This window comes from Ranitomeya imitator, chromosome 5, assembly GCF_032444005.1.
Source record: "Ranitomeya imitator isolate aRanImi1 chromosome 5, aRanImi1.pri, whole genome shotgun sequence".
NCBI lineage: Eukaryota > Metazoa > Chordata > Amphibia > Anura > Dendrobatidae > Ranitomeya > Ranitomeya imitator.
Window position 1 is genome coordinate 23,632,506 of NC_091286.1, and position 144,179 is coordinate 23,776,684.

The 144,179-nt window shown below is 46.3% G+C and overlaps 2 protein-coding genes across 2 annotated transcripts; one reads left to right on the forward strand and one right to left on the reverse strand.

The window, feature by feature from the left end:
* Positions 1 to 9,320: 9,320 nt before the first annotated feature.
* On the forward strand, positions 9,321 to 37,001 carry CNIH4 (cornichon family member 4). The gene is made up of 5 exons (XM_069768423.1): positions 9,321 to 9,480; positions 18,675 to 18,743; positions 20,120 to 20,232; positions 21,496 to 21,636; positions 36,269 to 37,001. The coding sequence occupies exons 1-5, from the start codon at positions 9,412 to 9,414 to the stop codon at positions 36,294 to 36,296; spliced, it is 420 nt and encodes a 139-aa protein (XP_069624524.1). The 5' UTR covers positions 9,321 to 9,411; the 3' UTR covers positions 36,297 to 37,001.
* Positions 37,002 to 41,446: 4,445 nt separating this feature from the next.
* WDR26 (WD repeat domain 26) lies at positions 41,447 to 87,916 on the reverse strand. The gene is made up of 15 exons (XM_069768421.1): positions 87,298 to 87,916; positions 79,838 to 79,937; positions 79,603 to 79,659; positions 61,090 to 61,164; positions 59,721 to 59,857; positions 59,140 to 59,237; positions 58,516 to 58,672; positions 57,165 to 57,303; positions 55,301 to 55,441; positions 54,541 to 54,660; positions 54,016 to 54,161; positions 53,803 to 53,881; positions 52,859 to 52,988; positions 52,397 to 52,582; positions 41,447 to 42,305 (listed from the first exon to the last, which is right to left on the reverse strand). Exons 1-15 carry the CDS (start codon positions 87,576 to 87,578, stop codon positions 42,280 to 42,282), a joined length of 1,872 nt encoding a protein of 623 aa, XP_069624522.1. The 5' UTR covers positions 87,579 to 87,916; the 3' UTR covers positions 41,447 to 42,279.
* Positions 87,917 to 144,179: the final 56,263 nt, after the last annotated feature.

Here is a 144,179-nt window from a genome sequence, read left to right on the forward strand (position 1 = left end):
CTGGCCCAAATGGGTTCTGGGCACCAGAACTGGCATTAAAGTGGGCAAACAGCCCATTTTCTTAGATTTGAATAAGTAACTGATGTTTTTAAGGGGTTAAATGCCTTTGGTCCACTGATCTGACACTTAAAATATACAGATAGTGATGCCCTGCATCAAATCCACGTCCCTCCAGCCTGGCTCAAATGGGTTCTGGGCACCAGAACTGGCGTAAAAGTGGGCAAACAGCCCATTTTCACAGATTTGAATAAGTAACTGATGTTTTTAAGGGCTAAATGCCTTTGGGCCACTGATACAACACTTAAAATTCACAGACAGTGATGCCCTGCATCAAACCCAGGTCCCTTCAGCCTGGCCCAAATGGGTTCTGGGCACCAGAACTGGCATCAAAGTGGGCAAACAGCCCATTTTCACAGATTTGAATAAGTAACTGATGTTTTAAGGGGTTAAATGCCTTTGGGCCACTGATACGACACTTAAAATTCACAGACAGTGATGCCCTGCATCAAACCCATGTCCCTTCAGCCTGGCCCAAATGGGTTCTGGGCACCAGAACTGGCATTAAAGTGGGCAAACAGCCCATTTTCTTAGATTTGAATAAGTAACTGATGTTTTTAAGGGGTTAAATGCCTTTGGGCCACTGATACGACACTTAAAATTCACAGACAGTGATGCCCTGCATCAAACCCAGGTCCCTTTAGCCTGGCCCAAATGGGTTCTGGGCACCAGAACTGGCATTAAAGTGGGCAAACAGCCCATTTTCTTAGATTTGAATAAGTAACTGATGTTTTTAAGGGGTTAAATGCCTTTGGGCCACTGATCTGACACTTAAAATATACAGATAGTGATGCCCTGCATCAAATCCACATCCCTCCAGCCTGGCCCAAATGGGTTCTGGGCACCAGAACTGGCATCAAAGTGGGCAAACAGCCCATTTTCACAGATTTGAATAAGTAACTGATGTTTTTAAGGGGTTAAATGCCTTTGGGCCACTGATACGACACTTAAAATTCACAGACAGTGATGCCCTGCATCAAATCCATGTTCCTCCAGCCTGGCCCAAATGGGTTCTGGGCACCAGAACTGGCATTAAAGTGGGCAAACAGCCCATTTTCTCAGATTTGAATAAGTAACTGATGTTTTTAAGAGGTTAAATGCCTTTGGGCCACTGATCTGACACTTAAAATATACAGACAGTGATGCCCTGCATCAAATCCACATCCCTCCAGCCTGGCCCAAATGGGTTCTGGGCACCAGAACTGGCATCAAAGTGGGCAAACATCCCATTTTCTTAGATTTGAATGAGTAACTGATGTTTTTAAGGGGTTAAATGCATTTGGGCCCCTAATGTAGTACTGAAATTTTTTTTTACTCTGTTTTTACAAAATTTTTACAGCATGCTTTTTATTATTTTTTAAAGTGTGGAAAAAAGGACCCATGCTAGGCAAATGCAAAACCGCGAAAAATGCTGTCCACTGCAAGAGTTGGGCCTCAGGATGCATTGGTTGTCGTGATTGCATAACTCTGTGTACGCAACCTCATCTTCATCCTCCTCCTCTGCTGAGCTAGTTAGCTGCATGCCTCGGGGTTTACGACATGTGTGAGCTACTACCTCATCGTCATCCTCTCTGTTCTCCCATTCCTCACCCTGAGAGGCACCCTCCTCCTCTTACTGCCTTGACAGCACAGTACAGTCTGTGGACGCCTCAAATATCTGAGTCTTGTCACAAATGGATCACCTTCACCCAATGGATTTAACGTCTGTTCAAGAGGGTTTGGTTTATGCTCTGAATAAAATTTGTCAGGCCATAGATCTAAGTGTGAAAATATGTGCCCATTGGTTCAGATTATTTAATAAACTTGACTCTGTGAATGTTTAGAGCAGCCATATGATACCTATGGAATATAGTGTGTGAACAGCTCTGCAGAATCGTCCATCTGTGGTTCCCCACAGTCAGTTGGGAGCTTGGAGAGTTGTGATGTTGGGGAAAAAAAGTTTAGTTGGAGTGTCACCACTGAGGACTATACTGTGTGTGATGTAAAAGTGGAGGAAGAAGAGCAGAGGCCACTTGATGCAGCGGTTGCCATATACTGGAGCACATGTTGTTTCTGGCCCTCATCTACAAAGCGTACCATTGTACGGCTGGCAAAGAAGGTGAGAGGAGTTACCCATCCAGTAACAGAAGTAGTAAAAATTCTGTTGAAATTATGAATGAAGCAAAACCAACCGCCTTCTCAGCCCTCATATCATACCTGTCTCACAACCCTAAACAGCTATTCAGTCATTTCAATTCTTTTCTGCATTCACCAGTTCCCCCACACTTTCCTCTCATCTGAATACTTTGCCTCACCACCTGTGAACGTGACACAATAACATCCCACCTCATTCCAAACTTTACCACAGTCTTCATCACAAGCCTAACCCACCTCTTCAACCTGTCACTAATAACTTGTGTCTTCTCTCCTGATTGACACATATCTCAATCACACCCATCCTCAAAAAGCACGCCCTTGACCCATCCTCTGTGATCACCTATTGCCCCATATTTCTCCCCTAGGCCACGAAACTACTGGAGCATGTTCATTTTAAACTAATCCCACCTCTCCACTTCCTCCCTCTTTGACCAAGTACAATCTGGCTTCAGACCGCACCATTCCACTGCAACTGCCCTGACTAAAGTCATCAACAACCCACTAAGGCTACGTTCACATTTGCGTTGTTGTGTGCTGCGTCGGCGACGCAACACACAACGCACGCAAAAACCCATGCAAAACGCAGCAAAACGCTGCGTTTTGTGACGCATGCGTTCATTTTTATAGCGCAAAAAAAATACAACAAGCTGCGTCCTCTGCGCCCTGATGCTTGCGCCCAAAAAACGCATGTGTCACAAAACGCAACAAAACGCATGTCCATGCGCCCCCCCATGTTAAATATAGGGGCGCATGGCGCATGCGTCGCCGCGGCTGCGCCAGACGCACCGCAAATGTGAATGTAGCCTTACTGCCAAATAGAAGCAACACGAGTTTGTCCTCCTCCTGTATCTGCCATCTGTCTTTGATACAGTGGACCATTCCCTCTTACTACAGACGTTCTGATCTGTTGACATTACAGATTTGGCCTTTAGTTGGATCTCCTCATACCTAACAGACATGACATTCAGTAACTCCCACTCACACACCACCTCCTCATCTCGCCCCCTATGTGTCAGTTTCCACCAAGGTTTAGTTGTTTGACTGTGAACTTTGCTTAGAGGTCACCATCTCCTTATTAATGTGATCACACACCTCAACCTAAGGTATTCCCTACCTACAGCTGGGTGACACCTTCTATTTAAAGGGCTTCTCCTTGAATATGGAGGTGCCAGAGCTACAGTGTTAGTTTTCCTTGCATGCTTGCTAGTTGTCAGGTTCCCCAGGTCAGTCTGTCTGCTTGTCTACCCTGTACCCATCTGCTATTACCTGCCTGTGCCCATCTGCTCATACCTGTCTGCGTTCTTCTGTCCATCAGCCGGGCCAGATCGCACCTGCCAGCACCCATCTGTCCTAACTCCCGGTCCAGAGCGCACCTGCCAGTACTTTTCTGTTCCTCAGCCAGTCACATCTGCACCCGTGGTTCCAGAGTCCCTACAGTGCCTGACTGCATTTTTCATCAATTCATTGGGCCTTATCAACTTAACCGCTCTAGGGGGTCAGCTGCCACATTCTGTAGGTCAGCTATGGAGTAGCACCTGGTGCCACCTCTTTGTACCTCCTTGGGTCACAGTTTTCCCCTGCTGCCACTTGTCCGAGTAGGGATTTGGTAGGCCACCTAGTTACACCCCTTCCATGCTTTCAGAGGGATACGGAACAGTGATTCCACCACCTTGCCCATTACAGTCTCAATCTGCTGTGTTGGCTGTAGTGTAAGAGGTGTCGGTCCCCGCTATACTAATTATACTTTACTGCAATTGATGCCACTTTATTGGTGTCTGCCACTAATTGTTGTAAATGTGTATGTTCCTGGTTGGGTCTACTTTCAAAAGAATATAGAAGAGACATGTCATAAAGTAGGGACCAACAAATCTATAGATAATATCTTAAAAAGTCAATTTTATTTGGGTGTACAAGAACAAACAAAAAAACAAAAGCAAATTAAAAACATCTAAAAACAATGTTTGCAGTATAAGAAACAGAAATCATGTTGGCTGGGTCTCCTTCTAAGGGTACCGTCTCACAGTGACACTTTTGTCGCTACGACGGTACGATCCGTGACGTTCCAGCGATATCCATACGATATCGCTGTGTCTGACATGCAGCAGCGATCAGGGACCCTGCTGAGAATCGTACGTCGTAGCAGATCGTTTGGAACTTTCTTTCGTCGCTGGATCTCCCGCTGACATCGCTGGATCGGTGTGTGTGACACCGATCCAGCGATGCGTTCGCTTGTAACCAGGGTAAACATCGGGTTACTAAGCGCAGGGCCGCGCTTAGTAACCCGATGTTTACCCTGGTTACCATCGTAAATGTAAAAAAAACCAAACACTACATACTTACATTCCGGTGTCCGTCAGGTCCCTTGCCGTCTGCTTCCCGCACTGACTGACTGCCGGCCGTAAAGTGAAAGCAGAGACCCAGCCAACATGATTTCTGTTTCTTATACTGCAAACATTGTTTTTAGATGTTTTTAATTTGTTTTTTTGTTTGTTCTTGTACACCCAAATAAAATTGACTTTTTAAGATATTATCTATAGATTTGTTGGTCCCTACTTTATGACATGTCTCTTCTATATTCTTTTGAAAGTAGACCCAACCAGGAACATACACATTTACAACAATTAGTGGCAGACACCAATAAAGTGGCATCAATTGCAGTAAAGTATAATTAGTATAGCGGGGACCGACACCTCTTACACTACAGCCAACACAGCAGATTGAGACTGTAATGGGCAAGGTGGTGGAATCACTGTTCCGTATCCCTCTGAAAGCATGGAAGGGGTGTAACTAGGTGGCCTACCAAATCCCTACTCGGACAAGTGGCAGCAGGGGAAAACTGTGACCCAAGGAGGTACAAAGAGGTGGCACCAGGTGCTACTCCATAGCTGACCTACAGAATGTGGCAGCTGACCCCCTAGAGCGGTTAAATTGATAAGGCCCAATGAGTTTGCATCACGGCTTTGGGAAAATGGCCGCCGCGATCTCTTCTGCGCACGCCCCCACCGATGACAGGGGGTAATAGTGCAGATCGCGCGCTGCTTCTTCACGTGCGCGCAGTGGATTCGTCACTGCGACATGCGCACACCACTACGCCACCAACGTAAAGCTGAGGAAGAAACAGCGCTGTGACCACGCCCTCCCGACCTGACCAGCCTGATTGACAGGCGAAAACGGCGACTTTGGTAAGTTATTTCGCAGCATAGGTGGGGAATCAGGGTACACTACATACACTATTGTAACGCACAGCCCAGGCCCTATTTAACAGTATTTATATCTCAATCTGAAAAACCGGGGTGACAGGTTCCCTTTAAAATACATCAGAAAGTCATGTATATGCCAAAATCTACCAACCAGAAAGTCTAAAAGTTATTGTGCCTGGAAGGTGAGAAGGAAAACTATAAAGAGGAGAGGGGGCTTCATCAGGGACTGTCTGTTACTAGGGGCCATCACCAGGCGCTATCACTAGGGGCCGTCACCAGGCGCTATCACTAGGGGCCGTCACCAGGCGCTATCACTAGGGGCCGTCACCAGGCGCTATCACTAGGGGCCGTCACCAGGCGCTATCACTAGGGGCCGTCACCAGGCGCTATCACTAGGGGCCGTCACCAGGCGCTATCACTAGGGGCCGTCACCAGGAGCTATCACTAGGGGCCGTCACCAGGCGCTATCACTAGGGGCCGTCACCAGGCGCTATCACTAGGGGCCGTCACCAGGCGCTATCACTAGGGGCCGTCACCAGGCGCTATCACTAGGGGACGTCACCAGGCGCTATCACTAGGGGCCGTCACCAGGAGCTATCACTAGGGGCCGTCACCAGGCGCTATCACTAGGGGCCGTCACCAGGCGCTATCACTAGGGGCCGTCACCAGGCGCTATCACTAGGGGTCGTCACCAGGCGCTATCACTAGGGGCCGTCACCAGGAGCTATCACTAGGGGCCGTCACCAGGAGCTATCACTAGGGGACGTCACCAGGCGCTATCACTAGGGGCCGTCACCAGGCGCTATCACTAGGGGCCGTCACCAGGCGCTATCACTAGGGGCCGTCACCAGGAGCTATCACTAGGGGCCGTCACCAGGCGCTATCACTAGGGGCCGTCACCAGGCGCTATCACTAGGGGCCGTCACCAGGCGCTATCACTAGGGGCCGTCACCAGGCGCTATCACTAGGGGACGTCACCAGGCGCTATCACTAGGGGCCGTCACCAGGAGCTATCACTAGGGGCCGTCACCAGGCGCTATCACTAGGGGCCGTCACCAGGCGCTATCACTAGGGGTCGTCACCAGGCGCTATCACTAGGGGCCGTCACCAGGAGCTATCACTAGGGGCCGTCACCAGGAGCTATCACTAGGGGACGTCACCAGGCGCTATCACTAGGGGTCGTCACCAGGCGCTATCACTAGGGGCCGTCACCAGGAGCTATCACTAGGGGACGTCACCAGGCGCTATCACTAGGGGCCGTCACCAGGCGCTATCACTAGGGGACGTCACCAGGCGCTATCACTAGGGGACGTCACCAGGCGCTATCACTAGGGGACGTCACCAGGCGCTATCACTAGGGGACGTCACCAGGCGCTATCACTAGGGGCCGTCACCAGGCGCTATCACTAGGGGCCGTCACCAGGCGCTATCACTAGGGGACGTCACCAGGCGCTATCACTAGGGGACGTCACCAGGAGCTATCACTAGGGGACGTCACCAGGCGCTATCACTAGGGGCCGTCACCAGGCGCTATCACTAGGGGACGTCACCAGGCGCTATCACTAGGGGCCGTCACTAGGCGCTATCACTAGGGGACGTCACCAGGCGCTATCACTAGGGGACGTCACCAGGCGCTATCACTAGGGGACGTCACCAGGCGCTATCACTAGGGGCCGTCACCAGGAGCTATCACTAGGGGACGTCACCAGGCGCTATCACTAGGGGCCGTCACCAGGTGCTATCACTAGGGGCCGTCACCAGGCGCTATCACTAGGGGACGTCACCAGGCGCTATCACTAGGGGACGTCACCAGGCGCTATCACTAGGGGCCGTCACCAGGCGCTATCACTAGGGGACGTCACCAGGCGCTATCACTAGGGGACGTCACCAGGCGCTATCACTAGGGGCCGTCACCAGGCGCTATCACTAGGGGATGTCACCAGGCGCTATCACTAGGGGCCGTCACCAGGCGCTATCACTAGGGGACGTCACCAGGCGCTATCACTAGGGGACGTCACCAGGCGCTATCACTAGGGGACGTCACCAGGCGCTATCACTAGGGGACGTCACCAGGCGCTATCACTAGGGGATGTCACCAGGCGCTATCACTAGGGGACGTCACCAGGCGCTATCACTAGGGGATGTCACCAGGCGCTATCACTAGGGGCCATCACTAAGCGCTATCACTAGAGGCCGTCACCAGGCGCTATCACTAGGGGCCGTCACCAGGTGCTATCACCACAGGCCATCACTACGGGCCATCACTAGGGGCCGTCACCAGGCGCTATCACTAGGGGACGTCACCAGGTGCTATCACTAGGGGCCGTCACCAGGCGCTATCACTAGGGGACGTCACCAGGCGCTATCACTAGGGGACGTCACCAGGCGCTATCACTAGGGGCCGTCACCAGGCGCTATCACTAGAGGCCGTCACCAGGCGCTATCACTAGAGGCCGTCACCAGGCGCTATCACTAGAGGCCGTCACCAGGCGCTATCACTAAGGGATGTCACCAGGCGCTATCACTAGGGGCCGTCACCAGGCGCTATCACTAGGGGCCATCACTAAGCGCTATCACTAGAGGCCGTCACCAGGCGCTATCACTAGGGGACGTCACCAGGCGCTATCACTAGGGGCCGTCACCAGGCGCTATCACTAGGGGACGTCACCAGGCGCTATCACTAGGGGCCGTCACCAGGCGCTATCACTAGGGGCCATCACTAAGCGCTATCACTAGAGGACGTCACCAGGAGCTATCACTAGGGGCCGTCACCAGGCGCTATCACTAGGGGACGTCACCAGGCGCTATCACTAGGGGCCGTCACCAGGCGCTATCACTAGGGGCCATCACTAAGCGCTATCACTAGAGGCCGTCACCAGGCGCTATCACTAGGGGACGTCACCAGGCGCTATCACTAGGGGCCGTCACCAGGCGCTATCACTAGGGGACGTCACCAGGCGCTATCACTAGGGGTCATCACCAGGCGCCATCACTAGGGGCCGTCACCAGGCGCTATCACTAGAGGCCGTCACCAGGCGCTATCACTAGAGGCCGTCACCAGGTGCTATCACCACAGGCCATCACTACGGGCCATCACTAGGGGACGTCACCAGGCGCTATCACTAGGGGCTGTCACCAGGCGCTATCACTAGGGGACGTCACCAGGCGCTATCACTAGGGGCCGTCACCAGGTGCTATCACTAGGGGCCATCACTAAGCGCTATCACTAGAGGCCGTCACCAGGCGCTATCACTAGGGGACGTCACCAGGCGCTATCACTAGGGGACGTCACCAGGCGCTATCACTAGGGGACGTCACCAGGCGCTATCACTAGGGGACGTCACCAGGCGCTATCACTAGGGGACGTCACCAGGCGCTATCACTAGGGGTCATCACCAGGCGCCATCACTAGGGGCCGTCACCAGGCGCTATCACTAGAGGCCGTCACCAGGCGCTATCACTAGGGGCCGTCACCAGGTGCTATCACCACAGGCCATCACTACGGGCCATCACTAGGTGCCATAACAAGGTGCCACAGCCACCACCAGGAGCCGTACACACCTGAAAATAATTCTAGACTAATGAGGAGACGTACTCACACAACACACAGAAACTTGTTTCTTATAGCAACCAATCAAAACCTTCCTTTCATGGTCAGAAGCCTTTTGAAAAAATGTAAGCAGCCACCTAATTGGACAATTCTTGTAATCTCTCTATACTCTTCCATCACAAACCCGTCAGCCCATAGCTCAGTGTCTTCCTCATCCATATAATCTTCTTCCCCTCCCTACATTTTTAGTTTTTTAATCTCATTCAGGAACCATAACATCGAAGTCACATGATCGTGACGGCTTCAAACGCCTTCGAAAAATTGTCCCCAGTCGGCTTCCGTAATGTCCCGTGTCATGTGAAAGATCTCCGTGTCCCAGGATGCCCCGCGGCTCCCTGGGTCACGTGCACACATGAGGGCGCGGCGGATTGGTGGTTTGTGCGGACGGAGAGTGTTGGCGGCGGCAGGATGGAGGCCGCGCTCTTCATCTTCTCCCTCATTGATTGCTGCGCCCTCATCTTCCTGGCCGTCTACTTTGTATCCTTTGTCCGTGTCTTCCCCTCAGGACTCCGGGGGCGCCGCCATGTTATTCTAAGAGGTGGGCATGGGGACTGCTGGCAGTGCGGGGGTTACACGCAGGGAGGCGATGATGGGGGTCGTCATTCTTCACTTTATGGTTTGTATCATGTGTCTGACGGCCTTTAAGGGGTTGTCCAGATCCATTTGACTGCAGGTTAAAGGGGTTTTCTTGGCTAATGGGACACACTGGAACTGTCTGATACATTGTACCGAACCCTCAGTGCAGGAGATCTCTGCAGACATGTACTCTGTGCTGGGGCCGCCTGACAGTCCCAGAGGCGCTGATCTCCTGGGGGAACGACGTGCAGCGACCCCCCCGTCCTCGTCTCCTGGGCACAGTCAGGGGAACAGAGAAGGGCGAACCCCAAACTGTTCCCACAAAGCTGCAGATACAATTGTCCTCAATGTCTTGTGCTGAAGATTAATATTTCCCATCAGTGGAGCTGAGGGTCCGAGGCCTCCCCCTGATACGATCCTCCTCCACCATCTGTACAGGGGGCACAATGCAGTCAGGGGGTAACGTCCTCCTGGAATCACCAAACCCAGACTCCTCCATCAGAGAAGTGCGATCCGTCACTGCACAGATCACGTCTCCTCCAGAGTCCAGTGGTGGCGGCTTTACACCGCTCCATCCGACGCTCGGCATTGTGCTTGGTGATGTACGGCTGCATGCAGCTGCTCGGCCATGAAGCTCCCGGCGAGGGCGCAGTGTTTGTGCTGATGTTACACCAGAGGAGGTCTGGACTCGGCAGTTATGGGGTCAGCAGAGCGGTGGTGACTTTTCTGCCCTCTGCTCCTCAGCACTCGGCCCCCCGCTCTGTAACATTACGAGGTCTCCACTTTCTGGTTGAGCTGCTGCGCTTCCTTCCACTAATAATGTCACTCACCAGTGATTGGGGAAGAAATGTCATGGACGGACTTGTTACCTCAGTGGCTCCTATTACAGGACCGTGCTGGTATCAGGAGCTCCGGCCTCTCTGTCACATGGGCGTATAGGCAGACGACATGGCGGGGGGCCGGAGGTTATATACTGCACGGTGAGGGGGGCCGGAGGTTATATACTGCACGGTGAGGGGGCCGGAGGTTATATACTGCACGGTGAGGAGGGCCGGAGGTTATATACTGCACGGTGAGGAGGGCCGGAGGTTATATACTGCACGGTGAGGGGGGCCGGAGGTTATATACTGCACGGTGAGGGGGGCCGGAGGTTATATACTGCACGGTGAGGGGGGCCGGAGGTTATATACTGCACGGTGAGGGGGGCCGGAGGTTATATACTGCACGGTGAGGGGGGCCGGAGGTTATATACTGCACGGGGAGGGGGGCCGGAAGTTATATACTGCACGAGGAGGGGGGGCCGGAGGTTATATACTGCACGGTGAGGAGGGCCGGAGGTTATATACTGCACGGTGAGGAGGGCCGGAGGTTATATACTGCACGGTGAGGAGGGCCGGAGGTTATATACTGCACGGTGAGGAGGGCCGGAGGTTATATACTGCACGGTGAGGAGGGCCGGAGGTTATATACTGCACGGTGAGGAGGGCCGGAGGTTATATACTGCACGGTGAGGAGGGCCGGAGGTTATATACTGCACGGTGAGGAGGGCCGGAGGTTATATACTGCACGGTGAGGAGGGCCGGAGGTTATATACTGCACGGTGAGGAGGGCCGGAGGTTATATACTGCACGGTGAGGGGGGCCGGAGGTTATATACTGCATGGTGAGGGCTGAAGGTAAAATGGAATTCAATAATTGTTACCCAATACATTGTATGTATTAAACTCTAAACTGCATGCTCGCAAACGCCAGAAGCCTGACAAACAAGATGGAAGAACTAGAAGCAGAAATATCTACAGGTAACTTTGACATAGTGGGAATAACCGAGACATGGTTAGATGAAAGCTATGACTGGGCAGTTAACTTACAGGGTTACAGTCTGTTTAGAAAGGATCGTAAAAATCGGAGAGGAGGAGGGGTTTGTCTCTATGTAAAGTCTTGTCTAAAGTCCACTTTAAGGGAGGATATTAGCGAAGGAAATGAGGATGTCGAGTCCATATGGGTCGAAATTCATGGAGGGAAAAATGGTAACAAAATTCTCATTGGGGTCTGTTACAAACCCCCAAATATAACAGAAACCATGGAAAGTCTACTTCTAAAGCAGATAGATGAAGCTGCAACCCATAATGAGGTCCTGGTTATGGGGGACTTTAACTACCCGGATATTAACTGGGAAACAGAAACCTGTGAAACCCATAAAGGCAACAGGTTTCTGCTAATAACCAAGAAAAATTATCTTTCACAATTGGTGCAGAATCCAACCAGAGGAGCAGCACTTTTAGACCTAATACTATCTAATAGACCTGACAGAATAACAAATCTGCAGGTGGTTGGGCATCTAGGAAATAGCGACCACAATATTGTGCAGTTTCACCTGTCTTTCACTAGGGGGACTTGTCAGGGAGTCACAAAAACACTGAACTTTAGGAAGGCAAAGTTTGACCAGCTTAGAGATGCCCTTAATCTGGTAGACTGGGACAATATCCTCAGAAATAAGAATACAGATAATAAATGGGAAATGTTTAAGAACATCCTAAATAGGCAGTGTAAGCGGTTTATACCTTGTGGGAATAAAAGGACTAGAAATAGGAAAAACCCAATGTGGCTAAACAAAGAAGTAAGACAGGCAATTAACAGTAAAAAGAAAGCATTTGCACTACTAAAGCAGGATGGCACCATTGAAGCTCTAAAAAACTATAGGGAGAAAAATACTTTATCTAAAAAACTAATTAAAGCTGCCAAAAAGGAAACAGAGAAGCACATTGCTAAGGAGAGTAAAACTAATCCCAAACTGTTCTTCAACTATATCAATAGTAAAAGAATAAAAACTGAAAATGTAGGCCCCTTAAAAAATAGTGAGGAAAGAATGGTTGTAAATGACGAGGAAAAAGCTAACATATTAAACACCTTCTTCTCCACGGTATTCACGGTGGAAAATGAAATGCTAGGTGAAATCCCAAGAAACAATGAAAACCCTATATTAAGGGTCACCAATCTAACCCAAGAAGAGGTGCGAAACCGGCTAAATAAGATTAAAATAGATAAATCTCCGGGTCCGGATGGCATACACCCACGAGTACTAAGAGAACTAAGTAATGTAATAGATAAACCATTATTTCTTATTTTTAGGGACTCTATAGCGACAGGGTCTGTTCCGCAGGACTGGCGCATAGCAAATGTGGTGCCAATATTCAAAAAGGGCTCTAAAAGTGAACCTGGAAATTATAGGCCAGTAAGTCTAACCTCTATTGTTGGTAAAATATTTGAAGGGTTTCTGAGGGATGTTATTCTGGATTATCTCAATGAGAATAACTCTTTAACTCCATATCAGCATGGGTTTATGAGAAATCGCTCCTGTCAAACCAATCTAATCAGTTTTTATGAAGAGGTAAGCTATAGGCTGGACCACGGTGAGTCATTGGACGTGGTATATCTCGATTTTTCCAAAGCGTTTGATACCGTGCCGCACAAGAGGTTGGTACACAAAATGAGAATGCTTGGTCTGGGGGAAAATGTGTGTAAATGGGTTAGTAACTGGCTAAGTGATAGAAAGCAGAGGGTGGTTATAAATGGTATAGTCTCTAACTGGGTCGCTGTGACCAGTGGGGTACCGCAGGGGTCAGTATTGGGACCTGTTCTCTTCAACATATTCATTAATGATCTGGTAGAAGGTTTACACAGTAAAATATCGATATTTGCAGATGATACAAAACTATGTAAAGCAGTTAATACAAGAGAAGATAGTATTCTGCTACAGATGGATCTGGATAAGTTGGAAACTTGGGCTGAAAGGTGGCAGATGAGGTTTAACAATGATAAATGTAAGGTTATACACATGGGAAGAAGGAATCAATATCACCATTACACACTGAATGGGAAACCACTGGGTAAATCTGACAGGGAGAAGGACTTGGGGATCCTAGTTAATGATAAACTTACCTGGAGCAGCCAGTGCCAGGCAGCAGCTGCCAAGGCAAACAGGATCATGGGGTGCATTAAAAGAGGTCTGGATACACATGATGAGAGCATTATACTGCCTCTGTACAAATCCCTAGTTAGACCGCACATGGAGTACTGTGTCCAGTTTTGGTCACCGGTGCTCAGGAAGGATATAATGGAACTAGAGAGAGTACAAAGGAGGGCAACACAATTAATAAAGGGGATGGGAGAACTACAATACCCAGATAGATTAGCGAAATTAGGATTATTTAGTCTAGAAAAAAGACGACTGAGGGGCGATCTAATAACCATGTATAAGTATATAAGGGGACAATACAAATATCTCGCTGAGGATCTGTTTATACCAAGGAAGGTGACGGGCACAAGGGGGCATTCTTTGCGTCTGGAGGAGAGAAGGTTTTTCCACCAACATAGAAGAGGATTCTTTACTGTTAGGGCAGTGAGAATCTGGAATTGCTCGCCTGAGGCGGTGGTGATGGCGAACTCAGTCGAGGGGTTCAAGAGAGGCCTGGATGTCTTCCTGGAGCAGAACAATATTGTATCATACAATTAGGTTCTGTAGAAGGACGTAGATCTGGGGATTTATTATGATGGAATATAGGCTGAACTGGATGGACAAATGTCTTTTTTCGGCCTTACTAACTATGTTACTATGTTACATATATAACCAGCTTTACATATATCATAACGGGACACATCCTCTATATACTGCACCACACGGGACACATCCTCTATATACTGCACCACACGGGACACATCCTCTATATACTACACCACACGGGACACATCCTCTATATACTACACCACACTGGACACATCCTCTATATACTGCACCACACTGGACACATCCTCTATATACTACACCACACGGGACACGTCCTCTATATACTACACCACACGGGACACATCCTCTATATACTACACCACACTGGACACATCCTCTATATACTGCACCACACTGGACACATCCTCTATATACTACACCACACGGGACACATCCTCTATATACTACACCACACGGGACACATCCTCTATATACTACACCACACTGGACACGTCCTCTATATACTACACCACACTGGACACATCCTCTATATACTACACCACACGGGACACATCCTCTATATACTACACCACACTGGACACATCCTCTATATACTACACCACACGGGACACATCCTCTATATACTGCACCACACGGGACACATCCTCTATATACTACACCACAAGGGACACATCCTCTATATACTACACCACACGGGACACATCCTCTATATACTACACCACACGGGACACATCCTCTATATACTACACCACACGGGACACATCCTCTATATACTGCACCACACGGGACACATCCTCTATATACTGCACCACACGGGACACATCCTCTATATACTGCACCACACGGGACACATCCTCTATATACTACACCACACGGGACACGTCCTCTATATACTGTGACTTTTCTGCCCTCTGCTCCTCAGCACTCGGCCCCCCGCTCTGTAACATTACGAGGTCTCCACTTTCTGGTTGAGCTGCTGCGCTTCCTTCCACTAATAATGTCACTCACCAGTGATTGGGGAAGAAATGTCATGGACGGACTTGTTACCTCAGTGGCTCCTATTACAGGACCGTGCTGGTATCAGGAGCTCCGGCCTCTGTCACATGGGCGTATAGGCAGACGACATGGCGGGGGGCCGGAGGATATACACTGCACGGTGAGGGGGGCCGGAGGTTATATACTGCACGGTGAGGAGGGCCGGAGGTTATATACTGCACGGTGAGGAGGGCCGGAGGTTATATACTGCACGGTGAGGAGGGCCGGAGGTTATATACTGCACGGTGAGGAGGGCCGGAGGTTATATACTGCACGGTGAGGAGGGCCGGAGGTTATATACTGCACGGTGAGGAGGGCCGGAGGTTATATACTGCACGGTGAGGAGGGCCGGAGGTTATATACTGCACGGTGAGGAGGGCCGGAGGTTATATACTGCACGGTGAGGAGGGCCGGAGGTTATATACTGCACGGTGAGGAGGGCCGGAGGTTATATACTGCACGGTGAGGAGGGCCGGAGGTTATATACTGCACGGTGAGGAGGGCCGGAGGTTATATACTGCACGGTGAGGAGGGCCGGAGGTTATATACTGCACGGTGAGGAGGGCCGGAGGTTATATACTGCACGGTGAGGAGGGCCGGAGGTTATATACTGCACGGTGAGCGGGGCCGGAGGTTATATACTGCACGGGGAGGGGGGCCGGAGGTTATATACTGCACGGTGAGGGCTGAAGGTAAAATGGAATTCAATAATTGTTACCCAATACATTGTATGTATTACATATATAACCAGCTTTACATATATCATAACGGGACACATCCTCTATATACTGCACCACACGGGACACATCCTCTATATACTACACCACACGGGACACATCCTCTATATACTACACCACACAGGACACATCCTCTATATACTACACCACACTGGACACATCCTCTATATACTACACCACACTGGACACATCCTCTATATACTGCACCACACGGGACACGTCCTCTATATACTGCACCACACTGGACACGTCCTCTATATACTGCACCACACTGGACACGTCCTCTATATACTGCACCACACTGGACACGTCCTCTATATACTGCACCACACTGGACACGTCCTCTATATACTGCACCACACTGGACACGTCCTCTATATACTGCACCACACGGGACACGTCCTCTATATACTGCACCACACGGGACACGTCCTCTATATACTGCACCACACGGGACACGTCCTCTATATACTGCACCACACTGGACACGTCCTCTATATACTGCACCACACTGGACACGTCCTCTATATACTGCACCACACTGGACACGTCCTCTATATACTGCACCACACGGGACACGTCCTCTATATACTGCACCACACGGGACACGTCCTCTATATACTGCACCACACTGGACACGTCCTCTATATACTGCACCACACTGGACACGTCCTCTATATACTGCACCACACTGGACACGTCCTCTATATACTGCACCACATGGGACACATCCTGTATATAGTACCGCAGACATATAAGTCATTACACTGCTCAAAAAAATAAAGGGAACACTAAAATCCCACATCCTAGATATCATTGAATGAAATATTCCAGTTGTAAATCTTTATTCATTGCATAGTGGAATGTGTTCAGAACAATAAAACATAACAATTATCAATGTAAATCACAACTAATATCCCACCGAGGTCTGGAGTTGGAATGATGCTCAATATCAAAGTGGAAAATCAAATTACAGGCTTATCCAACTTCAGTGGAAATGCCTCATGAGAAGGAAATGATGCTCAGTAGTGTGTGTGGCCTCCATGTGCCTGTATGACCTCCCTACAACACCTGGGCATGCTCCTGATGAGGCGGTGGATGGTCTCCTGAGGGATCTCCTCCCAGACCTGGACTAAAGCATCTGACAACTCCTGGACAGTCTGTGGTGCAATGTGACGTTGGTGGATGGAGCGAGACATGATGTCCCAGATGTGTTCAATCGGATTCAGGTCTGTGGAACGGGCGGGCAAGTCCATAGCTTCAATGCCTTCATCTTGCAGGAACTGCTGACATACTCCAGCCACATGAGGTCTGGCATTGTCCTGGATTAGGAGAAACCCAGGGCCAACGGCACCAGCATATGGTCTCACAAGGGGTCTGAGGATCTCGTCTCGGTACCTAATGGCAGTCAGGCTACCTCTGGTGAGCACATAGAGGGCTGTGCGGCCCTCCAAAGAAATGCCACCCCACACCATTACTGACCCAATACCAAACCGGCCATGCTGAAGGATGTTGCAGGCAGCAGATCGCTCTCCACGGCGTCTCCAGACTCTGTCACGTATGTCACATGTGCTCAGTGTGAACCTGCTTTCATCTGTGAAGAGCACAGGGCGCCAGTGGCGAATTTGCCAATCCTGGTGTTCTGTGGCAAATGCCAATCGCCCTGCACGGTGTTGGGCTGTGAGTACAACCCCCATCTGTGGACGTCGGGCCCTCAGCCCATGTTCATGGAGTCGGTTTCTAACCATTTGTGCAGACATGCACATTTGTGGCCTGCTGGAGGTCCTTTTGCAAGGCTTTGGCAGTGTTCCTCCTTGCGCAAAGGCTGAGGTAGCGGTCCTGCTGCTGGGTTGTTGCCCTCCTACGGCCCCCTCCATGTCTCCTAGTGTACTGGCCTGTCTCCTGGTAGCGCCTCCAACCTCTGGACACTATGCTGTCACACAGCAAACCTTCTTGCCACAGCTCGCATTGATGTGCCATCCTGGATGAGCTGCACTACCTGAGCCACTTGTGTGGGTTGTAGAGTCCGTCTCATGCTACCACGAGTGTGAAAGCACAACCAACATTCAAAAGTGAGCAAAACATCAGCCAGAAAGCATTGGTACTGAGATGTGGTCTGCGGTCCCCACTCCTTTATTGAGGGTGTCTTGATAATTGCCAATAATTTCCATCTGTTGTCTATTCCATTTGCACAACAGCATGAGAAATTGATTGTCAATCAGTGTTGCTTCCTAAGTGGACAGTTTGATTTCACAGAAGTTTGGTTTACTTGGAGTTATATATATTCTGTTGTTTGTGTTCCCTTTATTTTTTTGAGCAGTGTATATATCCCATACACTATGACACTTGGGGGGGAGCAGCTTTCTACATTAGTGATGTGGCCGTGGTTCCAGTTCCTAGAGATGATGTACAATAACAAATTGTATTGTGGTACCGCGTTAGCCAGAAAAATCGATGTGAATATTTTTCTGCCCAATGATGACATCACTCCTAGAATACTTCTGTCATCATTGGGCAGAAAAATATTCACATCGAGTTCCTAGAGATGAATGTTGTGACTTGTTAGGCTTCTTTCACATTTCCGTCTTGTGACGGCCGTCATGCTGCAGTGCACGACGGACGAAACGTGAGGTCATCCGTCGCGATATGTCACTTACAAATTGCTGATGGTTTCCTTTATCCGCTAGTGCACATGTTGGTGCAGCATCGCCGTCCTGTCACCGCTGCATCTTGCACAATCCTCTGTCTGTACTTTGCACATATCGGCCACATAATATTTTCCTTATCGCTGGATCCCAGATAATTACCCTCTCAGACTTAGAATGTGACTACATCAATGCCCGCTCCTGCTGCTCCAAGCTGAATAAGGTGGGTGGTTATTTATTACTACTTCATTGTCTGATTGCCATGTGTGTCCCATGTTTATTATCAGGGTGAGATCTGGTACGTGACTCTCACCGCTGAGCCCCAGGTTATAGACAGTTTACAGAAACTAGTTTGCTTTCTACATACATTTACCCTGTGTTATTGTTCAGAGCTGCACTTACTATTAACACAGGATCAGTAATGTATGCACACAGTGACTGCACCAGCAGAATAGTGAGTGCAGCTCTGCAGTATAATACAGGATGTAACTCAGGATCAGTAATGTATGTACACAGTGACTGCACCAGCAGAATAGTGAGTGCAGCTCTGGGGTATAATACAGGATGTAACTCAGGATCAGTAATGTATGTACACAGTGACTGCACCAGCAGAATAGTGAGTGCAGCTCTGGAGTATAATACAGGAGGTAACTCAGGATCAGTAATGTAATGTATGTACACAGTGACTGCACCAGCAGAATAGTGAGTGCAGCTCTGGGGTATAATACAGGGGGTAACTCAGGATCAGTAATGTGATGTATGTACACAGTGACTGCACCAGCAGAATAGTGAGTGCAGCTCTGGAGTATAATACAGGATGTAACTCAGGATCAGTAATGTATGTACACAGTGACTGCACCAGCAGAATAGTGAGTGCAGCTCTGGGGTATAATACAGGATGTAACTCAGGATCAGTAATGTAATGTATGTACACAGTGATTGCACCAGCAGAATAGTGAGCGCAGCTCTGGAGTATAATACAAGACGTAACTCAGGATCACTCGTATGTACACAGTGAAGTTTACATATGAATGACAGCAAGCAGATATCTTTTAAAATGATGTTAAATTAATCTATATTCTAGTGGAAAATGTTATGACTTCAAATTGTTCAAGAAGAAAATGTCTTTGTCAGTGTAATTAATACTTGGAGAAGCAGCGGGTCGGTTGTTGCATATGACATTGGTCGCAATCTGTGGCTGTTGTACTACAGCTCTGAATAAGCTCCTTCAAAAAGAACCTGAAGACCCACCTCTTCCGACAAGCCTACAACCTGCAGTAACCACCGATCGACCAAACCGCTGCACGACCAGCTCTATCCTCACCTACTGTATCCTCACCCATCCCTTGTAGATTGTGAGCCCTTCGCGGGCAGGGTCCTCTCTCCTCCTGTACCAGTTATGACTTGTATTGTTTAAGATTATTGTACTTGTTTTTATGTATACCCCTCCTCACATGTAAAGCGCCATGGAATAAATGGCGCTATAACAATAAATAATAATAATAATATGCAGCAGCTGGAGGGAGAGGAGAGTCTGGAGAATAATGTCTTATTGCTGTGTATTGTCCATATTGACCCCAAGCACTTGTCTCCCGGCAGTGGGTGGTCCCGGAGCTCGTCGGTCATACCCTGGTGTCTGTATTAATGCTCGTGTCCTTGCACTGGTTCATCTTCCTCTTAAATTTACCTGTGGCAGTGTGGAACATCTACCGGTGAGTACGCCCCGCTCTGGGTAGACTGGTGATAGAGGGATATGTTCTATTGACTGGAGTATAAACCCCATTTTATTAGGAGCCGCATTTAAAGCATACTGGTATTACAGGTAACCTTTCAGAACAAGCTGGCCTCTGTTCACCAGTTTTCCCCCTTGCAGACTCCATCTCGACTATTCAGTTGTCTCTGAGATGGTGGGTGGTGACTACCTGCTATAATGTCTCCCATACACTGCATACACAGACATGATGGATTCCTGCTCTTCTTTCTCTATGTACCACATGTTCAAAAGATGCAGCAGGGAGGACAGTATTCAGGGGTACTGTCCTGTGTAGCTGTGAATCCGCACAGGATGAAATAAAACTATGACAAGGTATCAACAGCAGTGCAGCTGTGAATCCAGCAATGTGATGAGATAAAAACATACTAGAAAGTAGCAGCATGGATGGCATTACATAGCAGTACTGAGCAGTGCAGCTGTGAATCCAGCAATGTGATGAGATAAAAAAACGTACTAGCAAGTAGCAGCATGGATGGCATTATATAGCAGTACTGAGCAGTTTAGCTGTGAATCCTGTATTGTTGTGATATAAAGTGCTGACTACAATGCAGAATCAGTCTATTCTACCTCGCTCTCTCGTCTCCTCACCCCCTTGCTCTTTCCATAGATTTCAGTAGGCAGCTGTAATCTGATCCCTCAGAAGTGCAGAAAAAGGCAGATTTCTCTGATAAGTTGTATTGCAAAGTTTACTGTTTTATGCATTGTTTACTGGACGATGCAGCCATTTCAGGAACTTTCCTCTTGCTATAGTTAAAAAAACAAAACCGAGTAACGGATACCTGTCTGCACGTCCTCGTCCATCCTTACTGGCCGGCCCCTTTAATTTTTGCATATGGGACGTGCATGAGACCAGCAGAATATAGCGAGTCGTGTGAATACCTTTTACTATTCTCATTATTTATCCTTTTACATTTTAGTTTTTCAGACACAAAGCTCCAAATCGTCTGCGAGCACAAGGTTGACATTGCTGATAATATTCTAGGAGGAGCTCGGGGCATTGGGTGATCAGTCATCAGTGAGCTCCCCCTAGTGGTGGCAGCAGGCATTTATAATGTCACTCCGTCCGAGCAGGATATTTGGAGCTGTGTGTCCGAATTGTTGATACAAAATTGTATTAATATATTTTCAATACATTGTTTCTTTTAAAAATAATACTTGTAACACCATCTTTTTTTTTTTTTTCCGTTTTTTTTTCATGCAGGTTCATCATGGTGCCAAGTGGAAATTTGGGAGTCTTTGATCCAACAGAAATTCACAACCGAGGACAACTAAAGTCTCACATGAAAGAGGCCATGATCAAACTAGGATTCCATCTACTGTGCTTCTTCATTTACCTGTACAGGTCAGTGGTCTGAGCTCCTGTATCCAGATTTTACAGGGTAAAGTAGATGTAGGCCCACACCTCTTCACGACGTATATTTGCGTCATGTCATGTCCCTGAATTTGATGCGGGCTGCGAAGCTGACCCACAAATTTCCCCGCACATGACTGGTTTAGTTATCCATCATGTGCCTTTAACAGCTGCAGGTGGATCGGAAGATCCACCCGCAAGCTGTTGACCAGTTAAATCCCGCTGTCAACACGCGCTGGCCATTAGCGCGTCACTCCGGCCGACCATTAGTGTCCCTGTTATGTGATCATAGGGCGCCGATAGGTTATCATTTACAGCTGGGGGTCTCAGAAGACCTCCGTGCCTGTCATTATGACGCTCCTGTGGACGCCAGCCCGCGGCCGGTGTTCATAGCAGGTCATGATTTTCGCTATACATAGCAGAGCTGAAGCCCTGCCATGTATAGCGCAGGCAATTGGACAAATCACAGCTTCAAGTCCCCTAAGGGGACTATTACATGCAGTAAAAAGTGAGGAAAAAAAGCTTTAAAAAAATGTGAATAAATAAAACCAGTTCAAATCACTTCCCTTTTGCCCCATTGAAAATAAAATCCCCAAAAAAACTCATATTTGGTATCGCTGTGTTCAGAAACTTCCGATCTATCAAAATATAAAGTAAATTAATCCAGCCAGTAAATGGCGTAACGAGAAAGAAAAAAAAAATCAAACCGCCAGAATTACGTTATTTTGGCTTCTGCAACATTGCAATAAAACACAATAAGGTGGTCAAGACATTGTATCTACCCCAAAATGGGATCATTAAAAACATCGAATCAAGGTGCAAAAAATAAACCCTCACCGATCCCCAGACCCCAAAAAATGGAGACGACGCAGGTCCCTGAAAATGGCAACGCAAGCAAAAATGTTGTGATTTTGTTTCACCACTTAAATAAAAAAAAGAATCTATATATGATTGGTATCTCCATACTTGTACTGACCTGGGGAATCGTACTGCCTGGTCGCGTTTACCATATAGTGAACCTGGTGAATAAAAAAAAATAATAAAAAACCTCAAAAAAACAATTGTGGAATTGCACTTTTTTTGGGGGAAAAAATGGTCCTATTTTTCAGTACCCTTCATGGTAAAATCAATAACGTTGTTCAAAAGTACAACTCATTTCGCAATAAACAATTTTTTTAGCGCAATAAAATTTGGGAGCAATCTGTACGATTTTTACAAAAGATTGCCAAACCGTGCAAGATGAGAAGTCTATTTTTGACTTGGCACCAAATTCATGAATCGCATGGCCCATTTTGATGAATTTGAAGACGGCAAGTAATGCCACAAGACAAAAAGGAAAGTGACTTAAAAAAAAATTGGAATCTCGAAACCCCCAGCCCCACGCGCCCAATTCATAAATCTGGGCTAAAATGTCTAAAAATGAATGGCGTGCAGCCTCCCTCCACCGTCAGGGACTATGAAGTTACATGGGCGCAGCATACACTTATACAGTGGAGAAAATAAGTATTTGATACACTGCTGACTTTGCAAGTTTTCCCACCTACAAAAAATGGAGAGGTCTGTAATTTTTATCGTAGGTACATTTCACCAGTGCAGACAATCACATTGTATGATTTTTACCTAATTAATTTGCAATTTATTGCATGAAATAAGTATTTTATACAATAGAAAAACTGTTTTAATATTTGGCACAGAAACCTTTGTTTGCAATTATAGAGGTCAGATGTTTTTCCTGTAGTTTTTGACCAGGTTTGCACACACTGCAGCGGGGATTTTGGCCCACTCCTCCATACAGATCTTCTCCAGATCTTTCAGGTTTTAGGGCTGTCGCTTAACATTGAGTTTCAGCTCCCTCCAAAGATTTTCTACTGGATTTGGGTCTGAACACTGGCTAGGTCACTCCAGAACCTTGAAATGCTTCTTACGGAGCCACTGCTTAGTTGCCCTAGCTGTAGTTTCGGGTCATTGTCATGCTGGAAGACCCAGCCATGACCCATCTTTCAATGCTCTTACTGAGGGAAGGAGGTTGTTGGCCCAAATCTCGCGATACATGACTCCATCCATCTTGCCTTCAATAGGGTGCAGTCATTCTCTCCCCTTTACATAAAAACCACCCCCAAAGTATGATGTTTCCCCCACCATGCTTTACGGTTGGGATGGTGTTTTCTCTATCGCCTTTCATTGGGGGACACAGGAACCATGGGGTGTATGCTGCTGCCACTAGGAGGCTGACACTATGCAAATAAAAAAGTTAGCTCCTCCTCTGCAGTGTACACCCTACCGACAGGAAGTAGGATATTCAGTTTAGCTTAGTGTCAGTAGGAGGTGGACACGGGTCTTTCATTAGACCCTTATCTACCTCAATGTGCGTCGTTTCTTTTCAGGTTTTTCCGGAGGGATACAGGGTGAACAGTCACACCTGTAGTCCCACAGTGCGGACTATGAGTACGGCGTGTACTGCCACCCCGTATCCTCATAGATCCCTCACCAGGACCAAGATCCTAGCACACAAGCGTGCTTAGAAGTCCGGTCCTGGCTCCGTCCCCCACCCACTCGCCCACCAGAGCCTGTTGGATGCGGAGACGAGGACGTCCATCAGCTCCCTGGACGTCTCATTCCTCTTCAGGTTAGTAACGACGTGGGATATTTAAGGTATTTTCCCCATTCCATCTCACCCCATACAGATCTTCTAAGGGGGGGATCCCACTGGTCGTCGCCTGTTGCACGGGCAGCTGCACGCAGTTGCAGGGGCCTTTTTATCCGCGCGCACGGGCCGAGATCCCTTTACCGCGCGGCGGCCGTGCTTTTCTGTCTGCCGCGCCGCTTCCATAGCTGCGGCCGTTCTGCCTCCTGATCTGGCCCCTGCGACCATACGATTCCGGCCGCCCTTAGCGCCATCTGTGCCAGCGCGGTGGCTCCCCTGCCATCTGTGCCAGCGCGGCAGCTTTTGCAGGCCGCCGCGCCGCTTCGGGCCCCAGCAGCCGCGCTTCTCTGGCCGCTCTCTGCGGCCGCGATGCCTTTGTCCCAGGCTGCCCCGCCGCTTCCTACCCGCGGCGCACAGCTCTGGCGCCGCGGTCTTGCACCGGTGGACGCCGACCTCTAATTTAGGCCCCGGCTTCTCCCGGGGCCTACTTCCGGCCGCGACTCCGCCACTTCCTCCTTACATCATGCGGGCTTTTCTCCCGCCCGACTGGTTCAAGTCGGTGAGCTCCGCCCACCAGCGCCATCCTGGCGGTTAGCCCCGCCCACTTTCTCCTGCACCCCTGAAGTGGTTTTTCGGCACCAGGACCGCTTTGCGCTGGCTCCTCAAAGCGCATAGCCTGGCGTCCTCATCCCTTGCGGCTCAGCATTGCAGCCGGCCCTGGACAGAAGAGTGTCCCAGAAGTCTGCTCTGTCTGCCTGCACCCCTGCGTTAAGGACCACCCACATCATGAGGTGCAGCTTTCCATCCATCACCTGTCGTGAGTACTAACCTTCTGGCTTCTTCATCGCCATGTCTAATCTTAAAGGAAGTCGCTTTTGTCCTCCCTCTTCTGCCTTAGTCTAACACCTTGCGTGTTCGCCTTATGCCCACCGCAGCGTCTGCCGTGAGTAGCTCTGCACCGCAGACTGATACTCTTCCCTTCTGAATTTTTCCTCGGACCCGTTCGGTCTATTTTTACGGGAGTTCGCTTCCGGCCTCCTACCTTTTCTCAGGCAGGCCTGCAGCAACCCACATTATGCTCACCGCCCAGGACCAACCCCCCCGCCCCCCCTGCCACTCCGCCTCAGAGCAAAGTCCCCTTCCTCTCTGTCTCTATCAGTAGCGGATCTCACATGGGTGTCCCAGACCCTTGTGTCCGTGCTAGATCGGTTGCCCCTGCAGACTTCCGTAGTAGCCAACGGGTCGCAAGAAGCTCCGTCCGAGACTTCTAATACAGGCCGCGAAAGATCCAGACAGGAACGCTGGTCTGAGTTCTCTTCTCGGTCCACTTCGCCCCACGGTCCTTCTCTGTGGTTGACTTCCCCCTGGCCTTTCCCCCCGGAGTCAGGCGAGGTTTTCTCTGATGCGCCTTCGGAGGATAATTTGGGGCCGGATTCGAACCAAATCGCTAACATGAGGGATATGGTTCAAAGCCTCATTGGAGCGACCAATCAGACCTGTGGCATCAAAGATTCCTCTACGAAACCCGCAGATCAGGCTGTTTCGTTTAGACGGTCTAAACTACCTCCCAAGGTATTGGCTCCTCATCCTGAATTCGAGGAGCTTCTGGCCAGAGAAAGAGCGAATTCGACCAGACGTTCTCAAAGAGACAAGCGTCTTGGAGTCTCATAATCTCTTTCCTCCGGATCTCATTGCCAACCGGATTGAGAGGCGTTAGAGAACGACCTCTCCCCCTGTGGATCCGTCGGCTGCTAGACTTGCCACCAACACAGTCCTTATGCTGTCCGGTGGGGCGGCTCTGAAAGATTCCATCGATTGGATCATGGAATCCTTCGTGAAGTCGGCTTTCGAAACTGCCGCATCATCCCAATGCCCGACTTTGGCTTCCACTTGGGTTTCAAAGTCTGTATCTGAGGGGCTAAACAACTCCGTTGGGGCATTCAAGCTGGAGCTCCATCAGGCCGGCTGGCGGAACTTGCCACCCAGATTACTCACGCAGGGGAATAATTTGTTCCCTGGACGTCGCGTCTTCTGCCGCACAGGCGCCCAGTGATGTTGTTGCCAGCCGTCGCACTGTTTGGCTCAAGAGTCATCAAAAAAGTCCCTTACGAGCCTGTCTTTTCAAGGTTCACGTCCTTTCGGTTCCAAGCTGGACCAAATTATTAAGGATGCCACTGGCGGCACCAGTCCCCTTCTCCAGACCTCGCCCACTTCCCCTTAGGCGGCTACTTAGGTCTTTTCGACCTTTTTCGTAGTTTCGCGGCATCAGATTCCTCTTCGCAACAGCAGAGGCCACAGGCACGTTAAGAGAAGAAGGTATTCTTCGTCTCACTCTGTCCTGGCGTGCCCGCTACTCCTAAGGCGGATTATCCAGGTCCAGGACTGGAAGTTCCACCTAGGCATGACTCACGACTAGACCCCAGCCCGTTTCTCAGGCTGGGCAACCATCTCCTGTTCCTCAGGGACGTCTGGGTCTCCTCAGTAGAGGACGCATGGGCCAGGGCACTTGTTCCCTCTAGATACAAAATCTTCATTTCACGGTCCTGGGATCGTTTTCTTCAAATCCCAACCTCCAAGAGACCCCGCTCTAGTCCCGGGTTTCTTTACTGCCATTGTTTCCCTCCTTAAATCCGGGGTAATCGTTCCCGTCCCAGAACTGGAACGGTTCAACGGTTCACAGGCTTCTCTTTGAATCTTTTTGTACTGACAGAGGACGACAAGGATCGTCCCAGTCCGGATCTCAATCTGCTGATCAGGAAGTTTCGTCGGAGACACTTCAGGATGATATTCCCTCATTCAGTAATCGCTTCCATGGAGGCTCAGGAATTTCGGTTTCAGGCTCCCGAAAGTCTATCCATCTTTCCCGACATTCTAGCCGTTGCGGGTGGCTCGTCAACAGGAAGTTCCATCTTGTTCAGCACCTCGTATCTCCGGGCATGTTCTTCGATACTTGTCGTACCAGAGTCTTCCTTCCCGAAGACAGGATATCCCTCCTTTGTCAGGAAGTTCGCTTGCTCCAGGGTTTTTGGCTCCCCTCCTTTCCGATGGGCCTTGAAGGCCCTAAGGAGGTTGGTTGCAACATCGGAAGCAATTTTCCCTTCGCCCGTTTCATTCAAGATTTCTTCGGCAGGCTATTCTATAACAGGGGACAGGTCTGTCTTTTCCCTGCATCGTCCGATCCGGCTTTCTCCCGGGTCAAACGGTTCCTCGACTGGTGGCCGAGGTCACTTCTCTTATCCCAGAGTAGATCCTTCACAGCCTTCCTTCCAGTTCCCTGGCAGGTGGTGACGACGGACGCCAGCCCGCTCGGCGGAGGCGCGGGGCTTTGTTTCCTGTTCTTTCAGGGTTGTTGGTCGGCGCAGGAGTCCTCTTGGCCGATCAATGTCCTCGAGTTCCGGATCATCTTTCTGTCTTTCCTTCACTGGGTAAGGATTCTCAGCAGCCTGCCAATTTGAATCCAGACAGACAATGACACAGCAGTGGCATATGTCTACCACCAGGGGTGGACTCGGCGTTCCCTGGCCTCGGCCGAGATTCCAGGATCCTCCTTTGGACAGAGGCAACGGTCCTGGTGAGCTCCGCAGTGCATGTCCCCGGCATGGACTTTTAGGCCGCCGACTTCCTCGGCCGCGAGGGCCTCGCGGCAGGGGAAGGGTACTTCAGGAGGTTTCCTATCGGATTGCCCTTCGATGGGGGACTCCAGAGGTGGACCTCATGGCGTCCCGATTGAACAGGAAGGTCCCTCGGGTCGGCCCAGGGTCCCGTGATCCTCCCACAGTGGTGTTGTCACTCTGGCCATTCCTTGGTCGCAGTTCGTGCTCCCCTATCGGTTCCCACGCCTTCCCTTGCTTTCCAAGCTGTCGAAAAAGTTAGTTCAAGGCGGGATGGGTGCCGGTCATTCTGATCGTCCTGGATTGGCCCAGGAGGTCTTGGTCTGCAGACATCGTCAATCTTCTCGCGGACACCCCTGGTGCCTTCCAGACGGACCCGATATGCTGTCTCAGGGTCCGATCTGCCACCCGAATTATCGGTCGCTCAGTTTAACGGTGTGGCTGTGGACTCCACAGTTCTAAGGCTACGTTCAGACTAGCGTTGTGCGCCGCTGCGTCGGCGACGCAACGCACGCAAAAACGCTGCGTTTTGCGACGCGTGCGTCGTTTTTTGCCGAAAATCGGACGCAAGAAAAATGCAACTTGTTGCGTTTTCTTGGTCCGACGCTTGCGGCAAAAAAGACGCACGCATCGCAAAACGCAACAAGCAAAAACGCATCCGTCCCCCATGTTAAACATAGGGGCGCATGACGCGTGCGTCGCCGCAGCGTCGCCCGACGCACACTAGCACAACGCTAGTGTGAACGTTGCCTAAGAGCGTCCGGCCTTTCGGCCCAGATGAGCCACTCTATAATCCAGGCTGGGAAGCCTTCGTCTTCTTGCAGGATTTACTATCCTACCTGGAGGGCATACTTTCGTTGATGCGAGTCCAACCGCTTTTCTCCTATGTCCTTTTTCCCTGCCTTCCATTTGGTTTTCCTTCAGGCAGGACTGGATTCGGGCTTCGCTCTCAGTTCCCTATAGGGCCAGGTTCCTGCGCTCTTCTTCCCTTTTAAGAAGGCGTTATCTTCTCAGCCACAGGTTACGACCTTCCTTCAAGGAGTAGCCCACACTGTCCCTCCGTACAGGGCCTCTGTGGATTCATGGGATTCAAAGGTTGTGCTGGTTGTTCTTAGGGGTTCCCCCTTTGAGCCTCTCAGGGAGTTTTCCCTGTCAGTTCTATCTCGGAAGGCGGCCTTTCTAAGGTGCATCTCTTCGATCCGCCGTGTTTTCGAGTTGGCGGCCATTTCTTGCCGACCTCCTTTCTTGATTTTCCACCAGGACAAGGTGGTCCCAGGCCTCCGCCTTCCTTCCTTTCTTGAGGTGGTTTTCATCTTTCCACCTCAACCAGGACATCGTTCTGCCTTTCCTTTGTCCAGCTCCGACTCATCCTCTGGAGTGATCGTTGAACAGGCTGGGCCTCGTCAGGGCAGTGAGGATCTCCCTGGCTAGCACAGCCGCTTTCCGAAAGATGGATTCTCTTTTCGCCATCCCTGATGGCGTGCGTAGAGGCCTGCCGGTTTCCAAGGCGACTATTGCTCGCTCTATCAAAATGGCAACTTTGGAAGCTTACCGGGTCAAGAACAAGAGTGCGGGGCTTTTGCCGACGGCTTTGCAAAGCGGCAACCTGGTCTTCCATCCACACGTTTCGCCGAACTACGGCGGACGCCAGCCTGGCAGAAGATCCTGCAGGCAGCAGTGGTGAGTCCTCGGACCTGATGGAAGTCTGTTTTTCCCACCCCAGGGACTGCTTTGGGACGTCCCATGGTTCCTGTGTCCCCCAATGAAAGGCGATAGAGAAAACAGGATTTTTGGTTGCTTACCGTAAAATCTGTTTCTCGGAGCCTCCATTGGGGGACACAGCTCCCTCCCAAGTTGAACAGCTCTGTTTACTGTATACGTTTGAGTTCTTTGAACACTGAGTGTTTGACACTGTTAATCTATGGAGCGCCGTGGAATTTGTTGGCGCTATATAAAGTTTATTATTATTATATTATTCTTTCTCTTTTACATGTTGCTTCTCCTACTGCTTTCTCACTAACTGAATATCCTACTTCCTGTCGGTGGGGTGTACACTGCAGAGGAGGCGCTAACTTTTTTATTTGCATAGTGTCAGCCTCCTAGTGGCAGCAGCATACACCCATGGTTCCTGTGTCCCCCAATGAAGGCTCTGAGAAACAGATTTTACGGTAAGCAACCAAAAATCCTGTTTTTGCGGTTGTACTCATCCTTCTTCCTCCAAAAATGGTGAGTGGGGTCGATACCAAAAAGTTTTATTTCCAGGAGGTCCATCACGACCGCACACAAGGAGGTAGTCCTTCTCACCCTCTAGGGACACGAAACACACTGAAGGTTAAAAGCCCCCACCCTCAGTGTTTTTCCGATCACTAGCAGGACAGACGCAGGAGAGAAAGAGCATCAGCCTGAAGGATTTACCTGGGGAGCTCAGGAAATTCGAGGGGATCCATCTCTTCCCTTCTGTCTGTGAAGAGGCTCCAGGCTGATACCTCACTGGGTAGGGGGCCCTCAGCCAGGGCAGTAGAGCGTGAAGTGGCTTCTGGCTTTCACCGCTTCCCTCTGTAGATGGCTCTTGGCATAACGCTGCAAATTTTCCCCTGGACGCACATCCGGTGGGATGCACAGCATGCGTTTCAGGGTGGACTGTATATCCGGTTTAGAGGCACCCAGGGCCCTCTGCTAAAGCACTTCCTGTTTGAAGGGAAAACATTGAAGAAAAGCCAGAAGATGTGCGACTTGTAATACTAAACTACCAGAGGCACAAACAGCTATGTGCGGAGTCCATCATGTAAATCCAAAAAGAGGAACAAACCTCATTTATGGCCAACATAAGATCCATGATCTGGGAGGAAGTACAAAGAACGGTCTCCAGTCTTGTTCCCCCTCAAACGTTCAGGGCTTATCCCATCATAAGCGAGCTAGATGGGGAAATGGAGGAATCATCAGAAGAGGAAGAGGGTTCTTCCTATTCTGACCTGGTTCTGGAAGGTGAAGAGGTTATGCCTAATAGGAGCTAAAAAAGTATTTCTCATTTGAGAACACTGATGATTTATTACTTGCAGTACAGAATGCCATGAAAGTTTTGGAGACTCTGGTGGCTCACTCAATACAGGACGAGATGTTTGGTGGGCTGAGAACTCAGAGGAACAGTGTTCCCAGTCAACAAACAGATCAGGGCCATGATCATGGAGGTATGAGAAGATGCAGAAAATATTTGTCATTCCCAGAGACTTCAGATCCTGTCTCTCCTTTGATCCAGAGGAAATCAAGGTTTGGGAAGAGAACCCATAAATTGACATTACTATTGCTAGAGTGGCAAGGAAGACCTCAATCCCCTTTGAAGGCTCTTCATGTCCCCGGGATACCATGGATAGAAAAGCAAAGGGGTTGCTAAGAAGAGCCTGGGAGGCCTCATCCGCCACCATCAAAACCAACATAGCCTTCACCTCCGTAACCAGGTCCATGTGCTTATGGATTGGCTAATTAAAGTCTCCATTAAAATCCAATGCTCCCAGAGAGGTTGTACTTGAGTCCCTTCCCATGTCAAAAAAGGCAACAGAGTTCAAGGTTTGCAGCCAGAAGAAACATACTTTCTAACTTAGCTTGGAGGGCCATCGGGTTAAAAATCTGGTCGGGGGATAGTCATTGTGTTAGATGAGATGCTTGATAGGGCTTCTGACAATAAAAAAGGTTTTCCAGAGGAAGAGGCTGAAGAGATATCATTCTTTTCGAATGACCCGTCTGTCCGAAAGACAAGAATTCAAAGGGAAAGGTAAAACGAGAAAGTGGAGCTACCTCAAGGGAGGTAAGGGTAGAGGCACCCAGTTTAGTTCAGGCCCACCAGGAAGGCCCTGAGGCCAGGATTGTAGGGGGGCAGTCTTCGATTCTTTCTCAGATGGCCTGCCAACCCCCCTCTATTGGTGGACTCTACATACTGTAGGGGAAGGCTACAGGATAGAATTTATTCAGCCCACTCCAGAAAAGTTTTTGTCTAACCATCCCCCCCAATCTCCAACCTCCCTAAAAAGACTCTTAGGGGGACATATATCGACTGGAGCAGTCATTTCAGTACCCTATTCGGAAATCGTTCAGTACCCTATTCGGAAATCGTCCAGGTACACTATTCCAGTCTCTTCTCCATAAAAAAAAAAAAAAAAAATCCGCAGGAAAGTATTGTACCATTATAAATCTAAAGCCCCTAAAACAGTGGGTCAGGTACAGAAAGTTAAAAATGGAGAGTGTGCACCTTAGATCTAAAGGATGCATATTCTTATGTGGCCATCCATCACGCCTGTTAACGATTTCTGCGATCTGCTTTAGAGCATTGTGAGTTAATCCGCCACTTTCAGTTCTGTTGCCTTCTGTTCAGTCTATCCTCGGCCCCTCGGATATTTACAAAACTAATGACTGAGGTGGTTGCTTTTTTGAGGAAGAATGGGATAATTATCGTCCCATACTTGGACGATCTTCTCTTGGTGGCAAACTCTTGTGCATCATCTTAATTATCAACTCTAACCAGTCTAGATTTATTAGAGCGAGGATAATCAATTTTGGAGAAATCCAGTTTAAACCCAGACAAGCTAAAGGTTTTCCTGGTAGTTCTCCTAGACGCCCATCTCAGAACATCCTTTCTGCCCGCGATTAAAAATAGAAGAGGAAGTCAAAAACAAGAGTTCGATCCTTCCAAGGAGTAGAGCAAGTATCCATAAGATGCGCAGTGAGGATTTTGGGATTGATTACATCCTGCATCCCAAGTGTGCAATGGTGCCAAGCCCACCCGAGAGGTTTGCAGGAAGCAATTCTAACGGCATGGAACAGACAAGCATCTGGACTAGACAGGAAGATTATTAGAGACTTCACTACCAAAACTCCAGAAAAGGATTCTTTCCCCTTGCGTCCCGAAATGCTACCGATGCAAGTCAGCTAGGTTGGGGAGCTGAAATAGAAGATCAATACCGTCAAATGGACATGGTCTTCAGAAATTTGCTTAAGATTATCCAACTACGAAGAGCTAAGAGCGGTATGAGAGACGTATCAGAAGCGCCAGGACCATGTTGAAGGTCAACATGTAAAAATCCTATCGGACAATGTTGCAGTTGTCTCCTTTGTCCGTCCTCAGGGAGGTCAGCTTCTGCGGGATCTAGCCTTGCAGATCTTTCAGTGGGCGGAAAATACTGTGCTTTCTATTTCAGCAGTCCAGCCGAAAGGCTCTCAGAACAAGATTGTAGAATTCCTCGGCAAGAAAAGACTATATGGTCCTCCGAATGTTGAATTTTTTTTATTTTTATTTTTTTTTAAATACAAGTGTTCTAACAACTGGCCAAGCGTTTTGGTGTCCCTTGGGAAGACCTGTTTGCAACCCGGAAAAATCCAAACGTGGAAAATTTCTTCTCACTGAATACAGAGGACAATGCGGAAGTCTCAGAAATGGGACCAAGATCTACGATTTGCATTCTTTTCCATTAATTCCAATAGCCCTGAGGAAAATCCAGGAAGATTGGGCTCCAGTAATACTGGTCGACCCTTTCTGCAGTTGGTTTTCACGGTTACATGGCTCTAGAGGATCCCCACTTCCCCTTTCAGAGAGAAACAACCTTCTGTCTCCGGGTCCCCTTCTACGTCAGGATATACATCTACTGCACCTAACAGCCTGGATCTTGAGAGACAAGTCTTAATGTCACAGGGTCTGTCTGATCGGATGGTCACATTGATGCAGGCAAGTAGAAAACCGGTAACTTATGCTACTTATTCTAAAATTTGGAACAAGTTTTGCTCTTATGTTGGAGAATCCATTTTGGACTCCTCCCACCCAGACATTCCCAAGATCCTAGCATTTCTTCAGCTGGGATTTGGAAAGTGGTTAAGACCTAGTACGCCAAGAGTCCAGATCTCAGCTCTGTGCCCCTTCTTGGACTACCTGCTGGCAAACCATCCCTGGGTTGCTAGGTTCTCTAAAGTGACCAGCAGACTAAGGCCCACAGTTAGAAAGTCAGTACACCCGTGGGATCTAAACTTGATGCTAAATTCTCTATGTAGATCTACCGTACCTTAAAACCCAGGAAGATGTCAACTTCAAATTGCTTTCCATGAAGACCACTTTCCGGATAGTAGTCACTTCAGAAAAGAAAGTTGGAGAGATCCAGGCCCTGTCAGTGAGGGATCCCTATCTTCATATTCTAGAGGATTGCACAGTGCTTAATCTTGACCCAACTATTTTTCCGAAAGTGATATCCAGTATAAACCCAAATCAGGAGATCATTCTACCTTCCTTTTGCCAGAACCCAAGGAGCGAAAGAGAGAAATTGTCTCACATCCAGTGAATGAAGCAATCGGTTATACGTTACGTGAAAGCCATGGAAGCTTGGAGACAAGACTCCCACCTCTTCGTTCAGTTCTCACGCAAGAACGAAGGCAAGAAGACCTCAAAAGCAACTTTAGCTAGATGGATCACATTCACCATTTCCATGGCATATGAATCAGAAGGGAGCACTCCATCAGAGGGCATTAAAGCACATCCAACGCGAGCAATCTCGCTGAAAGGGCAGGAGTCGCAGTGGACCAGATCTGTAAGGCCGCAGCCTGGTCTAGCATAAACACCTGCTGTAAACACTACAAGCTGGACATATCAGGCCAGTACTTGGCCTATGGAAGCAAAGTCCTTCAGGCAGTGGTCCCACCCTAGAGTCCATGTATTTGGTGTTTCTCCTGGTGTGCTGTCATGAGGGACTACCTGGAAAAGTAGTAATTAGTCCTACCGGTAATTGTATTTCCAGGAATCCACCATGACGGCACCCTTACCTGAATTCCTTGTACTTGTGTGCAGTTAAATTTATTGAAGTCTCACACAAATATTAAGTAGCATCCATCCGGGTGGTAATTGGTAAAACACTGAGCGTGAGGTGGACCTTCTGGTGTGCTGTCACGATGGACTCTTGGAAATACAATTACTGGTAGGACTAATTCCTACTTGGTCTCATCTGACCACATGACCGTCTCCCATGTCGCCTCTGGATCATCCAGATGGTCATTGGCGAACTTCAAACCGGCCTGGACATGTGCTGGTGTGTGCAGGGGGACATTGTGTGCCCTGCAGGATTTTAATCCATGACGGCGTAGTGTTACTAACAGTCATGTTTGAGACAGTGGTCTCGGCTCTATTCAGGTCATTGACCAGGTAGGGTCTAACGTGTAGTTCTAGGCTGATTCCGAAACTTTTTAAGAATCCTCTTTACTCCCATGAGGTGAGATCTTGAATGAAGCGCCAGACCAAGAAAGATTGACAGCCATCTTGTGTTTCTTCCATTTTCTAATAATTGTGCCAACAGTTTTTGTCTGCTCACCAAGCTGCCTGCCTATTGTCCTGTAGCCCATCCCAGCCTTGTGCAGGTCTACAATTTTGTCACTGGTGTCGTTGTTAGACAGCTCTTTGGTTTTGGCCATGGTGGAGAGGTTGGAGTGTGATTGTGTGTGGACAGGTGTCTTTTATACGGGTAATGAGTCCAAACAGGTGCACTTAATACAGGTAATGAGTGCAGAGTAGGAGGCTTCTTAAAGAAACACTACAGGTCTGTGAGAGACAAAATTCTTGCTGGTTGGTAGGTGATCAAATACTTTAATTGCATTTTATTGCATAAAATATTTGTACAATTTCTAATGTGACTTTCTGTTTTTTATTTTTAGATTCTCTCACAATTGAAGTGTACCTAAAATAAAATTTGCAGATGGGAAAACTTGCAAAATCGGCTGTGAATCAAATACTTATTTTCCCAACTGTATGTGTGTATTCTTAGGCTATGTTCACACGTTGCGGTTTTTGCTGCGGATCCGCAGCAGTTTTCCCAAAGTTTACAGTACCATGTAAACCTATGGGAAACAAAAACCGCTGTGCCCACGATGCGGAAAAATCCGCGCGGATTCGCTGCGGAAAAAAAGGAGCATGTCACTTCTTTGTGCGGATTCCGCAGCAGTTTTCAACATGCACCAATAGGAAAGTGCAGTTGAAAACCTGCAGAGGAATCCGCACAAGAAACCGCATGAAAATCCGCAGTGAAAACCGCAGTGGTTTTGCACTGCGGATTTTCCAAATCCGCTGTGGAAAAATCCGCAGCAGAATCCGCAACGTGTGCACATAGCCTTATGCTGCCTCATTTAGGCCTCAATCAGTACAATGGAGCAATCACCTGTCAGTAAAGCCTTTCTAATGATGACTCTGTCACAGGCTATATGGCGAAACGTGCGTGTGCTTATATACCCTTACCCTGTACATACACATATACTGACCTCAGGACTACAGCTCATTTGTAGGCTTTGCCGTATAGCCTGGGACTGAAATCTTCACTTACATCTTTTTTTTTTGTTGTTGTCTTTTCAGCATGATTTTGGCCCTAATAAACAACTGAAATCCATCGACACAAAAATCAGCCGCCGACCTTCAAACGTGTGGGGAGCCAGAAAGAACAAGAAGGGTTAACGAGAGTTGGCACTCGGTGAAGTGTGCAGTATTTTTTCTTATTTGAACTTTTTTTTTTTTGCTGTATTTTTTACAATTTTTTTTTCCCCCCAAAGTAGAAAACTCTTGTGTTTTTTTGGGGGGGAAATCTGTGACGAGTCCATTGGCCTCATGTATAAAAGTTAATTAAAAAAAAAATGTTTCCTGAAGTAGCCAATCACAGTGCAGCTTTCCTTGGTCTAGGACAGATGAAAGACGTGACCATATAAATCGTGATGGCTTCTTGTACTTTCCCTTCTTTCTCGCCATTTTTATTTGGAGCACTGAATTCATGGCGCACCAGCATTCGAGGGGTTGAGGTTGCACTGGACAATGACCCTCTGGTCCTGGAGATGTTTACAGGACTTTAGACCAAACTTCTGACTCTCCAGTTATTGCAGAAAATTACAAGACGTGGCATGATGGGAGTTGTAGTTTTGCAAGAGCCGTAGGTGGACGATGGAGTTGGTAAAGCAATAGGACAATGCTGCACTTTGTAAACTCTATTATTTCTTTGGAGAGAATAATTTTGGAAGATTTCGGGGTTCTTAAGGTGATTTTGTACTGTTATGATTGGGGTCGTATTTGCTTTCCATTAAAGTTGACCTGTCCGTGGGATCTGCCTCTCGGTGTGTCGCGTCATCACTGTCTTATGAAGCAACCACTATATTCACATGAAGCAGAAAGCTCTGTCTGAATGAGGTTGTATCTGCAGCAAGTGGATGGTAGTCGTAGAAATCGCTGCAAGAAATGTGCCGAGTATATATTATCTGTGGAGCACGAGAAGAATACGTCTGCTCCTCCTGTAATGTCAAATACACTACATATATAGAAAAGTATTGGACTCCATTTTACTCACTAAATTCCAGCCCCCCACTATATCATCCTGCCTTTACAACCATGTGACAGCGGCCGGTGGTGCAGAGCCCACCGATACCAGCGCAGTCCTGTACTGGGAGCCAAGTCCGTCCATAACATTTCTTCCCCCTATCACCTGTGAGCGGTATTATTGAGAAGTGGAAGGAACCGCAACAACTCGGCCATGAAGTGGAGACCCCGTAATGTTACAGAATGGAGAGCAGAAAAGTCATCACCCCTCTGCCAACTCCATAACTAGAGTCCAGACACAAACACTGCGCCCCCACCGGGATCTTCATAGCTGAGCAAATGCATGCAGCCGTATATCACCAAGCACAAGGCCGAGCGTCTGATGGAGTGGTGTAAAGCCGCCACCTCTGGAGGAGACGTGATCTGTGCAGTGATGGATCACACTTCTCTATCTGCCTCTGATGGAGGATGTCACCCCCTGACTGCATTGTGCCACTTGTACAGATGGAGGATAATGCTATGGGCTGTTATCAGGGGGGCGGCCTCTTAGTTCCCGTGAAATCTTCAACTCAAGACATTGTGGATAATTGTAGCTCCAGCTTTGTGGGAACAGTTTGGGGTTTACCCTTATCTGCCCCCCATGACTGCGCCCAATGGAGAGAACATGAGCGGCCGCACAGCCCGGACCCCAGAACAGAGACTGTGAGCCCACCAACATCAGTGTATGACTCCACAAACGTTCCTCTAGATGAAGGGCAAAGTTTGCCACAGATGCCTCCCAAATCTCATAGAAATCCTTCCCAGAAGAGCGAGAGCTGTTATATCTGCAGAGGGTCCGACTCCGTATTATATCTAAAGATGAAGACGGGGAGGTCAGAAAAGCCCCTCGGAGGTGAATGTTGAGGGGGGCACATACTATGGACCACATAGTGTATGTACACAGTGAGGGTAACTCCGGATCAGTAAAAGATAACTGGATTTATTACTTATCAACTTGAAAGAAAGCAAAAATAATTATGTTGTGTATTAAAAAAAAAAAAAAAGTATAAAAAATGGTGTTCCCTAACTTCGTAAAACAGTGAAAATAAATATTGGAGACTTTAGTTTTATACTTTAATGTGGTAAATAATACAAAGTAACAAACGGCGTAATATAGATCAAAAGAAAAAAAATAAAATAGTAAGAGCATTCTTTTGAAACATTTAATATCAGTCCATAGCAAATAGTCATTACATACCAAAAAGCTCTAAGTGTTAACTAGATCCACCACAACTCCATACAAATCTCCACAACTTTAAAATCTTGAGATCAATTTAAAAGTTTTTATTCTTCTTGATCCCTGCAGCTTGGTTCGTAATGCTTTATGGTCTTTTTATTTCTAACTTTTTTCCCACTAAAACCTTGTCTTTTTTTTATTTTATTTTCTTTATTTTATTTTTTTTTTTTTTACATTTTTAAACTTTTTTTCAAGATGCCATTGTTTTTTGTTGTTTTTTTTGCATCTGACCTTAATACTAAACATATGAAATTGTTAGAATATCTATCCTGACCCAAAGGGTGGAAAACATAAAATAAAACCAATGAAAAAAAAAAAAGAAAAATGGTGTCGTATGTAAATTCTAGGCTTATAAAAATATAGTTGGAGCCACTGTGGAGACGTGAAACGCAGCACGTACAATGCCGGAAGCAGTCGGTTCCTTGATTTTTTTATTTTTTTTCTTTATTGCACAGAAATATATTACTGACGGTCGGGTCAGTCCATCCACATTACTTGGGATATTAAGGAAAGAGCAGGACTTGTATTTGGCAAGTTACAATGGCAGCTTTGTGCCCAACGAGGGACAAAAATTAAAGGAGATTCGTTGCATCTGGGGATTAAAAAAAAAAAAAAAAAGTCCTAAAAGTCTTCATTTTGCAAAATGAATGCTTACCTTCCGCTTCTACAGCCCGGAGCTGGGGGATCTGCCTTATACAGGGTGCACGACTCGACCTCGCTCTAAGTGCTCATGATCGCTTTGTGCCCACACGCGAGCGAAATTATGCTGCGTACAGCAATTACAAGGAAAAAAAAACTTAAAGCAGCCATGTTTTTCAAACTCTGGACAACCCCTTTAAGAAACGGCATCACCCCTGACCATGAAATGAATGAGCTAAGATGTAATACCATGAATAACCCACGGTCAGGGGGGTGGCACTGTTGCTGAAAGGTTTTTCTAAGCTTGTAAAAACCTCCAGATTTTTCTACAGATCTCAGTCGTTTTCATCACCGGCAATGTCAGCGGATGTATGAATTGTGGACATGGGACATTCTCCTAATGTTATGTAATATACACAGGGCGAGTACTACGGCTTCTAATACATTGGCCGACTCTGAAATTGGGATGGTAGAGAAAAAGCGGCAGCATGAGGTTAGGAACAGCGCCTCTCTTGTCCAGAGGCTGGGTCTGGTATTGCAGTTACTTGTGTGGCATCTGGTTCTAGTGGTCGTCTGTAACGTAAATGATGGCAATACATGAGATAATCAAACGTAAAAATGAGGCTTTGTGACCGATGGTCGCTTGTGCTCTAAAGCAACGATATGATGCCGTGCAAAGCCCCGGGGTCTGGTCTGCAGCAGTCACCGGGCGACGCTGCATAAATCAGACGTGTGTAACGTAAGTGCACCGTCCGTACCCTCATCCCCAGCAGGAGTCCGGAGGGGCCGTTATAACGACCTGTACATACTTCCTTGTGCAAAGTAACATTTACATAAAATCTGCACCTGTTTATGGTGGTCCTATAGGATCCAGCTGCAGGTTAGATCCTAGCATTGCCCCCACACATACCAGCGCCCAAACTTCAGCCATGTCTGATGGCCGTTCTTCCTTCTCAGCTGAAAATGGTGCATGTGGTTGGGCCGGACAGCCGAGTCGCAGTCACCATTACTACATTAAGAACTTCCCTTATTCCATGATATCGTCCATTAGCGTCGTAGGACATTAGTATTGGGGGGATGGGGCAGGAGAGGGCATAGCCCACCGTTTCCTGGACCACTCCAACCCATGCAAACAGCATATGTGGAAGACTCGGTCCCATCGTTCTTGCACGGAGCACATGCAAACCCGTGACTATCCTAATCTGCCAAGATCGACAGATCAAAAAAAATATATATTAAAATTAAGAAGCGTCTGCCTGTAGAATGGAGCTTCAAATGTAAACCTCAGCGGGATTGTTTATGGCACGCCACTTCCCCCATTAGTCATGGCAGACTGTATGGATACTGTACGGTACGAGGTGCACAGGGGAAAAAATAAAAACAAAACTGAATCTGCAATGAGCAAAAGACTAATCTGGCAAAGAAAGGAGGGATCCGTCCATGTTTCCCAGTCTCCGGCACCACATATGGTGACAGGATCTATGGCCACTCCTTGTCCTATGGATCAGGTGCAATGCAAGATCTACAAACGGGCCAACCCTCCACCTCTGGCTCCATACAACCTACTAGGACATGCGGAGCAATATGGCGTCCCCCCTCCCCATAAAACCACATGACTGTCATAGTACGGAGACCACAGCTTTGCCCGAGGTGAGCCCTAGTTTGAACAGGACCCCATAGCAGTCATGAAGCGACAACTCCCACTGTGCAGTAACAGACACTGGCTATCGGGTGGATGATGGGAGCTGCAGTCTCACAACCAGTGAGACACCCATGCGTTATATTAGACCAACCTTAATCTAGGAGGACGAAGGCGGCCGCCGTTTCGCCTTCAGATCTTAGAAAGCACAAAATAAAACCGCCGTCGGCCTCGTCTGATCGAGTGACCGCCAAAAAAATGAGGCCTGTGCCTCGGACCTCACCTAAAACTCCGCATCAGCAGCCAAATAAATGGACGTCTATTACAGCATTGCAATCAAACATCGGGGGGGGATGCAAAGAACATACCAACATTCCTCTCCCCTAAACTAGCGCCCCCTGTCTTGTAATTGTGCATTAAAAAAGGGCAAGGAGGGACGGTTATAAAGCAATGATCACCCCTCCTACCATCATCTCCACTGTGGAGAGTCTCAAAGCTGGTTGAAATTTGTTTATTTTAATTTTTTTTTTTTTTTAATTTTACACAAAATGAACTCACTACAGTCCTATAAATAATTTATTTAAAAAAAAAAATTGTGCCGTGAACCCCTGACAGGGTGGGGAGAGGGGTAACACACGCTCTGCTGCAAAGTACAAAAACTAGGATTTTTTTTTTTGTTATATATATGTTGGGTTAAATTGTTATTTATTGTTAATATCATAGATACTGGGTTTGTGTAATTTTTTTTTTTTTGGACAGGGTTCAGCAAACTTCTGATATCTGGATACATTAAAAAAAAAAAAACTTGATAAAATAAAAATATAATATAGAAGTAAGGCTACTATCCATGAACCAAGCTGGAAAGATCTCAAGCTAAATAAGGCGGAAAGAATCCATGAAACGAGAGGAGAAAATACTTTCCTATTAAATGGATACTCAGACTAGAGCGATCTATCAAGCCTTCTAAACTGTTAAATAAGTTTGTTTTTTTTCAATTTTTCTTTTTTTCCCCCCCCCAAACAAGCAAACTGCATTACACAGAAGAGCAATGAGGATGGTAGGCTGCCGGACACAAAAAAAAAAAGAAAAAAAAAAAAAAGAGGGCAGAAATGGGAATAAAATGTAAAAAAAATAAAATAAAAATACCGAGTTCAATGGACAGCTTGAATATAGCACAGTTCTTCACAACCGATGGGGGGGAGGGTAACAAGGTGTCCAATAACAATCTAACGACGTGCTTCATCATCGGAGCCGGGTACTATGAAGCAGGGTGGTATATGATCTGCCCCCAAGAGGGCACCAGACTTGTAGGTTGTTGTTTTTTTTGTGTATTTTATTTTTTTTATTTATTTTTTTCACTTCTCTTGAAAAGCGTCTGTCCCGCTTTCAATCCTGTTTTGTTTGCACCAATCCCAAGCCATTTAAAAATACGACTAAGTTTTAAGTTAGAGAAGTCGTCTTCAGCGAAAAAGAAAAAAAAAAAGAAACAAAAAAAAAAACAGAAATTTGCCATCAACTGTCCATGCTACTGCATTCCTCTAGAGCGGAAGTGTGGGGGGCATTTTGGAGGGAGAGAAGGAGGAAAGGAGAAGAAAAAAAGAAAAAAACAGTTAAAATTCAACAATTCTTACTAATTAATGAACATAAAAAAAAAAACAGGATTTTTGGTTGCTTACCGTAAAATCTGTTTTTCGGAGCCTTCATTGGGGGACACAGGAACCATGGGGTGTATGCTGCTGCCACTAAGAGGCTGACACTACGCAAATAAAAAAGTTCTCTCCTCCTCTGCAGTGTACACCCCACCGACTGGAAGTAGGATCTTCAGTTAGTGAGAAAGCAGTAGGAGAAGCAACGTGTAAACGAGAAAGAGTAATAATATAATAACAATATTAATCTTTATTTATATAGCGCCAACAAATTTAAGCAGCGCTTTACAGTTTAACAGTTTCGAACACTCAAAGAACGCAAAACGTTAACAGTATAACACAATAAACAGAGCTGTTCAACTTGGGAGGGAGCTGTGTCCCCCAATGAAGGCTCCGAGAAACAGATTTTACGGTAAGCAACCAAAAATCCTGTTTTCTCTATCGCCTCTCGTTGGGGGACACAGGAACCATGGGACGTCCCAAAGCAGTCCCTGGGGTGGGAACAGCAGAAAAACTCCAATCAGGTCAGAGGACTCACCGCTGCCGCCTGCAAGATCCTTCCGCCTAGGCTGGCAACTGCCGAAGCGCACGTATGGAGCTTATAACCTTTGGCAACAGAGTGAACGCAACACCAGGTTGCCACCTAGCAAAGTTGTAGGGCGTATGCCCCATGGTGTACCGCCCAGGAGGCGCCCACTGCCCGGAGCAGAGTGAGTCTTAATACCAGGAGGAGTCACTCTGTTCTTGACCCGGTGAGCCTCCAGAATGGCAGGTCTGATCCAGAGAACAATTGTAACCTTGGAGGCCGGCAGGCCTCTTGGCGTACCGTCTGGAATGACGAAAAGACAGTCGGTCCTAGACAAATAGATCCTCACCGCCCTGACCAGGTCTATCCTGTTCAGCGAACGCCCCAGAGAATCGATCGGAGCAGGACAAAGGTGGAAAGGACGATCTTATCCAAGTAAAAGGAGGACACCACCCTAAGAAGAAAAGGCGACGAAGGCCGTAAAACTACCCTGTCCTGGTGAAGAACCAAGAAATGGGGCGACAGGAGAGAGCCACCAACTCCGAGATGCGTGGAGATGGCCACCAGAAACGCCACCTTGCAGGACAGAACAGACAGACTCATGGGGAGGCTCAAGGGGGGGGGGGGGGGGGGCGTTAGGAACTCCACTGAGCCTCCAGAACAAAATTAAAGGTCCCAAGGATCCACGGGAGTGTGGTACGGGAGAGCCGCATGCGCCCTTGAAGAAAAGTTCTGATCTGAGAACTGGACTGATATAGATCTTCGTACCGTGATGGCCAGTAGCTAGTGACGTCTGAAAAGGGACTTCAGAAAAAGGATGGAAAAGATTGCTATCTGACCCTTCAGAGAACTAAGGGCGAGGCCAGCATCAAGTCCCGCCGAGAGAAAACAGCCAAAATGGAAGGTTTCAACAGCAAAGCTGTTACTTGAGCCACCAAGAACTCTGCGGCAGATGAATGATCTCAGCGAACCAGAACCTTCTGGGCCAATCTGGTGCGGTCAGAATGACCGGCACACCCTCCAAATTGACCTTCAACAGCCTGGGAAGAAAGGGAAGGGATGAACAGAAAGGGAAGTACAAATTGCGACCCAGGAATGTTCAAAGTATCAGTATCCACAACAAGAGGATCGCAGACTTGGAAACAAACGGTGGAACCTTCTTAAGTAGTCGGGCTGCCAGGAGATCCATGTCCGGAGTTCCTCATCAAAGGCAAATTTGAAGGACGACCTCCTGAATCAGGGACCGTTGTCCTGCTGCACGGCCCTCGTGGCGGAGAAAACACTGCGGCCTAGTTGTCCACGCCGGGGATATGCACTGCGGATAGTGCCGAAAACTGTCGCCTCTGCCCAGAGGAGGATCTTGGATACCTCCGCTATTGCCAAGAGAGTGATTCCCTCCCTGGCGATTGACATACGTCACAGCCGAGGCATTGGACGTCTGAATTCTGACTAGCAGACCTCTGAGAAGCCTTTCCCAGTGGCTCAGGGACAAAAGAAAGGCCCTTATCTCAAGGGTGTCGATCGGCGGAGAGGACTCTTGCTCCGACCAACGCCCCCTTCAATGACGGATGGTGAGAAAACGCACCCCAGCCGGAAAGGCTGGTGACCGTCGTCACCACCTGCCTTGGGAGGACTGGACCTGGGGAATGAGAGGGGAAGACAGCCACCAGTTGAGAGGCTATTAGAATCGGACGGAAAGTCGGATCCAGAGACAGCACAGATGTGTCCCACTGAGGAAGGATGGTCTGCTGAAGTGGTCTCTAGTGGAACAGCGCAATAGAGAACGCTTACGGAGCTGTCACCATGCATCACAGGACCGTTAAGCTGAACGGAAGGAAGGCAGCCGAGGGCCCTGCAGAGAGCGAACTCTATATGGAGAATTGCCCGCTTATCGAGAAGAAAAACCCCCGGCGCTGTCGAACAACATGCCTAAGAGGACGAGACGCTGACTCGGAACAAGACAAGCATTGTTCTGTTGGCCAGCTACCAGAAACGGGACAGGGAGTCGAGGACGATGGTCAGACTCTCCTGGACCTGAGAGAGGGGCAGAGGCTTGATGAGGATGACTAAGGTATGATATGAGAACTAGGCCCCTGATCCTCAGGGAAAATCAGGACATGGAGCAAGGCATCTTGGATATCCATGGAGCCCAGGAATTCCTGTGGATCCATGGAAGCTACGACTGAACAGAGGAACTTCATCCTGAAATGCCGCAGGCCTCTGTTCACTAACTTCAGAGACAGAATGGGTCGAACTGCGCCGCTCTACTTCGGCACTACAAGCAGGTTTGAATAGAAACCTGTGAAGCGTACCTGCTGAGGGACGGAAACAATAACCTCCGAACAAAGAAGAAAGGTAATGGACGCAAAGAAATCTGGGATCAGAGGAGGATTTTTAGAGGGCGGGATTCGAAGAAGCGATTCCGAGCCGCGAAGTGAACCCTATCTTGTATCCAGAGGGTACCACCTCCTTGATCTAAGCGTCCTCCACCGAAGCCAGCCAAACATCCCTGAAAAAGGCAGGAGATGCCCGCCCAAACTGGAAGAAACGTTGGGCCGTTAGTACGAGTTATGCCGAGGAAAATCTGCCAGGTCTAGGCCTGGTGGACCAACCATGGGAGTTGTGGGAACGCCGGGAAGGGGTAGGCTTAAAAGGAAGCCTTTTCTCTAGCCAGACGAAATCGCAGTCTGTGTTAGCTAGAGGAATCTTCCGACGCCGCAAAACAGCGAAAGGACAAAAGGGAACTCGTGCCTCCCGTGGCATCATTAATAATTTGTTTCAGCATGTAGCCAAAGAGACAGGCCCCCTGGAAGGGTAGGCCGGTAAGGGACTTCTTGAAGACAAGTCCGCCTGCTGTGTGTAGAGCCGAATATTCCGTCGGATGGCCACCATATTGCTGGACGCGTGAAATGCACGAGCCGCGCATCTAGGGAGGCAGATACCAAATATTTCCCTGCATAGGAAATCTGGTCCATCAGGTCAGCTAGCTCCCCCGGAGGAGCTCCAGCCGGGGTGCTGTTACAGGGCTGTTTGGTCCATCTATCTATGGTTCTTGAGACCCAGGTAGAGGCAATGGCCGGGCGCAAAATAGAAGCAGCCGTTTCAAAGGCTGATTTATCCAGCGATTCAATAATTGTATCCTTGGAATCCATGCCAAGTTGGTAGACAGTTTGGGAACTGACAAGTCCAGAATTGCCCGCTTCCTGTCGAGGAATCAGTCCAATCAGCGATGAGCTCAGGGGAGAAGGAATATAGGATGCAGAGACGCTTCCCTGTCTGAAAGCATCTGGTATGGCTCGCATTTCCCCTGGCAAGTACCACCACAAATTCAGTGTGTGTGTGGGGGCAAAGACCTTGGAAGGTGGTTTGACCATCTAAACGCAACCGCCTATTCTGCGGGTTCCGTAGAGGTATTCATGATGCTTAGGGTCTGGTTGATCGCAACAATAAGGTTATGTACCTGTAGTGAAAACCAGTCTGAAACTTCCTCTGCAAACATGACCGAGGAAGCCCGTCTCTCTCTCTCTAGATCATGGTCCTGCTGTCGGATCTATGAGGATACGGGGTGCAGTACATGCCGTACTCATAGTCCATAATGTGGGATTACAGGTGTGACTGTTCACCCTGTATCCCTCCGAAAAAAGGGAACCTAGAATTTTGCTCTGTATCTCTTGTGGCCTGAGTTGAACAAGGCTGGACGGAGAATCCTGTGGCCCACTAGCAACTGCGGTCAGGCACGGACACCAAGGTCATGCATACTGGTGAGGTCCGCTCCAGACTGGGACAGCAGGAAAACCCACCCAGGGATAGGGGTCTCGGTCTCACCCGGTGTAGGGACTCCTGGACAGGGAGTTGCTGCAGCTGACAAGAGGAAGCAGGAGGACGGGGATGCTCTCCTTATACATAGTAACATAGTTAGTAAGGCCGAAAAAAGACATTTGTCCATCCAGTTCAGCCTATATTCCATCATAATAAATATCCAGATCTACGTCCTTCTACAGAACCTAATAATTGTATGATACAATATTGTTCTGCTCCATATAGGGTTAGGCCTGGGAGCAGACCCACTAAATGATGTCCGAAGGTTAGGGGAACAAGGAGAGGGGAGTAATAGGCTGCATAGCAGAGCTACTCACAGTAATAGTAGAGTCCTGTAGACTGCTCCTGGCTGTAGCTGCGACCGGCATCATGGCACAGGTCCAGGGCACCAGCGATGAGATGGCAACCTAAGGAGGATGCAGGGGACCCCGCCAGAGAAAACGTGACCCGGCTGCAGTCTGGATGAACCGCAGATGGTGACCGCTGAAAGGGTGCTGGAACGTGTGCCCTGCTGCGATGTGGCGCCAAGCAGCGACGTAGAAATCATTGGCCCAGGAGCACCAAGATGGCGCCGGTGGGCGTTGAGTAAAGAGATTGTCGGGCAGGAGAAAGCCCGCCCGATGAAAGCGGAAGTGGACGGAGCGCGCACCGGAAGTAGGCCCGGGCAGAAGCCGGGGCCTAAATTACAGGCCAGCGACCGCCGGAGGAGAGAGCCGCGGCGCCGGAGAAGTGCACCGCAGTTAGAAAAAACGGCGCGGCAGCCTGCTCAAGGCTGTCATGCAGGAGAGGATGGAGCGGCCGCCATGAAAACCGCGGCGCCAGAGCAGTGCGCCGCAGGGAGAAGCTGCGCGGCAGCCTGACAGGGCTGTCACGCTGGAGATGGTAGTGCGGCCCCATGAAAACCGCGGCGCCAGCAGTGCGCCGCAGGAAGATCCGGCATGACAGCCTGTCAGGGCCGTCTCACTGGGGAGAGTGGTGTGGCATAGGAAGCGGCGCGGCAGCCTGTAAAGGCCCCGCGCCGGAATAGAAGGCAGAGGGACCGCAGATGCCGCATGGGAACAGTAATCCCGGGCCGTGCTGCGCAATCTGGGTGCAAGCGACGACCAGGTATTCTGGGAGCCCCTAGCAAGACCCCCCTTGAAAGATTTGGGATGGGATGGGAAATACTCACCTCAACTACCCACGCCGATATTAACCTGAAGAGGAATGAGATGTCCAAGCTGATGGACGTCCTCGTCTCCTCCAACCGACAGGCTCTGGTGGGCGAGTGGGTGGGGGACGGAGCCAGGACCGGACTTCTGAGCACGCTTGTGTGCCAGGATCATGGTCCTGCTGAGGGATCTATGAGGATACGGGGTGGCAGTACACGCCGTACTCATAGTCCGTATTGTGGGACTACAGGTGTGACTGTTCACCCTGTATCCCTTCCGGAAACCTGAAAAGAAACGACGCACACTGAGGTAGATAAGGGTCTAATGAAAGACCCGTGTCCACCTCCTACTGACACTAAGCTAAACTGAATATCCTACTTCCTGTCGGTGGGGTGTACACTGCAGAGGAGGAGCTAACTTTTTTATTTGCATAGTGTCAGCCTCCTAGTGGCAGAAGCATACACCCATGGTTCCTGTGTCCCCCAATGAGAGGCGATAGAGAAAAAGGGATTGTCCTGGATTTGAAAAACATGGCGCTGTTAATAGACAGCCCCCCTGAGCCGGGGTTGTGCCCGTGGGTGAAACAAAGCAGCCATATTTTTCCAATCCTGGACAACTCCTTTAACGATATTCTTCTCCATTGATACAATTTTCCAAAGACACTTCCCCCACCCCCCCCCCCTTTTTGCACTTTCACTTTTTCCTCCCCTTCTTCTAAAGGGACTTTTTTCTTTTTCCTACACGGCCCTAAATGTTTAGGCTTTAGGTGGAAACTTACATCAGGATTCAGGACTCCGGTATTAGGAGCGTTTATCAGCCTCCTAATAACCCCATTTTTCCCCATAATGCCTGCAATACCCCATTAATGACACCGCACCCTCTCCGCACCCCACCTGCGGTCTCCATAGTAGGAGTATTAGGGGTTGTATTCTCATTATCTCTCGGCAGATTTCACTCCGGGACTCCTCCTGCCCCCTGTAGGCTTTAGCCTTATTACTTTATAGGGGGGGTCTCTCCAGGTCCCAGTCTAACCTCTGCTGCTCTCAGTTGTCTTTCTCATTTGTTCGGGCACCTCTTCTGCCGCCCTCCGCTCCAGGGGTGCCCCACTGGTGGTAGGTCTCTTTTACCCTTTTCAAGTCAAATCCTCTATTTTCAGCCCCGAGTGCCAGACATGTGATGGCTCAGCAACGTCGCTCACCTTCACGTTGGAGGACAGGATCTTCCTCTAGTGCCTTCAGACAACAGCTATTTTTCGGGGGCAGAGATGGTGCTTTGTCCAGCTGTAGCCCATTTTTTCCCCAGATCCCCCCTGGCAGAGCATGCTGATGGTCATCTTTTTGGGGGACACAATCTTGGACATTGGTAAGGGGCTCATACCAAACTCTGGTCTATAATCCCTTTTGTATTAAGGCCCCCCCCAACACAACTTCCCCAAATCACAGCAAAAAACCAAAGCCATTCCCCAGGTTCGGTGCCCTTATCCTAGCGCTGCTCAGAACCTCTCGCTTATCCTTTCAATAGGTCTCTGGTCCCCTGACCAGTCTATCTCTAACTATGATCACAAGTGCTCCAGATACTTGGCCTAGACTACTCCCGAAATGGACCCCTCTCCTCAGTCTGGGGCAGTGGTATGCTAAAGTGGCCTGGCCATGCTGGACCTTCAAGGAGGCAGTGAAAGACCCCATCATCCATGTTGAGAGCCGCGCCAGGAAAAATTGTAATTCTAGGAACTCCGATGTGACGTTTATTGAAGAACAGAAGCATCAGGAGGCGTTGGTTCTTACTGATCCACTGCACCCATTTTACCCCTATTACCTGTTGCGTGAGAGACTACTTATACCTTACCACATCCCCGAACAAGGCCGGCTATCACATCCATGAGATGTACAGATGCTGCAGGTCATAGCATCCTGGCCTGGATAGTCATGCCTTCAGAGCAGAGAGCCACTGGTGACCCCAGGACATGCACCTTCACACTTCCTTTGCCTTCCTCACTGTTCATTCCCATAAAGTCATTTGTCCACCTGCCCCTGGGACTCGTGACATGTCCTCTGGGCGCTTTCACCTCTCAAACACTCATGTACTAGTTTGCTGCTGAACCCCCCCCCCCCCCCAGTCCGAAATAATCTATGGTAGTGGGAGCGTCTAGGGATATTACCTACAGAAGGCTTCCTGGTTGGAGAAGCAATGTGACCTCAGAACGTAGCTCCCTGGGTCTCAGTTCGTAGATACAAGCTCAGCCCTACTACAACTCTCCTATAGCCCCCTACCTGGACTCCAGGACCATCAAGTATGGGTTCTACTCTTCTAAACAACACTGGTAGTCCCCGGGGTGTAACACTTGGAACTCCTTTTGACCCAGCATTAGCGGCCAAGCTTTCGTACCAGGTGGAGTTTGGGTTCAGCATTTTCCGAAGTCCACATCCACCTCGTAGATAATCTGGGGCACATGGAGCGTTTCAAGAACTCTTAGAAGCACGGTACAGCCCTCCAGTTAGGAATCTGCAGCTTCTTTTCTGTCTGTGGATGACTCCCTATATGCTTCTTTTCCTGCCCTACACATGTGAAGGAACCCTGTGATCCGTCAGGCCCCGAGGCCAGTGTCATCTGCAGGGCACGATCTTCATTTCTTGGAGAGTGCTCCTTTTCCTGGTAACTTCCTTCTTCTGCTTCATGCTCAGAAGGTCACTTGGAGGCTTCTCAGTGCTCCTTATGGCTCCAGACTGGACCTTACCAAGCCTTATTTTCGTACCCGGTACATCTGATGTTAGTGCTTCTTAGCTCTTACCTCTACTTCTGACCCGTTCTCAGGGTCCACCATTCTGCCCTTCTGGACCTAGCGGAGGACTAAGCCAAAGCTCAGAATCTGAGTTGTCTTCTCTGACTCAGTTCCCAGTTGTGCTCATGGCTGATCAGCCTTACCCTGCTGAGGTTTATCTCCACACTTTCTTCCTTAGCTTTCCATCCCATACAATTTTTTGCAGTCAGAATCTTGCCCTTCTCCCCTTTTGCACCCTCCATCAGGCGCTTTGTATTCCTCAAGTGGACCTAGAATTCCTCAGGGTTGTCCCTGGTGCTCCATTCTACCAGTATAATGGGGAATCTAAGCACCTAAAACCTCTCTGTGTAAGGAATTCTCCCCTCCAGCTGCTCGAAAAGGTCTCCTGACATTCCCTTCCTGGAGTCTCGCTTTCGGCAGGAGATAACACTCGGAGGAGGCAAAGATCACCAGATTTCCCTTTCTTCTTCCCGATTAGGACAGGTTGGTCTGTGATTGTTGGCAGTCTTTTTTCCAAGGGTAGCTTCTTGCCTTCATAAAAAAAAAAAAAAGTCCTTCTAGTCTCCTTACCATTTTCAGGAGGGGTTCCTTACGCCATCTGGTTTGATCAGGACTCTTAAGATATCCTATTGGCTCTGGAAGCCATTGAAACGTTTTGATTCTCCCATTGTTGACAGCTTATGGGGTTTGGCCTCTTAGTTCATTTTACTTCTGGTGCCTTTGCTCTACGTTTGCCGCCCTCTTCATGTGCTGGGTTTGTTTTTGGAGTTGCCCATCCTCTATGGCCGCTCTATAATGTCCCATGGTCCTGTGCCCCAAATTCCTATTAAACAAAAAATAGAAGTTTTTGGACTTGACGTAAAATCCCACTCTACATGGGTGAACACAAATCCCAACATTTTTCTACGGTTCTTCCTTCTCAGGATGTGTTCTGATGGCGTTTGAGCATGGTTCTTGTCCCAAGATTTAGTTTGTGTTGGTTCCTGCTTGTTTTATGCTATTTCATTGGTTTCCTACTACTTTTAGCACAAAACTAAGCTGCCTTGTGACCGAGGAGTGAGCCCACCAGGCAGACCAGAACCCTAACCTAGGGTGGAGCCTCCTAGCAGCAGGATGCATAATCTGGGGAGTCACAGACCTGTTCGCTGCCTCCAACCAGAACAATCCAACATCATTTTTAACCACAGACTTAGGGATATACTAGCATTATTAAAAAGTTATCACAAGGCTGATATAGCGCCGCTAATACCTTCTAGGGGCAAACCAGCTTACTTTTAAACAGGAGCTCTACCTGATCAGCTGCCACGTAATACTACGCCTGGCAGTCTACAGCGTCCCCCTGAGCCCTCGGCCGGGGGGTGCTAGGATCAGGACTGCTGATCACCAGATGGGACCCTTTCTGAAAGAGTTAGCCTACAGAGCGGACGTGCTAGGATAAGGTGTTATCGGAGCATGCTCAGGTACTAACGAGTGACTTCGGCAGGCTCAAATAATATGTCCCTGCGGCTGTTCGACAGCCGCAACATATGCAGGGGTCTCCTCGCCCAGCTGCAGTGACCGGTCTGAGGGGGCCTTTCTGTATTTGAAGCTGCCCACGTTTCAGGCAGAATTAAATTACTAACAGGTTTCAATCAATCACGTTGAGCCCGATCAGTCAACTGCAGCTCGTTAGAGAAATCAATGGCCGTTCAATATGCTACATAATTACCTTCAAACTCCTGGTTTTCTATGTAAGGTGCTGGTCCCCATATTCTAACTGTGCCGTCATCAGAAGCGCTGGCCATCAGCGCGGGAATCTGTGGGTTCCAACTCACACAGTTTACGGTGCGCGTGTGTCCAGTCAGCTCCGCGATGGGTAACTCACTGCGTTTGTGCCAGACATATACCTTATGATCTGTAGAGAGACAGGCAGCAGATATTAATTAAAAAGGAGGCCATCCAGCACTTTATGCTTCCGCATCAGGAACTGGGATACGCTGCTAATACAGACACTTCGCAGCTATTGAAGGGACGGGTGTAAGATGTCCGACAGGAGCGTATGGTACCTGCCAAATGTCTGGTGTGAAGTGACCCCTTTAGTTCCTGGGACGGATGGCACAATAAACCTCCAATATCCCCTGTACAGAAAACCCAGGTAATAGAGTAGAAGAGAAAAGGTGGAACGTATTACCTTCACTGCCGCTAGCAATGAAGTCTTCATTATGGCCGCCGAAGCACGAGTGTATTGTGTAGAAGCCCTGCGTCACGCCTTGGTATTTTCTCACTAAAACTCGGTCTTGCAAATCCCATAAGTGAACACCCTGCAGTAAAAAAAAGGGGGAAAAAAAAAAGACCATCAAAAATTTCACTCACAAGTAGAAGTAAAAAAAATACCTTAAAAATCTACCGTTTGCGCTGGTTCAGCAATGTCAGCGGCGAGTCTCCCAAGGCCTGCATGTCATGGTTATATCACATGAACGCTGCAGCCAATCAACGCCTGCTAAAGGACCCAGCGTCCTCGTTAAGTGTGAGCGAAGCAGCCCAACAGCATCCACTGATCAGCTGTCACATGAGCCGCTGACATTGCTGGACCGGCGCCAGTAGATTTAAGGTTATGTTTGCTTCAAGCCAAGTAGTGGACAACCCCTTTAATTTCATATTTTCTCTTTAAGCATATTCCGTCCTCCATTTTTCAGTTACAAGACCCCACGAATCTTCTGACTAGACAGAATTCTAAAGGACTTCCAGCTTTGTTCTAATACACGTTGTCCGCACCAATCTCTTGGCACGTAGTTGGTTTTATCCTGGCCTCAGTATATTTAGTCTCCACGGCAGGCGTTTACCGTCTGTTAGATGCTTATTTGGTCACCCGTTTCTCCCGACTTCCCTATAAATAAACTTGCACCATTGGCTGCTCTAACCTTAGATGTTCACTGGGGTGGAGAGAACAAGCAGCTGCCAGAGAGTAAAAGATCGGCCGAGGAGAGGTCCAACCTGTGAGATCCTTGTATCCCCAAGATGGCAGATGTTGGGGGACAATCTGACTGCCCCAAAGAAAATGCTAAAAAGTATTTTCTATTTTGCCCGGTGATTACATGCATGTTATAGAGACCAGAGTGCAGGGTGAGGACTTACCTGAGTAGCTACGTTTAACAATGCTAGTCTTCCATTTTTTGATATTGTAAATGACATGATAGGATGGTCTTCTTGTACTCTGAAAAGACAGAAGTAGGGGATAAATGGGGCGAGGTTCGCCAAACTCTGCATCTGATGTCCTATGAAATCTGAGGCACAGGAGACCCCCATAATGCTCAGACAATACACCCAGACAAAGAGGGCAGATCTCACATGTTTCTATCTGTAAGGTCCTCGAAGTTATAGCCCCGGATCCTCTGGTGAGTGTCGGATGCCAGGACAGTCTTGCCGTCACTTAGGCACCACAGACATTGCACTCTCACACCTTCCCAGGAGTCCAGAAGGTTGCCGTCTAGATCCTGCGGATGGAAGAAAAAAAAAAAAAACACAAATATACATATTTTTAAATGTACAATTGCTAGGATTACATAAATCTCAAAAATAAGGGTCCAAATTTGTGTGTAAATGGAGAAGTAGTGACAGGTGCGACCAACGTGTCAGTCACGGTCTGCTCCATTCACACTGGGGACTATGGGACTCCAGTGATCTCACATGTATCCTCTACCATGTGGATAAGTGACAAAGGTTTACAGGACGCCCCTGCAGTTGCTGATCGCTGTGTAGTTATATCGGCTCTTGGTATGTCAGCCTAGGGTCTTGCCAACAACAAGCAGCTAGCTTACTACAGGTAAAGACCACTGATGTATGCGACTGAGGTGGGAGGGCGGTGGTACGTACACACTGGTAGAACTGTCCACGTTGGCCGCCGGTTACAAATCTCTTTCCATCTGGATTCCAGGCCACGCTAGTCAGACTGTCTTCATGAGATTGGCTCATTTTTGTCCTTAGCTCCCCAGTCTGAAAGAAGACAGATGGAAATCACAGACGTCAGGAACACGGGCTCTGGCCCTCACTACAGATCAGGTTTCCAGCAGAGTTCACATCAGGTTAGGAGTTTACACCGTGCAAAAAAGTAGTGGAGCAATGACTGAGGACATTCTGCAACTTTACACTACACCCTCCCTTCTTCATGGTCTTTAAGATTTTAGTTTGTGCTCATAACAAGAGATATTAAAGAGTTTACATAAAAAGTTGTGTCATATGTAAATAGTAATAGTTGTGTCATATGTACATACACTATTAATTCTTAGCTACCTCCTGTATTATACCCCAGAGCTGCGCTCATTATTCTGCTGGTGCAGTCACTGTGTACATACATTACATTACTGATCCCGAGTTACATCCTGTATTATACTCCAGAGCTGCACTCACTATTCTGCTGGTGCAGTCACTGCGTACATACATTATTTATTTATTTATATAGCACCATTGATTCCATGGTGCTGTACATGAACATTACTGATCCTGTACTGATCCCCAGTTATGTATTATACCTCAGAGCTGCACTCACCATTCTGCTGGTGGAGATGCATTACATCTGAGGATCGGTAGAGGCTCAGGCCTTGGTTTCTTACCTACCGCAGTGATGGGATCTCACCTGCACATTCCACAGCCAGAGCTCAGAGCAGTCGTCTGGACCACAGGCCACAAGATAGTTGTCGTCCGGGCTCCAGGCTAGGTAGGACACCCCGTACGCGTGGCCTTCTAAGGTTTTAAGTAGTTTTAGCTGGTGCGTGTCCTGAGGATGAAAGACCAGAAACGTTTAATGGCCTCTTAGCATTAGAGGGGCAGCTCACTGCTTGCAGTTTTGACAACTGGAACAAATAAGACTTTTTCACACTTTCAGTGCCCTCTGCCTGCTGCTCTCTATACTGGTGAACACAATGGTGGGTTATGGATTTGTTAAATTTGGAACTTTCCAAAAAGTTTATGAATACACCAGATTAACAGAAAATAGATACCAGTATGGTCCATGGCACGGGCACAGGTTGTGACGCATACAGCCCACATCCCGCAGGAATGGCCAAGCGATTGTTCCGATCTCTGCCAGTAAACCACCTTAGATGCTGTGGTCAATAGTGAACGTGGCATCTAGGTGGTTAAAGGAAACTATACACCCCGTCACCCCCTGTATCTCAAAACGTGGTCGCCAGCGGAGCCTTATTAAGGGATTAAGGGGCTTTTTAATAAAAAAAATGTCACTACTTTACAACAGACTAAACCAAGGCATTATAGAAAGGATCACACATTCACCGAGTGACTAAATGACAAGTCATCATGTGCAGGAGAGGCTGAGAACACCCGGTTATGGGCGGATGCGATTACGTAGGCTGAGTCATGGCGGCAGCTGGGACAGAGCTTTATTCTGGGCCCCTCCTATAACGCCATCTCACTCCTATAAGATTCCTGTGCACAATTAACATTCCTGTCTTGTTATGGGTCTTATGGGAAGGAACGCTGACCTCCTTCATGAGGCTGTAATTAACCAGAGCACCTCACAAAACAACAAGCTGACGACAAGAACTGGTTTAGTCTCTGCAGCCGGGTGAAGCCAGACAGGTCCTAACGCTGCTGTGCTGTGCTGTGCAGTCCTAATAATCAAAAATACAATGGGCTCGTGCCCCGCGGCCAGGGGAACATGAGAGCTGCAGACATGAATTAAAACAATTTTGGTTTTAATTTCCAAACTCTCCGATCAGGTCGGTCATTCTCTGGCACTCCATAACTTCAGATACTTTCAGCCTTACATTTCAGTTCCGGGCCAAAATCAGACTGTCAGATATATTGCATTCAGGTTTGGTTTTAGCTCATGTATGCCTGGAGAAACCCGCCATAAACTCCACCGCAAATCATTGGCGACTTACAAGAGGATTCTAATGCGGATTCACCCTTACACATTAAAAAGAAGGGGAACATCTCACCCAAGCCTATTGTATCCTAAGGGCATTTTATGCCACATTTTTGCCATATAATCTGTAGGGTGCAAATCCCTCGATGACCTGAGGCTTCGTCCCATTTAATATGGCTCACCCATGTCTGGACGCCCAAAGTGGATTTCATGTCATTAAGTAACATGACGCTATTATTTCCTAAAATTTAGGCAGTATGAACGGTCACTGGAAAATAAAAAAAAATATGAGGCTGTGGTTTTGTGCTGCTGAATCCGCACAAGTCCAGAGCATCTGAACTTGGAAAGTTTAAGGATTATTTTTCCATTCAGATTTTGGCAGGCATTCCTTCCAACAAAAATTGCCCATAAACCGCCTTCCACAATAATCTGCAGTAGAAATCTTCCTGCCCTGGATTCAGCTTCAGACCAGATTTTGCACATCACTTCTGCCATGATATCTGCAGGGCTAAATAGTACAGCGGTCATTCTTTGGCAGCAGCGGATATACCCCGGGGGAATGTTCCACCATTTTCATTTCCAATGTGTCGTAATGAGCATTTTCCACACTTACTGGATCGACCTGCCATATTATAACAGTTGTGTCTTTTGATCCTGTCGCTAGTTTTGTGCCGTCGTTGGAGAACTTGCAGAACCAAACTTCGTTGCAGTGCTCCGTGAGGACTTGCTGTGTGAAACATGGAAACTGTTTCCTGAAATCAGAAGGAATGAATGAGAGCAGCATAAAAAATAAATCTTTAGAGCTCAAGAATGACTACGACGTAAACGTCAAGTGCAGAATATTCCTAACCAGAATTTATAGGCGCCCGCTTTACATAAACACTTTTTGCACTTTTGTTTTTTTTTCTGCCTCCTCTTTCAACAATCAGAATTTTTTTTTTTATGTCATTTTATGAGGACTTTTTTTTTTCCCCATGATAAGTTATAGTTTTGGAATGACATCGTTCATTTTAACACGTAATGTACTGAAAAAAAAAAAAATAAATTCCAAGTGGGATAAAATGTTGGGGAAAAAAAAAAAAACGACCTGATAATTCTCTGCATTAGTATGACTGTGGTCAGAAAACTTAAGATTTATTTTAAAGTGGTGAAAATGTAATTCAACAATTTGCAAAATGAGACCAATTTGTTTTTATTTTATTTTCCAAGACCCCATTGTGTGGTCAGCTGTTTTCATTGATACCATTTTGAGGTACATATGACATTTTCATCGATTTACTGATTTGGTGCTTTTTTTGGGGGAGGGGGGGGGGTCTGGCGTTTACCATACAGATTCATTGTATAATTTGATGGCACTGGGCTTTTATGGATGCAGATTTCTTTTTCTTTTATTGTTTCCTTATTTTAAATAGGGGAGATGGATGTGACTTGACAAAAGTAAAAACAAACTCTATTTTACATAACCAGGAAACTTGTACCAGCAATCATCAGACTGCTGGCTCTAAATGGTGCAATAATGTATATTCTGTAAATCACATGCTGGGCTTTACAGGGGTCTCACAGAGGTAACCACAAGGGCTCCCGCAATCACCTTGCGGGTGGGTGGGAGACAGATTGACAGCAGCATGTTAAATGGTTAACACCAGCAATCAGCTGCTGATAAGAGACCAAAGGCATCTATAAAACAGCTAGGGAAGCCTCCACACATGTGCTAAACTGGGCTGGGGTCCACATGTGCTAAAGGTTAAAGGGAAAAGAAAAAATATTTCAGCGACATCTGATTAGTCCAACACCAAAGACCGCATTAAGAATAATAGAGGTGGCCGCTTACTGTTCTCCATATACGAGAGTCGATTCACAGGACCAGAGTTCTCTCCACAGATGTGCGGGTCGTACAGTTTAACCATACTATGGTTTAACCTCTTAGACTCAGGCGAGACCCCCTTTAGTAACACTTTACCTACCTGCTGCAGACGTGATCGATGAGCAGGGATACAGAGTCCAGATTATTGTCAAGTTTCGTATTGTGGTAGAGGCACCGATCTCGCTGTAGCTCGACAGCTTGACGTAGTAGAGTTTGCAAACGTCTGGGTGGTAACATGACAGATGGTGGAAGGTATGCTGGAGAGGAGGGAAAAAGGGCAGATCGCCGTGAACACTTCAATGACACTGACAAAGACTTACGTAAATTTCAGGTGAGCAGTCGCAGAAAATTAGGCAGAGACACCTGTACAGTAGCGGCAGTGGTGCTGGAAAAAACCTCACTGAATCTTCCAGGGCTGAGCAGATTAGCCATTGCCCAAAAAATAGTGCAATACAGTGGGGCGGATGTCCGTCCCTTTAAGTAGCCTCATTCCTACAGAAGCAGCCCAGGGAATTGATCCATAGAGTCCACCGCACCTCCTGAGGTCCTTTTCAGCACCAGCCCCCCACCGTACATTGCTGCTTTCTGACCAGATGACATTCAAGAAATCCACTTAAGTCCCTGCGTTACATACACCAGTCTGACTACACACGGGCTGGAGTGGGGCCGTAGCACTCACCACCCAATAATGGACAACGATGTGACCCCGGATGTGAATACTCACTCTGGAGCTTATCAAGCAGCTTAGAGCGCGATACTGTCCCTTTTCCTTCCCATTCTGCCTTTGCTCGCAGGTCTTCTGCGTGACTACACATTAAATACCTGGGATACAGAGATAAGCGCGTTACTTCAGTGTATTACGAAAAGTTAGACATCCTCTCTTGGTTGATCAGCAGGGAGGACCGATGTTCAATCTCAGAAGTTTTACATTCCCCCTTCTTGTACGAGTGAGCTGCAGTACCACTCTCAGCCACCACATGGTGTATGGAGCTGGGTCACTTACTGCACAGCGCCGCCCCTTTAATCAGGTGATCAGTGGGAGCGTGGGGTGGTGTGGTATTTCAAGGGGCGAGTACATACATGGCCAGCTCTGCAGGACACGGAGGGTCCCCTGCACCAGGACAGGGATTGCAAAAATGGCCAAGAAAACATCGGGGAGCTTGCTGTACTCTACAAGACGAGGCCTGGGTATCCGCTCACAAGGTCAGCATGCTTTACCCCACATTATAGAATTGATAAGATGGAAAAAAAAATTATCTTGCATTGCATTAGTGCTGGAGGGACACAGCGGAGCGGGCCTCTTACCCACTGAGGACATGAATTCTCTCGGTGTTGTATTTCAGTGGCGTCAGCTCGCAGCGCAGGACCTGCAGGGCTTCTAGGACCTTGCCATCTTCCAAGTATTCCAGGTACTTCTGCTGGAGAAGCAAAAACTTCATCCTCTAAAAGAAGAGAATAAAAAGGAATAAACCTCAGTGACCCAAAAGCAGAAGACCCCTCTTTGCATGACAGATTTACCTTAAGAGAAGGGTGCGATCAACAGAACTATTGGGGGGGTAAAGTGTGTGCAAACTGGTCATGGCGGAAATGACTGCCCCTGTCAGGCGACACTTGTGTGCCCAGGTAGCAATATGCGGGGGCTTGGGGTGGGCCGCAGACTCTGTGCTCATACTCAGCTACTTCATGTGTTGTAACCAAACCGTTCCCAGCTCATATTCTTACACCTGAGAATTTCAGATCATAGACAATATAATCTATGGGGCCATGTCACTTTTACTGCTGCTCGGTCACCACAAGTTATTTCTCTGCTGCCTGTTGCCCCCCTGGTAGTACAGTCTGTATTCAGCTCTTATGTTCCAGAACGGCAGCCTGTTTGTATTAAGCTTACAAGTTACCCCCCCTATCGATCTACAGGAGCCCTGTCCACTGAACCCCTCTAATTCCTAAGAGCGCTCGGCCATCCAGGCAGTTCCATGGTGAATAGAGGGGAGGTGAAGCATACGCGCTACTGCTCAACAGGGCATTACTCAGCCATACCCGTTGATCCTATGGTGAATAAAGGGGAGGTGAAGCATACGCGCTACTGCTCAGCAGGGCAGCAGTCAGCCATACCTGGTGGCCCCGTGGTGAATAGAGGGGAGGTGAAGCATACGCGCTACTGCTCAGCAGGGCAGCAGTCAGCCATACCTGGTGGTCCCGTGGTGAATAGAGGGGAGGTGAAGCATACGCGCTACTGCTCAGCAGGGCAGCAGTCAGCCATACCTGGTGGTCCCGTGGTGAATAGAGGGGAGGTGAAGCATAAGCCCTACTGCTCAACAGGGCAGCACTTGGCCATACCCGGTGGTCCCGTGGTGAATAGAGGGGAGGTGAAGCATACGCGCTACTGCTCAGCAGGGCAGTACTCAGCCATACCCGGTGCTCCCATGGTGAATAGATAGAAGGGAGGTGAAGCATACGCGCTACTGCTCAACAAGGCAGCACTCGGCCATCCCAGACAGTCCCGTAGAGAACGAATGAAGGGGACGTGCACACTCCGGATCTGTGGAGTTGCAATTATCTAGAAGTGATCCCCTATACCATGTATTAGCAAATTGTCAGGCTCTGGAGTGCGGTGCGGTGCTGGGTGAGCTTCTGTATAACCAAACTTATGCCACTTCCTATATAGTACACTCACCCGTATGACATCGGACGTGGGGCAGGACGAGGAGGAGTGCTCGCTCCCTGAACCTCCAGCGGATGGGCGACACGGCTGCCAAGAACACAAAGAAGAATCATCAGCAGAGGGGGGGAAAAAAATGCCTTCTAGCCCTCACAATAATGTTAGTGCAGTGGTCCGGGGGCCATGTACAGGCACTGGACTAAAGCAGATGTTGCAGGCCATCTATGAGGACGCTCCAACAGCAGAAGTCTGAGCATACGAGGATTGGGCAGCCGTATTACAACATCTCCGATCCTTTTTTTCTCAGGCAAGAGGCCACAGCAGTTTACTCCCCTCTCCCCAGAGCACAAGCACAGTGGAGCGCATGGATGTTCGAGAGCGAGACCCCTTTACAGCCATTACTCCCACGGACATGCATGCTCGGTTCAGCTGAGCGTACATGCCTTCAGAATTGGAAAAGGACAGAAAAGAGCAGACAGGCAAATCTCAGGCCATAAAGGTGAGGCATGATCCATATCTCCCACCAGAATCAGTCTGGCGCTGCCGAGAATCATCGGCGATCATCACGTGTCGCACAGCGGTGGTGAGCAGCGGTATTCATCATGCATCTGCTTGTGCATTTATAAAGCCAGACATGCACGCACAATGCGCATACACGGCAGGGAGCGTGTGATGGTCGCTGGCGGAGCAAGAAAAAATAAATAAAATTATGTCAACTGCACTTCAGCAAATCCTCAGAAGGTAAGCATGGTTCACCAGCATTAGTTATACTCTCAGATTACAGAGATCAGGAGGGTGGGGGGGGGCATCTGCCTGGAAAGTGACTTCTGCTGCAGAGTAAAAAAAAAAAAAAAAAAAAAAAAGCCAACAGCAGAGCCAAAACCAGAGTAAACCCTCCAGCATCCTGGAGAAGTGGAACATGCACAGACGCCCAGCGACGACCGCTCTGTTATGGTTACAGGAGACGCTGGCCCTTTAAACAGCACAGTTGACAAACATCTGCTACCTCACTTCCTGCGACTGACTCCCATCCCCCACTTTGCAGGGGCAGGATCAAGAAATTATCAAGAAAAGAAAAAAAAAAAAAAAAACACAAGGCTGGAAGTCAAAGCCAAGATGGCAGTCAGCTGATCCGGCAAACAAAGCTGTAATTAACCCTTCTGCAGCCAGATGCAGATAAAGCAAAACAGGACATTATACTTCCCCCCCTCCCCCCATAGCTACCGTATATATTTTTGGAAGGCACAAAAGCAAAACATACAAAAATAAAATAAATTAAAAATGATTGCAAGTCCAAATCTAAAAGTGACCCTTAGAGCCATCAGATCCCCAGGAATTTCCACACGGTAAGAGACCCCCCCTTTCATTTTAGATCTATATGGCAGCAGTGGGGTCTCCCGAGTCTTCTGCCAGCGGTTCATGCCATGCACATGTGGACGGATAGTTTGCGCTGACGCCTCCTGAGCCTGCAGGACAGCTTGATTTTCTTTGGACCTGGATTGGGGCCGGTCGGTCATCCACCATCCAGACTATCCTCTGTTGCAACCTCACTTTTTCTCCGCCGTCCAGGGAAATTATCTACAGTGCCATGGGTTGTAAACTTCTTGATTATGTTGCATACCGTGGAGAAAAGATCATCAAGATCTCTGGAGACAGACTTGGAACTTCGAGATTGTTGGACTTTTTCGACAATTTTGGTTCTCAAGTCCTCAGATTTCTCCTCTTTCTCTTCTCCATGCTTCGTGTGAGACACAAAGAAAAGCTTGACTCAACTTCTCCCCTTTTTATCTGGTTTCAAGTGTGATTTTCATATTGCCCACACCTGTTACTTGCCACAGGTGAGCTTGAACGAGCATCACATGTTGGAAACAAAGTGGTTTACCCACAATTTTAGAAAAGCAGAGTCTCCCAGAACCAAACATGGTCAGGGGTCTCCAATCTGAATAAATGTGTCTAAAAATTATGGAACAATTTCAAAAATAAAAATTTTTTAATGTAAAATTAAAAAGACGGAATATCCTCAATCTACAGAACAGAATATCAAGAGATTCATAGGTTCTGAATACATGTGCACAAGGCTGACAGTCAATACTGGATGCTCCTGATCTCTGGGCCCTCATTGCACTGCATTAGAAACAGACCTATAAAATCACTGCATGGACTCAGGGAAAACTTCCAGAAATCATTGTCCAATCAGTTTTCTGTGCAATACACAAATGCAAGTGACACTTCATCAAAAAAGCAGCCAAAAACAAAAGAACAATCCAGAAATGCTGACGCGTTCTCTGGGCCAAATCTCATGTATAATGGACGGAGGTAAAAATGGAAAAATGTTCGGTGGTCAGCGGAATCAAAATGTGAAATTCTTTATGGCGACCATAGACACCATGTCCTGTGAACTCACGAGGAGAGGGACCATCCAGCTTGTTATCGAGGAAAGGGACCATCCAGTTTGTTATCAGTTCTGCATCTCTGATGGTTGGGGGTCATCAGTGCCTATGGCAGGAGCGTCATCACTGCTGAGCACTATATGGGAGGTGATAGAAGAACATCTGCTCCATCCAGAAATCTACTTCAGGGAAGGTTCTGTATATGTCAGCGGGACAATGGTAAACCACATACTGCCTCCATCACAGCAGTGCGGCTGCGCAGAATAGTTCAGGGGGATGAACTGGCCCGTCGGCAGTCCGGACCTTTCACTTATAGAAAGCATTTGGTGCATTATGTAATGAAGAATCCAGCAAAGACCCAGAACTGCTGAGAAGAGAGAGGATCTGACAGACAAGAAGGGAGATAGCGTTCCTCTCCCAAAACTCTAGAAATGGTCTCCTCACTGGTGGATACATCCTGGGCACAACTCCACAAGTTGCTGCCATCAATTCCTAAATAAGTTAATGGGAATTGGTCAGCAGCATTTTGTATGTATCGATTACTGGGCTGGGTTTTGCAGTTTCAATAAAATAAGTTTTATCAGCAGGAGATTATCACTATAGGATTAGTTGTATCGTGCCTCAGTCAAATGCACGGTGTAACCCTGCTCCTACCACTGGTTATACAGTATACAGAGAAAGCTGCCAGTGGTGTGCGCGGTATTATACACTACTCAGTATTCTGAGCTCCACTACATCTGCAGCAGAGAAAACAAAAGATTGTGCCAAAATGACAAAGCAGCCTAGCAAGTGTCTCCCCCTACATCATGCTGCCGTCAGATTACATAAACTGCTGATGGATTCCCTTTGCCCCAAAGCCTGTTTTCACCTTCCTGAGGAGGACAATTTTTACAATTCTGACCACTGTCCCTTTATGAGGTTATAACTCTGTAACGCTTCAACGGATCCGGAGATCGCTCTCTCGTGACATTGTAAAATGAAAAAAAAAAAAACAGAAAATTGGCTAAAATTTTTCAAATTTTGCACTTTAAGGCTACTTTCACACTGGTGTTTTTTGCCAGACGTCGCAATGCGTCGTTTATGGCAAAAAACGCATCCTGCAAAGTTGTTTGCAGGATGCGTTTTTGCCCCATAGATTAACATTAGCGACGCATTGCGACGCTTTGCCACACGTCGCAACCGTCGTGCGACGGTTGCGCCGTGTTGTGGCAGACCGCCGGGAGCAAAAAACGTTACAAGTAACCACCCCCACCTCCCCGCACCTTACAATGGGGCAGCGGATGCGCCGGAGAAATGCATCCGCTGCACCCGTTGTGCAGTGCGTCAAACGCCGAGCGTCGGAATCTCTGCCTGACGCATTGCGACGGGGAGATTCCAACGCTAGTGTGAAAGTAGCCTCACTCAATTTTTATGCCCTTAAATCAGATCATAGCACAAAGTATTTAATAAAAATTTCCCACATGTCTACTTTACATCAGGACAATTTTTTTGAAACAATTTGGTTTTTGTTAGGAAGTTGTAAGGGTTAAAATTTGACCAGCGATTTCTTATTTTTACAACAAAATTAGCAACATCTTTATTTATGGACCAGCTCACTTTAGGGAAAATACCCCAAAGTGACACCATTCTAAAAACTGCACCCCTCAAAGTCCTCAAAAACCACATTCATGAAGTTTATTAACCCTTCAGGTGCTTCACAGGAATTTTTGGAATGTGGAAGGAAAAAAAAATAAAGACATTTACTTTCACAAATTTTTCTTCTTTTAGACTTTTCTCTTTTTTGTTCATTTTACAAACTACACCTCAATGAATTCATCTAGGGGTGCAGTGATTATATTGACACCACGGGTGTCACAGACTTTTTTGCCATTGAGCAGTGAAGACAAAAAGGATTTACACTTTTACCACTAAAAACTGTGTTAGCCTCATACTGGGAAAATGGTAAAAATGGCACCAGAATTTGTCCAACAGTTTCTGCTGAATGTAGAAATACCCCATATGTGGCTCAGAAGGGAGGAGGCATTTGGATTTGGGAGCGGAGCATTTGCTGAATTTCTTTTGGAGGGTGAGGAGCCATTTTACTCTTCTAGAGCCTTTGTGCTACCAGTAACGTGGAATCCCCCTATATATCCGTTAACAGATGACAGATCTGAGTGAGGACTTGCTTTTTTGTGGATTGAGTTGAAGCTTTTATTGGGCAAATTTTACATAACGGTTGGGATCACAGTTATCCGGCGCTCTACACTGAGCACCTACTTTGGGGTTTCCATCTAAATCTCTGAGTGACATGATTCAGATGAGAACCCGAGAGATCCATTCACTATAATGAGGCAGCAGAGTTACTCTGGACTCAGTCTGGCCTCTGTTCAGTGGTGTCCTTGTTTTCAGAAGTGCACAAAACTGAGGCAGACAACACTTTTATGCAATCCTAAACAGACGTACACCGCCGGATCACAGATCAGACGGAGTCCACAGTGCCTCCATCTGCTTCATTATAGGGAATCTTCTGCCAGAGGTTCCGTCTTAATCACGTATTTCAGAGATTTACACGGAAACCCCGGTGTAAGTGCTCAGTGCAGAGCGCAGGATAAATGTGCGGAAAGCTTTACTGCGATCTTTGGGAAGCAGAATGTAAAAATATAAATAAAAAATAACCAGCAGGTGAAGAATTGGTTATATTTATTTTCTACGCCATTCCTTGTGCGGTATAAGTGATTAGGCGACTATTTTTTGGGTCAGTGAGATTACAGCGATAGATTTACCATATATTGGATTTTTATGTTTGGCTTCTGTCACACACTTAAAAAAATGCTTTTTATTGCGCTAACTAGTTTTTGCATCACCACGTTTTGACAGCTATAATTTTTCCATATCTTGGCTGACAGTCATGTGAGGGCTTGTTTTTTTTTGTGGGACGAGCCGACGTTTTTATTGGTACCGTTTTCGGGCACATGATATTTTTGAACACTTTCTATTCTGATTTTTTGGTAGGCAGAATGAACAAAAACCGGCAATACAGGATTTATTACCCCATTCTCCCCCCCCCCCCCCCCCCCCCCCGGGGTTTATTCCATTCCGTGTGTGGCAAAATTGGCAAGGCAGTTTTATTCTTCGGGTCAGTACGATTACAGAGATACGCAATTTATATCTTTCTTTTTTTTTTTTAAACGTTTTGTCACCTTTACACAGGGCTTTTATAGAAAAAAAAAATTGGATCGCTTTATTCTGAGAGTTAACCTTTTTATTTCTCTGCTGATTGAGTTGTACGACTGCTTGTTTTTTTTGCGGGATGAGATATTTTCAGACGTACCATTTTTATTTACATTTGTCTTTTTGATCGCGTTTTATTGCACTTTTTGTTTGGCGGTATGATAAAGCATTTTTTTTTATTGCCTCAATTACCGTATATATTTTTTTTTTATGGTGCTCACTGAAGGGATTAACAAGTGGGACCGTTTTATAGAGCCGACACCCGCACCAGGCCGCACGATCGTACCGCAGAGCAGTACATGTACGGCGCATATCGGGAAGGGAGAAGGGGCTAATATTTTCATTTGAAATGGAAATTTTTTTTCCCAACTTTTGATCTGTTGTGAATATAACATGGGAGATAGATTTTCAAATCGAATCGCAGTTTTAATTAATAAATCAGTTAGAGACCAATCCTACATTTAGCTTACAGTTATCTCTTCCATTAATATAAACACTACAACTTTATTATCCAAATATCAAAACAAAAATAGACAATTATTAGACAAAACCACATCATACCTTAAAAGTGATGAAAACACCATGGGGAGGTGCCTACCCCTGTACTCGCCTATTTTTGTACCTACCTACCAGCTGAGGTTGGCACCCTATAACCTGCGCAATGGCGCCCCCGCTCCACGACGGCTCTCCCTGCTCACCCTATAGCAGGGGTGTCAAACTGCATTCCTCGAGGGCCGCAAACCATGCGTGTTTTCAAGATTTCCTTAGCATTGCACAAGGTGCTGCAAACGTGTGTAGGTGATTAAATTATCACCTGTGCAGTACAAGGAAATCCTGAAAACATGACCTGTTTGCAGCCCTTGAGGAATGCAGCTTGACACCCCTGTCCTATAGGGCCCTATAGTGGCAGGGTGTGTGATAGAGAATGAAAAAGTAGGTGAGAAAAAGGAGAGATGTTTCAGAAATATAAAATTTCTTGGCTTAATAAGAGAACCCTATATAAATGTGCTTCTAGATGGCTAATAGTTCATCTTCTTGATGATCTAAGAGAACCATCTTAAAATGCTGCCAATCTAATTCTTGATGTTCTAATCCAGATCCTAAAATAATGTTTATCTGATATAAACAGAGACAGAGCCCCCCCCCCCCGGACCTATAAGTCGGGGACACTAACGGATCATATTATAGTGAAGCACAACTAGCTGCCCAGAAATCTTCTTTTATAACCCAGGACACTACACCAGAAATAAAGTGCTTGTGTGCTTCTATAAACATATCGGCTTATTCTCATATATACAATAGGTTCTTATTAGCCCTATAACAAATAGTCGGAGCGTGGTATTGTCTAGTAATTGTCTATTTTTGTTTGGATAATAAAGTTGTAGATTTTCAGATCATTGCATTAGTGTTCGTTTTTTGTTTTTTTTTAAATTGTATTCTTCAGCCCTAATTCTAACAGTTGTGCCTCTGTAAAACGTAATGTTCCCTTACAAGGTTCTCATAAAAAGCAAAATGGCAGATTGCTATGATATGATTGACGGCGATCAGGCTGCACGGACCAGCACAGTCCTGAAGGATCGCTCCAGCGACCGTTAAATCTGATCCATCACCAGATTTCACCATATAAACTGCATACATGGATCTGCCAGACCTGATGAGGCCGGTGTACATAATGACTGCATAATATACGCGAGATTAAACTCAGCCACCACCCGCCGCCTGGCCTGCTCTACAGGTCCGCAGTCCTTCCACCCTGCAGCTGAATCCTCACCCGCCTAGCCTGATCGCTCCTTTTATCCCTCCTCCCTGCTGCAGCAGATATCTCCCCCTGCTCAGGACAAGCCGTCAGGCTGTGCAGAGACCGACTGCATTAGGACTCGTGAGGCCTCACTCTTTAGGTGGCTCATTATTTGCTTATGTTACCTTTTTTACAATCTGGATTTTATAGCCTTTTAGACCAGTGCCAGAGACATTAGTTTCCTACATAAACTGGGTGGCCCAGAAGTCGGAGCTCCACTGATTATATTTTTAGAGCAGATCACAGTACTAAGCCATAACGTTAAAGGGCATAAATACATCTAAGCCTACATTCATACATCCGTCTGAGCACAGACAGGCTTCTGCAACACCAGAAAAAAAAAAAAAAGACAGCCAATGTCAGAGCAATGCTGGAAACACTGAAAAGTGACATTTTCCTCATTTTCTGCTTGCTGTGCTCCTACAGTCAGTCTCCTTCTCCCTCTGGCAGCTCTGTCCACTTCTATAGTATAGTAGCCTTAATCCCATTCAAAAGAAAAAGGCTCGGCTCTGCTCCTTTCCTGATAAGCAGGCAAACCGCTACTGAGATTGGCAGTGAGCAGGGGATCGCTATGCAGATGTGTGAAGAGCGACAGTCACCTGTGTGCGGCCCCTTTGGTGACCTCATGTGTGGGGCTCGCTTTATGGCTGAAATCGCAACCCAATCGCACAAAGGAGACATTCAATGCACGACACTGCGCCATAGGGCAGCACGAAGTAACAGCTCGCCCGACGCATCTCACCACAAGCCAAACCAACATATTTCACCAGTCATCACTTTGCACAAATTTTTACATAAATCAACTAAAAATCGCCATCGATCCAACCGTCACCAATCACAGCCATGGAGGAGATCCCAAGGATTTTGCATAATGCAATCACATCAGCTACACGGCCTGTATGGCAGAGCAGCCAGTGTGGATGTAATACGGCTCACACCTTTGTGCACATAGGTTTTTCCTGCTTCAGATATTTTGGGGTTAGTAGGAGGCAGAGGAAAAGACGATGCCTCCATATGGTCTGCAGGTATGTGAGGTGGACCATGAAGGCGAGCGGGGCTGCACTCAGCCGGGGACCTCCGAGCACAAAAGGTTTCACGATTCCATTTACAGCCAATATCACTAAACAGACAGTTTATAGTAAGCCGCTTACCCTACATGTATACAGCCTCCTGGTCTCAGCTGTCCATTAGAAATATAAATTGTTAAAAAAATATATATATATAAAAATAACGTGGTTGCATAAATCTGCACACCCATGCCTTGTTGAAGTCCCCTGTGAATTTCTGGAAGCACTCAGTATTTGAGTGAGTTTATCAGCCCGACACACCTAATATCGGTAATCTTTGCCTCCTCTGTACAGCACCTTGTTCAGGTCTCCCCTACATTGCCAATTTGATTCATTTTGTGGTGGTGTTTTGGCGATTTGAAGGCATCTTGGGGTCATGCTGAAAGGTAAAACTCATCTGCCTTTTAGCAGAGGCCTGAAGGTTTTGTTGAAGAATTGATTGTTATTTGGAATAATTTAGAAGTCCCAGTTACAGCTGCTGAAAAACTGTCCTAAAGCACAATGCTGCCTCCACCATGCTTCACTGTGGGTATGGTGTTCTTTTGGTGATGCGCAGTGTTAGCTTTCCACTAAACATGCCTTTTGAAATTAGGTCACAAAAATTCCACCTTGGTCTCCAAACAGAACACATTTTCACACCTGCTTTTGTCAGACTTGATGTAAGTTTTGGCAAAACAGGATGTTTTTCTCTGTAAGAAAAAGCTTCCGTCTTGCCACCTACCCCCAACAGGCAGGACACCTGAAGAATACGAAAGTGTTGTCACAAGCAGAACACAACCAGGACTTGACAAATTCCTGCAGCTCCTTTACTGTTGCTTTTGGCCTCTTAGCAGCCTCATAGGCCAATTTTCTTCTTGAGTTATAACTTTTTGAGGAACATCCAGTTCTAGGTAGTCACCGTTATGCTAAATCAAAGACACTTCTTAATGACATCTTCACAGTATTCCATGGTAGATCTAATGCCTTGGAAAGGTTTTTTGTCCCCTTCTCTTGATTGATACCTTCAACAATGAGATCCCTTTGCTGTGTTGTCAGCTGTTTACAGCTTTTGTTGTAAAATGCAACTAAGAAAATATCAGGAAAATCTTGCTAGAACAGCAAAACTTTCTATGGGGTTAATCAGAAAATCGCTGTAAATAAAGGTGGCCGTGCATGGACTACTATGTAACATGAGGGCAAATGTGATTGGGCAATTCTGAACACAACCAGATCCCTCTTACACTTATGCAACTACATTATTTTAGTTTTGTAATTTTACCCCTCAATGATTTCAGTTTGTTTCTTAATGGATTTGTACATATTATAGGTGATATTGAAGGTGGAAAAAGTTCTAAAAAGGGTTCTCTGGCAAAAAGGGTTCTCTGGCAGGATTTTTTTTTTTTTTTCTTTTTACACAAAAACCTGGAACTTTTATAAGGGTGTGCAAACTTTTCATATCCACTGTCTTTTTTCAAACTGATATTAAAGATCGCATTAAAAACTGCATTTTTTTGTTCAGGTTTTACTGTACTTTTACTTTAATTTTACTTTAATTTTGAACATACTGCAATAAAAGTAATAAGGCCGGACCACAACCTGGAATAATTGCAGCCACTCTCCTTCCCCGTCCCCCCAAAAAAAAATTAAAAAGGGGAGCACAATGGTGACAATTACAGTACAGCCTAGGGTTTCATTTAGACTTTTTGCACACAAAATTGATTTTGATCAGTGCTTTTAATACAATTTTTAGCCACTTTGGGTCGTTGTTTTGTTTGTCTGTATTTTGTGAGAAACAAAGTTTCCCCTACCTGCATGTTAACAGCACCAGACTAATATTTTAAGGGGTCTTCCTTACAAAAACTTTTTCATTTTAAATTGACATTTTAATCAATAGATTTTTGAAGATTAATAAGTTCCACAATTGGATAGATATATATATATATATATATATATATATATATATATATATATATATATATATATATATATATATATATATATATATATATATATATATATATATTTTATTTATTTATTTTTTTATTTTTTTTCCTGTGCTGCGATAATCTTATTTGTGTCCCTGCTGTGTACTGTGTAATGGTCGTGTCTGACCATATAGAAATATGGTCTGATCATACTACAGCTCCTGGGTAGGGGAGGAAGCAAAAGATCATACAGACAGCGGATCACATTACACACAACAAATTGTGGTACTTATTCCAAGATCTATTAATTAAAATAAAACTTTAAGGGTTCTGCCTGTAAAAAAGGAAGGAACATTATACATGAAATATGAATGGGGCCTACACTATGTGCACAATTATTACAGGAGAATTTCCACCATATCAATTTTTCTGGAAGCTTTCGACCTCTGAGCAATATAAACCTGGAGGCCAGCAGCACTTGGCGTTCAGTGCTAAGAGACACGGCCAATGTGAGGTGGCCGAGTCCGACCACCACTGGACAAGACACAGAAGTGGAAGTGTCAAGACTGGGCAAAGTAATATCTGATAAGATTTTTCACAGGTTTTATGGACTGATGAGACGGGAGAGACAAACCAGGTGAATGGGCAGTGGCTGCATCAGGACCGGGCCCAGACCTCTACTTCCACTCAAAACGCCAGCAAGGTGGATGTGGGCACTGGTATTGGCAAAATAAAAAAAAAATAAAAAAAAAAAAAGGCTGCAGGGAGCATTTGCACAGATGGTCAATGCAGACGAGTCAGTATAATGTGCAAATCTTCAACTGTTTGAGTATAGATCACATTTTATTGGACAAAACTCCCAATAACAGGATGTTGTTTTTTTTTTTTTACTTTCTTTTTGAAAGAAAAACCACCAAATTATTCCGCACAAAGTTACCAAACATTTTACAGGTTAAGAACTGAAAATGGTCATTTGCGGAAATTTGCAGCATTTACAAGGTCACATTTACCAAAATCAAAAGCATCTTAACAAGCCAAGTTACATAGGAGCCTTCTGTGAGGTCACCTTCACAGTTCTTGCATCAATTTAAACTTGAGATTTTGGAGAGTTTCGGCTTGAATTTCTTTGCAGGATATAGAAGAACAAAAAAACAACAAAAAACAACAAAAAAACACAACTCTTGAAGCTGCAATATTGATGTGAACTGCCTCCAACCCTCAGATATTCTGAAGATACTCCAAAAGTCTTCAATAAGGCGGAGGTCGGGGGGGGGGGGAAGGTGGCCGCACCACGAGTTAATCTTTTTTTTTTTTTTTAAACAATAAATTTTTATTGAAAGTTTTCGGTTTACATTTACGCGATAATCAAGATAATAAAAAAAAAAAAAAAAAAAAAAAAAATCAGGATAAGTCTTTACATACAATCTGAACAATAGTGCATGTGGTTAACTGACATGCAATAATGCAACCTAACCAAAGTAAGGGAAAGGGGGAGTGGGGGGAGGGGAGCCCGAGTAAAGAGGTGTATAACGTCTAAAGGGTTTGGTAGGTTATTCTGAATCCGACTGAATGTAGTTAGTTGGGTATAGTACCGGTGTGGCAAAAGGGGTATGGTTGGTGTATTCCGCCCAGGGGAGCCATATTTTCTCGAATTTTCCAACTTTGTCCATTAGTATAGCCGACAATTTCTCGTTGATCATGTACCAGGTGAGGCGTGTTTTGACCGCGGAAAAGTCTAAGTTTGGTTTTTTCCATGCCAAAGCAATGATTTGTTTCGCTGCTAAAAATATAAATGAGAAGGGATCGGGTATGATTAGGGATGTTGGGGATGCGCTTGTTAAGTAGTGCCTCCCATGGGTTTTTTTTAAGGTTAATGTTCGCTATGGAAAAAACCAAATGGTATATCCTAATCCAGAACCTTCTGACAATCGGGCAAAGCCACCATATATGGAACATGTCTCCTGTTGAATTGCAACCTCTGAAGCAATTTGGGGAGTGGTTATCCACAACTTTAGCTACTCTAGCGGGGGTCAGATACCATCGGGTTAACACTTTGTAGTTGGTTTCTAACATGAGTGTGTTTAACATTCCTCCAGTAGATGAGGACCAAATTTGGGACCATTCCGAGTCTGTCAGGGTAGATCCGATGTCCGACTCCCAACGAACGGTATATTTCAAACAATGCCTATGGGAAGGGGCATTAATGTATGAGTAGAGGAGAGAAATAATCCCCGAGGCATGTGGGTTTTGACAACACTTTTGTTCAAAAGGGGTCATGGAGTAAGGAGGGGTAGAATTTTTTAATAAGGAGTTGGCAAAGTTTTTTAATTGTAAGTATCGAAAGATTTCTCCGGAGGGGAAGTGGTACTTTTCCTGTAGAGCCGCGAATGGGATTATCCCATCAATATTGAACAGCTGGTGAACCCTGGTTATGCCGGCTTCGACCCATCTATAAAAACTTTTGATAGATCCCACGCCTGGGGGGAACAGGGTATTACCCCAAATGGGAGCGAGGGGTAAAAAGGGTGAGATCAGTTGTGAGGAATATTTTAAAGCGTCCCAGATTGTAAGAGAATGCTTTATAATGGGGTTCGAGATATGTTTGCGTTGAGTTGGGAGGATCCATAGTACTGTGTCTAGAGTACTGGGTTGCATTTCGAATGCTTCCAGGGATAGCCATAATGGGGGTTCGTTATAAGCATGGTATAAAGTCAGTTGGCCTAATTGAGCTGCGCGGTAATATTTCAAGAGGTTGGGGACTCCCAAACCCCCCCCTTTAGGCGATGGCGGTATAAAGTAGCCTTGTTAACTCTCGGGATGCCTCCTCTCCATACGAAGGTGTCTATAGATCTTTGGGCCGTTTTAAGGAAGTGTGAGGGGATAGGTATAGGCAGAACGCGAAATAGATAGAGCAATTTAGGGAGGATTGTCATTTTTAGCGCACGTACTCGGCCCAACCAAGAGAGATGTAGTTTCTCCCATGATTGGAGCAGAAGGCGAAGTTTCCGGAGCATAGGAGGATAATTAGCCGCATAAAGGGAGTCTAGGTTAGCTGTTAGTTTAATCCCCAAATAGTCCAAATGGTCAGTGGCCCATTGGAACGGAAAGTTGTTTTTATGCCCATAGCAGCCAATGACTCCAGTCTTCTGTGCAGCATGAGATGGTGGTGCATTGTCATACATTTAGATGGTTGAGCTATGGATGTCAAGGATCTTTTTGCACCATGGAAGAAAAGTGGTCAAACTATATACTTTGCAGATCTCACATGTAAAGCGCCATGGAACAAATGGCGCTATAACAATAAATAATAATAATAATAATAATGTCACTTCCACACCTTCAGGGACCCTAAGGGGCCTACCAGCTGTTTTAGCCCAAAACATGACTGCCGCCTCCTTGCTGGGACACTGTGGCCATCCACCAACCATCTGGCTACAGGACATGATCAGTAAATAAGACGTTTAGAATTAGTCTTCCTGTATGTCTGGGCCCACTGCCCCAGTTTCTGCTTGTGAGCACTGTTTAGGGGTGGCCGAATAGTAGGTTTATGTACAACTGCCACCTCCGGAGGATCCTCCACCTTGAGGTTTGTGGGACTCCTGAGGCATCAGCAGCTTACGATACCCATTTGCTGCTTTGTAATGGGATTTTAGTAGCTGCTCTTGTAATCTGATGAATTTCCATCCCCACCATTCCACTGAGACTGCCCTGACCAAAATTACTAACGTCTTACTTACAGCCAAAGCTAACAGACAATTCTCTATACTTCTCCTTCTAGACCTGTCCTCTGCCTTCGACACAGTTGACCACTGCCTCCTACTACAGATGCTCTCTTCTTTTGGTGTCAAAGACCTCGCCCTATCTTGGATCTCCTCATACCTTGCCAACCGCACATTTAGCGTTTCCTACTCCCATACTACCTCTTCATCTCGCCCCCTCTCTGTTGGAGTCCCCCAAGGATCTGTCCTAGGACCCCTACTCTTCTCAATCTATACACTCGGCCTGGGACAACTCATAAGGTCCTATGGCTTCCAGTATCATCTATATGCCGATGACACTCAGATCTTCCTCTCTGGCCCAGATGTCACCTCTGCTCTCCAGAATCCCAGAGTGTCTATCAGCCATATCCTTCTCCTCTCGCTTCCTCAAGCTTAACGTGGACAAATCTGAACTCATTATCTTTCCTCCATCACGCATATCTTCCCTACCTGATCTATCTATCAAAATAAATGAAATCACACTTTCCCCTGTCTCCAAAATCCGCTGCCTCGGAGTAACCCTTGACTCTGCCCTGTCCTTCAAACCGCACATCCAAGCTCTCGCCACCTCCTGTCGCCTCCAGCTCAAAAATATTTCCAGAATCCGTCCTTTCCTCAACCCACACTCTACCAAAATGCTTGTGCATGCCCTAATCATCTCTCGCCTCGACTACTGCAACATACTCCTCTGTGGCCTACCTTCTAACACTCTCGCACCCCTCCAGTCCATCCTTAACTCTGTTGCCCGACTAATTAATCTCTCCTCGTTACACTCCTGCTTCCCCTCTTTGCAAGTCCCTTCACTGGCTCCCAATTTCCCAGCGTATCCAGTTTAAACTACTAACACTGACCTACAAAGCCATCCATAACCTTTCTCCTCCGTATATTTCCACACTAATCTCTCAATATCTTCCCTCACGTGATCTCCGGTCCTCCCAAGACCTTCTCCTTTCCTCCACGCTTATTCGCTCCTCACTCAATCGTCTCCAAGACTTCTCCCGAGTATCACCCATCCTCTGGAATTCAGTGCCCCAACACATCCGGTTATCCACTACTTTTGGATCCTTCAAAAGAAACCTAAAAAACCCACCTCTTCAAGGAAGATTACAGCCTGTATAGACCACACGGCCACCTCAACACCATTGGAGCTAGTGCAACCCTCTACCTACTGTCTCCTTCCCCATAATCCTGTAGAATGTAAGCCTGCGGGGCAGGGTCCTCTTCCCTCTGTACCAGTCTGTCATTGTTAGTTTTGTTTACTGTAAGTGATATTTTTATTTTGATGTAACCCCCATCTCATGTACAGCACCATGGAATTAATGGTGCTATATAAATAAATAATAAAATAATTTGTCTGGCAGAAACCTTCCTCATTATGCCTTTATCTGCACAAGCCCATCTGTGCTCTGTATCAGCCACAAATCTCTTCACAGTACGATGATCACTTAAGTTTGTGAAATCTAAGGTTTTTATACCTTATCCAACACATTGTACCATTTGATGTCTCTCGGCGGTATAGATACTTTTTCTTTCACATATTGCGTGAAACCTGCGGCGGCTTAATAACGTGGAACGCACTGGCGGACACAGATAGAAAAGGGCCACTGTGCAAGAACAATATATAGGCCCTTTGCAGCCCAAGAGTGCCTAAAAGTGCAAAATTGCACCTACTTTGGAGGTTGAAATGGGCCCCCTTACCCCTTGGGCCCCTGTGCGGCTGCACAGTTTGCACCAATGATATGTCCGCCCCTGGTGGAACGTCGTTCTTAAGTAGTTTGTCTTTAATTGGGCAGACTTTTCGGAACACATACATTATGGGAGAAAAAAAAAAAAAACACCCACACCTTTACATTTTTGCTCTCATTTGCTATGAGCTAAACTCAAAGATCTAAGACTTTCTATGTACAAAAAGGCTTTTTTTCTCTGAAATAATGTTCACAAATGTATATAAATCTGTTAGTGAACATTTCTCTGCTAAGATACTTAATATGCCTCACCTGTGAGGTGGATGAAGATGCAGATTAGACTCATGATTATTGCACAGACCAGCCTTAGGCCGGCCACAATAAAAGGACACTTTAAAATGTGCAGTTTTATCACAGATGTGACAAGTTTTATGGGAGCGTGCAATTGGCATGCTAACTGCAGGAATGGCTACCAGAGCTGGTGACTGAATCAAATGTCCATTTCTCTACCATACGTCGTCGCCAAAAGAAGTTTCAGAGAATTTGGCAGAACATCCAATAGGCCAGAACCGCAAACCACATGTAACCACAGCAGCCCAGGACCTCACCAGTCAGCACCTGTACCTCCAAGATCTGAGACCAGACACCCGCTGCAACAATCGGTTCGTATAACCAAAGAGTTTCTGCACAAACTTTCAGAAACAGTCTCAGGTAGGCTCATCAGCATGATTGTCGTCCTCATCAGGGTCTCCATGTGACCACAGCTTGTCGTCGCTCACATTCGATGGAGTCTGGCACATTGGAGAGGTGTCCTCTTCACGGATGAGTCCCGGTTATCACTGTGCAGGGCAGATAGTGTATGGCCTCGTGTGAGTGAGCGGTTTGCTGATGTCAGTGTTGTAAATGGTGGCGGAGAGTTATAGTATGGGCAGGCGTATGTGATGGACAATGAACACCGGTGCATTTTTTTTATGCCATTTTGAATGTACAGACACACTGACGGGATCCTGAGGCCCATTGTTGTGCCATTCAAGACAACGCACAACCCCATGGTGCAAGGATGTGTACACAATTCCTGGAAGCTGAAGACATCCCAGTTCTTGCACACATGGCTGTGCAGTCGGTAAGCCAAACCTTTGACTCCTCAATTTCAATGACACCGAATCCACCAAAATGGGCTCCGACTGACTCCACAGCCCTGCTTGCAAGGCAGCGTACTCACCAGCAACTTTGCACATTAAAGAGCAGAGAAACAATCAACAACCTGATCAAGTGTGCGAAGACGTCCTGCACTGTATGAGGCAAACCGTGGTCACACCAGATACAGACTGGCTTTCTGTCCCCCCTCCCACAAAACCTCCAATACTGTTAAATGTCACATTTTGGATTGGCCTTTTATTGTGGCCGGCCTAAGGCACACCTGTGCAATAATCATGTGTCCAAACTGCATCTGGATGTGCCACACCTGCGAGGGCGATGGATGCTCTCAGCAGAGGAGAAGAGCTCACCGACACAGATTAGGAGGAGAAGAGGAGCTCACCGACACAGATTAGGAGGAGAAGAGGAGCTCACCGACACAGATTAGGAGGAGAAGAGGAGCTCACCGACACAGATTAGGAGGAGAAGAGGAGCTCACCGACACAGATTAGGAGGAGAAGAGGAGCTCACCGACACAGATTAGGAGGAGAAGAGGAGCTCACTTAAATTCAATTTGCAGATTAACTTGGAACGTGGTGTATATTGGTCAACGATATTTATGGAAATTTTGCACATTTTGAGCAGTTTGGTTCTTATTCTCACTAACAGGTGAAAACAATGACATTTTCCATTAAGTTTTTTTTTTTATTTAATAATTGCACAAAGATGTCACCCTAAGAAAGACAAAACCGCACTTTTACTTTCTTTAATATTCAAGTTTCTGATTTATTAACCTTTTGGATTGAACAGCACAGGAGATGTGCAATAATAAAACTGATCAAAAATACAAATTGCCTAATAATTGTGCAATCCTGACCTCACCAATGCCCCGATGCTCAAGTCTAGGACACGTGACAGTGATGAACAAGTATACACATTGCTCGGGTGATCTCCGAGTATTTGTTAGGGCTCGGAGATTTGGTTTTCGTTGCCGCAGCTGCATGACTTACGGCTGCTAGACAGGCTGAATACATGTGAGGAATGCCTGTTTGTTAGGGAATTCCCACATGTATTCAGGCTGTCTAGCAGCCATAAATAAGGCAGCTGAGGTGAGGAAAACTAAATCTGCGAGAACTAACAAATACTTGGAGATCAACGGGAAAACCCGAGCAACGAGTATATTCGCTCATCACTAGTGACCGATCATACCATAGGGTTCGCCACCCTAACGGGTGATTGGCTGGAGCGGTTGCACCAGTAGACAATGCCGCTGAAGCCCTACAAACAAATGGCGAAAAAGAACAAACTTTTTTGTCTTGAAAGTTGTAGAGGATTAGCGAGTAATACGCCTCTTAATATTTTACACCATTCCCAGGGGGTTGGTAAACAATTTTACAAGGTTGGAAAAAAAAAATATATAATGAAAGACAGCAAGCATCATTCTTGGAAATATATACCGTAAATTGTTTTGTTTTTTTAAATTATTTACTATGCAAAAGCAGAGTCAATGACCCCCTCCCCATGCAGAAGTGTGATGGCCACATAGCATGCTAATGATAGGAGACTGAAGGTTTCTTACCAGCACGGCGTGCGGAGAGTGCACTAAAGACTTCAGCTCGTTCAGATCGTTCTCTGCCTGCAAAGATCAAATCAAATCATCTTAGAATCTCACAGCGAGCGAGGAAAATAAGTCATTCGTCCAAAAAAAAAAAAAAAAAAAACACAAGATCTGTACCAAGCTGCTCTGACACGAGACGCTGTGCACCCTCTGACCAGCACCTACTATGAAAGGAGTAATGGAGTGGCATCATTACCTTATCCCACTCCCCTTCCATGACATGGTTGCGGAATTTGGTAGCAGACGAGTGCTCTAAACGACATCCTGATTCTTGCATGAGGAGATCAACCGTCTGGCTGCAAGAGAGACACAGTGTCAGAAGCCGCTCAACTTACCAGGCCCAGAGACGGGAACGTGGCACAGAGCCGCTCAACTCTAGATGCCCGCTGAAGGGTTATCACGGCTGGATGTGTCGACAGCGTCTTAAGACCAACCTCGTACAGTCCGATCCCTCTTTATAGCAACCACAAACCAACCATTGCCTGTCAACTACCGGGGGAAGGTGGACTTCAGGGACCCCACACGAACCACAAAAGATCCATTATTCTCAGCATTGTGGGGGGGCCTCCATAAAGTGATCACCCATCCCGTGAAGCTGAAAGGTCGCCAAACTTCTCATGCTTGTGTGATTCAGTCCTCTGCCATTTTAAAGATCTCCGCTTGCTACCAGTGACCATAAAACAGCCTGCACTACGTCGGGGCAAGATACGGCATCAGCATTACTAATTTGGTTTTGTCTGTTCTCTAAACCGTAAAATGAAGCGACAGATCCTTAATACAACGATCTCTACATAGTGACGGTCACGGTTTCCACCATTTTGCCAGAAAAATAGAGCTGCATTAAGTCTGGTAATTAGGACAAAGCTTCCAACTAACACCCCCATTTTAAATGTAGTGAGGGTGAAGCTCTACCTCTGCTCCAGTCATGGTCTATGGGAATGGTGCACGGAGCCTCTTGGCCACACCTATGGTGCACCAAACATCTAATTACCATATTTGACTAAACGTCAGTTTGTGCAGAAAGTCGGCAGCGATTAGACCAATAAAAAGGTGCAATTTTTGTAGGAGGTATATCCACTACAAGGCTGTGTGTCTAGATTTATAATGCCTGTTTGGGTTGGCCTTACCTTTAAAAGAGCACAATTGAAAAAGGGACTGCCTTCAGGACCGGCTCCCATTGAGGCTTTATTCACATTACTGCACCATGGCTGAATGCAAGCTTTGTACAATAATGGGCAATCCAGCCAGAGACGTTCATCACCTCTGCACTGGTAGGGCACCAGGCTACATCCATCACTACCATGGAGATTGCCCGCCAGCGAGACCTCTGTTTACCACTGATTGGATTGAGTGGTTGGAGATGTGGTCTTTGCCAAGCTATAAAAGAGGGGGGGTACCCAACTATCGATCTTTGCCTAGCTATAAAAGAGGGGGGGTACCCAACTATCGATCTTTGCCTAGCTATAAAAGAGGGGGGTACCCAACTTTCGATCATTAATCACTTGGGTCGATCCCATAAAGGACATGCAGGAGAAATAAGGTCAAGATTTTGCAAGACTAATCCAAGGATAAGATGCCAACAGAGCTCAATGCCTTGGAAGAAGGGGCCATAGTCGGAAAAGACGCCCACACACATTAGATCAATGTTACCGAAGCCACCCAGATCGATGGACAACAGTCTAATGTGTATGGGGGCATCCCAACCCTCCCCCAAAAGACGCACAATACATAGCTGCAGAAACATTTACAGCTCCCCCTCCATAAACAGAAGCGCTACTCTCTAAGAGCGCCAATGTCAGCCCGAAACGGGACATGTTGGTTCTTTCTCTCCCGCGACATTTGTTGGGGAGACGCGGGAGGCCACAATACACATTAGACTGTCAGCTGATCTCTGGGTTTGGACGACATTGGTCTAATGTGTATTGGGGTCTTTAGACGCCCATACACCTTCAATAGCCATCACAGCTTTACATCCCAACCCCTATCCAGGGGGGAGTATCAGCTGCCAGAGACCCCCAGCAGTCGCCTGTGTCCAAGCGTATCCTCTTTACTAGCCCAACAGATCCAGTATTTTTTCCTAGAAGGAAAGTTGTATGAATTAGCCCATTGGCTTTGAGAGGTCCGTGCACAGTCCGAGCAATATCCGATCACTGCCAAGTGACACTGCATGAGCCATCGGCCCACCATCATGGAGGTCGCTAAAGGATTTCCCCCACTCACATCAGAGAAAAGGCATCTGAAATGGCCGTCTTCAACCATAACAAATGACTGTCTGCTGCCTCCATGACAGGCAATTTTTTTTTTTTTTTAAACGCTCAGAGGACAGATCAGGCATGTTGGATATTTTTGGCCGATTAGCAGAAACTATCAGCTGAGATGCAAATTTTTTCTCTTTTTTTTAGTTTTTTTTTTTTTAAACAGCAGATGACTCATCAGCCCACCTTTGCCTTATGTGTATGTGGGTCTTACAGCTTGTGGGCGCTGTGCATAGTTCCAGTCATCGCACAAATCAAGGACCACATTCACAAGATGTGTGATCCCCATCATAGCACAATGCATCATGGTGGCAGGATACAGTATATAGCAGCACGTGTCACCGGGTGATACACATCAGACCACAGTAATCCACAGCTTCTAGGTGGGAGGAGACGATACAATGTGGCAACAGAATAGCAAAAATACATTGTCTGCAAATTCCCCACATGTAACAGCTCCCCCCCAAAATGCAGTAGTGTAGAAACCACACACCATGTATATACTGTGTAATGGCAAGTATACAGCACCCAGACCAGAATACTACTGCCAGCACTGGGAAAACAGAAAAACAAAAAGGTGACAGTGGTCAGTAAGGATGGCGGGATGCAATGGTCAGTATGAAGATCAGGATGGCGGGATGCAATGGTCAGTAAAGATGCGGGGGGGTGGGCGACATCAGTCAAGACCGATGCGGGGTTGAGGTTCTGCAAGACGAAGGCAAGGGAGGTTCTGCAAGACGAAGGCAAGGGAGGTTCTGCAAGACGAAGGCAAGGGAGGTTCTGCAAGACGAAGGCAAGGGAGGTTCTGCAAGACGAAGGCAAGGGAGGTTCTGCAAGACGAAGGCAAGGGAGGTTCTGCAAGACGAAGGCAAGGGAGGTTCTGCAAGACGAAGGCAAGGGAGGTTCTGCAAGACGAAGGCAAGGGAGGTTCTGCAAGACGAAGGCAAGGGAGGTTCTGCAAGACGAAGGCAAGGGAGGTTCTGCAAGACGAAGGCAAGGGAGGTTCTGCAAGACGAAGGCAAGGGAGGTTCTGCAAGACGAAGGCAAGGGAGGTTCTGCAAGACGAAGGCAAGGGAGGTTCTGCAAGACGAAGGCAAGGGAGGTTCTGCAAGACGAAGGCAAGGGAGGTTCTGCAAGACGAAGGCAAGGGAGGTTCTGCAAGACGAAGGCAAGGGAGGTTCTGCAAGACGAAGGCAAGGGAGGTTCTGCAAGACGAAGGCAAGGGAGGTTCTGCAAGACGAAGGCAAGGGAGGTTCTGCAAGACGAAGGCAAGGGAGGTTCTGCAAGACGAAGGCAAGGGAGGTTCTGCAAGACGAAGGCAAGGGAGGTTCTGCAAGACGAAGGCAAGGGAGGTTCTGCAAGACGAAGGCAAGGGAGGTTCTGCAAGACGAAGGCAAGGGAGGTTCTGCAAGACGAAGGCAAGGGAGGTTCTGCAAGACGAAGGCAAGGGAGGTTCTGCAAGACGAAGGCAAGGGAGGTTCTGCAAGACGAAGGCAAGGGAGGTTCTGCAAGACGAAGGCAAGGGAGGTTCTGCAAGACGAAGGCAAGGGAGGTTCTGCAAGACGAAGGCAAGGGAGGTTCTGCAAGACGAAGGCAAGGGAGGTTCTGCAAGACGAAGGCAAGGGAGGTTCTGCAAGACGAAGGCAAGGGAGGTTCTGCAAGACGAAGGCAAGGGAGGTTCTGCAAGACGAAGGCAAGGGAGGTTCTGCAAGACGATGGCAAGGGAGGTTCTGCAAGACGATGGCAAGGGAGGTTCTGCAAGACGATGGCAAGGGAGGTTCTGCAAGACGAAGGCAAGGGAGGTTCTGCAAGACGGTGGCAAGGGAGGTTCTGCAAGACGGTGGCAAGGGAGGTTCTGCAAGACGGTGGCAAGGGAGGTTCTGCAAGACGATGGCAAGGGAGGTTCTGCAAGACGATGGCAAGGGAGGTTCTGCAAGACGGTGGCAAGGGAGGTTCTGCAAGACGGTGGCAGGGGGGGGTCAGCAAGACGGTGGCAAGGGGGGGGGGTCAGCAAGACGGTGGCAAGGGGGGGTCAGCAAGACGGTGGCAAGGGGGGGGGTCAGCAAGACGGTGGCAAGGGGGGGGGTCAGCAAGACGGTGGCAAGGGGGGGGGTCAGCAAGACGGTGGCAAGGGGGGGGGTCAGCAAGACGGTGGCAAGGGGGGGGGTCAGCAAGACGGTGGCAAGGGGGGGGGTCAGCAAGACGGTGGCAAGGGGGGGGGTCAGCAAGACGGTGGCAAGGGGGGGTCAGCAAGACGGTGGCAAGGGGGGGTCAGCAAGACGGTGGCAAGGGGGGGTCAGCAGTCTGCAAGACGATGGCAAGGGGGATCAGCAGTCTGCAAGACGATGGCAAGGGGGATCAGCAGTCTGCAAGACGATGGCAAGGGGGGTCAGCAAGACGATGGTAAGGGGGGGGTCAGCAAGACGATGGTAAGGGGGGGTCAGCAAGACGATGGTAAGGGGGGGTCAGCAAGACGATGGTAAGGGGGGGGTCAGCAAGACGATGGTAAGGAGGGGTCAGCAAGACGATGGTAAGGAGGGGTCAGCAAGACGATGGTAAGGGGGGGTCAGCAAGACGATGGTAAGGGGGGGTCAGCAAGACGATGGTAAGGGGGGTTCAGCAAGACGATGGTAAGGAGGGGTCAGCAAGACGATGGTAAGGGGGGGTCAGCAAGACGATGGTAAGGGGGGGTCAGCAAGACGATGGTAAGGGGGGGGGTCAGCAAGACGATGGTAAGGGGGGGGTCAGCAAGACGATGGTATGGGGGGGGGTCAGCAAGACGATGGTATGGGGGGGGTCAGCAAGACGATGGTAAGGGGGGGGGGTCAGCAAGAAGGATGTGTGGGGAAAGCAGTTTAAAGGGGAGGGGACAGATATGTCAGTGGCCACCTTGTTTCCGTCCCTTCCACCTTGTTTGTCTGCAGCTCATACTGTGCACTCGCAGTTTACTAGTTAATCCACTTGTTTACCGTCCTCTATAGACGACCATCACAGGTCAGCAGTACCGGAGAGGTAACGGTCACACACATACTGCTCTGGTTGCGTAATAACTTTGGTTTATCCTCCATCAGACATTTACAGAGACCCCCAGGGTGTGAGGATTCCTCTATAAGCCTCCCCTCCCCCACATCTAAGGAGGCAGCAGTGCCCTCCCTCCCTTGTGTCAGCAGAGTAATAGTAAGTCCTCCTCTTCCTCAGCCACTACTGGATGTAAACATCACCCTCCCCTCATCACTGGCCAATTTTAACCTCTTATCGGCTGCCAAAAGGGAGAGGAAAAAAAATAAAAAAAATGCAGCTTCTTAATCAACGACAAGATGGAAGACACAAAGAAGACAGAACATGTATGCGGAGGAGAGCGGACAGAAAGGCTCAGTGCTCACAGCAAACACACACTGCAAAGAGACCCAACCTGCAAATACGCAGGCGGCAGATAAAGCAGGAGATCTGCAGACAATAGAGCTCAGCTCTGCCAGCGCCACCGGCTCTGCTACAACACAGGCCGGAATACAGCAATAATGCACACCTCTGACACACCAGCAGTTATGGGGAGGGGGCAGATACCCATAAAGAAAAAAAAAATGCCCCTTTAATAGGTGCAGGGACCACCCTTCAATAGGTGACGAACACCAACCCCACAGCGTTTCCACTGATTTCATAAAAAGGCATTAGACAGTCGCCATAAATACAGGGTGCCCCTTTAAACTGGCATTAGGATTAGCCAGAGAATCTGATAATCCAGCACCTGCCAGACTGACGCAGATTATAGGAAGGCATATTTCTCAAAACTAAACCGGAGGCAGAAATTTCAGCAGTGGGCAACGGGCGAGGTGTGTGATCCCGCCGGCGTGGGCACGGGGAGTCCATGTGACACTTGAGGCCTCGGCACAGACAGGCCCTGCAGCTGAGAGATAAGCCTGGCTATAAACAGACACTGACTTCAGGCCACGGCGGCTCAGCCGGGCGCACACACACGGACGGTGCCAGCTGTGTATGGACACGCCGGGCACCATCTGCTCACACCTCACCTCATGTGATAGGTCTATCTACCACTACGGAGGGGGCACACAATGGGCAGAGGGTCAGCTGTTCGCCCACATCGGGTGTCACTCACTGCACCGGACACATGGGGGAGGGGGAGGCTTCCAGGTGACCGGTCATGGCGGATCTATAGGACGATCAGATGCCGGATTACTGAGCGTCTGGGACGGATCCACAAAACATTACACAAAAAATGCAGAAATACCCACGTAGAACATTGACACTAAATCTGCATAAATACAGTTACAGCAGACGCCAAAAAACATTCATTTTTTTGGGGGGTCCAAACACCAAGTTTTGATCAGAGGAGTAATAATATATTGACAGCACCATTTAATAAGTAGGGGGTCCCATTTCTAGCACCATTAAATAAGTAGGGGGTCCCATTTCTAGCACCATTAAATAACTAGGGGGTCCCATTTCTAGCACCATTTAATAACTAGGGGGTCCCATTTCTAGCACCATTTAATAACTAGGGGGTCCCATTTCTAGCACCATTTAATAACTAGGGGGTCCCATTTCTAGCACCATTTAATAACTAGGGGGTCCCATTTCTAGCACCATTTAATAACTAGGGGGTCCCATTTCTAGCACCATTTAATAACTAGGGGGTCCCATTTCTAGCACCATTTAATAACTAGGGGGTCCCATTTCTAGCACCATTTAATAACTAGGGGGTCCCATTTCTAGCACCATTTAATAACTAGGGGGTCCCATTTCTAGCACCATTTAATAAGTAGGGGGTCCCATTTCTAGAACCATTTAATAAGTAGGGGGGGTCCCATTTCTAGCACCATTTAATAAGTAGGGGGGGGGGGGGGGGCATTTTTGGAACTTCTGTGGAAAAAATAGGGTCCTCTACTCCCCTCCAGAAATAAAAAAAGGGAGTCAAGAGTGACCACCAGTGAGCGCAGGGAATGAGTTACTAAATACGGAGGAGTCAGAGGTGGCCCATTGGGGGCCGCAGATTGTTCCCCCCCTTACCAGCCCATCCCAGGGATTACGTGTCATATATCAGACACGGATGAGGCACCGGAGCAGCCGCCATGTCTGTAGTCCGTGGCCCCCGCGATTGGCTCCTCTTGTGACCTATCAGGCGGCAGGGTCCCCTCCGGGGCTCAGGGGCCACAGACATGGCGGCTATGGGCCTCTAGTCTGTGACATCCCCGGTCCTGCCTGTAGGGGGCAGCGCAGGGAGTAAACAATCCTCCTCTTCTCCCCCCAGGCTGATGACGTCACACCTATCCGATAATCACCCCCCTCCTCTGACGTCACCCATCAGCCTGTTTACAAGCTGCAGATGTCCGCAGCATTGGTGACGTCACCTGTCGGGACCGGCGCAGTATCGCGACACACTCACTTGAGGCCCAGGCCGTGCAGGTGCTGTCCGATCAGGCGGATGACGTCCTCGTCGGCCTGGCTCAGCCGTTTCTTCTTCTTCAGGCCCGGCTGCTCGGCGGCGGCGGAGCAGGAGGCGGCCCCGTTGCTGGTGCTGAGGAGGCCGTTACTGTGCGCCTGCTCCCCGCCGGGCCCGGAGGACGAGGCCTCCCCGTTATGTGAGGGGGACGCCGGGGCGCCGCCGCCGCTGTCCGAGCCCCCCGCACCGGCCGCCGCTGCCTGAGCTGCCCCGTTCGCCTGCATGTTTCCCCCGCTGGCTCCTCTACCGCCGGGAATGACCGATTGAGTCGCCGCCGCCGCCTCCTCCGAGGCTCGGAGCTTCTTCCGCGGGGGAGGGGTCGCTCGGCCGCCGGTGTCCGAGTCTGAGGAGGAAGCGGAGGCCAGAGTTTCCTCACCGAGAGCGGCCGTGGTTGGTGGCTGAGGAGAGAGGACACCGCGCCGTCCCCCTCCCGGGGTGTGGAGGCGAGGACTGGGGGGGGCGGGGAACGGGAGGGGGGAGATCCGCGGCCGCTGCTCGGCGGCTCCGGGGCTGTCACAGGCGGCTTCCCCCTCAGCTGCGGCACTAATGGAGTCCGAGCTGTGACGTCACCGGAAATGCCTATAGAGGCCGCGCGCTCACTTCCGGCTCTGCAGGAGGAGGGGGGAGCCGGGGCTGACAACACACAGCGCGGCTGCTGCTGCTGAGCGGGCGGCGTCACCGGGCGACACTCCCCGCCCCCTGCCGGGCTGAGCAGCGTCCGCCGGCCCCGAGCACTGCGACACCGCCTCTCCGGACCGGAAACAGCTGGCCCCGCGGTGCATGCCGGAACTTGTAGTGTTACAGCAGCGTCACTGAGGGCAGAAATAGCCACAGGCTTCTCCTGGACAGTTATGGCTATGGGACTACAAATCCCAGAATCCATTGTGTATATGTATAAATAAAGTTTATTCATTGTTGCACTAAACTTTAGCAACTTTAATCCCTTCAGCAATTTTTTTTTACTTCTGTAACAGAAAGCCATAACTTTTTTTTCTTATTCTTATCAGTGTAATTGTATCGGGGTGTATGTGTTATTTTATTTTTAATAGCGTCATTTTACGCTTTGCTATAAATTAGACGCGGGCGCGATCAGTAGGCAGCCTTTAAAATATATATATATTCTAGTACATTCCTGGATTTTTTTATTACTCATTCCAAGAGCCAGACATATTTTTTATTTTATATTTATTAATTTTATTGAGACAGCTTCAGCTGTGCTGGGAAGAGTCGGCCAACGGCCGTGCCGGACTAGTCCGGTCACCAGCTATCATCTCCTGGCCGGCTCTTCCCAGCATCACTGCCGGTGATTAATTATATATGTGCTGCAGCAGCGCTGGGAAGAGCCGGCCAGGGATGGTGCCGGACTAGTCCGGTCACCAGCTATCATCTCCTGGCCGGCTCTTCCCAGCATCACTGCCGGTGATTGACAGGTCTTTCCCTCTATACATGTGCTGCAGCAGCGCTGGGAAGAGCCGGCTAGGGGCGGTGCCGGACTAGTCCGGTCACCAGCTATCATCTCCTGGCCGGCTCTTCCCAGCATCACTGCCGGTGATTGACAGGTCTTTCCCTCTATACATGTGCTGCAGCAGCGCTGGGAAGAGCCGGCTAGGGGCGGTGCCGGACTAGTCCGGTCACCAGCTATCATCTCCTGGCCGGCTCTTCCCAGCATCACTGCCGGTGATTGACAGGTCTTTCCCTCTATACATGTGCTGCAGCAGCGCTGGGAAGAGCCGGCTAGGGGCGGTGCCGGACAAAACATATTAAAACATATTGCATAAACCAATCCGAAATTAATTAAATAAACACGGCCCTTCTGGCATAACGGTAAAAACAAAATAGCATACAGTAGAGTCTCTGTGTCTGCCGGGATCTGCCCTCTCAAGGGAACAAAAAGAAGGTTGAGTTTTCTTTAACATGAGCACGGCTCTGGAGATCTACAGAGCTCCTAAGTGCTTGAAGAGAAGAATCCTCCCTCAAGTGACCCCATTTTGGGAATATACTCCTTTGAGAATTTATCCACAGGTGTAGTGATGATTTTGACTCCATGGGTGTTTTCCAGACACAAGCAGCAGTGGACGTTGCTGAGTGAAAATTGCAAACTTCCGTTGTAGCGACCAGTATGTTGTAGTGATAAGTACGGTACATTGTAGTCACCAGTACGTTGTAGTGACCAGTATGTTGTAGTGACCAGTACGTTGTAGTGATAAGTACATTGTAGTCACCAGTACGTTGTAGTGACCAGTATGTTGTAGTGACCAGTACGTTGTAGTGACCAGTATGTTGTAGTGATAAGTACATTGTAGTCACCAGTACGTTGTAGTGACCAGTATGTTGTAGTGACCAGTACGTTGTAGTGACCAGTATGTTGTAGTGATAAGTACATTGTAGTCACCAGTACGTTGTAGTGACCAGTACGTTGTAGTGATAAGTACATTGTAGTCACCAGTACGTTGTAGTGCCCAGTACGTTGTAGTGACCAGTATGTTGTATTGATAAGTACATTGTAGTGGCCAGTACGTTGTAGTGACCAGTATGTTGTAGTGACCAGTATGTTGTAGTGATAAGTACATTGTAGTCACCAGTACGTTGTAGTGACCAGTACATTGTAGTGACCAGTACGTTGTAGTGACCAGTACGTTGTAGTGACCAGTATGTTGTAGTGATAAGTACATTGTAGTGGCCAGTACGTTGTAGTGACCAGTATGTTGTAGTGATAAGTACATTGTAGTGGCCAGTACGTTGTAGTGACCAGTATGTTGTAGTGACCAGTATATTGTAGTGATAAGTACATTGTAGTCACCAGTACGTTGTAGTGACCAGTATGTTGTAGTGATAAGTACATTGTAGTGGCCAGTACGTTGTAGTGACCAGTATGTTGTAGTGACCAGTATGTTGTAGTGATAAGTACATTGTAGTCACCAGTACGTTGTAGTGACCAGTATGTTGTAGTGATAAGTGCATTGTAGTCACCAGTACGTTGCAGTGACCAGTATGTTGTGGTGCCCAGCTCGTACTTCTGGAGACACGCACCTGTAAATTAGGCGGTCTCTCATTGCTACAGAAAAGCCAAACATGTGGATGCTAAATGTGGTTTAGTCACACTGTGGAGCTCAGAAGGGAGGGGGGGCATTTGGATTTTGGGGCGCAGAATTTGCTGAATTTCCTTTCGGAGGCGAGGACCATTTAGCTTTCCTGAGCCTTTGTGCTACTAGTAACGTAGAAAACCCCTATATTCCCACAGATGAAGGACCTGGATGGGGACTTTTCTTTTTCATCGATTGATTTGAAGGTTTAGTTAGGAACATTTTACATAACATTTTGGATTACATTTATCCTGCGCTCTACCCTGAGCCCTTATATTGGAGTTTCGATCTAAATCTCCAAGTTACTCTGGACTCCTTATGAACTTTGTTCAGGGGTGTCCTTGCTTTCAGAAGTGCACAAAACTGTGACCGACGGCACTTTTAACGCACCTAAAAAGACCGAAACCGCCGGATCATAGCCAGACGGCGCCCACAGTGCCTCCATCTGCCTCATTATACAAAATCTTCCGTCGGGGGTTCCATCTGAATTACATATTTCAGAGATTTACACAGAAACCCTGGTACTCAGTTCGTTCTATAGTCACTCTGGCGACAGGGTAGTCCTTGGCGGATGCCCACAAGCTTCCCGGGGATCAACTGGTGATGGAGTGTGGCCCTTACCAGGGTCACCAGACTCCAAAAGTCCAGACACCAGTACTCCATTTATTGTCATAGGACGTGCCTGCGCAGGGCTGATAGTCCACACTGCAGGCCGGATAGGCTAATACAGCGCTTCCCTATGCTGCTGTCCATCTGTTCAGTAGACATATGACAATGGTCAGCTATGTGCTCAGGACCATGACACCTCCAACAAATTAAGTCTTTACCAGCAGCCTTTGTCAACCCTTCAGCTGCCCCTTGGGACCTCAGTCTTCCCCTCAGTTGTGGCTCTATTACCCTTCTTTTTAGAGTCAGGCTCCTTCTGGCACACCAGTGCGGGGATTCTTGTGAATTCTGTGGTCGAGCTCCCTCCTGTGGTCATGAGTGGTACTTCGGCTGGTTCTTTCTATGAGCTTCCTCTGGTGGATGTGAGTGGGGCTGCGGCTTCTGAGTTTCCTTCCTCAGGTGACGAGGTTAAGTCGTTAGGTGCTGCTCTATTTAACTCCACCTAGTTCTTTGTTCCTTGCCTCCAGTCAATGTTCCAGTATTGGTCTTGCTCTCTCCTGGATCGTCTTGTGGCCTGTCTGCCCTGCATAAGCTAAGTTCTGCTTGTGTTACTTTTGTTTGCTATTTTTCTGTCCAGCTTGCTATATTGGTTTGTCTTGCTTGCTGGAAGCTCTGGGACGCAGAGGGAGCACCTCCGTACCGTTAGTCGGTGCAGAGGGTCTTTTTGCGCCCTCTGCGTGGTTGTTTGTAGGTTTTTGTGCTGACCGCAAAGCTATCTTTCCTATCCTCGGTCTATTCAGTAAGTCGGGCCTCACTTTGCTAAAATCTATTTCATCTCTGTGTTTGTATTTTCATCTTTACTCACAGTCATTATATGTGGGGGCCTGCCTTTTCCTTTGGGGAATTTCTCTGAGGCAAGGTAGGCTTATTTTTCTATCTTCAGGGCTAGCTAGTTTCTCAGGCTGTGCCCGAGGCGCCTAGGTCTGGTCAGGAGCGCTCCACGGCTACCTCTAGTGTGGTGTGATAGGATTCGGGATTGCGGTCAGCAGAGTTCCCACGTCTCAGAGCTCGTCCTATGTTATTAGTAACTATCAGGTCACTTTGTGTGCTCTTAACCACCAGGTCCATTGTGTTTCTGAACCACCAGTTCATAACAGTACTGGAGGCCCAAAGTACTAATGCTTCTCAATAGAGGGAAAAGAGAAGTTCTGAGACCATTTTTTTTTCTCTGCACTGTGTTTTGTCTTTCTTTTTCCCTAGACATTTGGGTGGTTCAGGACACAGGTGTAGTGATGGACATTAAAGGTCTGTTTTCTTGTGTGGATCATCTCGCTGCAAGAGTACAAAATATTCAAGACATTGTGGTTCAGAAATCTATGTTAGAACCTAGAATTCCTATTCCTGACTTATTTTCTGGAGATAGAGCTAAGTTTCTGAATTTCAAAAATAATTGTAAACTGTTTCTGGCTTTGAAACCCCGCTCCTCTGGTGACCCAGTTCAACAAGTTAAGATCATTATTTCTTTATTACGTGGCGACCCTCAAGACTGGGCATTTTCCCTTGCGCCAGGAGATCCTGCATTATGCGATATTGATGCGTTTTTTCTGGCACTCGGATTGCTGTATGATGAACCTAATTCAGTGGATCAGGCAGAGAAAAATTTGCTGGCTCTGTGTCAGGGTCAGGATGAGGTAGAGATATATTGTCAGAAGTTTAGGAAGTGGTCTGTGCTCACTCAATGGAATGAATGTGCGCTGGCAGCAATTTTCAGAAAGGGTCTCTCTGAAGACCTTAAGGATGTCATGGTGGGATTTCCTATGCCTGCTGGTCTGAATGAGTCTATGTCTTTGGCCATTCAGATCGATCGACGCTTACATGAGCGTAAAAATGTGCACCATTTGGCGGTATTATCTGAGCATAAACCTGAGCCTATGCAATGTGATAGGACTTTGACCAGAGCTGAACGGCAAGAACACAGACGTCAGAATGGGCTGTGTTTTTATTGTGGTGATTCCACTCATGCTATCTCCGATTGTCCTAAGCGCACTAAGCTATGTCTGCCACCATTGGTACGGTACAGTCGAAATTTCTTTTGTCCGTTACTTTGATCTGCTCTTTGTCATCCTATTCTGTCATGGCATTTGTGTATTCAGGCGCTGCCCTGAATTTGATGGACTTGGACTTTGCTAGGCGCTGTGGGTTTTTCTTGGAGCCCTTGCAGTATCCTATCCCATTGAGAGGAATTGATGCTACGCCTTTGGCCAAGAATAAGCCTCAGTACTGGACCCAACTGACCATGTGCATGGCTCCTGCACATCAGGAGGATATTCGCTTTTTGGTGTTGCATAATCTGCATGATGTGGTCGTGTTGGGGTTGCCATGGCTACAAGTCCATAACCCAGTATTGGATTGGAAATCTATGTCTGTGTCCAGCTGGGGTTGTCAGGGGGTACATGGTGATGTTCCAGTTCTGTCTATTTCATCATCCACCCCTTCTGAGGTCCCAGAGTTCTTGTCGGATTACCGGGATGTATTTGATGAGGCCAAGTCCAGTGCCCTACCTCCGCATAGGGATTGCGATTGTGCTATCGATTTGATTCCTGGTAGTAAGTTTCCTAAGGGTCGACTGTTTAATTTGTCTGTGCCTGAGCACGCCGCTATGCGGAGTTACGTAAAGGAATCCTTGGAGAAGGGTCATATTCGCCCGTCGTTGTCGCCATTGGGAGCAGGGTTCTTTTTTGTGGCCAAGAAGGATGGTTCGTTGAGACGTTGTATTGATTACCGCCTTCTAAATAAAATCACAGTCAAATTTCAGTACCCCTTGCCGCTGCTGTCTGATTTGTTTGCTCAGATTAAGGGGGCTAGTTGGTTCACCAAGATAGATCTTCGTGGTGCGTATAATCTTGTGCGTATTAAACAGGGCGATGAACGGAAAACAGCATTTAATACGCCCGAGGGCCATTTTGAGCACCTGGTTATGCCATTCGGGCTTTCCAATGCTCCCTCAGTATTTCAGTCCTTTATGCATGACATCTTCCGAGAGTACCTGGATAAATTCCTGATTGTATACTTGGATGATATTTTGGTCTTCTCGGATGATTAGGAGTCTCACGTGAAGCAGGTTAGAATGGTGTTCCAGGTCCTGCGTGCGAATTCTTTGTTTGTGAAGGGGTCAAAGTGTCTCTTTGGTGTTCAGAAGGTTTCATTTTTGGGTTTCATTTTTTCCCCTTCTACTATCGAGATGAACCCTGTTAAAGTTCAGGCCATTTATGATTGGACTCAGCCGACATCTCTGAAGAGTCTGCAAAAGTTCCTGGGCTTTGCTAAATTTTATCGTCGCTTCATCAATAATTTTTCTAGTATTGCTAAACCGTTGACTGATTTGACCAAGAAGGGTGCTGATGTGGTCAATTGGTCTTCTGCTGCTGTAGAAGCTTTTCAGGAGTTGAAGCGTCGTTTTTCTTCTGCCCCTGTGTTGTGCCAGCCAGATGTTTCGCTCCCGTTCCAGGTCGAGGTTGATGCTTCTGAGATTGGAGCAGGGGCTGCTTTGTCGCAAAGAAGTTCTGATGGCTCAGTGATGAAACCATGTGCCTTCTTTTCCAGTAAGTTTTCGCCTGCTGAGCATAATTATGATGTTGGCAATCAAGAGTTGTTGGCCATGAAGTGGGCATTCGAGGAATGGCGTCATTGGCTTGAAGGAGCTAAGCATCGCGTGGTGGTCTTGACTGATCACAAGAACTTGACTTATCTCGAGTCTGCCAAACGGTTGAATCCTAGACAGGCTCGTTGGTCGCTGTTTTTCTCCCGTTTTGACTTTGTGGTTTCGTACCTTCCGGGCTCTAAGAATGTGAAGGCGGATGCCCTGTCTAGGAGTTTTGTGCCCAACTCTCCGGGTTTGCCTGAGCCGGCGGGTATTCTCAAAGAGGGGGTAATTTTGTCTGCCATCTCCCCTGATTTGCGGCGGGTGCTGCAAAAATTTCAGGCTAATAGACCTGACCGTTGCCCAGCGGAGAAACTGTTTGTCCCTGATAAATGGACGAGTAGAGTTATCTCTGAGGTTCATTGTTCGGTGTTGGCTGGTCATCCTGGAATCTTTGGTACCAGAGATTTGGTGGCTAGATCCTTTTGGTGGCCGTCTCTGTCGCGGGATGTCCGTTCGTTTGTGCAGTCCTGTGGGATTTGTGCTCGGGCTAAGCCCTGCTGTTCTCGTGCCAGTGGGTTGCTTTTGCCCTTGCCAGTCCCGAAGAGGCCCTGGACACATATCTCTATGGATTTTATTTCGGATCTCCCCGTCTCTCAAAAGATGTCGGTCATTTGGATGGTTTGTGATCGCTTCTCTAAGATGGTCCATTTGGTACCCTTGTCTAAATTGCCTTCCTCCTCTGATTTGGTGCCATTGTTTTTCCAGCATGTGGTTCGTTTACATGGCATTCCGGAGAACATCGTTTCTGACAGAGGTTCCCAGTTTGTTTCGAGGTTTTGGCGAGCCTTTTGTGCTAGGCTGGGCATTGATTTGTCTTTTTCCTCGGCTTTCCATCCTCAGACAAATGGCCAAACTGAACGAACCAATCAGACCTTTTGGAACATATCTGAGATGTTTTGTTTCTGATTAGGATGATTGGGTGTCCTTTTTGCCTTTGGCTGAGTTCGCCCTTAATAATCGGGCCAGCTCGGCTACTTTGGTTTCGCCGTTTTTCTGCAATTCTGGTTTCCATCCTCGTTTCTCTTCAGGGCAGGTTGAGTCTTCTGACTGTCCTGGTGTGGATACTGTGGTGGATAGGTTGCAGCAGATTTGGACTAATGTAGTGGACAATTTGACATTGTCCCAGGAGAAGGCTCAACGTTTCGCTAACCGTAGGCGCTGTGTGGGTCCCCGACTTCGGGTTGGGGATTTGGTTTGGTTGTCGTCTCGTTATATTCCTATGAAAGTTTCCTCTCCTAAGTTTAAGCCTCGTTTCATTGGTCCGTATAGGATTTCTGAGGTTCTTAATCCTGTGTCTTTTCGTTTGACCCTTCCAGATTCTTTTTCCATCCATAATGTATTCCATAGGTCATTGTTGCGGAGATACGTGGCACCTGTGGTTCCATCCGTTGATCCTCCTGCCCCGGTTTTGGTTGAGGGGGAGTTAGAGTATATAGTGGAGAAGATTTTGGATTCTCGTATTTCGAGACGGAAACTCCAGTACCTGGTTAAGTGGAAGGGTTATGGTCAGGAAGATAATTCCTGGGTCTTTGCCTCTGATGTTCATGCTGCCGATCTGGTTCGTGCCTTTCATTTGGCTCATCCTGGTTGGCCTGGGGGCTCTGGTGAGGGTTCGGTGACCCCTCCTCAAGGGGGGGTTACTGTTGTGAATTCTGTGGTCGAGCTCCCTCCTGTGGTCATGAGTGGTACTTCGGCTGGTTCTTTCTATGAGCTTCCTCTGGTGGATGTGAGTGGGGCTGCGGCTTCTGAGTTTCCTTCTTCAGGTGACGAGGTTAAGTCGTTAGGTGCTGCTCTATTTAACTCCACCTAGTTCTTTGTTCCTTGCCTCCAGTCAATGTTCCAGTATTGGTCTTGCTCTCTCCTGGATCGTCTTGTGGCCTGTCTGTCCTGCATAAGCTAAGTTCTGCTTGTGTTACTTTTGTTTGCTATTTTTTCTGTCCAGCTTGCTATATTGGTTTGTCTTGCTTGCTGGAAGCTCTGGGACGCAGAGGGAGCACCTTCGTACCGTTAGTCGGTGCGGAGGGTCTTTTTGCGCCCTCTGCGTGGTTGTTTGTAGGTTTTTGTGCTGACCGCAAAGCTATCTTTCCTCTCCTCGGTCTATTCAGTAAGTCGGGCCTCACTTTGCTAAAATCTATTTCATCTCTGTGTTTGTATTTTCATCTTTACTCACAGTCATTATATGTGGGGGCTGCCTTTTCCTTTGGGGAATTTCTCTGAGGCAAGGTAGGCTTATTATTCTATCTTCAGGGCTAGCTAGTTTCTCAGGCTGTGCCCGAGGCGCCTAGGTCTGGTCAGGAGCGCTCCACGGCTACCTCTAGTGTGGTGTGATAGGATTCGGGATTGCGGTCAGCAGAGTTCCCACGTCTCAGAGCTCGTCCTATGTTATTAGTAACTATCAGGTCACTTTGTGTGCTCTTAACCACCAGGTCCATTGTGTTTCTGAACCACCAGTTCATAACAGGGGATGCAATAACGCCAGGTTTCCTAAAGAACTTCTTGACCACCTGGTACCTTTCCACTAGGCCAATCAGGTTGTCCACATTCCAGGGGTCTCCCTGGGCAACCCGGGTCTGCACTGGCCTAGGAAAGGAGTGGATAAATTTGTCCATAACAACGCGCTCAACCATCTGGACTGGGGTGGAGGATTCCGCCTGCAACCACTTCTGTACAAGATGTAGTAAGTCGAACATTTGGGAGCAAGGGGGTTTGGCACCACAATGCACCCAGTGGTGGACCCTTTGTGCTCTGACCGACATAGTCACTCCTGAGTGCTCCAATATTTTTTTTTTTTTCAGTTTGGCATACTCCTGTGCATCCTGTAAGGTCAGGTCAGAATAAGCCTTTCGGGGCTCACCAGTTAAATAGGGCAGCATTTATTCTGAGAATGTTTTTTTTTTCATGACGTATTATACTTTATGATAATGGTAAAACTGAAAATTGGCAAAGATTTTGCAGTTTTAAAACTTTTAATTTTTGTGCCCTTAAATCATAGACTTATATCACACAAAATAGTTAATAAATAACATTTCAAACATGTCCACTTTACATAAGCACAATTAAAAAAAAAATTGTTAGGAAGTTGTAAGGGTTAAATGTTGACCAGCAATTTCTCATTTTTTTCAACAGAATTTTCAAAATCATTTTTTTAGGGACCACATCACATTTGAAGTGACTTTGAGGGGTCTATTTAAAGAAAATACCCAAAAGTGACACCATTGTAAAGACTGCACCCATCAAGATGCTCAAAACCACATTCAATAAGTTTATTAACCCTTCAGGTGCTTCACAGGAATTTCTGTAATATGGAAGGAAAAAATTAACATTTAACTTTTTATCACAAAAATTTTACTTTAGACCAGATTTTTAAACAATTTTTGCAAGGATGACAGGAAAAAATGGACCACATTTTTTTTCTGCAATTTCGTCTGAGTACACCAATACCCCATATGTGAGGGAAAACTACTGTTTGGGCGCACAGCAGGGCTTGGAAGGAAAGGAGCGCCATTTGACATTTTGAATGTAAAATTTGCTGGAATAATTAGCGAACGCCAAGTTGCGTTTGGAGAGCCCTTGATGTGCCTAAACAGTGGAAACCCCCCACAAGTGACATCTGTTATGAAAGGTAATTCAGTACCACAATGGACATAGAGGTCAGCGTACATACAGTGACCTGGCAATAACCCAAAAAACAAGAACGAGCTCTGAGACGTGGGAACTCTGTTGACCGCAATCCCTAATCCTCTCCAACCACACTAAAGGCAGCCGTGGATTGCGCCTAACGCTCCCTATGCAACTCGGCACGGCCTGAGAAACTAGCTAGCCTGAAGATAGAAAATAAGCCTACCTTGCCTCAGAGAAATACCCCAAAGGAAAAGGCAGCCCCCACATATAATGACTGTGAGTTAAGATGAAAAGACAAACGTAGAGATGAAATAGATTTAGCAAAGTGAGGCCCGACTTTCTGAACAGAGCGAGGATAGGAAAGGTAACTTTGCGGTCAACACAAAACCCTACAAAAACCACGCAAAGGGGGCAAAAAGACCCTCCGTACCGAACTAACGGCACGGAGGTACACCCTCTGCGTCCCAGAGCTTCCAGCAAGCAGCAAAAAAACAAAATGACAAGCTGGACAGAAAAAAACAGCAAACAAATAGCAAAGAGTAACTTAGCTATGCAGAGCAGCAGGCCACAGGAACGATCCAGGAGGAAACAGGTCCAATACTAGAACATTGACTGGAGGCCAGGATCAAAGCACTAAGTGGAGTTAAATAGAGCAGCACCTAACAACTTCACCACATCACCTGAGGAAGGAAACTCAGAAGCCGCAGTACCACTTTCCTCCACCAACGGAAGCTCACAGAGAGAACCAGCCGAAGTACCACTTGTGACCACAGGAGGGAGCTCTGCCACAGAATTCACAACAGTACCCCCCCTTGAGGAGGGGTCACCGAACCCTCACCAGAGCTCCCAGGACGACCAGGATGAGCCATATGAAAGGCACGAACAAGATCGGGAGCATGGACATCAGAGGCAAAGACCCAGGAATTATCTTCCTGAGCATAACCCTTCCACTTAACCAGATACTGGAGTTTCTGCCTTGAAACACGAGAATCCAAAATCTTCTCCACAATATACTCCAACTCCCCCTCCACCAAAACCGGGGCAGGAGGATCAACAGATGGAACCATAGGTGCCACGTATCTCCGCAACAATGACCTATGGAATACGTTATGTATGGAAAAAGAATCTGGAAGGGTCAGACGAAAAGACACAGGATTAAGAACCTCAGAAATCCTATACGGACCAATAAAACGAGGTTTAAACTTAGGAGAGGAAACCTTCATAGGAATATGACGAGAAGATAACCAAACCAAGTCCCCAACCCGAAGTCGGGGACCCACACAGCGTCTGCGATTAGCGAAACGTTGAGCCTTCTCCTGGGACAAAGTCAAATTGTCCACTACATGAGTCCAAATCTGCTGCAACCTGTCCACCACAGTATCCACACCAGGACAGTCCGAAGACTCAACCTGCCCTGAAGAGAAACGAGGATGGAACCCAGAGTTGCAGAAAAACGGTGAAACCAAGGTAGCCGAGCTGGCCCGATTATTAAGGGCGAACTCAGCCAAAGGCAAAAAGGACACCCAGTCATCCTGATCAGCAGAAACAAAGCATCTCAGATATGTTTCCAAGGTCTGATTGGTTCGTTCGGTCTGGCCATTAGTCTGAGGATGGAAAGCCGAGGAAAAAGACAAATCAATGCCCAGCCTAGCACAAAAGGCTCGCCAAAACCTCGAAACAAACTGGGAACCTCTGTCAGAAACGATATTCTCTGGAATGCCATGTAAACGAACCACATGCTGGAAAAACAATGGCACCAAATCAGAGGAGGAAGGCAATTTAGACAAGGGTACCAAATGGACCATCTTAGAGAAGCGATCACAGACCACCCAAATGACTGACATCTTTTGAGAGACGGGAAGATCTGAAATAAAATCCATAGAGATATGTGTCCAAGGCCTCTTCGGGACCGGCAAGGGCAAAATCAACCCACTGGCACGAGAACAGCAGGGCTTAGCCCGAGCACAAATCCCACAGGACTGCACAAAAGTACGCACATCCCGCGACAGAGATGGCCACCAAAAGGATCTAGCCACTAACTCTCTGGTACCAAAGATTCCAGGATGACCAGCCAACACCGAACAATGAACCTCAGAGATAACTTTATTCGTCCACCTATCAGGGACAAACAGTTTCTCCGCTGGGCAATGATCAAGTTTATTAGCCTGAAATTTTTGCAGCACCCGCCACAAATCAGGGGAGATGGCAGACACAATTACTCCCTCTTTGAGGATACCCGCCGGCTCAGATACACCCGGAGAGTCGAGCACAAAACTCCTAGACAGAGCATCCGCCTTCACATTTTTAGAGCCCGGAAGGTATGAAATCACAAAGTCAAAACGGGCAAAAAACAACGACCAACGAGCTTGTCTAGGATTCAACCGCTTGGCGGACTCGAGATAAGTCAAGTTCTTATGATCAGTCAAGACCACCACGCGATGCTTGCTCCTTCAAGCCAATGACGCCACTCCTCGAATGCCCACTTCAGGGCCAGCAACTCTCGATTGCCCACATCATAATTTCGCTCAGCAGGCGAAAACTTCCTGGAAAAGAAGGCGCATGGTTTCATCACCGAGCAATCAGAACTTCTCTGCGACAAAACAGCCCCTGTTCCAATCTCAGAAGCATCAACCTCGACCTGGAACGGAAGCGAAACATCTGGTTGACACAACACAGGGGCAGAAGAAAAACGACGCTTCAACTCTTGAAAAGCTTCCACCGCAGCAGAAGATCAATTGACCACATCAGCACCTTTCTTGGTCAAATCGGTCAATGGTTTAGCAATACTAGAAAAATTGCAGATGAAGCGACGATAAAAATTAGCAAAGCCCAGGAACTTTTGCAGACTTTTCAGAGATGTCGGCTGAGTCCAATTATGGATGGCTTGGACCTTAACAGGGTCCATCTCGATAGTAGAAGGGGAAAAGATGAACCCCAAAAATGAAACCTTCTGAACAGCAAAGAGACACTTTGATCCCTTCACAATCAAAGAATTAGCACGCAGGACCTGAAACACCGTTCTGACCTGCTTCACATGAGACTCCCAATCATCCGAGAAGATCAAAATGTCATCTAAGTACACAATCAGGAATTTATCCAGGTACTCTCGGAAGATGTCATGCATAAAGGACTGAAACACTGATGGAGCATTGGCAAGTCCGAACGGCATTACTAGATACTCAAAATGGCCCTCGGGCGTATTAAATGCAGTTTTCCACTCATCGCCTCGCTTAATACGCACAAGATTATACGCACCACGAAGATCTATCTTGGTGAACCAACTAGCCCCCTTAATCCGAGCAAACAAATCAGATAACAATGGCAAGGGGTACTGAAATTTAACCGTGATCTTATTTAGAAGGCGGTAATCTATACAAGGTCTCAGTGAACCATCCTTCTTGGCTACAAAAAAGATCCCTGCTCCTAATGGCGACGATGACGGGCGAATATGCCCCTTCTCCAAAGACTCCTTCACATAACTCCGCATAGCGGCGTGCTCAGGCACAGATAAATTAAACAGTCGACCTTTAGGGAATTTACTACCAGGAATCAAATCGATAGCACAATCACAATCCCTATGCGGAAGTAGGGTATCGGACTTGGGCTCATCAAATAAATCCCGGTAATCAGACAAGAACTCAGGAACCTCAGAAGGGGTGGATGACGAAATAGTCAGAAATGGGACATCACCATGTACCCCCTGACAACCCCAGCTGGACACAGACATGGATTTCCAATCTAATACTGGATTATGGACTTGTAGCCATGGCAACCCCAACACGACCACATCATGCAGATTATGCAACACCAGAAAGCGAATAACCTCCTGATGTGTAGGAGCCATGCACATGGTCAGCTGGGTCCAGTACTGAGGCTTATTCTTGGCCAAAGGCGTAGCATCAATTCCTCTCAATGGAATAGGACACTGCAAGGGCTCCAAGAAAAACCCACAACGCCTAGCAAACTCCAAGTCCATCAAATTCAGAGCAGCGCCTGAGTCCACAAATGCCATGACAGAATATGATGACAAAGAGCAGATCAAGGTAACAGACAGAAGAAATTTTGACTGTACCGTACCAATGGTGGCAGACCTAGCGAACCGCTTAGTGCGCTTAGGACAATCGGAGATAGCATGAGTGGAATCACCACAGTAGAAACACAGCCCATTCAGACGTCTGTGTTCTTGCCGTTCAACTCTGGTCAAAGTCCTATCGCACTGCATAGGCTCAGGTTTAAGCTCAGGTAATACCGCCAAATGGTGCACAGATTTACGCTCGCGCAAGCGTCGACCGATCTGAATGGCCAAAGACATAGACTCATTCAGACCAGCAGGCATAGGAAATCCCACCATGACATCCTTAAGGGCTTCAGAGAGACCTTTTCTGAAAATAGCTGCGAGCGCACCTTCATTCCACTGAGTGAGTACGGACCACTTTCTAAATTTCTGACAATATACCTCTATTTCATCTTGACCCTGACACAGAGCCAGCAAATTCTTCTCTGCCTGATCCACAGAATTAGGCTCATCGTACAGCAATCCGAGCGCCAGGAAAAATGCATCGATATTACTTAATGCAGGATCTCCTGACGCAAGAGAAAATGCCCAGTCCTGAGGGTCGCTACGCAAAAAAGAAATAACGATCCTAACTTGTTGAACTGGGTCACCAGAGGAGCGAGGTTTCAAAGCCAGAAATAGTTTACAATTATTTTTGAAACTCAGAAATTTAGTTCTATCTCCAAAAAACAAATCAGGAATAGGAATTCTCGGTTCTAACATAGAATTCTGAACCACAAAGTCTTGAATACTTTGTACTCTTGCCGTGAGCTGATCCACACATGAAGACAGACCTTTAATGTCCATTGCTACACCTGTGTCCTGAACCACCCAAATGTCTAGGGGGAAAAAAAGGCAAAACACAGTGCAGAAAAAAAAAAATGGTCTCAGAACTTCTTTTTTCCCTCTATTGAGAATCATTAGTAATCTTTTCCTCCAGTACTGTTATGAAAGGTAATTCAGTACCACAATGGACACAGAGGTCAGCGCACATACAGTGACCTGGCAATAACCCAAAAAACAAGAACGAGCTCTGAGACGTGGGAACTCTGTTGACCGCAATCCCTAATCCTCTCCAACCACACTAAAGGCAGCCGTGGATTGCGCCTAACGCTCCCTATGCAACTCGGCACGGCCTGAGAAACTAGCTAGCCTGAAGATAGAAAATAAGCCTACCTTGCCTCAGAGAAATACCCCAAAGGAAAAGGCAGCCCCCACATATAATGACTGTGAGTTAAGATGAAAAGACAAACGTAGAGATGAAATAGATTTAGCAAAGTGAGGCCCGACTTTCTGAACAGAGCGAGGATAGGAAAGGTAACTTTGCGGTCAACACAAAACCCTACAAAAACCACGCAAAGGGGGCAAAAAGACCCTCCGTACCGAACTAACGGCACGGAGGTACACCCTCTGCGTCCCAGAGCTTCCAGCAAGCAGCAAAAAAACAAAATGACAAGCTGGACAGAAAAAAACAGCAAACAAATAGCAAAGAGTAACTTAGCTATGCAGAGCAGCAGGCCACAGGAACGATCCAGGAGGAAACAGGTCCAATACTAGAACATTGACTGGAGGCCAGAATCAAAGCACTAGGTGGAGTTAAATAGAGCAGCACCTAACGACTTCACCACATCACCTGAGGAAGGAAACTCAGAAGCCGCAGTACCACTCTCCTCCACCAACGGAAGCTCATAGAGAGAATCAGTCGAAGTACCACTTGTGACCACAGGAGGGAGCTCTGCCACAGAATTCACAACAGACACCCTTTTGGAACTTATCTAGATGTGTGATGAGCACCTTGAACCCCAAGGTGCTTCGACGTAATTTATAACATTGAGTCGTGAATGTAAAAAAAAATTACATTTTCCCCGCAAAAAAATGTTTGTTTTTTAGCCCCAAATTTTGCATTTTCGCAAGGGTATCAGGATAAATTGCACTATACAATTTGTTGTGCATTTTTTCTGAGTACACTGATACCCCATATGGGGGGAAACTATTCTCTAGGTGCACAGCAGGCTTGGAAGGGAAGGAGTGCCATTTGACTTTTTGAATGCAAAATTTGCTGGAATAATTAGCGGACATCATGTCATTTCTTTCCTCTGCTGGCAATCTGATATTACTGCAGTGCTGCTGGGTCAGCTGATGCAGATGGTGAACACTCCCACCATCCTTTAAAAGGTCACCTGCTGCATAAGCTGACTGTTGATGATAAAGTTTCTTTCTGGAGACCAGCCTAGGGAATCTTCTGCTGGGGCTCCTTCTGAAACACGTATTTCAGAGATTTACACGGAAACCCCAGTGTAAGCGCTCAGCGTAGAGTGCAGGATAAATGTGAGGAGAGCTTTAATGTGATATTTAGGAGGCAGAATGAAAAAAATCAACAGCAGGTGAAAAATTGGTTTTATTGAATTTTTACGCCATTCCTCGTGCAGTATAAGAGATTAGACTTTATTCTTCGGGTCGGTGCGATTACAGCAATACCAGATTTATATCAGGTTTTTATGTTTCGCTGGTGTCATACACTAAAAGACGCTTTTTTTCAACAATTAATTCTTGCAGTGCCATATTTTGAGAGCTATAACTTTTCCATATTTCTGCTGATAAAGTCATGTGAGGGCTTGTTTTCTGGCAGGGCAAGTTGACATTTTTATTGGTACCATTTTTGGGCTCATTACATTTTTTGATCGTTTTCTATTCTGATTTTTGGGAGGCAGAATAAACAAAAATCAACAATTGAGGATTTTTTTTATTTTTATTGCGGCACCGTGTTTGGTAAAATTGATACAGCAGCTTTATTCTTCTGGTCAGTATGATTGCAGCAATACCCCATTTATATCACTTTTCATGTTTTGGCGCTTTTACACAAAAAATTATTTTAAAGAAAAAATATTTATGCTTGCATCACTTTATTCTGCAAATTATAACTTTAATTTTTCGGCTAATGGAGCTATATGGCAAATAGATTTTTTGTGGGACAAGATAAAATTTTCTGCTATACTATTTTTATTTACATTTGTCTTTTTGATTGCGTTTTATTCCACTTTTTGTTCTGCATTATGATGATAAAGCATCATTTTTTTGCCTTGTTGTTTTGTTTTATGGGGTTAACTAAAGGGGTTAACTAGTGGGACAGTTCCGTATGCGGAAATATATTTTCATAATAATATTTATTTATGGGGACAATATATATATATACTAGATGGTGGCCCGATTCTAACGCATCGGGTATTCTAGAATATGTATGTATGTATATAGCAGCCACATAGTATATAGCACAGGCCACGTAGTATATAGGAGTACTACGTTGCCTGTAGTATATACCATGTGGCTGCTATGAAAAAAAACAACAAAAATTTAGGCGACATTTTAAATATCAAATCATCTCTTTAGAAGTTCAATTAGTCATAATGTCTCTAATGGTAGGACAAATTCAAGGGCCAATCATCTATTACACATAGAACAAACAACGAAAGAACAGAGGATGATACATAGGCCAATATGGATATAAAAATAGAAAAAACTTTATTAGAATATCGTACAAAAAAAAAATAATTTTCATTGACTTTTTTTTGCCATTGGTGTGTATCCAGTTATAGGCCAGTATATCCATTTTTACATACTAGGGGCCATCAGTGTGATTCATATTTACATCTATTTATACGTATGATTTTACTACCTATTATGGGGTATATATTACTTAGACTCTATTAGCCAGGATCTACACATCCCGTTTTTTTTTTTGTACAATATTCTAATAAAGTTTCTTCTATTTTTATATCCAAATTGGCCTATGTATCATCCTCTGTTCTTTCGTTGTTTGTTCTACATGTGGCTGCTATATACATACATACATAAATATTGTAGAATACCCGATGCGTTAATATAGGCCACGCAGTAAATAACACAGCCCACGTAGTATATAACACAGCCCACACAGTATATAGCAGCCACGCAGTATATAACACAGCCCACATAGTATGTAACACTGGCCACGTAATATATAGCATAGCCCACATAGTATCTAACAGTGGCCATGTAGTATATAGCACGCAGTATGCAGTGTAGAACACAGCCACGTAGTATATAACACTGGCCAGGTAGTATATAGCAGCCACGCGGTATCTAACACAGCCCACGTAGTATTTAGCAGTGTGGGCACCATATCCCTGTTAAAAAAAATAATTAAAATAAAAAATAGTTCTATACTTACCCGCCGGCGGGATCCAGAGTAGATCCAGCGAACCTCTGGCGATGCGCGGCTGCCGCCATCTTTCGTTCCCAGGATGCATTGCGAAATTACCCATATCATTTAGTGGTCTTGCGAGACCGCTAAGTCTTCTGGGTAATTTCGCAATGCATCTCTGGGAACGGAAGCTGGCGGCAGGCGCGAGCGCATCGTCGGACTACGGAAGGTGAGAATAGCAGGTTTTTTTTTTTTTTATTATTTTTAACATTAGATCTTTTTACTATTGATGCTGCATAGGCAGCATCAATAGTAAAAACTTGGTCACACAGGGTTAATAGCGGCAGTAACAGAGTGCGTTACCCGCGGCATAACGCGGTCCGTTACCGCTGGCATTAACCCTGTGTGAGCGGTGACTGGAGGGGAGTATGGAGAGGGTGCCGGGCACTGACTGCAGGGGTTTAGGGAGGGACTAATCGGACTGTGGCCGTCGCTGATTGGTCGTGGCAGCCATGACAGGCAGCTGGCGAGACCAATCAGTGACTTGCATTTCCATGACAGACGGAGGCCGCGACCAATGAATATTCGTGACAGACAGAAAGACAGACAGACGGATGTGACACTTAGACAATTATATAGTATATATATATATATATATATATATATACATACATATATATATATATATATATATACATTACAGACCAAAAGTTTGGACACACCTTCTCATTTAAAGATTTTTCTGTATTTTCATGACTATGAAAATTGTACATTCACACTGAAGGCATCAAAACTATGAATTAACACATGTGAAATTATATACTGAAAAAAAGTGTGAAACAACTTAATTTATGTCTTATATTCTAGGTTCTTCAAAGTAGCCACCTTTTGCTTTGATGACTGCTTTGCACACTCTTGGCATTCTCTTGATGAGCTTCAAGAGGTAGTCACCGGGAATGGTTTTCACTTCACAGGTGTGCCCTGTCAAGTTTAATAAGTAGGATTTTTTGCCTTATAAATGGGGTTGGGACCATCAGTTGTGTTGAGCAGAAGTCTGGTGGATACACAGCTGATAGTCCTACTGAATAGACTGTTAGAATTTGTATTATGGCAAGAAAAAAGCAACTAAGAAAAACGAGTGGCCATCATTACTTTAAGAAATGAAGGTCAGTCAGTCCGAAAAATTGGGAAAACTTTGAAAGTGTCCCCAAGTCCAGTGGCAAAAACCATCAAGCGCTGCAAAGAAACTGGATCACATGAGAACCGCCCCAGGAAAGGAAGAACAAGAGTCACCTCTGCTTCTGAGGATAAGTTTATCCAAGTTACCAGCCTCAGAAATCGCAGGTTAACAGCAGCTCAGATTAGAGACCAGGTCAATGCCACACAGAGTTCTAGCAGCAGACACATCTCTACAACAACTGTTTAGAGGAGACTTTGTGCAGCAGGCCTTCATGGTAAAATAGCTGCTAGGAAACCACTGCTAAGGACAGGCAACAAGCAGAAGAAACTTGTTTGGGCTAAAGAACACAAGGAATGGACATTAGACCCATGGAAATCTGTGCTTTGGTCTGATGAGTCCAAATTTGAGATCTTTGGTTCCAACCACCATGTCTTTGCGCGACGCAGAAAAGGTGAACGGATGGACTCTACAGTCATGGACAAAAATTTTGAGAATGAGACAAATATTAATTTTTCCAAAGTCTACTGCTTCATTTTTTCTAATGGCAATTTGCATATACTCCTGAATGTCAGAGTGATCAGCTTAACAGCAATTACTGTACTTGCAAAGTCAATATTTGCCCAGAAAATGAACTTTAACCCCCAAAACTCATTTCAACATCATTGCAGTCCTGCCTTAAAAGGAGCAGCTAACATCATTTTAGTGATTGATCCATTAACACAGGTTTGGGTGTTGATGAGGACAGGGCTGGCGATCAATCAGTCATGATTAAGTAAGAATGACATCACTGGACACTTTAAAAGGAGGCTGGTGCTTGGTATCATTGTTTCTCTTCAGTTAACCATGGTTATCTCTAAAGAAACATGTGTAGCCATCATTGCTCTGCACAAAAATGGCCTAACAAGGAAGAGTATCGCAGCTACAAAGATTGCACCTCAGTCAACAATCTATCGCATCATCAAGAACTTCAAGGAGAGAGCTTCCATTGTTGTCAAAAAGGCTCCTGGGCGCCCAAGAAAGACCAGCAAGCGACAGGACCGTCTCTTAAAACTGTTTCAGCTGCGGGATCGGACTACCAGCCGTTGCCGAGCTTGCTCAGGAATGGCAGCAGGCTGGTGTGAGTGCTTCTGCACGCACTATGAGGCGGAGACTCTTTGAGCAAGGCCTGGTTTCAAGGAGAGCAGCAAAGAAGCCACTTCTCTCCAGAAAAAACATCAGGGACCGACTGATATTCTGCAAAAGGTACAGGGAGTGGACTGCTGAGGACTGGGGCAAAGTCATTTTCTCTGATGAATCCCCTTTTCAATTGTTTGGGACATCTGGAAAACAGCTTATTCGGAGAAGAAGAGGTGAGCGCTCCCACCAGTCTTGTCTCATGCCAACTGTAAAGCATCCTGAAACCATTCATGTGTGGGGTTGTTTCTCAGCCAAGGGAATCGGCTCACTCACAGTCTTGCCTAAAAACACAGCCATGAATAAAGAATGGTACCAGAATGTCCTCCAAGAGCAACTTCTCCCAACCGTCCAAGAGCAGTTTGGCACCCAACAATGCCTTTTCCAGCATGATGGAGCACCTTGCCATAAAGCAAAGGTGATAACTAAATGGCTCATGGAACAAAACATAGAGATTTTGTGTCCATGGCCTGGAAACTCCCCAGATCTTAATCCCATTGAGAACTTGTGGTCAATCATCAAGAGACGGGTGGACAAACAAAAACCAACAAATTCTGGCAAAATGCAAGCATTGATTATGCAAGAATGGACTGCTATCAGTCAGGATTTGGTCCAGAAGTTGATTGAGAGCATGCCAGGGAGAATTGCAGAGGTCTTGAAGAAGAAGGGTCAACACTGCAAATATTGACTTGCTGCATGAACTCATTCTAACTGTCAATATAACCTATTGGTACTCATAATATGATTGCAATTATATTTCTGTATGTGATATAAACATCAGACAAACACTAATAAAAACCAGAGGGCAGCAGATCATGTGAAAATATAATTTTGGTGTCATTCTCAAAACGTTTGGCCATGACTGTACATGCCTGGTTCCCACCGTGAAGCATGGAGGAGGAGGTGTGATGGTGTGGGGGGGCTTTGCTGGTGACACTGTTGGGGATTTATTCAAAATTGAAGGCATACTGAACCAGCATGGCTACCACAGCATCTTGCAGCGGCATGCTATTCCATCCAGTTTGCGTTTAGTTGGACCATCATTTATTTTTCAACAGGACAATGACCCCAAACACCTCCAGGCTGTGTAAGGGCTATTTGACCAAGAAGGAGAGTGATGGGGGGCTACGCCAGATGACCTGGCCTCCACAGTCACCAGACCTGAACCCAATCGAGATGGTTTGGAGTGAGCTGGACCGCAGAGTGAAGGCAAAAGGGCCAACAAGTGCTAAGCATCTCTGGAAACTCCTTCAAGATTGTTGGAAGACCATTCCCGGTGACTACCTCTTGAAGCTCATCAAGAGAATGCCAAGAGTGTGCAAAGCAGTCATCACAGCAAAAGGTGTCTACTTTGAAGAACCTAGAATATAGGACATATTTTCAGTTGGTGTTAAGTATACTATTCCACATGTGTTAATTCATAGTTTTGATGCCTTCAGTGTGAATGTACAATTTTCATAGTCCTGAAAATACAGAAAATCTTTAAATGAGACGGTGTGTCCAAACTTTTGGTCTGTACTATATATATATATATATATTTTTTTTTTTTAATTTAAAAAAATATATATTTACAACTTTTTTTTTTTACTTTTCTACTTAGTCCCGCTATGGGACTATCACGTTCTGCAGTCTGATCACAATAGGAGCATTTTAGCGTCTTATTTTTTTTTTTTTTTACTCTCTAAAAAAGTAATCAGTTTGTGTTGCGATTTTCCATAATTTTTTTATTTTTCCTCAACGGTGCTACTTGAGAGACTCGGCAAGTTGATGTTTTTATTGATACAATTTCAGGAGAAATACAATGGTATGATTGATTTTAGCTGCATTTTTAAAGGAAGCACTGTTGACCTAAAAATGGCAATTCTGCCATTTAAAAAAAAAAATGTTTCAACAGTTTACCGTTTGGGATTACCAATTTTATATGTTCATACTGGAGACTTTTATGAATATTTGGATAGCCATTTTTATTTTTTTTTTTGGATTTTGAAGAAGGAAAATTGTATATATTTTTAAAATTTAGTAATCTTCATATTATTTTTTAGGACCTCTAATGGAGTTAAACCTGTGATCTTTCGATTGTCTGTACTTAATACGGCTATGCTTTAGTTTTGCAGTATATAGTGAAATTGACCAGCCCAGGTTGTGCCCAGGCCAAAGATACCAGCAACTGGAGACACCATTAGACCCCTTTCTGCCATCGCAACACTTCAACATCCCTTGAGTGAGGGGACAGTGAAGCATTTAGACAGTTTTGATAAATAAGGCCCATATGGTAACCAATCAGAGCTTAGCTTTCATTTTTCCAGAGCTCTATATGAAAAGAAAGCTGGACTTTGATTGGTTGCTATGGGCTGCAAGGACAATCTTATACGAGGCCTACATGGCAACCAAATAAAGGTGCTTTGTTCTGTTGATGAGGCCTGGTGTATGGTTATGATCTTTCAGCATATTTCCGCTGTGGAAAATCTGCATCTGAAAATACAAATTCTTTTTGCAGAAAGGGTTCTAATTTGCCGCATGTTTCACTGTTTACTTTGCAAAGTGTTACGTTCAATGGGAACATTCTTTTAGGCCTTTCAGACCCACACTATAAATTGTGGGGGGTTTCTGGGGCAGATAGACGATTAAATGGGGCCTTTTTTTACCATTGTTGCATTTTTTTAAAGGGATATTCTGTTGGACAAATTATTTGAACCCCGGGCCAAATTTTTTAAATCTGATCAGTATCACTTTATTCGGTAATAACTCTGAAACGCTTCAACAAATCCCAGTGATTTTGAGATATTTTTTTTTTCGAGGCACATTATATTTTATGATAATGGTATATTTAGTACAATATGTTTTGTGTTTATTTATAAAAAAAATCAGAAAAATTGACTAAAATGTAAAAAAAAAAATTGCAATTTTCAAACTTGAAATGATTATTCCTTTAATCCAGATAGTCATACCACAGAAAAACATTAATAAACTTTGCTTTACACCATCACTAGATGTAAAAATTTATTTTCTTTTATCAGCCTTTTAGGAGGTTTAAAAATGTAGCAATAACTTGTCATTTTTTTTTCAAGGAAATTTACCATTTTTTTTTTTTTTAAGGACCTATTCAGGTTTGAAGTAACTTTGCAAGTCCTATATATTGGAAAAAACAAACAAACAAACAAATGATACCATTTAAAAAAAAAAAACAGCTTTCCCCCACCCCCAACATATTAAAAACTGCTGTCAGGCAGTTTATTAACCCTTCAAGTGACTTTCAGGAATTATTGCAAAGTGACATGAGATGAATGAAAAAGTGTGGTCATACCACCTAAATATTGCTATGTTCTGAACAGGCCGCTACACCGGCAGACTCTAAGGCCGCTATTTGGCCATGAATTGCCATGGGGCAATTAAACAGATATGTACGGTGCCAACACTGATTATGGCTGATACAACAAGTTGTCAGCTATAGTGTCCAGCCGACAGCTGCTGGATTGTCACCTGTATGGGGATGCTAGTCTCTTATCTCTCACGTCAGTAAAAAGAGGTATTGGCGGTCATTAAGGGGTTAAAATGTATCATAAAGGGCAGCACGGTGGCTCAGTGGTTAGCACAGCAGCCTTGCAGCGCTGGAGTCCTGGGTCTAATCCCACCTTGGACAACATCTGCAAAGAGTTTGTATGTTCTCCCCGTGTTCAGTGGGTTTCCTCCGGGCACTCCGGTTTCCTCCCACACTCCAAAGACATACTGATAGGGAATTCAGATTGTGAGCCCCATCAGGGACAGTGATGATAATGTCTGTAAAGCGCTGCAGAATATGTTAGCGCTATATAAAAATAAATATTATTATTAACAAAAAATTTAGCAAGAATGTGAGGGGCATTGAGCAAATTTCTAGACAGAATCTGGTCTTCTCACAATGGCTACACAGTTTTTTTTTTTAAGGAACTACGCTTATAGCTGTAACCGCACGAACGTTACGTATGTCTCATATATGCTTTGCAAAAACAGTATATAAGAAAGGATCATATTGTGTCTGGCAGACTTCACCTTGAAGGAGCCATGGCTTGTGATGTCTTATGGCTAGCAAGTCAATAAACCACCTTACGCTTAATTTGGATGAATTGGATCCTGATTGGTAGAACAAATTTCTGAAACATCTTGATCCTTAGAATCGGAACCCAACATCCTCAGTTCTGATCCAGAAGTGGGCCGAATCCGTGCACAGGGAAGTCTTGGACTTCTGAAGGTAAAGGCCTCCGGCTGAATTGCTGTTAAGCAGAGGCAGGTCCACTTTGACAGAGGCGAGGTGATGGGTTCGTAGTCATAATCTTTGCAGAAAAGACCGTTCACCTGAATTAAGGTAAGATAAAACGTTTGGGTAGAGTATTTATAAGGGTTTAATACAACAAGAATAAAGACAAAATCATTGTATAAGAATTTTAGATTCTTGAGACTGTTGTCTGTTGAAGTATAGTCCATAGCCTATGTGAGAAAACTGTAGGAATGAATAATTCTGAACCATTTCTGCATCTCTTGGCAGGAAAAACGCAGCGTATAAGTGCAGCGCCCCAGAGACCTGGTCGTTGCAGTATGGCACTAAGGAGTTCTCCTGACCAGGTATCACCAGAACACATTACACTTTACACTCCGGCCACTAGGGGGAGAAAAAGGCTTTATTTATTGGGCCACTCCTCACACTGGTAAAACTAGGGGCTGGGGAGGAAGTTAGTCAGAAGTTGACTGGGTTGGATTCAGGCAACATCCCGTGGCAGGGGGTGTTGCAGGGAGAAGGCACAGGGGGGTCCCTGTCAGGCGTGGGAACCTGGCAGGTGCCTAGCGAACAGAACAGAACGTAATGGAACCGCGCCTACACACCCTGCGGCGGTATCCTAAGAACGAGACACAAAGGGAAGGATATTGTGGAACCGTGTAAACGAGATCAAGCACAAAGGAGAGCCAGTAAGAGTCGTGCCGAGAGAGAGAGAGGCAACATCTTACTGAGGCGCGTAGTCGGTGGCCGGAACACCGTAGGAGTAACTGACTTCAGGCCTTTCTTCAAACTCCGCTGGACAGTTAATCATAGGTTGGCTGTCTACCTTACTACACCTACGAAGACATAGGGGGCAACATTGGGAGAGGGGCGTCTCTAGGGTCCCGGAAGACCTCCAAGCCTTCCCGTCATATGGGTGGCGTCCTAGCCATAACATACTTGGGGGACGTTAGAAACTAGTAACATCTGTAACCGAAGAACGAGAGAGAGCTGTAGAGAACGAACGAACAAGAACAGCAGTTGTGAGGACTATTCCGAATGCTCAGCAGGGTAGGGCTACAACACACAGGCGCTAGTGGTAGGCAACGATTTCCATCTGCGAAGGAAACTCTGGATGTGCCCATCGGACCGGCCGGTCTCTGATAGCCTTGTTAAATGTACTCTGGATTGAGGATCCTGAAGCCTTCAGTAAAGAGGTAAAGAGACTGCAACCCTGTGTCCTCGTTATTGACTGTACCTCTCACCATCACCATCCACCTTACTGGGAAGCCCTGGGGACATACTTCACCTGTGGGAAGGTATACCATCCAGCTGCCATTCCATCACCCCAGCGGACCCCACAGCAGCGTCGGTCACCCTGACCGAACACCACAGGTGGCGTCACGAACCTCTGACAGACTGCTTTACTACTACCATTGGACGCCCCTTAGCAGGGTTGCGGACCGGGTCTAGCCACCGTGACAGCCTCAGAACCGAACCAGAGAGGCCCGGTACCGAAACGCGTGGCCCTGTGTCTGGGGGCGATCCATAATAAGTGAATTTTTGCCGCTTTTTTTATGCATCTTTTTTTTACTTACGTTTGGTGCAGATTTTTCCCCACTCTTTGGTATAAGTGAAATCTGCAGCAAAAACGCTGAAATAATTGACACCCTGCAGATTTAAATCTTCCCCAAGTCTACAAGTCACAAATAAACGTGTAAATGTGATTTTAGGATTCTCATTCACGTTGCTGGCATTGGGAAAAGCTTTTAGGACAATAGTCTTTGTTCACCATCTATGACTGTAGACGGAAGGTTTTTACACGTTAGAAGCTGACATGAGGATGTTCTAGATCAATAAAATACTGTAATTCTATGTTTTGTCATTGTCTTAAATGTTACAAAAGTAAGAGTTGGGACAGCCTTGGTTGTGGTCACCGTGGGTGGGCGACATCACTGTCCTAGGACTTTGTTTTGGTATGCAGTCCTGTGCAAACAGGGTGCAGCGAGCACTAAAGTCCAAGGAGAATTATGTGTTAGTAAGAGGTTCTTGATCCCGTATCTTGAACTCAGCTAGCATGTTTATTCACAAACGTACTCAAAGTTCATCCCAAAAAGTTGCCAAAATCCTTGTGTAACACCTATGAAGATCTCCGAATGAACTGAGTGTGTGCAAGACTATAAGGGATAAATTAATAAATGACTGTATAATGTATAAAATGTGGAAAATCCCTCGTGATCAGAGAAAGAGACATTTTCTATTTAGATTTCCATAGATTGAGTAATAAAAACTTTGTGGAGCCAAAAATGGGAAATACAGGAGGTAAATCGTTGGATAGTGGATGTTTTGTTGTGGAAAATAGAAACTCGAGTTGGAAGGAGATGTTAAATATATGTGTAAGATTGACCCGGAATGTGCACCATGTATTGATAAATGGAAAAAGAAATTTGGGTTTAATGGTAAATTGCAATATTAGGCATGTAAGAGACTTGTTAATGACATTGAGAAATGTAGCGACAAAGACGGGAGAAAATATGGACTTGGCACTTCCAAATTCTGGTTAGCAAAGGCAGCAAGACGAAAAGAAGGTAAAATCTAAAAAAAAACCTCAGATATTGGCCTTGTGTGATAAGGAGGATGATAACATTGTGTCATCACGACCATCACCTTACCAAGACAGTGTCCCTACCCCTCTGCCCCGGTAGTCAGTCCTCCACCACAGCAACAAGATAAGGTCCCACCAATAATTCTCTACAGAGACCCAAATGTGACATGAAGTGATGGCACTTGGGAAGTTGGTCGGTTACAAAACCCTTTTTATTCCCTTCACCCAGTGGTAACATGGAATAGCCTAAAATATTACGGATGATTGAGGTGCTGAACTCTCTAGGAAAAGCCCAACATCCAACCACATACGTGAATAGGCCATGGACAGCTAAACATATGATTACTTAGAGAATAATAATAATAATCATAATCTTTATATAGCGCCAACATATTCCGCAGCGCTTTACAGTTTAAGAGTTTCAAACACAAAAGCCATAAGTAACAACGTTAGCAATACAATAATTAAAGCAAAATAAGACGACCCTGCTCGTGAGAGCTTACAATCTACAAAGAGGACAGGGAGATACAAAGTACAGGCGTGTATTTACAATGATGTATTTACAATGATGGTCCAGCCATCTTCAGGGGGTGGGGGATAGATGGAGATAATGAATGGGCTACACACACACAAACATAAAATGACTTTGATTAGTGAACGTGATAGGCCGCTCTGAACAAAAGTGTTTTGAGCGAGCGCCTAAAACTATGCAAATTGTGGATGGTCCTAATTTCTTGGGGTAGAGCATTCCTGAGGATTGGCGCAGCACGGGAGAAGTCTTGGAGTCGGGAGTGGGAGGTATGGATTAGTGCAGAGGTTAGTCGAAAGTCATTTGCAGAGCGCAGCGGTCTGTTAGGCCGATAGACAGAAATGAGGGAGGAGATGTAAGGTGGTGCCGCACTGTGGGGAGCTTTGTGGGTGAGAACAAGTACTTTAAATTGTATCCTGTAATGAATGGGTAGCAAGAGAAACGACTGGCAAAGAGTGGACGCGTCCGAGTAATGATTAGCCAGATGGACGACCCTGGCTGCTGCATTAAGGATGGACTGGAGAGGGGAAAGTCGAGTGAGGGGGAGGCCAATTAATAGAGCGTTACAGTAGTTCAGGCGGGAGTGGATCAGGGCGACAGTGAGGGTTTTAGTTGTCTCCATGGTGAGAAAAGGGCGGATTCTAGAGATGTTCTTTAGGTGTAAACGGCACGAGCGGGCAAGAGATTGTATATGGGAGGTGAAGGAGAGATCGGAGTCAAACATAACACCCAGACAGCGCGCCTGCTGCCGGGGTGTTATTATGGTGCCATCCACGGAGAAGGAAATGTCAGATTAAGGGAGGTTAGTAGATGGCGGGAGCAGAAGAAGTTCAGTTTTGGAGAGGTTGAGTTTCAGATAGAGAGCAGACATGATGTTGGAGACTGCAGACAGACAGTCAGTGGCGTTCTGTAGTACAGCGGGGGTAAGGTCAGGGGAGGATGTGTATAGTTGTGTGTCATCAGCATAAAGATGGTACTGAAAGCCAAATCTGCTGATGGTCTGTCCAATTGGGGCTGTGTAGAGGGAGAAGAGAAGGGGGCCAAGGACTGAGCCTTGAGGTACCCCGACAGCGAGAGGAAGAGGAGATGAAGTGGAGCCAGAGAACAGAACACTGAAGGAGCGGTCAGAAAGATAGGAGGAGAACCAGGAGAGAGCAGTGTCCTTAATGCCTAGCGACTGGAGCCTAGAGAGCAGGAGAGGGTGGTCAACAGTGTCGAAAGCTGCAGAAAGGTCGAGAAGAATGAGCAGAGAGTGGTCACCATTACGTTTTGCTGTCAGAAGGTCGTTGGTCACTTTGATGAGTGCAGTTTCTGTCGAGTGTAGGGGGCGGAAACCGGACTGTGAAGGGTCTAGGAGGGAGTGAGTGGAGAGGTAACTGGTAAGGTGGGAGTATATCAGGCGCTCCAAGAGTTTAGAGATGAAGGGGAGATTGGAGACCGGTCTGTAGTTGTTTGTGCAGGATGGGACGAGGGTGGGTTTCTTTAGTAATGGAGTAATGATAGAGTGTTTGAAGGAGGACGGGAAAATGCCAGAGGAGAGAGAGAGATTAAAGATTGTAGTTAGGTGACTTGTGACGACTGGAGAGAGAGACTGGAGGAGGTGTGAGGAAATGGGGTCGGTAGTGCATGTAGTCGGACGAGAAGAGGAGAGGAGCTTGGAGACATCTTCTTCTGTGATGGGATCGAATGTGGAGAGTGAGCCAGGGGAAATTGAGGGGAGGGATGGGAGTCACTGAACTTGGTGATTGGGAGTGGATTTCCTGACGGATATTGTCTATTTTCTCTATAAAGTGGGAGGCCTGGTCATCAGCACAAATGTCTGTGATAGGGGCTTGTGCTTTTGGCCTGAGGAGGGAGTGAAAGGTGTCAAAAAGTTTCTTGGGGTTGTTGGATAGTGAGGAGATCAGGGTGGTGAAGTAGGTCTGTTTGGCGAGGTGAAGGGCAGAGTTATAGGTTTTTAACATAAATTTGAAGTATGTGAAGTCTTCTGGTGTGCGAGTTTTCCTCCATAAGCGTTCAGCACTCCTAGAGCATTGCTGGAGAAATCGGGTTTGTGATGTGAGCCAGGGCTGTTTCACTCTGTGTTTGGAGGTTCTGAGGGTGAGGGGAGCTACTTGGTCAAGGGTGCTTCTAAGAGTGTCGTTGTAGTGATGTACTGCCAGATCAGGACAGGAAAACGAAGAGATTGGGGACAATGATGAGTGTAGGGAGTCTGAAAGTGTATGAGGGTTAATGACTTGTAGATTTCTGACTGAATGGTAGGTAGGAGGGTGCTGGGGTGAGCGAGGATTTGTGAGTGTGAAGGAGAGAATGTTGTGGTCAGAGAGGGGAAGCGGTGAGTTATCTAGGTAGGAGATTGAGCAGAGCCGGGTGAAAACCAGGTCCAGGGTGTTACCATCTTTGTGTGTTTCAGAGGTTGAGAGCTGTGAGAGGCCGAGAGAAGTGGTTAGTGATAGAAGCTGGGATGCAGATGTGGAAGTGGGGCTGTTAATGGGGATATTGAAGTCTCCCAGGATAAGGGTTGGTAGTTCTGAGGACATGAAGTGCTGTAGCCAGGCAGAGAAATGGTCCAGGAAGTGGGTGGGTGAGCCTGGGGGCCGGTATATGACCGCTACTCTGAGGGAGAGGGGACAGAAGAGCCTGATGGTGTGGACTTCAAAAGAAGGGAATGAGAGTGATGGAACTGGGGGGATGACCTGGAAAGTGCATTGTGGGGACAGGAGTATGCCAACTCCACCACCAGGTCTGTTTGTTGGTCTCTGGGAAAGGGAGAATTGTAAGCCACCATGGGAAATGGCAGCAGGAGAGACAGTGTCAGAATCCTGATTTCAGGTTTCCGTGAGGGCCAACAGATTCAGAGAGTTTTTCAGAAAGTAATCGTGAAGGAAAGGAAGCTTGTTGCATACAGACCGTGGATTCCAAAGGGCACAATTAAAAGAAGGGGATGAAGGAGTGCAATTAATGTTAGTAAGATTATTAAGGTTTCGATGTGAGGTAGGGTAGGGGTTGAGGTTGATGGATGGTGGACCTGGGTTTGGGGAGATGTCCCCTGAAATCAGCAGGAGTAGGAAGATAAAAAGCAAGTAGCTTTTGGAATTGTATGAAGTTGTTTTATGCAGTGTGTTTGTGCAAGATGGACTGAGGTTTTTCGAGAAGGTGAGAAGTGCATGGGAGCTATACATGGGAGAGGGAAGGAGAGAGGAGCTGATGTATATGAGTCGTGGTGGAGGGGGGATTGGGCAGTGAAACTGGACTGCAAGGGAGCATAGGAGGATAGGGATAAAGTACATGGATAGAAGGGAGTGCTGAGTGTGGGTTACCTGACTCCTGCCCTGACTACCTGCCATGGAATAACTGCTGTATCACGACGCTTATCTTCTGTGATGCTAGCGTGCACCCCCACATGCGTGCACCCTTAAGGATGGTTCTAAATTTATAGTCCAGACTGCTGGGTCAGAAGAGATGGATTGTGGGAACTGGTTGAGGATAATTTGGCAGCTGGCTTGCACACCAGGGGCTTTTTTTTTTTTTTTTTTTAGATGATCAAAGACATTCAGCCTGGTAAAATCTACTTTCACACCTTCCACCAGATAAGATCTACACTGATCCCAGTCATGGATGTGCAACAGTAAGTTTTAAGTACAATGCAACAAATGAATTATACCAATGAATTAGCAAACACATTAAATTATGTTTCTAGATGGTAAAGCAGCAGATGACAGACAGCAAGCAGAGGTGGGAAGTTATACCATTAGAGTCTATTGCAGCAGATGGGACAGCTATCAGAGGTAGGAAGTTGCACCATTTGATTGTATTGCAGGAGACAGAAAGCAGAGAACAGGACGTAGTAGCAGACTTACAGTATGCAAGGTATGCGGACCAGCATTTTAAGAATAAAAAGAAACATATGAAAGGAAAGACCATAATCCTTGAAGATGGGACCATCATATATGCCAGTCAAGGTTTTAGAAGAACTAGAGGCGGATTCCGAGGAAGTGGTAGAGGAAGAGGTAGAGGGGGATACAGAAGACCAAATGAATGTTGGAACTGCGATAAAACGGGACACTTTGGCCGGGATTACCCCGAGGGAACTAACTCGGGATAAGCACAAAACCTGAGCTGACGAAAATCGCAGGACAGTCCACCAAGTAATCCGACAACAAAATCAAACAATAGGGGACGAAATGAACTTGAGTCAAAGGAGGTTCTTAATTTAGGGGTAATTGAAATAATCTTACAAAATGTTGGACTACCCAAAATCATCCATAAAGTGAAAGAAACCGAGGTCACCATTTGGTGAAGCCTACAGAATAGTGATACAACCTGATGATGTACCCTTTGTAGAAATCTCTGCAGCCAATTTAAAAATAAAGGGGGCGAACGGAGCTTCCCACTGAAAAAGTCTGTCAACCTCTATCTGTTTTGAAGACCCTAAGACAGGAAGGAAGGCAAAATGTGAGGTCATAATTTCCCAAGTCTGTCCATGTAATCTCTTAGGATGGGATATGATGATAGCCCTAGGTGTAATCTCGATACCCACAAAAGACAGGATCTCATCCCAGGGAACAGCACAAAGTGATATGCTCCGGGCCATAGGAGAAACAAAATAAGGGTACAGACTTGATTTGACCTATCACGACCCCTCTGCAATAATTGAGGCTCTCATCCAGGAATCAAGAAACATAGTAGTGGGACAGACAGATCTTATGCCCTCAGGCAAATTGCACTGCATCATGTACTGTAAATATTCCACTGGCCGAGATGTAAGATATGAGAAGTTTTTCAGAGAGAAGTACTTCCGTACTACCTTTAGGAAAGTACATCTGTACATCAGCCTGATCCGCCAGTACTTGCCGTGCCAGTCCGTTCCTGCCAGTGCCTGTCTGCATCAGCTGTCCTCACCTTCCTCGCCATTCCAGCTACTATTCCCTTCGGGGTCAGCTGCCGTGCCTCTGTGGTCTGTCCTGGATTAGCACCTGGTGCTCATAAGGAGCCAAGTTTAACCCCACCATCAGGGACTCTAGTGAAAAGTCAGATGCTCACCTAGTCAGGCCCCTTCAGGCTTTTCCACGGCCCACACACAGTAGTTCCACCACTCCCGTTCCACAGACTTACCTTTCACACTCCATTATTCCCTGTGAAGAAAGGTCTTCTCTCTGTGGGCTGGAGAATGGTCAGGGACCTACAAGCAGTAAATAAGGTCGTTATTCCCAGAGCACCCACTATAAGTGATCCTTCACGTTGCTAAATGACTTGAGACCAGAAAACAAGTTTTTCTCAGTAAATTACATCATTAATGCATTTTTCCGCATCCCAGTTCATAAAGATAGCCATTTTTTATATCTTCACCAGAATCCCACAAGGCTATTGTGAATCTCCTACAATGTTCTCAGAGGCGCCTCTGGATTTGCGCTAATAACACAAGATAAAATTTTATTAGCACAGACACTTTCAAACTAGTTGGAACTTACAGAAGTGCGTAAAATAACAGAAGGCAGCGAAGCTACTATCTACACAGATAGTCAGGATGCTTTTTCCACAGTACATGTGTTTGCACAACAATGGAAAAACAGAGGGACCCGGCAAGGTTGCTCCCTATCTCCATTGCTTTTTGCCCTTGCCATAGAGCCATTAGCCCAGCTCATTATTATTATTATTAGATTAGCTCATTAGAGATAATCCCTCCATAAAGCGAGTTCGCACGGATCGTAAGGAATTTAAGATCAGTTTATATGCTGATGATATTCTCCTGTCCCTTACCAATCCTTGTCATTCTATTCCACATTTGCAAACCCTTCTTTAAAAATGTTCGGGTTTTTTTTCATATTTTAAAACAAACAAGTCCAAGTCGAAAATTTTTCAATTTAATCTCACTGATTCTCAAAAACGGATTATAAAGGATATTTCGCCCTGGAGTTGGGTGGAGAGGGATATTGTTTATTTGGGTCTGAGGTTTTCTACAAACCTTAGCTCCTTGATTCCCAGCAATTTGGATTCTCTTATTGCTTCCATTTCTAAAGAGCTTAGATTTTATGATGATAAAGTATTATCGTGGTGGGGAAAGTGCCTTATTGTAAAATCAATAATTCTTCCCAAGATTCTCTATGCTTTCAGGTCCCTTCCTTTACTTGTTTCTACTTCCTATTTGACCAGTTTCCAGGCACACCGCAATCTTTTTGGGGCAACAATAGAGCTTGTATAGCCTCTAGTCAACTGTATAAACATAGATTGCGTAGGGGTATGGATCTTCCTAATGTTTCGGCCTATTATTTCTCTAATTTAATTAAACAGAGTCTATATTGGTGGTCTGCAGATCATACACCTTCATGGGTGGAATTGGAATTACATTTTAATAGAAATTCTCCACCTCGTAATATTATTATGAATTTATTCACCTCTAAGTTTTTGCTTCGGTCTGATCATCCGTTTTTTTTGTAGCTGTTCTTGTGGCATGGCGGAAATTTCTCAAAATTAAAAGCTATGAAGCTTATGCTGAGACTTCCCCTCTCTTTTTTTGGCCACTGTTTTCTCGTTTGATCTGCGTTCAAATCGGGCTGACTGGGGAATCTCTAAACTACGTGACATCTTTGATGGTAACAAGTTTGTGTCATTTACCCACCTTAAAGATAGGTTTGGTGTTCCCTCATCGGCTTTTATGCAGTTTACTATTTTAAAGGATTTTTTTAAGGCCACAGGTGACTGGTCGCCCTCCTTTATCGGAGCCGGAGATTAATATTTTATGCAACTCCGGTCATAGCATATTTTGGTCTACTCAATATATCTACCAGATAGACCCTACATAGAGAAGCTGCACAAAAAGGGATCATCAAAACATAATCTTTATTAAATAAATATAATATATTAAAATTGACATTGGACAATAAGTGGGATACTCTGAGCGGTGACACTACACCGGGGCCGCAGGACGGAGGCTAATACCATGCTATAATCATAATAACGTCCCTATAACAGAATCATTGGTGTGAATAGTGAGTCCATATGTAATGGAGCTAGTAACACTAGGCTGGTGAGGAGCGTCCAGCAACAACACCCAAACAAACATGCAGGACAATGAATAAGGTTAGTATTGCATAGTTACCTCAGACCTGCGGCGCCACCACCCCAACGCGCGTTTCGGCGTGCGTGCCTTCTTCCGGGGGAGTCTATCTACCAGTGGTTTAATAATGATTTCAAAATGATAAAATCCCCATACATGAGCAAATGGGAATCTACTTTGAATCTTTCTGTAGCTCTAGATGATTGGGAACTGGCCGTGTCCTTGACTTACTCTGCCACCATGTCCATGGCTCTTCATGAGGTGGTATTATTCACCGTCTCGCTTAGCATTTATTAATCCTTCCAATTCCCCTCTCTGCTGGAGGGATTGTGGACATTATGGTAGCCTTTCCCATTTGTTTTGGTTTTCTCCACGTATTAGACCTTTTTGGGACGAAATCTCTTATTTCTATTACATTAAAACGTTCGGATTTTTCTGTCTCCTCAGTTGGCCCTGCTCTCGTTGAATGCAGATCAATTGACTCCACCTTTTAGGAAACTTGTTACACATCTGCTTTTAGTTTCTAAGAATGCTATTGCCTTTTTTTTTGGAAATCTTCTAAAGTACCCTCTTCACAAGAAATTATTGACAAACTGGCTTTGCATAAATCCTATGAACAAAAATTGGCTGCTTTCCTTCCTTTTTGAAAAAAAAATGGTCTCGCTGGTTGGAAATATTTCCATAAGAATTTACTGTATTTATTGTTTTGCTGTTTTATTTTATTCTATTTTTACTTTTATGCTTCATGAATGTTTCATGTCATTGCATTTATGTTAACCTTGCTCTCTCTATGTCTTGTTTTGGTTGAAAATGTTATTAAAGTTGTTTGGAAAAACAATGGAAAAACAGATAGATGGGGCGTACGTCACTCTGTATAAAAATACGGTGGCGGGATAGGATGCCGCTCCATATACTCAGTGAGGAAAGTGAGGGTACAGACACCATTTGTCCGCTCTCACAGCAGTCTGGTTTGGCCCGATGTTTGTGTAGTCCTTATGTAGGCAGATGTCAATCCTTTCTGTGCAGTAGTCCTCTTGAAGTTTCCCATAGTCAAGCCTGGTTTCCTGGGCGTACAAAACTAACAAACATTGAAGAAAGAATCCTCCACACATCGAATTGCAGAAAAATAATGTTGGATTTATTAGCAAAGCAACTCTATGTCATTAGCAATTGCTTTGCTAATAAATCTGGTATTATTTTTCCGCGACCCGATGCGTGGAGGATTCTTTCTTCAATGTTTGTTAGTTTTGTACGCCCAGGAAACCAGGCTTGACTATGGAAAACTTCAAGAGGACTACTGCACAGAAAGGACCAACATCTGCCTACATAAGGACTACACAAACATCGGGCCAAACCAGACTGCTGTGAGAGCGGACAAATGGTGTCTGTACTCTCACTTTATCCAGAACTCGAACCCCATTGAAAACAATGGGGACCCAAACTTTTGATCTGGAAAAATGTATCTCTCTCTCTCTCCAACAGACTTTTCCCGGAACTCCAAACTTTGTGATGGACTTCCGGGAGAAGAGTCTATGTTCGGCGATTAGCACTGGGCAACAACTGTCTGGTACAAAGCCCGAATTTTTAAGTTCAGGTTCTCTGATCTCTAACCTTGATTAAAGTGACAGGACGCAAGCCTGACCGTCCCTAAGCCACGATCTCAGCGATGGAACCCATTCTGTCCAACAGTAGACCCCTACCAAACTCTAGCACCTATCCAGTGGATAAATCTGCCTGACTCGCTCACCCCTTTAAATGGAATCCATGCAGCTGTATGTGGCAGTAGAGTTTGGGAACCTTGTTGGCTCCCTGCGAATATTATCATTTGTAGTATAGAGCCATTTGGAAATACATTGACAGTGATTTAGTACCGACATCCAAATTTCCACAAGAATATGGAAATCAAGAAACAGAGTCCAGTGACAATGCCCAAGTGAATCATTTTTGAAGGACGGCTCTCCGTCAACCCCATCTATGGATAGATGGAAGAGAGGAACTAACATGATGGCGAGGTCAGACTACACAGAGCTTGTTTGTAGTCTGTAACTATGGAGACACACAGTTCTGAGTAGGAGATTTTGTTTTTTTGTTAATAAATACCTTTTGCTTTATTTTTACTTATTATTATTTTAATTTATTTTTAATGAAAGGGTCACCAGCTCTTCCTGAATAGGCAAGTCTGACCTGTCAATAATAAAACTCCAACACGACTAGTCACGCAATAAGGCTACGTTCACATTAGCGTTCCGCTAATGTGCGTCGCTGTTGCGTCGGCGACGCAGCGGCGACGCAGCGGCGACACGCCCCTATGTTTAACATGGGGGACGCGTGCGTCTTTTTTGTTGCGTTTTCCGACACGTGCGTAGTTTCCGACGCTAGCGTCGGACGCAAGAAAATGCAACAAGTTGCATTTTTCGTGCGTCCGATTTTCGTCAAAAAACGACGCACGCGTCGCAAAACGCAGCGTTTTTGCGTGCGTTTGCGCGCATTTTTTTGTGCGTCGTGCGTTGCGTCGCCGACGCAGCGGCGCGCAACGCTAATGTGAACGTAGCCTAATAACTGCTTCTGCTGTCTGTGCCAGCGGACCCAACGCAAGCAGCATACAAATCAAAAGTGGAGGGGTAACCACAGGGAGATGGCACACGTACCACGCTGCAGGGGAGACGCTGATCTAAAAAATGTCCTGCCCATGTAAGGTAAGCGAGCAAGAATGCCAGCGTAGACTTCAAACACTGTTCAATCTGACGTGTATTGTTCTCTTGTCAGGTGAGGAACACTGCCATATTGTAAGGTTTGGGTGTGACTAGTGCCTCCGACATATGTATATATTAACTATATACAGTGTTCACAAAAATAACTATCAAAGTTCTTGTACAAACACAAGGGCAGTATTATAGTAGGTATATTCTTATATACGGGCAGTATTATAGTAGTTATATTCTTGTACATAGGGGACAGTATTATAGTAGTTATATTCTTGTACATAGAGGCAGTATTATAGTAGTTATATTCTTGTACATAGGAGCAGTATTATAGTAGTTATATTCTTGTACATAGGAGCAGTATTATAGTAGTTATATTCTTGTACATAGGAGCAGTATTAGGGTATGTGCACACGTTGCGGATTCTCTGCGGATCCGCATCGCTTTTAGAGGTGCAGAAACGCTGCAGATCCACAATTGATTTACAGTACAATGTAAATCAATGAGAAAAAAAAAATGCTGTGCACACTTTGTGGAAAATCCGCTGCGGAAACGCTGCGTTTTAAAATAAGTAGCATGTCACTTCTTTTTTGTGAATCTGCAGTGTTTTTGTACCCATTCCATTATAGAAAACTGCAGGGGTAAAAAACGCAGCAAATCCGAAAGAAAACCGCAGCAAAAACTCACAAAAAATCCTGCGGAACCGCACAAAAAACGCGACACATCCGCAGGTGCGTTTTCTGCCAGGAGAGGCAGAATCCGCACCAGAAATTCCTAAGCATAATCCGCAACGTGTGCACATAGCCTTATAGTAGTTATATTATTGTATATATAAATGTGTTGGGTTAGCTTCGGACCCGGTTAATCGAAGCTGGTGGCAGTGATACCGATAGTGTGCAGACTTTTGGGTGATGCTGAAGCGGCTGCGGGGTTGATAATTATTGTTCCTGCCTGAGTGGGAGTAGTTATCGCGTCGCTGCAGCGTGCCCAATAGCCAGTACATAGCAGGCAGCCTTTCTGGCGACTAATTACCCAGGGTGCAGTACCTAATCTGACCTGAGAGAAAGGGGGCGCCAGAGAGCTGCAAGTGTTAAGTGGAACTGTAAGCAGGATATACATAAATCCCTGCAGTTTGTGGTATATTGAAAGCAGTGGGATACCTAGAATAAGCCCCTGCTGTAAACTAAGAGGTCAATAGCCTTGTGTGTGTTGTTTCATCACATTGTAGCAGTGGAGGGATAACTAAGATAAGCCCCCCTGCACATGTGATAGCCGTCTGTTGGCCTCAAGTCACCTCAATCTGTGACGTAGGGGTGACGGTCACGGTGGGAATCCTGACCAATTGGTGACAGCGGTCAGGGGAATCGTGACAATTGTCGCAATTGTCACGATTCCCCTGACCGCTGTCACCAATTGGTCAGGATTCCCACCGTGACTGTCACCCCTACGTCACGGATTGAGGTGACTTTAGGCCAACAGACGGCTATCACATGTGCAGGGGGGCTTATCTTAGTTATCCCTCCACTCCACGATGTGATGAAAAACCACACACAAGGCTATTGACCTCTCAGTTTACAGCAGGGGCTTATTCTAGGTATCCCACTGCTTTTCTATATACCACGAACTGCAGGGATTTATGTATATCCCACTTACAGTTCCATTTAACACTTGCAGCTCTCTGGCGCCCCCTTACTCTCAGGTCAGATTAGGTACTGCACCCTGGGTAATTAGTCGCCAGAAAGGCTGCCTGCTATGTACTGGCTATTGGGCACGCTGCAGCGACGCGATAACTACTCCCACTCAGGCAGGAACAATAATTATCAACCCCGCAGCCGCTTCAGCATCACCCAAAAGTCTGCACACTATCGGTATCACTGCCACCAGCTTCGCTGCATGACCAGCTCTACCCTCACCTACTGTATCCTCACCCATCCCTTGTAGATTGTGAGCCCTCGCGGGCAGGGTCCTCTCTCCTCCTGTACCAGTTGTGACTTGTATTTTTCAAGATTATTGTACCTGTTTTTTATTATGTATACCCCTCCTTACATGTAAAGCGCCATGGAATAAATGGCGCTATAATAATAAATAATAATAATATAGGGGCAGTATTATAGTAGTTATATTCTTGTACATAGGGGCAGTATTATAGTAGTTATATTCTTGTATATAGGGGCAGTATTATAGTAGTTATATTCTTGTACGTAGGGGCAGTATTATAGTAGTTATATTCTTGTACATAGGGGCAGTATTATAGTAGTTATATTCTTGTATATAGGGGCAGTATTATAGTAGTTATATTCTTGTACATAGGGGCAGTATTATAGTAGTTATATTCTTGTATATAGGAGCAGTATTATAGTAGTTATATTCTTGTATATAGTGGCAGTATTATAGTAGTTATATTCTTGTACATAGGAGCAGTATTATAGTAGTTATAATCTTGTACATAGGGGCAGTATTATAGTAGTTATATTCTTGTACATAGGAGCAGTATTATAGTAGTTATATTCTTGTACATGGGAGCAGTATTATAGTAGTTATATTCTTGTACATAGGGGCAGTATTATAGTAGTTATATTCTTGTACATAGGAGCAGTATTATAGTAGTTATATTCTTGTACATAGGAGCAGTATTATAGTTGTTATATTCTTGTACATAGGGGCAGTATTATAGTAGTTATATTCTTGTACATAGGGGTAGTATTATAGTAGTTATATTCTTGTACATAGGGAGCAGTATTATAGTGGTTATATTCTTGTACACAGGGGTAGTATTATAGTAGTTATATTCTTGTACATAGGGATCAGTATTATAGTTGTTATATTCTTGTACATAGGAGCAGTATTATAGTAGTTATATTCTTGTACATAGGAGCAGTATTATAGTAGTTATATTCTTGTACTTTGGGGCAGTATTATAGTTGTTATATTCTTGTACATAGGAGGAGTATTATAGTAGTTATATTCTTGTACATAGGGGCAGTATTATAGTAGTTATATTCTTGTACATAGGGGCAGTATTATAGTAGTTATATTCTTGTCCATAGGAGCAGTATTATAGTAGTTATATTCTTGTACATGGGAGCAGTATTATAGTAGTTATATTCTTGTACATAGGGGCAGTATTATAGTAGTTATATTCTTGTACATAGGAGCAGTATTATAGTAGTTATATTCTTGTACATAGGAGCAGTATTATAGTTGTTATATTCTTGTACATAGGAGCAGTATTATAGTTGTTATATTCTTGTACATAGGGGCAGTATTATAGTAGTTATATTCTTGTACATAGGGGGCAGTATTATAGTAGTTATATTCTTGTACATAGGAGCAGTATTATAGTAGTTATATTCTTGTACATGGGAGCAGTATTATAGTTGTTATATTCTTGTACATAGGGGCAGTATTATAGTAGTTATATTCTTGTACATAGGAGCAGTATTATAGTTGTTATATTCTTGTACACAGAGGTAGTATTATAGTAGTTATATTCTTGTACATAGGAGCAGTATTATAGTAGTTACAGTGGGGCAAAAAAGTATTTAGTCAGTCAGCAATAGTGCAAGTTCCACCACTTAAAAAGATGAGAGGCGTCTGTAATTTACATCATAGGTAGACCTCAACTATGGGAGACAAACTGAGAAAAAAAAATCCAGAAAATCACATTGTCTGTTTTTTTAACATTTTATTTGCATATTATGGTGGAAAATAAGTATTTGGTCAGAAACAAAATTTCATCTCAATACTTTGTAATATATCCTTTGTTGGCAATGACAGAGGTCAAACGTTTTCTGTAAGTCCTCACAAGGTTGCCACACACTGTTGTTGGTATGTTGGCCCATTCCTCCATGCAGATCTCCTCTAGAGCAGTGATGTTTTTGGCTTTTCGCTTGGCAACACGGACTTTCAACTCCCTCCAAAGGTTTTCTATAGGGTTGAGATCTGGAGACAGGCTAGGCCACTCCAGGACCTTGAAATGCTTCTTACGAAGCCACTCCTTCGTTGCCCTGGTGGTGTGCTTTGGATCATTGTCATGTTGAAAGACCCAGCCACGTTTCATCTTCAATGCCCTTGCTGATGGAAGGAGGTTTGCACTCAAAATCTCACGATACATGGCCCCATTCATTCTTTCATGTACCCGGATCAGTTGTCCTGGCTCCTTTGCAGAGAAACAGCCCCAAAGCATGATGTTTCCACCACCATGCTTTACAGTAGGTATGGTGTTTGATGGATGCAACTCAGTATTCTTTTTCCTCCAAACACGACAAGTTGTGTTTCTACCAAACAGTTCCAGTTTGGTTTCATCAGACCATAGGACATTCTCCCAAAACTCCTCTGGATCATTCAAATGCTCTCTAGCAAACTTCAGACGGGCCCGGACATGTACTGGCTTAAGCAGTGGGACACGTCTGGCACTGCAGGATCTGAGTCCATGGTGGCGTAGTGTGTTACTTATGGTAGGCCTTGTTACATTGGTCCCAGCTCTCTGCAGTTCATTCACTAGGTCCCCCCGCGTGGTTCTGGGATTTTTGCCCACCGTTCTTGTGATCATTCTGACCCCACGGGGTGGGATTTTGCGCGGAGCCCCAGATCGAGGGAGATTATCAGTGGTCTTGTATGTCTTCCATTTTCTAATTATTGCTCCCACTGTTGATTTCTTCACTCCAAGCTGGTTGGCTAATGCAGATTCAGTCTTCCCAGCCTGGTGCAGGGCTACAATTCTGTTTCTGGTGTCCTTTGACAGCTCTTTGGTCTTCACCATAGTGGAGTTTGGAGTCAGACTGTTTGAGGGTGTGCACAGGTGTCTTTTTATACTGATAACAAGTTTAAACAGGTGCCATTACTACAGGTAATGAGTGGAGGAAAGAGGAGACTCTTAAAGAAGAAGTTACAGGTCTGTGAGAGCCAGAAATCTTGATTGTTTGTTTCTGACCAAATACTTATTTTCCACGATAATATGCAAATAAAATGTTAAAAAAACAGACAATGTGATTTTCTGGATTTTTTTTTCTCAGTTTGTCTCCCATAGTTGAGGTCTACCTATGATGTAAATTACAGACGCCTCTCATCTTTTTAAGTGGTGGAACTTGCACTATTGCTGACTGACTAAATACTTTTTTGCCCCACTGTATATTCTTGTACATAGGGAGCAGTATTATAGTTGTTATATTCTTGTACATAGGAGCAGTATTATAGTAGTTATACTCTTGTACAGACCGGCAGTATTATAGTAGTTATATTCTTGTACATGGGAGCAGTATTATAGTAGTTATATTCTTGTACATAGGAGCAGTATTATAGTAGTTATACTCTTGTACAGACCGGCAGTATTATAGTAGTTATATTCTTGTACATGGGAGCAGTATTATAGTAGTTATATTCTTGTACAGACCGGCAGTATTATAGTTGTTATATTCTTGTACAGAGGGGCAGTATTATAGTAGTTATATTCTTGTACATACGGTATTTCCTACAGCTCCACTGCAGGATAGGTAGAACATTGTGAGATCTAACAGAACACCTGATAATGGGCCTCTCCCTGTAGATAAGACACCTCATGGGGGATTTTTATCCATGGGATTGATGACATGATTTGCTCCGCTCATCTTAGGAGACCCACATCATGGGCAGATGAGCCTTTTTCCTGTGATATTTTCTTCACACTCGGCTGCATTGATTGTAACGGACGCGAGGAGGGGAGAGGTGTTAATAGTCCACAGGCTGGAGGAACATGGCAGACGACTGTGAGGCGCTCACGTCTCCTTCTTTCCGCTGCCTATTCACGGTCATTTATACTTCCACAGCGAATGTGACCGCCAGTGACTGCACAACCTGTCAGAACTCTTGTGGATCTGTCTCTCTTTTATAAAAAAAAATTTCTGTCAACTCAGGTTTATATTTTTGCTATAAATGAACCATGTAAATTTATTTGTGGCACAATTGAAGAGCTAACACCTACCTGAAGAAATATGTAAATGGCCCTTTCGCCCTTTAAAGGGATTCTGGAGGACTTTGATATTGATGGCCTACATTTTGTTGCAGCACAATAAAGGGGCATTTATTTGGGGTGTCCTATTAAATCCTCTTGATTAAATCCAGCGGTCGGTCCTCCAATGCTCATAGTGTAACGGCAGATACCAGTGATGTATGACATCAGGTGGGAAAACCAGTAAGGCCCATTCACACAATGAGATAGCAATATTCCAATAAAATGGTACCGTGGTGTGAATAAGTGTTTTCCCCCTTCCTGATTTCTTATTCTTTTGCATGTTTGTCACACTTCGATGTGTCAAAATCCCCAAATAAATGTAAATATTAGACAAAGATAGCAAGAAACCACAAAATTCAGTCTATAAATAAAGATCTTTATTATTAATCGAAAAAGAAATCCAAACCTACAGAGTCCTGTGTGAAAAAGTGATTGCCTCCCCTCCTTAAAACATAAATTAACTGTGGTTTATCACATCTTTGGGAAGCTGAGCTCAAATTCCCTAGCCACACACAGGCCTGATGACCGCCACACATTTCTCAATCAAGAAATCATTTGAATAGTACCTGCCTGACAAAGTGAAGTAGACCAAAAGATTCTCAAAAGCTATACATCATGCCGCTATCCAAAGAAATTCTAGAACAAATGAGAAACAATGTAATTGAGATCTATCAAGAGGTCACAAAAGACCCCACAACAACATCCAAAGAACTGCAGGCCGCACTTGCTACAGTTAAGCTCAGTATTCATGACTTCACCATAAGAAAAAGACGGGGCAAAAATGACTTGCATGGCAGAGTTCCAAGACGAAAACCACTGCTGAGCAATAAGAATATAAAGGTTCGTCTCAGTTTTGTCAGAAAACTTCTTGGTGATCCCAAAGACTTTTGGGAGAATACTCTGTGGACCGGAGAGACAAAAGTTAAACTTTTTGGAAGGTGTATGTCCCATTACATCTGGTGTAGAAGTAACCCAGCAGTTCAGAAAAAAAAACATCATACCAACAGTAAAATATGGTGGTGGTAGTGTGATAGTCTGAGGCTGTTTTGATGTTTCAGGACCTGGGAGACTTGCTGTGGTAAATGGAGCGGAACCATGAATTCTGCTGTCTACCGAAAAAAAATCCTGAAGGAGAACTTGCGGTCATCTGTTCGTGACCTCAAGCTGAAGTACACTTGGGTTATGCAGCAGGACAATGATCCAAAACACACCAGCAAATCCACCTCTGAATGGGTTAAGAAAAACAAAATTAAGACAAACATTTAAAGGGAACCTGTCAGCAGGATTGTGCACAGTAACCTACACACAGTGTCAGGTCGGCGCCGTTATACTGAATAAAATGATACCTTTTTTTATGAAATCCATCTTGTGCTTGTTGTTTAATCTTTATTTTCAGTTTGTAGTTAATGAGATTCTCGTGCCTTAAGGCGGGGTTGGTGTATGTGGTGGTCTGATTATATATTCATAATGCAGACTGCTGACAGGTCACTGATCCCTTACTGATCCGCCCACTAGTTTGCATAATGAATATCATTACATATTGAAGAAAGAGACAAAAAACGCTTTTGCTGGCAGGTGTCGGCCATGGCACCTGCGCTGCAGCAAAATTGCATGGTTACTGCGCTAATAATACATTTTTTTGAGGTTATCCAGCTATAAAAAAAAAATTGAAGATGGTGCCCGCGCAGTAGCAGGTTTAGTTGTCTATAGCTGTGATCTGATAGCTGCTACTGCGCATGCGCCGGCAGCACCATCTTACTGGAGAAGAGAACAATAACGCCTCCTCCAAGGTGGCACCGTCCGCGCCTGTGCAGTGGCAGCAATCGTTGTCTAACTGTGATCCGGTGGCTGCAGCTGCGCAGGCGGCGCCATCTTGGAGGCATTATACAGCAATACTGAGCAGTATAGCAGTTGTGCCCAAAAGTTTACATACCCCAGCAGAATTTTTGCTTTCTTTTTTTTCAGAGAATATGAATGATAACACCAAAACTTTTTCTCCACTCTTGGTTAGTGGTTGGGTGAAGCCATTTATTGTCAAACTACTGTGTTTTCTCTTTTTAAATTATAATGACAACCCAAAACATCCAAATGACCCTGATCAACAGTTCACATACCCCATTTCTGAATACCGTGTATTGCCCCCTCTAACATCAATGACAGCTTGAAGTTTTTTGTGGTAGTTGTGGATGAGGCTCTTTATTTTCTCAGATGGTAAAGCTGCTCATCTTCTTGGCAAAAAGCCTCCAGTTCCTGTACATTCCTGGGCTCTCTAGCATGAACTTCACGCTTGAGATCTCCCCAAAGTGGCTCAATCATATTGAGGTCAGGAGACTGAGATGGCCACTCCAGAACCTTCACTTTGTTCTGCTGTAGCCAATGTCAGGTCGACTTGGCCTTGTGTTTTAGATCGTTGTCATGTTGGAACGTCCAAGTACGTCCCATGCACAGCTTCTGGGCTGATGAGTGCAAATTTGCCTCCAGTACTTGCTGATAATGTGCTGCATTCATCTTTCCTTCACCTTTGTCCAAGTTTCCTGTGCCTTTGTAGCTCACACATCCCCAAAACATCAGCGATCCACCTCCATGCTTTACAGTAGGAATGGTGTTCCTTTCATCATAGGCCTTGTTGACCTCTCTCCAAATGTAACATTTATGGTTGTGGCCAAAAAGTTCAATTTTGGTCTCATCACTCCAAATTACCTTGTTCCAGAAGTTTTGAGGCTTGTCTCTGTGCTGTATTACGTATTGTAGGTTAGATATTTTGTGGCATTTGCGCAGTAATGGCTTTCTACTAGCGCCTTGACCAAGCAGCCCATTTTTCTTCAAGTGCCTCCTCATTGTGCATCTTGAAACAGCCGCACCGCTAGTTTTCAGAGAGTCCAGTATTTCAGCTGATGTTATTTGTGGGTTTTTCTTTGCATCCTGAACAATTTTCCTGGCCACTGTGGATGACATTTTTGTTGGTCTACCTGACTGTGGTTTTGTCTTTGCAGAGCCCCTGATTTTCCTTTTATTAATCACAGTTTGAGCGCTGCTGACTGGCATTATCAATTCCTTGGATATCTTTTTGTATCCCTTTCCTGTTTTATACAGTTCAACTACTTTTTCCCGTAGATCCGTTAACAATTCATTTGCTTTCCCTATGACTCACAATCCAGAAACGTCAGTGGCTGGATGATAGATGCAAGAGTCTGTCTGGATCCCAGAAACTCACTCACCTTTTATGCACACACTGATTACAAGCAAATAGGTCACTGGTGAGGATGTTACCTTTAGTAGCCATTCAAACCCATTTGTGTCAAAATCTGTGCATGTTATCAGGCCAAAATCACCAGGGTATGTGAACTTTTGATCTGAGTCATTTGGATGTTTTGGGTTGTCATTATGATTTAAAAGAGAAAACACAGTAGTTTGACAATAAATGGCTTCACCCAACCACTAACCATGAGTGGAGAAAATGTTTTGGTGTTATCATTCATATTCTCTGAAAAAAGGCCAAGAAAGCAAAAATTCTGCCGGGGTATGTAAACTTTTGAGATCAAGAGTATATATATATATATATATATATATATATATATATATATATATATATATCTTACAAAAAATTAACTCCATGTGCATAAGTGGAAGAGCAACATAATTTCAGAATGTTTATCCAATATGCGAATGCCAAAATGGGTGAAAAAAAGATTTAAAAAAAGTCAGTCTCTGTTTTCTGGTTACTTCACCTCCCCCTGGAAAATGGAATAAAAAGAGATTGGTAAATTGTATAGACCCCAAAATGTTAGTGGTAAAAACTATAGCTCGTACTCTACAAAAGCAATCCCTCATACATCTCGACTGACGGAAAAAAAGAAGAAAAAAAGGAATAGCTCTTGGAAAGAGAGGAGAAAAATGGAAAATAAACAGGGTCCGCCTACAATTGTGTTGCATTGTCCAAGGGCCCAAATAAACCTACAAAATATTGTCCTGCATAGCAAATAAAATGTGACATATACAGCAACTATGCGGACACAAATATTGTAAAATTACGACATACGGTACTATATGTGCAAAGCAAAGTCCAGCACTAGGTGGCAGCATAACCAAACAGGTCTCAATGAGTAATGGCAGCGAGTCCTTTTTCTGATGAGGAAGAGTCGTTTTCCAGCATCAGTAAAGTCTCGTGCGTCCTCCAACCAAAAAATAACCGCACCAGGATTACCCACTGATATGATGATATGAAGTTTGTCAAGAGGACTCTATGGGATGTAGAGTCTGCAGATGTTTCTAAGCACCAGTAGTCACTCAGATACTAACAAAGTTATTCGTGAACTTGAGGCGTAGCTAGGCGGTGTTGGTACGGGGGGGGGGGGGGGGGACTTGTTCTGACTGACCCCTAACCAGGTAACCCTGATTACAACTATGGTGACGCCCCCTAATAATGGAGGAGAACCTCAGCAGATGACCGCGCTGTTACTGAAGTAATCTCTATACGAAGACCAACATGGATATTACCGCCATATGGTGACCATATAGTGGTAGATACCAGCCCTGCAGAACATATAAGAGATCACAGCACAGTTATAGATGGTGACTTATAGCTGACGTTCTTATTGGTGGAGTCATTCACTTTTTCCATCTGGCCCAGACCGTCATGACAACTTCTCCAGCCAGGACTTGGCTGCAGAGAATACAACAAAGACACATTTCACTTCTCATATTCCAGCCCCATCACCATCTATTCCCAACCTGCACAAACTCCTCATCCTGCTGATACCCCAATACTGAGCCACTGCTGCCGTATGTGTCCCTATTACTGCACCTGACACCTCAATACTGAGCCGCATGTGTCCCTATTAATGCACCTGATACCCGAATACTGAGCCGCTGCTGCCGTATGTGTCCCTATTACTGCCCCTGATACCCCAATACTGAGCCGCTGCTGCCGTATGTGTCCCTATTACTGCCCCTGATACCCCAATACTGAGCCGCTGCTGCCGTATGTGTCCCTATTACTGCACCTGATACCCCAATACTGAGCCTCTGCTGCCGTATGTGTCCCTATTACTGCACCTGATACCCCAATACTGAGCCACTGCTGCCGTATGTGTCCCTATTACTGCACCTGATACCCCAATACTGAGCCCCTGCTGCCGTATGTGTCCCTATTACTGCTCCTGACACCTCAATACTGATGCCGTATGTGTCCCAATTACTGCCCCTGATACCCCAATACTGAGCCACTGCTGCCGTATGTGACCCTATTACTGCCCCTGATACCCCGATACTGAGCCACTGCTGCCGTATGTGACCCTATTACTGCACCTGATACCCCAATACTGAGCCGCTGCTGCCGTATGTGTCCCTATTACTGCACCTGATACCCCAATACTGAGCCGCTGCTGCCATATGTGTCCCTATTACTGCACCTGATACTCCAATACTGAGCCGCTGCTGCCATATGTGTCCCTATTACTACACCTGATACCCCAATACTGAGCCTCTGCTGCCATATGTGTCCCTATTACTGCACCTGATACTCCAATACTGAGCCGCTGCTGCCATATGTGTCCCTATTACTACACCTGATACCCCAATACTGAGCCTCTGCTGCCATATGTGTCCCTATTACTGCACCTGATACTCCAATACTGAGCCGCTGCTGCCATGTGTCCCTATTACTACACCTGATACCCCAATACTGAGCCGCTGCTGCCGTATGTGTCCCTATTACTGCACCTGATACCCCAATACTGAGCCTCTGCTGCCATATGTGTCCCTATTACTGCACCTGATACCCCAATACTGAGCCGCTGCTGCCGTATGTGTCCCTATTACTGCACCTGATACCCCAATACTGAGCCGCTGCTGCCGTATGTGTCCCTATTACTGCACCTGATACCCAATACTGAGCCACTGCTGCCGTATGTGTCCCTATTACTGCCCCTGATACCCCAATACTGAGCCACTGCTGCCGTATGTGTCCCTATTACTGCACCTGATACCCCAATACTGAGCCGATGCTGCCATATGTGTCCCCATTACTGCACCTGCTGTGTAGTACTATGTGCCTTCTAATTTTATCCCTAGATTCCTATTTCATTGCACTCAAATAATAATATAAAAAAGTGCCCCACAAATGCTGTAAGATACCCCTACAGTGTATTCCTTCACAGTATCCTCCACACACAGTACTGTACTGTACCCCACCCCTCAACTCCACCGGGAAAGTATAGTGACTCCAACACAGTATGATTCCCCAACTGTGACCCTCACACTGCACTCCATGCATTATAGTGGGCCTACATACAGTATATTGGCCCCACACCTATCCACACTGTATAATGGCCCCCATACAGTATGATGGACCCAAACACAAACCTTCACACTGTATAATGGCTTGCATACAATATGAAGGCTTCCACCTAGCCCCCCAAATATTATAATAGCCCCCACATAGCCTTCCATATAGTATAATGTACCTCATAATCCTTCATACAGTAATGCACTCCCCGTAGTCTTGCATATAGTATAATGCACTCACCATGGACCTCCATATAGTATAATACACTCCCTATAGTCCTCCATCTATATATATAATTGTCTAAGGGTTTTTCCGTCTGTCTGTCTGTCCTGGAAATCCCGGCTCTCTGATTGGTCGAGGCCGCCAGGCCTCGACCAATCAGAGACCGGCACAGCATCGACGTAGAAATCCCGCGTCTCTGATTGGTCGAGGCCACCAGGCCTCGACCAATCAGGAACGGGCACAGCGACGATGATGTCATAAAGGACGTAGATATCCCGCGTCTGATTGGTCGAGGCCGCCAGGCCTCGACCAATCAGCAACGGGCACAGCGACGATGATGTCATAATGGTTGCCATGGCGATGATGTCATAAAGGTTGCCTCGACCAATCAGCGACGGGCACAGTCTGCCGCGAATTCTGGAATCATCATTGTCCATAGACTACGGGGACATGCATATTCTAGAATACCCGATGCGTTAGAATCGGGCCACAATCTAGTATAGTATAATGCACCCCCATAGTCATCTATTTAGTACAGTGCACTCTCCATAGTCCTCCATATAGTATAATACACTTCTCATAGGCCTCCATATAGTATAATGCACTCCCCATAGTTCTCCATGTAGTATAATGCACTCCCATAGTCCTCCATATAGTATAATACACTCCCCATAGGCCTCCATATAGTATAATGCACTCCCAATAGTTCTCCATATACAATAATGTACTCCCCATAGTCCTCCATATAGCATAATGCACTCCTCATAGTCCTCCACATAGTATAATGTACTCCCCATAGTCCTCCATATAGGATAATACACTCCCCATAGGCCTCTATATAGTATAATGCACTCCACATAGTTCTCAATATAGTATAATGCACTCCCCATAGTTCTCCATATAGTATAATGCACTCCCCATAGTCCTGCATATAGTATAATGCACTCCCCATAATCCTCCATATAGTATAATGCACTCCCCATAGTTCTCCATATAGTATAATGCACTCCCCATAGTCCTGCATATAGTATAATGCACTCCCCATAATCCTCCATATAGTATAATGCACTCCCCATAGTTCTCCATATAGTATAATGCACTCCCCATAGTCCTGCATATAGTATAATGCACTCCCCATAGTTCTCCATATAGTATAATGTACAGCCCATTGTCCTCCATACAGTATTTTTGCCACCACAATGTTCTCAATTATCCAAAAAGTATAAATAAAAAATTGACCTCTTCTCCTTCCCCCGCTAATCCACTCACTGCAGCGAGCGCTCCAAATAGCCCGCACTTCTCAAAAGAGGGGACGCCATGTAGTCACTTCATCCATCTGCGCAGGAACCGAGATTTCAATCTTCACATGTGCCACCTCTGGCGGCCATTTCTGGTGCAGAAGTGGAGTTTTTCCAAGAGTAGGTGGTGGGACTGCGGAAGGTTTGTGGGGTGGAGGCGAAGCTGGGGTGGAGCCTAGACGGAGTCTCAAGGGTGCCCGAATATTTTGCCAGTATGGGGCCCCGAAATTCCTGGTGGTAGCCCCGATAACTACTTTGATGCTGTGGCCAGTGTCCACCTCAGCATCCAAAGGGTTACACTGCTGCAATCAGAGCTGGCTCCAATCGCAGCAGTTACCAGCGGGGGTCTGCTGTGCCAAATCTCGCGAGCTCTTTATATACAACTGCTGCCAACTTCTGCTGTGCATATAGGGCGTAAGTGGACGAAAGTCAACATCATTCTCTCCCCAAACCTATGGACCCCATTGCTGTTGCCTAGTCTGCCCACATTGGTGACATGCCACTGCTAGAGCACCAGGGTTATTAGATTTGCTGCAGACCCTTCAGCACTCTAGACCACCAGGATTAGTAGACACTAAATTAATATGGACCACTGAGCATCTAACCCCTTTAAGGGCCCTATGTAAAATCACAGCATAGCGTATATGTAAAAAGTTAGAAAAGTAAGTATGATTGTGGGGGGCCTAGAAATCCTTCTTTTCTAGCATTATAGAACATACAGTGATTATAACCTCCCTGTTTTTCATGTTTATCCTACAATCGTCATCCCCGATCTTGTTCGTTTGTAGTATTAACACGTTTTCGGTTGGGATCCGAGGCTCATTCTGGGGTCGTTCCTGCAAGAAAAGCTTTTATCACATTAAATAAAGGTAATTCTGCCATAAAACATTCCCGGAGTGGCAGGTGCTAAAACCCATGCCGTCCGTGCCCACTGGGGAAGCAGCCGAGAATATAGTGTCATCCTCTCATCCTGAAATATTAAAAGCCTTGGCATCCTGCTGTTATAAGGAACACAACACTCGCATCTAAATATCCAGGGTCTTTATTTTACCTTATTGAAAGGGTTTATTTTAACTGTAGGGAATGTTTTGTGTGCACTCTTATGTCTTGTCTGGTAAGGGAGATTCTTGAAGCCCTTGATCTAGATGAGTGTTTGCAGAGCACCCCTAGTGGTGACTGTATAAATCTGTATGTAGAGAGCTCCCCTAGTGGTGACTGTATAAATCTGTATGTTGGGAGCTCCCTCTAGTGGTGACTGTATAAATCTGTATGTAGTGAGCTCCCTCTAGTGGTGACTGTATAAATCTGTATGTAGTGAGCTCCCTCTAGTGGTGGCTGTATAAATCTATATGTAGTGAACTCTTTTATTATAAAAATACAAAACTTACAATCAATAAATAGCAAAAATCAAAACCCCAGCAAAAGCAACTGTCCGAGTCCAACATTACCCCCCCAGTCCAAAGCAAAGTCCGAGTCCAGCATCACTGCCCCCAGTCAAAGTAACCCCACAAAAGAAAACAAACTGCCTTCTTCTTTCTCAGAGAAGCTTCCTCCATCTTTCCTTCTTATGTTGTTTTCTGTCCTTTACTTGTCTTTTCACTTTTTGATTCTCCAGATCTCCTCCTCCCCAGGTTACCTCACCCAAGGAGAGAAGAAACATTTTATTAATACACGCGCACATACACACTTCATACCAAACCTGACAAAGAAAACTCTGGTCCATCGCCCAAAAAGAAACACTATAGCCACCTGGCTTAAACACATCTATCTAAATCACACACACACAAAAAAAAAATGTAAATTTATTTTATTATTTCATTTTTTTTTCACAGCAAATACAACTATAAACAACCTACCACCAAACCCCTCCCTCCCACCAAAAAAGAAAACCCCACACAATACAAAAATAAGCTCACCGAGGAACTCATATCCTCTTGCTTACAAGACAGGTGCATTAACCCTGAAAGCCACAGGATCATCACCTTACAATATAATATAACTAGCTATTGAACCCGTTCTACGCCCAGGTGGCGAACATTTATATTGGTATATGGTCTCCATCCTGGTATGTGCTGCTCCATCCTGCGTCCCCATCCTGTCATGTGATGCTCCATCCTGGGCCCCCATCCTGTCATGTGCTGCTCCATCCTGCGCCCCCATCCTGTCATGTGCTGCTCCATCCTGCGCCTCCATTCTGACATGTGCTGCTCCCATCCTGCACCCCCATTCTGACATGTGCTGCACCCATCCTGAGCCCCCATCCTGTCATGTGCTGCACCCATCCTGCGCCCCCATCCTGTCATGTGCTGCTCCATCCTGCGCCCCCATCCTGTCATGTGCTGCTCCATCCTGCGCCCCCATCCTGTCATGTGCTGCTCCATCCTGCGCCTCCATTCTGTCATGTGCTGCTCCCATCCTGCACCCCCATTCTGACATGTGCTGCACCCATCCTGCGCCCCCATCCTGTCATGTCCTGCACCCATCCTGCGCCCCCATCCTGTCATGTGCTGCTCCCATCCTGCGCCCCCATCCTGTCATGTGCTGCTCCCATCCTGCGCCCCCATCCTGTCATGTGCTGCTCCCATCCTGCGCCCCCATCCTGTCATGTGCTGCTCCCATCCTGCGCCCCCATCCTGTCATGTGCTGCACCCATCCTGCGCCCCATCCTGTCATGTTCTGCACCCATCCTGCGTCCCCATCCTGTCATGTGCTGCTCCATCCTGCGCCCCCATCCTGTCATGTGCTGCTCCATCCTGCGCCTCCATTCTGACATGTGCTGCTCCCATCCTGCACCCCCATTCTGACATGTGCTGCACCCATCCTGAGCCCCCATCCTGTCATGTGCTGCACCCATCCTGCGCCCCCATCCTGTCATGTGCTGCTCCCATCCTGCGTCCCCATCCTGTCATGTGCTGCTCCATCCTGCGCCCCCATCCTGTCATGTGCTGCTCCATCCTGCGCCTCCATTCTGTCATGTGCTGCTCCCATCTTGCACCCCCATTCTGACATGTGCTGCACCCGTCCTGCGCCCCCATCCTGTCATGTGCTGCACCCATCCTGCGCCCCCATCCTGTCATGTGCTGCTCCCATCCTGCGCCCCCATCCTGTCATGTGCTGCTCCCATCCTGCGCCCCCATCCTGTCATGTGCTGCTCCCATCCTGCGCCCCCATCCTGTCATGTGCTGCTCCCATCCTGCACCCCCATCCTGTCATGTGCTGCACCCATCCTGCGCCCCATCCTGTCATGTTCTGCACCCATCCTGCGTCCCCATCCTGTCATGTGCTGCTCCCATCCTGCGTCCCCATCCTGTCATGTGCTGCTCCCATCCTGCGCCCCCATCCTGTCATGTGCTGCTCCCATCCTGCGCCCCCATCCTGTCATGTGCTGCTCCCATCCTGCGCCCTCATCCTGTCATGTGCTGCACCCATCCTGCGCCCCATCCTGTCATGTTCTGCACCCATCCTGCGTCCCCATCCTGTCATGTGCTGCTCCCATCCTGCGCCCCCATCCTGTCATGTGCTGCTCCCATCCTGCGCCCCCGTTCTTTAATTTGCTGCTCCCATCCATATGCCCCGTACACTGCTCCATAAAGGTTGATGGCCCCCATAAGATGCTCCATGGTATATGCCCCCGTACACTGCTCCATTATGGTTTATGGCCCCCATAAGATGCTCAACACCACTTGGAGCTGTCTTAGCAGCTACTTAAAGGTCAACGACAATCTATATTATACCAATAGGAACCCTTTATGTACTAAAGATAACACAGATAAAATATAGCTTTTAATTAATATACCAATTAAAACCATGCCACAAATACAACCAGATAAACACATAAAACACACAACCGTGCACTCTGGGATAACCCTGCCAAACAATACCTCTTAGTACTGCCTACCTATCAGTGGAGGTTGGCACCCTAAACACAGATACGAGATTGGCGCCCCCACTCACCGTCGGCTGTCCCTATGTCTCCTAGTAAGGATCCTAATATAGGTGTCACATACAGACCAGCACTTACACTGGACAGGAAAAAGATAGGCAGACTAACTGGCTGATTGTATATATATATATATGTATATTTATGAATAATCATATATATAAACTAGGTTTGTGGCAGGGTGAGATACACGGACTAAAGACCAACAATGTGCATAACAAAAAAAGTGCTCGTGTATTAAAAATAGGCCTCACTACCTCTGTCCCCTACTGCTGTGCAGCCTGCCTGGCTGTGGAGGTTGGCACCCTACTGGTCAGCGGAATGGCGCCCCCACTCAGCGACGACTGACCCTGGGAAGCCCTAATA

Excerpts from the sequence above, each read along its gene's own strand:
- CNIH4 (XM_069768423.1), top strand. The coding sequence starts at position 9,412 with ATGGAGGCCGCGCTCTTCATCTTCTCCCTCATTGATTGCTGCGCCCTC. Across the intron at positions 18,744-20,119 it reads GCTGCTCCAAGCTGAATAAG|TGGGTGGTCCCGGAGCTCGT; the intron begins GTGGGTGGTTAT and ends GTCTCCCGGCAG. Across the intron at positions 20,233-21,495 it reads GCAGTGTGGAACATCTACCG|GTTCATCATGGTGCCAAGTG; the intron begins GTGAGTACGCCC and ends TTTTTCATGCAG.
- WDR26 (XM_069768421.1), bottom strand. The coding sequence starts at position 87,578 with ATGCAGGCGAACGGGGCAGCTCAGGCAGCGGCGGCCGGTGCGGGGGGC. Across the intron at positions 55,442-57,164 it reads TAATATGGCAGGTCGATCCA|GACACGCACCAGCTAAAACT; the intron begins GTAAGTGTGGAA and ends TTTCATCCTCAG. Across the intron at positions 54,162-54,540 it reads GTGGACAGTTCTACCAGTGT|GATCTAGACGGCAACCTTCT; the intron begins GTACGTACCACC and ends TTCCATCCGCAG.